Raw genomic sequence first — 144,179 nt, forward strand, 5'->3', positions numbered from 1 at the left:
GTGTTGCTGCTGATGGCGGGTGCTGAGTCGGGGCTGGTACTGGCTCTCCTTCAGCATAGCGTGAAACTTTTAAGGGATGGGAATCCATGATGCAGGAAGGAGGCTTGTGCTGCTTCATTTGGATTCTCAAAAGCAATGGAGGAAAAATAAGTCCGGTGGAGCTGCATGATTATATTCCATGTAATGTGGAAAACACCACTGAGATTAAAAGAGGAGTTTACTTTTCATGGAAGTTGCAGTGTGAACTCTTGTGTGTTGAGATCCTAGCGACAGTGTTCCTGTGGCTGCCTTTGTGCTGTGAGTGAGGCTGGGGCTCCTTACATCTTAAATAACTATCAGATATGCCCTGGGCTACCACCAGCCATGGTAAGGCTGGCACTAGTAATGCTAATGCCTTTTTTGTTGTTTCCAGGCTACACTAGTCTAAACGAGAAGAGCAGTCTGCATTTTAGCTGAGTAGACAGTGAACTGTCTAAAACTGACTTTAGAAGTTTCCTGGCCTTAATGTTTAACAAACTCTTACACCATTGCAAACAGGCACAGAAGAATGGCCTGATCCTACTTGCCTAGGAGATCCTTTTCTCTGTTGCAATACCTCATACCTGCTTCTGTCAGTGACTGACTGATTCCATTGACATGCTTGGGAAGGAAAAGCAGCATTTCAGCAGCAGGTCTTCACCTCTGACTCCTAACAGATCAGAAATTCTATTTGTGCTTCATACTTGTCGCATTTTGTATGTATTGCAATTTACCTGTTTGTTTTTCTACTACGAAAGGGCTTAAGCTGAAGAATATTGCTCATTTTGGGATTAAATGGTACATTTTATGATTGCCTATTTACCCATTAAAGGGATCAGTACCTTCCTTATTGAGTTTCTCCAGCAGTGACTGCAAAGCAGCATAGCCAGTACATACAGCTTCAACCATCAGGAGCTTGTGAGAATCAGGGTGGGGCAGCAATTTCTAGTGATTTAGGAATTATGCAAGTTGCACAGCACTGCATTTCCCAAAGCACTGCTGCAACTTGCTGCATCTGTTCTTGTTCTTCTGTGTCTGATTTGTCTGCATGTCTTTATTTCCCACATGTGATCAGCTCTTTCTTTTTAAACACTCATGTGCACTATCCATTCAGCTGCTCGTGGTGGTGGTTTGGGCACTGTCAGGGAGAAGAGCGCTGCTGAGAGCCACGGTGTCAGCGTTGCTTGTGTTCTCATTCATGATCTCCTACTCATAAACACTGCTTACGGGGTGGGGGTGCCTCCCCTCAAACAAAAGATTTCTTCCTTTCTGGAATCCCAGTGGAAGGGGGATGTTGGAGCCCTTTACCTCTGGAAGAGTTGAAGGGCCAGCTGGCAGAAGTCATGGGGATGTCCCCACCTGGGCAACCAGATGGGGCTGGCTGGTTCCAGCAGCCCAGGTAGCCGGCTGTGGGGCAGGGGGTGGCGGGGCAATCAGGGCTGGAGTGTTTACACACAAGCTCCTGGACCTGTTGGAGAGAGCAGCCTGCAAGGTCCTAATTGCTCATTAAGAATCTTGGTGCTATTAATTTTCAAACTTGATTAGGCAGAAACAAACTGTTGAACTTTTTTATATTTAGAGTGTCCACAAAGAGGGACATAAATACTCCTTTTTAAGCTGCTCTTAATGGAGCTCCTCTCTTTCTATCTTTCCCTCCTCTGCATGCGTGCTTAAACATATAAAATACAGTTTCCAAGTATTTAAAGAAAGCTTTGATATCTATTAGAAACCCAGTAGAACATCTGGATGTAACATATACAAGTCGATGTTTTTAGAACAAAGATTTTGGCTGTTCCAAGTTATCCATCAATATCTGTCAGATTAGCAAGGCCAAAAATGCAGTCAAAGCACCCTTCATTTTACTGAAGAAACCTGCTAAGAATAGTTCCTTTGTAGTTATCTTAACCACACACACCAGGGGTGCTTTTTCTGTTCCTTCTTGCTTTTTCAAAGAACTGCAAATCACAGGGGCAGGCAGCTTTGTAAAGGCCTTTTTTTTTTTTTTTCCCCTGCACCTCCCCCTTTGGAAATTGTTCTCGGTAATCAGCAGGATATACAATATCCCCAAACTACATACCTGAGACCCTTCTTAAGTCACACACACTGTGTACATACAGTCAGCAAATATGTTTGAAGTCAGAAGTATGGGCTAGATTTGGGGCATCAAAAGTAGTTCAAAACCATGAAAAAAAAAAAATATATTGGGAAGTAAGGGGTCAAAAGGTGGGGAGGAAGGGAGGTAATGACATAATCTGTTAATAAAGTTGGAAAGATCAAACACCCTTGTAGCTGATCATCAGTTTGGGATGTTTCGAAGACTGTTGGAAGAGATGACTCACTTTGCTTTTGTTTATTTCTAGTTGAACCTATTTGATGCTTTCAGGAGCAGCAGGTTAGTGAGAGAGAATCATAGAACGTTCTGAGCTGGAAGGGACCCACATTGTCAGGCTTGGGGCCATGACACCTCCCTGGGGAGCCTGTTCCAGTGCTCCACCACCCTCTGGGGGAAGAACCTTTTCCTAATGTCCAACCTAAACCTCCGCTGGCACATCTTCCTGCTGTTCCCTCAGGTTCTGTCATTGCTCACTAAAGAGGAGAGTTTGGCACTTGTCCTTCCTCCTCCCCTTGTGAGGAAGCTGTAGACCATTATGAGATCTCCTATTAGTCTCCTCCAGGCTGAACAAACCAAGTGACTCAGGCTGCTCCTCATACGGCTTCCCCTCCAAACCCTTCACCAACTTCCTAGCCCTCTTCTGGACACTCTCTAGTAGCTTAATATCTTTTGTATCCTGTGGGGCCAGAGCTGCACACGGAGCTCCAGGTGAGGCTGCACCAGTGCAGAGCAGAGCGGGACAATCACCCCTCTTGCCCGGCTGTCAATGCTGTGCTTGATGCACCCCAGGACACGGCTGGCCCTCTTGGCTGCCAGGGCACACTGTTGGAAAGGAAAGAGCAGAGATCTCCTTGCTGCTGGATATCAACATTTTATGACTTTCTGTTTCTTATGATACCTACGGTGCAAAGTGGTGCTTAAGTGCATAGCACACAGTTTTCCTTTTCAGGTTGCAATTAAGTCCAAATCTCTCACCGGAAGCTGTTGGGAAGTGAGGAATAATTGTTCTCTGATGAGGTGCCCACCTGCAGAGCCATCCTAGATGCTACAGCAACACAGAGTTGCAAGAATATATATCTGAAAGCAATCAGCTTTCAGGTTTTTTTGCCTTTGTACATGTCTCTGATGGTTCTCCTGAAGCTGCAGAAGTTTCTGTACCTTAAGAATGCAGGTAACAGGGTGTTTGTTTTGTTCTTTATCTGTCCTGAACATATTCAATGATAAAGGAAGCCAAGTGCTTGCACAGCAGCAAGGAACACTACAAACCCAGAAATTACCAGAAAAAGTATCAAAATGTTCATTTTCGAAAGGTGTGCATACTCAAGGTAAGGGAATGCGTTGCACTTTTTGATATTTGCAAGAACATTCTGAAGAAGAAATACTATAAGCATCTGCTCATTAATTATGTCGTGCCTCAGTCCACAACACAGCATGTTTCTGCTACTGCTGATAAAATAGATTTTTCTGACTCAATACAAGAAAATAACCTAGATTACAAGGATTGTTAGCATAATAATATTAAAATATAACATATCAAAATGTCTTGCAAAAAGTGGGGAAAAAAGTAAAAGAAATTGGAGGTCACTAGGATGATTGTGCACACCCACTCCCCCATCCAAGTTCTTTAAGATTTATCATGGTCTGAGTTATTATCATGTTTTTCCTTCATTTAATGTTTGAGCAGAAAATGTTTGTCCTTTGGCAGTGCAGACTGAAGTCTGAAGAGGTAATAAGTATGGGAAGGAGCAGGCAAACTGCATAATCCAGGTGTTATAAATTATAATATACCTTTCTACCTCTACTCAGAAAAGGAAAAGCTGCTAGAGCTATTGCTGTAGCTGCCAGGCTGGTGGTTTAGGAGGGAGGACTTGACTATGCTCCAGACCTGCTGTGCGTTCCTCAGCAGCAACTTCAGCTTCTCCCAAGCCTTCATCTCAAGGAGCTGAGGAGGGACAAGGAGTGGATCTTCTCTGCTCTAAGGGAGAATATCAGCCAGCAACTCACAGAGAGGATAGATAAATATATTCCCTGCCATCTGTGCCATGTTTGCTCCTTCCCACCCACTCTTGCGTATGCCTGGATGTTCTCTCTGCAGGGGGAACTGAAAAACCAAAATTGGGTTCCCAGAGCCTAGCACACAGGAAGAACTACACCTTCATATCTGGTGCTCTTCAAGAACTTCTCTGCCACAAAGTGTCACTGAAATAGTGAGAAGCCTCATTGCCTGATACGCTGTTCCCTGACCACTCTTCTTCCACTGGATAAAGAATAAATATAATCTTGGAGACTAGGCACTGTGTTGGCAGGGAAAATTAGTCTGAATAGGCTTGGAGGATTAGAAATCTGTATTTAAAAAGTAGATTTAAGCTGTCTTTGTCAGATGACAGAAACAAGTTGAGGCTTTCTTATCCTGTGTCAGCCTTGGTTTTGACATCTACAGCAAATCACTATTTAAAATAAAGAAAAGAGAACTTTAAATGGAGAAGGAAACTAGAGCATTTGTCCCTGATCTGCATTTTTTCTAGTAGTTTATAAACTGGTTTGTGAATTCCCAAGCAGGAAATCTCAAACCTTGATGCTCTAGTGGGACAGGGGCTGTCTCGGCAGCAACGAGCCACCGTCATCCTTCCACTGCAGATCCACAGTGGTGTCCCTGGAAAAAGGCAGTCTGGCACCTGAGTGGCCAGATAAAAGCACAGGGCATCATCAGTTTTCAGGTCTTGAGGCAAATAGCAGATTTTCCATGTAAGGTATTAAATACCTTTAAATGCCAGCTTTTGTAAGAGGAACAGGTGCATGCCTCTCTGGTGCCTGAGCTTTAGAGTCAGAGAAATGGCTCTTCTGCAGCCTGGTCAGCCGAGACATACTGGGATGGGATGTGGTAGTTATTTAAGCTTGCCTGCTTGCAAATAGGAATATAGTCAGGTGTCTGAACACCTGAAGTGTCTGAAGTTACAGTGAGAAAATGTGGCTGGATTACTGGCAAGAGCCACTTGAGAACCTCTTAGCAGTTGCTCTGCAGATGAGTGTTGGACTGGCTCTTGTTAAAGTCTGAGGTGCCTTGAGATAAGTATAGAATTTGTTGTTCCTTTTGTGGAAGTTTCTTTTACAGTTTTGGTATCTGAATGTATTAATGAAGGGTAGAAATCACCTTTTAATCTCTTTTGAGGAGTATGGATTTTTTGTTAAAAATATTTGGAGTATAAAATATATTTTGAAATACACAGATTTGCTTTCAGTGCCGTTTAAACTGAGAGTAGTGGATTATATGATATTCTAGATTTATTCAGGAAAAATACCAGTACAGTTCTGTAAGATGTGAAAGATATTCTACTGGTTGCTCATTGTACTAAACTAAACAAACAGCTACCTGGAAAGATGGGCTGATTCAAAAGGGATTTCCACATACCTTAGTTCAGGACAGATTGTGACTGCATAGACTGAGACCCTGTCAGCTGCTGCTGGGCTGTTCTGCTTAACCATGTACTGTCCCTGTCCCTTTGAAACTGTCTCCATGAAGCATCACTTCCAATTTATCCTTGCAAAAACTTAACAGGAGAAGCAAAAAGGGTTTTGCAAGAAATTTTTTATCCATTTCACAAATGGAGTGCAGGATGTGTGCAAACCAGCACAGAGAAGGAGACGAACTCTACAATCCACCTCCTGGGCTTTGCCACCCTTGGAGTGGTGCCCTCAGAACCCAAGGACTCAGACTTGCCTCCTCTGACATCTTCCCTGTGCTCCCCGCACCAGCTTGCTCTTACAGGAGACAGTTGTTTTTTTTTAAAAAAAAACAACTCTTTGCACACTTTATCCTGGTCTTGTTTTTCCTACTGGCAGCTTTTCCCCTGCTCCAGCCTTCCTCTGGCAGCCCGTACAGGCAGAACCAGCTCTGCTTTAAGGTTCTGCCTCCCCCATTGTGCTGACTTTCATTCGGCAAACAAGGTCATTTAGGTTGGCTACATGATTGCTATGCAAGTCAGTAGTTCTAGGCTGGGAACAAGCATTTTATTCACTCCGTGTCAAAGACATTCAGTGATGGAGCAATTTGACATCATCAATTCAGTAACTTCCATGAGCTCAACCAGTTGTAGCCTTGATCTCAGTGTAGCTCTTCCCAGTGGAGATGAAAATTCAGTTTCTTTCTTTTGGCAGACACTAGAAGGAGATTTTTTTTCTTTTCAATCCTCACGGTTCTAATTTTACAATGGATCTGCACCTGAAAACTGGCAAGTGCCTAGCAAACCAAGAATTTCCTTGCAAGTCACAACCCTGTTGTCATCTCCTCTGCTCCCTGCCCCCCTAGATTTACTCCTGAACACTGCCAGGACAGGGGAAGTTCTCTCTAGCTAAACTGCAACTCCTCTGGATTTTCAGTAAAAATTACTTCTCAAAAAAAGTATGAGGTTGTGATTCATCCATTTGCAAACATGGCTCTGCATAAAAAGGCTGAAGGGATATTTTGTAAACCATGCACATAGAGTAGAAGAGCTCTGAAAACCCAGAAATATTACATAAAGACCACAAGACTAAATGAAAGTAAGAAAAATATTTGAGGGGAGAGGATGAGGTAGGGGAGACAGAAAAGGATCTTTCTATAGCTTGTGCTATAGACCAGAGCAGAAACAAATTTAACAACTGTAGGTCTGAGAAACTGGATGCGACTGTGAAGGGTTGTACTGAGTAACACTATGCAACATTGTTCTGGGCAATAAATGGTGACTGACTCTCATCCAGTGCAGATGACTCAAATTTTGGAAATTGCTCTTCTATGAATAGCCTTCTAAAGCTGGCCCTCTATACAACCAGAAAAACTGTCTTTGCTGTGGTTGTTTTACAGTTTGGGGAGGGAAAAAAACCAGAAGTTTTCTGCATGTTGTGTTTTGTTTGTGTCCTGAGAATTCAGTAGTATGGTGGAGTCATTTTTATTACAAGTCTAGGGAAGTGCTCAGATCCCTGAACTTTTCTTGAATTCCTAGTTATCTTCTTGTTTTCTGGGAGGGGTGTGTTTGGAATGAAAATGTGAGGACTTGACCAGAAGAGGAATGTGTTAGGAAAGCTTGTAAAAGAATTAGCAATACTAAAATAATGACATCATGCTAATATAAAAAAAATGAGATAGACAGGCATAATTTAATCTGGCTATGGATGGGTTATTATAAGACAAAATATATACCAGTCTCAAAACTTAGAAACTTAGCAGGTCAGATATTAAATCATATTGAAAATTTCAGGAAAGCATAAATTTATATTTGGCTTGACAGCATCTATAAGGTTGCAAAGGGTCCAAGAGTGTTGCTATATTAATTACTTTTGATTCTTAATTGCTTTTGTGCCTCCTCATCTCTGCTGTTCTATCGGGAGGGTGCTGGTGAAGTAAATGGCCTGTTCCAAGCGCATGTTTGTTCATTTGTACTTTTCACCATGATTACCTTGCACCAAAATCATATCTGCGTTGCTCCTGTGCTATTTGGTTGGGATGTTTCTAGCAAGAGCGCTACCCCAAACTGTGTTCTCTGATAAAATTCAGCAACTCTAACCGCAAAGGAATACAAGGACAAGACTGATTTTCTGAAAGGTGTGTTCAAAATGCCACTGCTGGTACTGAAGATGTAGTAAAATCTCAAGTTTGTCTGATGTGCTGACACCTTTAATTAATACTTTCATTTGGCAACTAATCTCTTTTTTTTTTGAGTCCCAGTTCTGGGCTGACCTTTAGTAGTCATTCCTAAAGGGAGAAGGGAGGAGTTTCCTCTGCTTGATCCTCAACCTTCCGTGGTTAGGCTTTGCCATGAAAAAACACAGAGGATCTTTTGATGAGGTCCTTAACAAATTCAGCCCAGAAGCATTTAAGGCAGACAAAAAGCAGCACATTACAGAATCACAGAATCACTTAGGCTGGAAAAGACCTTTAAGATCATTGAGTCCAACCGTTAACCTAACACCGCCAATTCCACCACTAAATCATGTCCCTAAGCACCACATCTACACATGTTTTAAACACCTCCAGGGGTGGTGACTCAACCACTTCCCTGGGTAGCCTGTTCCAATGCTTTGTTTGGAACCGTTTATCTGATCAAAAAGTCCTGAGCACTAAAGAAAAAAAAAATGTTTGAAGTTTGCAAATTTAAATGAGAAAGAAGAATGCAAATTTAACAAGGTTTAACTCAGCTTCTAACAGCTCTTTTTAGCTGTTTATGGTTTTGGGGTTTTTTCTACTTATTCAGGGTTATAAATTTTTCCACAGATATGCATTACAGAATACTTCCCACTGTGTTGAGTAGTACTTAATGACTATTAGTCATTACAATGCTAATAGTACTGATTTGCTTTTAATGGGTGCCAAAGGACCTTGAGTGTTTACTTTTTTAAAGCTGCTGTGGGTAGAGGGATGATGTAGATTTCACAGGATGGCACAAAACTGGGCCTGGTCTGGGCTGGTGCATGAGTGTAATCTCAGATGAGAACAAGTAGGTGACAACTGAACCTCAGAACTATGCTGCTTCTGAGGTAATGATGGGGAAATCATTTATTAAAACAAAACAAACCCACACCAACCTAAATGTCTGCATTGAAACTCGGGCAACAGCCCAGTGGTAGGGTCTGAAGCCTGAGATGCCGTGGCATTCCTACCCAGGCTGCTTTTCCCTCAGAGAGGGTCAGAACAACCTGGACAACCTTCACACCAGTCACCCTATTGATTACATATTTCCATGAGCTCTAAGAGCACAGTTTGGTGATAGACAGGGGAAAAAAAGGATGAAGATCAGTAGCCCAAGATCTGCAGATGCTGTCTAAAAAATCCGTAAGGACATTTTTAGGTCATTAGTCCAGATGAAGATTTGCTAGAAGAACACACAGGTGACTGTGGATGTTTATTGAACTAATGGTGACGTACTTGACAGAGAAATCTCTAACAAGAAGCTGAAAGCGTGTAAACTAGCAATTTGCAGGGAAGTTTGGGTTTGGACTGTAACCTCTTATCCTACCAAGGATAACAAGAGTATGGTGTTAAAATAACACAGAAGCTCCTGAAAGATGCTGAGGAAGCAAACTCTGATCTATACTTAGTATTGTGAAATTACAGTACAGCTCCAACAAACCAGAGTTAATTATTTGTAGATCATATATTTAATGGAAAACTTAGTTTGGCTGTTGCAATGTCAGGTTTGTAGGAACAGAGGGAGATGAATGAAACTAAACAAAAACAGACATGATTTAAAGTCCATGAAATGCCAGGAGTTACTGAAAATGATACATTGTGCAGCATTGGTATCACATGAGTCTTCTGAGGTTGTGACCACAGATGGATGACTGCCTTCTCCAGCTTCTACAAAGGGTTTAGGGGAGAGCACTGAATTCACTGCTCCCTCAAGGAGCTCTGCTTCAAAAGCAGAACCATTGTGGGTCCAGATATGGGAGCTGCAGACCACTACACTGCCAGAACAAATCATTGTCTGCTGCCAATAGTAGTACTGGTATTTTAAAGCAGATCCGTAAAACACTGACAGGGCAAGGGGCCATCAGAAAGCAAACACTATTGGTAAATTTTGCTTACAATTGCTGGGAGTGTGTTGGGGGGGCAAGGAAGATGTGGAATTTGGAACTGGTGTCTTTAAAGGGCTCAGCTTCAGAGAGGAGAAGTCCACGAAGTGGTGTGGTGGTGGTGTGAGGTCCTTGGGCAGAGCCACTGGGACTGGGCCCTGAAGAAGAAGAGCTTCTTTGTGCCCAGAGAAATTCCCCAACACTGACAGCTTGGTGGTCTGTCTCACTTCACGGTATATCCCTTCCCAAAGGACAAATGGAAATCCTCTCTCATGGAATTGCCCCTTGCAGCAGGGACTGTCATTTCCTGTAGTTTTCCCTGCTGAGCAATTTCTGTATCTGGTTGATCTCAGTAGGGCTATTCTTCTCTTATTGGAGGAAGGAAAGTGAGACAAAAAAACCCACAAAAACAAAACAGCTTCTTTTCCTGCTCTGAGCTAGAGTAGTATTTGAAAACATCACTTGCCTTCACTATTTGGCATCATAAAGAAATCATGAACTGTGGAAGATTTTTCTGTTTGCAAGGTGCTTCACAGGCCACATCATCATGCAGCATCACCCAAATCAGCTACTTGAAATCCCATCAGAGTGTGACATTTGAGGCAAAAAACAATCCTTTGAAAAAATGCAGTTTGGGGTTATCTCTGACTTTCACTCCACCGGGAGGGAGTTGTTGTGCAGGTTGTTTTGTACACATGTACTCCCACTGCTCTTACATTTCCACTATTATTAGTTCGCTTGTGTAATTGCTGCAGAAGTCTTCCTTGTCCAGCCCCTGGAGGACCCCCAGAGCCAGTGGCTTTCTGAAAGGAGCACTCCTGTTGATTCACAGCTTGTACACTGGCCAGCTCTAACCCTCAAGCCTGCAGAACTTGGGATCAGAGCTGTTTTCTACCTTTATGCCTTTTTCTCATAGAAATATTTTCTCTTGGAGAATGGGGAAAAGACAGTCCCTGTTTTGGTGCTTTTGTAGGTGAATAAGAGTGGAGGAGGTGTTGCTCCCTGTCTTCCTGTGCAATCTCTTTCCTGCTTTCCTCCTACCCCAGCCATGAGGTGACCACACAACCTGCCCTGAAGTAAATTTAGGAATAGATCCTCCTATTTAAAAATAAATGTTTTCCTAAAATTAAATATGTAAAATTTCATTTTGTTTGGTTGGTTGGTTTTGGGGGTTTTGTTTGTTTGTTATGTGGGGGTTTTGTTTGATTTTGGTTATTTTACTTGTCAGCTTTTCATGTAAAGAACTTCAGCTCCTGGAAGTTCAAAGCAAGCTTGGTTATGTCAAGAGGTATTTTTTTTCCCCGCAGCCTAGCAATGTTTTGTTGAAATGGGATTATCTATTTTTGTTAATATCATGACTTGTGATTAATACAAAAGGAATTAAAACCTTGGCTGAAACAAAAGCCAACAAATAGGCAGTCGTTTCTGCATGATCTTTGTTCTCCCCTCACACCCACACAACTTAGCACGCTTGGAGTCATCTGATGGATTATAAAACAAACAAGGACCCAAATTCACGTCACCAGCAGAAAGTGCTAAATGCAACTCCACCCAGGAGTCCCCACAAATAGTCTTTGGATATTGAGCTCAGTTGGCACAGCCACTGGTTGTTTATGTAAGTCTGAGTTTTGGGCTTGTGACTTGTGTGTATATTAACAAACCTGTTGTTGCCAAAAATCAAAATAATATGTATTCATGCTTTGGATTGGTATAGTGTGCTCCAAGCAATGATTTGCTTAGATTTATTTGGAAGGCTTCAGCTTTGTTGAAGTGAGCCCTAATTTGACAACGATTGTACCTATGAATGTTAGCTGGAAATCTCTACAGTAGTGTTCATATGGGAACATCTCACAGCTGTTTTTCTCCTGATGTTTAGAAGAAATGTCTGTGATCTGCTGTGGTCTGGACTTAAACTTTCTCAAAAAGTCTACAAATCTCTCCATCATACTTATTGTTTCTTCTGCAACTCTGCACTGTATTCTCAACATTAGCTGTATTATAAAAGAATAAGAACACAAAAGTATAAATAAATCGACTAGAGTAACTCTTAAATGACCAAACTGAGCACGGGAGAATGTTTTACTAGATATGACATTCTCACATGGTCATAAACCATCCATGCAGACCTCCCTCTACACAGCCAGCTACTGAAAAGGTGAATGGTGGTGCTGCAAAGCCTTCCTCATACAAATACGGGACAGGGCCGTGTAACAAACCTGAAAGAAAAACAATGTATTTATTGTCAAAACTCTGAGGAGATAGGCTAGTTTAAAAGCTTTAAAATCACAATTTTGGGTCCACTGATTTGGAAAGCACTGGTTTAGGGAGTGGCTAGGGCACTAAACTGAGGAGCAGAAACAGAGTAGAGGGGGAAGTGAGAGATGGGGGAAAAGTGGTAACTCCCTACTAGAAAAGTGATGGAGAATGTTTGGGATTTGGCTGGGAGGGCAGTCTTTTTACCCAGCTCAGACGCAGTAAGAACAGGACATGTCTGGCTGCCTGAACATTCTCCAGATTGTATTAAGGATCATTAAGGATCGGAATTTAGCTGTTCCATGAAGAGTTTTTATTTGAAATCTATGTCCTGCTATCTCTTGCAGATGCAAAGCCCAGAACAGCTATTATGACTCTGACATCTGATCACCGTGGAACATTGCCCAGAAATTTCTGCACCTGAATCACAGCTCTGGGTTGAACTGGCACATACCTGCATACAGGACCCCGCATCATACTATGGAGTCTGCAGGGTCTGAGTACCCACCGCATCCTTTGGGAAGCTGATTACCACTTAACTTTTCCATGCAGTTGTCTTTCTTGTTTTATATTTGAATGGCTTTTGCTTTCAGTGATGCAGTTGGGTAATATCTTTAGTTACAGATTGTATTTTTTACTGTAATTTTATCCATAGGTATTTACAGGTCATGATCAATTCATCTCCTATCTTAGAGAAAGACTCTAAGAAATTGAAAGAGATTTTTGAGGCTTTTAGGGAGGCTTTCAGTCATTTTCTTTATATTTTCAGTTTCTTAACTGTCTTTTTAGCCTATGGACTCTGGCACAGGGGACAGAACAAAGCAACTCTTGCCTTCTTCTGTGGTGGCACAACGAGTTTTTTTCTCTCTTGACATTTCATCCTGGGGGCTCCCACTCAATAGATTATTTAGCAAGATGCCTCGGTGTCTTTTGGCATCACTGCTTCCAGGTACTTTTTCTATCACATAACCATGACTTTATTTTTTCCTGTGCTTGCTGCTATGGTCTTGAATATCCGTAATATCTTTCTTCAAGACTGCTTTGTGTCTCCTGAAGTTACTGATCCATTGCTGACATCATTAATGACAAGAGGTGATGTAATTTGTTAATTTTAAAGAAATTTAATTTCATTGCTTTTTGTCACATTCCTTTCACTTCCATAGTAACAGTGCTCATCATTCTAGGTTTGAAATTTGACAAAAGTATCTATGACCATGAGAAGCAAATAAACAAATCCAGGAGAAAAATCCAGACATTCACTGATGCCCATATTGAACACCATCTTTTGGAACTCTTACAGTAACCTTACCTTCAAATCAAAAGGCAAGAATCTCATTCCTCAACCTGTGTACATTTTACATACACACACTTTATTTATAAACTCCATATTTCAACAAAGCTTTCTTCTTTGCTTAAATACAAGCTACCTTGTGTGTATGTGTTTGGGCTGTATATTACATATACAGAAGCAAAATGTATTGCATCAGTTCTAAGTAAAAAAAAAATCAGAGCAGCAGAGTGCTTGAAAGTTTTAGAGATGGGTATTTTTTTTCCACCAAGGAACATTTTAATCTCAAAAGCAAGGTCACTTCTCCTGTTTGCACTGGGAATTTACCACTGACTTCAGTGAAAACACGATTGGGTTCAGTAGTTTGCTGTGTTGAAAAATACTGGAAACTTTTATGTGATGGAGTAACTGTGATCTAATCTTTGTAATTTGCTGGGGGGATACATGGTACCTTTGTTGTCCAAAGGATACAGTACATTGGGCACTCTCTTTCTGCTACATTTTTGTTTCTTGTGTGTATTCATGGCTTTGACTGGCTAGGCAGGCTGTTTGAACAAAGGGTAGGGCACGGGGATGCTCTCCACTTATGCAGAGCAAAACATTCCCTCCAAGGCACCGAGTCCCACCTCCTGCTCTCCTTCTGTTTTATGTTTGTTCTTTGAATTTTGACATTATAAATAACAGAGGGAAATTAAACCCAGAGGTAAGTTATGTTCCCTGAATCCATTTGTCCAGTTAGGAAAAAATAGAGATGATTATTCATTTAGAAAACTGGATGCCTATCGAGCTTTGTGAAGGCTGCACAGGAGAGATAGTCTTCAGCTTCTTACAAAAGTCATACAGCTTGAAAACCTCTGTTTACCTGTTGGTTTCTGAACTATACCAAGACAGAGAACAAGGCAGTGAGGGGTAGGGACCAGGAAATACCTTCCTTTCCCCTCAAGAGCAGCTGTGCTGGCTTCCACACAGTCAAATAAATACATCAGCAGTTTTGGGCTTAAATTGCTGCTTTCAAGATTAGACACCTAAATGAGCTTTATAAAGGGAAGAGTGGTGATGGATCTATTCTGTCCAAAGGAAGAAGGACAAAGGAGAAGGAAAATATTCCATGCTTATGGACATTGTAAAGGGCAGGCTAGGCAAACATCTCTCGGGACTGACACATATAAAAGGGGATCCTGCCTTGGAGTTAGGGTTTGGCTTAGGTGCTCTCAGGAAGTCAATTCTCGCCTGCTAAGTCCATTACTCTGATAAAGACTTTCACTTTGATTTTAGCCAGTGTGTCTTAAGAAAAAACAACAAAAAACCCCAAACCAAAAGAAACCCAAAAAACAAACCAAACCAAAAAACCACCAAACCCCAAAACACCAAACCCCAAAACATTCTCAATCTGACAAGTATTTGACAACCTGCATTTTTTATTTTGTTTAACAAAAGAGATGTTAATGTTAAATCATTATTAATCTGTTAGCATGTACTGTCTCTCAGGAATTTAGTATTATGTGGAGATAACAACAATGTTTAATTAACCAATAAAATCCATTAGAACCTCTCTACAATCTTGTTACAACTAGTAAAAAAAATATGAGTTGAATAAACTTAGTTTTTCAGATTCTCTTCATGTTTGAAATTGCAAAGAAACAGCAAAGAGAAGCAGTTTGGCTTCATTTATTTTTTAGATACTTTTTAGATGGAGAAATACTATTTTATGGCATTTAATCCAGCAAGACGTTTTGTATAATCACCAAAATCTTTGCGCTGGAATTTTTAATGGGACTATGAGAAACCAGTTTAGAGATGTACTATAAATCACCAAAACCCAGAAGTCTCAGATGCATCCTTTGTTTTGAAAAAAATGTCTGCAACACTTTTTTTTTTAAAAAAAAACTTCTTCAGTTATGGTTTGTGTGCATTTAGAGAGATTTCTCTCTAAATTATATGTTGTTTACTCATTATATATAACGATTTTCTCATTAATTCAGGCTTACACATTAAAACCGTTACTAAATGTGGCAGGTTTTAGTGCTGTGCGGAATGCCCAGGTTTAGCAAATGGTAGCAAGTTCTGGGAAGCAAGAAACAAGAGGTGCACTGTGCCTCCTGCTGCTACCCCATTGATGATGCTCTTAGTTGTTGACAGGAGCTGGATAGTGAAGGGCAAAGAGATGATGCCTCTCTATTGTTCCTTAATGAGTCAATTAATAATGAAGGTTTAGCCTGATCATGGGTAGTGACCTCACATCTAATTTGCCTGCTGGTGTGTTTTGGCATAGTAGCATTCTTGCTAGAGAGTGGCCCAGCAAGAACTGGCTGTTCTGTCTGTTTGCAGGCAATGGGATATCCAAGAGACATAAAAAGGTTTGATTTCAGCATATTTCTAATGCATCCTGTGTTCTGTGGTGTACTTTGGGTTAGATGCCTGCTGGCTGTTGTCTTATGCAATTTAGCTTACATGCAGGAATTTCAAGAATATTGAACATTGATTGTACATTACTAATTAATGCAAAGCCTTTTATAAACATTTTGTAAACTACCTAGCCAACAGCAACAACATTTTGCTAACAGAGGACAACCAGAAGTCTGTTCTCACCTGTGAAAATGAAATGAAGCACCTTTTATTCAGTCATTTAATTTGGAGATTTATATCCCCCATGGGGATGTCTACATAAACCCAGATTTTGACATCAACATGATGCAAGAGAGTTAGAGAAGTAGCTTGCAGATCCAGTGGGGAGCTTGTTACAGTAGGAGAGTACTTATGCAGAATAAACCTATCAATGTAGATGGGGGACTGACAACAGGAAAGTTTGTGGGTTGAACTTATGTTGTCTCTGAAATGCTGAGCCAGCAGGATGGGCTCCTAGGGAACATTACTCCCAGCAAAAGTAAGAGGAGATAGAAAACTCTTCTGTCTTGATCCAAGGCCAAGATTGCTTCAAGAGAAGAAAGGTGGAAATGTTCCACCTGCGCCTTCGCCAGCACCAAACATTTCCTTAGGCACACATGATGATCTGGCTGCTCTTAAACATTTGTTTGAAGTAGTTAACATAGAGAAAAAAATAAACCAAAACACTCAAAAAACCCCTTCAAGTTGGGAACAACTGCTTTGTGTTAACCTACTTGATTAAGGTGGGAGAACAGAGCATCATGCTTATTTTATTGATGTTTATTGAAACTGCACTTTGGAGAACAACAACATGGTCATATAAATACACCAGAAGTTGTGTATTTACCGTTCCTATGCACTCCTGTGTTTTTCTCAAAAGATATCAAAGGCATTGGCTAGCTCTGAGAGGGGAAGTATATGGTTCCATTGTATCTTCTGAGCATGGAAACCCTTTTAAAGCAAGATATCAAACTGGGGATATAAGCTCTCCCACATTTCAGGATATAATTATTTCTGGAATTTGCTCTATTACTTCATATTCTGGTCTTTAAAAGATTTCTTTTTCCCCTTGTCCTTTTTCCACCTCATTTCCCAAATACTTGAAAATTATTTTTACATTGTAAGGTGGAAAATGCCTACAATTTAATTGATTGCTGTAAACAGAGTAACCACATGAAGGCTTTTTATTATATAAGTCTTTTTAATTCTCTTTCTATGCATTTTATGTACTTGATTTTCATTTTTCTTCTATTTTGCTGAGGCTAGGAGAGAAGAAGACACGGTTGTTTTTGCTTGCAGGTCGGCACGCCAAGGAGATACAAATTCTTCTTGTGAAGTAATACACATTAATCAGTGGAGCTGGAAGCAGTGTTTGGCACCAGTGAGTACAGAGGTGGACTCTTTCTACCTTTTCGTTCTTGAAGCAGCCTGACCTTGGCTCAACTTAGAATAGTTTTGGAGCAATCCTGTGCTGCCTACAACCTACATTTTTAAATGCTCTGTTAATCTCAAACCGGTGTAAATAAAGACCAGTGTGCTTTCAGCTATTCTTATGATGAGTTTGGACACAGGTTGGTTGATGTTTTAAATGACTTGCCTGAGGATAGAATAATAAAATCAGTGTTAGAAAAAAAATTGTTTTCCCAATCCTGTGCTTGGGGCACCAGCAGAATGATTTAGCTTTCATTTCCACACTGGCAGGCTGTTTTCTGCAGATGTTGCCAGATTTCCAAATACCTTGACTCAAGTTCATACAAACTTCTTACTTCTCTTGGGAGAGAAAATTGGAGGGCAAGAGTTTTATGAGACCAATTGGAAAAGCCGGCAGGCTTTACAGCAAAGATTCTCTCATTTCTCTTGGTTGTGGTTGTTGTCTCTCCCCTTTTTTTACGAGTACCTCTGTGAAAGGAGGCACTTAACTGCAGTCAGCCATGCAGTGTAATTCTCGGAGCCATTCACAGCAAGTGCTACAAGGGGATACCTCAGCAATGGCATTTCTACACAGTCATAATTCCTCAGGTGTGGGGAAGAAGTCTTTCCCTTTCATTTGAATTTAACCCAGTCTAATTTTCCTTACTTTTCACTGGTCATATTTGTTCTGCTGCTGATGTTTCCCGAAGTGGAATACCTTTTGAAATACATATCTTTCAGTGCAAGTACCATTTTTAAATGGTTATTTATGCTTCATATATACATTTACTAAGTTAATCCACATGTAATTACAATTCAACTTGCCTGACCATCTATCTGTCATATAGGGTATGCAGTTTAAATGCTTTTTGCACAGGTTTAATAGCAGAAATTTTTTACACCAATTGCTATGTTCTGTTCTTCACAGTATTACTCACAGGTACTTGGTGACACACTTGTATGTAATGCATTTCCATGCATTTCCTGCAGGACCCAAGAAGGTCCTTATGCAGACGGTTTGAAATGTTTCTATAATAATTAGATGAGGGGTGTGTGGTGCAGGAGGAGTTTTTAGGTAAGCAGTGTGACTGAGGTAGGCATTCATATTATTGCTCTGGATGAAACCCAATGTCACTGTCAGCTACAAGTGATTTTTAAGATTTTTCTTGGACAGCTTAATTAGCTCACTGGCTGAGGGCCAGCTTTCTCCTGGGTAGTCACAGGTTGTTGTTTCAGCTGTGTCATGTTCTTTCTTTCCTTACAGTTGTGGGAATTGATGCGTGGAGTGTCTCCTATAGCATAGTGCACTGTTTTGTATCAAAAGATGTTTACATTTTTAGACAGTTTTTAATGCTTTATCAATCTTGTACCTTTTTTTTTTTTTTTTCAAATATTTGTGATATGAACAAGAAGGTGTCATTTTTACACAGTATTCTAGTATAGGAACCATACCATTGTAAAGGTGTGGGGGAGCAATGGCCATGATTGTGTTCAGTAACAGTAGCAAGACATTTTAAAGAGAAAAACATTTGCTGCATCTTTCTTCATTTTGCTAGGTAACTGCCTTCCTCTACAATAGGAGTGGTGGGACTGAGTTCAAACAGGAGAAGATGGTAACCCAGTGTCATCCTGTGCTCCTGCCAGCAGCGTTGCTTCTAGGCCAAGGTTCAGATTTAGAGTGTATTTTCCTCATAGGAGTTTGGTGTTTTAATGATGCAAAACAACTTCAGTGAAGTCACCAAAGTCTCTTAATGTGAGTTTTGGGAATATTACTACTCTGCCCACAAAATGCCTCTTCTAAGTCTACTAGGAAAGTTTTATTACATGAGTATTGTTCTTAGGATTATAAATAACAGCAAGTTGGAAAAGGTTGGTTTTGTCACAGTATTTGTAGATCAAGTGTTCAGCTCTGTAAAACCATTTGGATGGTTTGTTTTAATGCAAAAATGTCTACCGGAGATTGGAAAGCAATAGTGTTGCTATTCCTATGCTTCTACTAATCTAAACATGGCCAGTGTAACAGGGCAAGCAGGGGTGCTGCACAAAGTCCTATTGCTGGAAGACAGGTTACTAGCACCCCCAGGTTTTGGTAAAGGGTCACAAGGGCTTTGGGAATAAAGGCTTCAGAGCTCCTGAGCAGCAGCATACTGATGCTCGAGCTGTGCAGAGAGAAGATCATTCAATCCCAGGGGGGATTTCAAGAACCTGAGTATTGTTTCTGTTTCAGCTTTCAGCCTCCAAAATGTCATTTTTCTCCACAAAAGAAAATAAAGCCCGGGAGCAATCTGGGGTTAGCTCCACAGCCATGGAACAGGAACATCCTGGCCACAGGCTCTGCCAGCAGAGAACACTTGCATGCCAGGCTGTGTGTGGGCTCTTCACTCTCCAAGACCCTTGTAGCCCACCAGAAACACCAAGCTCTTTCCATGAGTGTTACTACTTTTGCCAGACCCACTGTAACAAACCTCTGGATTTTCTGAGATGCTGTAGTTTGTCCAAGTCACTCGATGATCCTACTGTCTTGGCTTTTGGCTGAATTACTGGAATGATGTCAGATGACCCCAAGTTTGAGTTCATTGGAGCCTGTTTTTCAGTTTTCTGTCAGTGCCTGTTTGCTGTAATAGCAGCAGGGTCAGAGGTCCAAGCGGTGGAGGCTGGGCTTTCCGTATGTGAAGGTGCGCAGCTCTTACTGACAACAACCTAACCTCTACACTGTACTCCTATCTCCTTCATCCCGGCTGGCTGGGGAACCCCATTTCTGCTTGCTGTGCTATACAGCATAGTCTGCTGTATGGGATATTCCATCGCCCTTCCCTGTATAACAATATCCCATGTTGTGTCATCCGTATCATCCTTACCATGATGGAGTACTTCGATGTAAGTATTTTCCATTATTTTACACAAACACTTATAGAGTGCATGCACAATGGAAGCACTAGTTAGACTTCAGTGACCACTGTTATGGTTTGAAGGCAGCAATTCTCCTACCAGATGTGTAGTTCAATCGTTCTTTCTGAGAGTGAAGTTGCTACGTGACCTTGTCACATCCACATGATTTAAACTTTACCTCAGGGTTTGTTATGTGAGAACATAATATACAGTCTTACAAGAAAATGAAGAAAAAAGCTAATTTTAGGAAACACCCATCATTCCTTCTTTGTCCCTGTCCCCAGAAAATATAAACTTTTTTTTCTTTTGGTAACTCTCCTAAGGATCTCTTCTTTAACACATACTTTTACAGAGGTTTCATCTCCCCAACTGAGTGTTGAGATCACACCTTTGGCCTTGAGAGGTATCATCTCACACTTGCAATTTCTCTTTAAATGAATCCACCTCCACTGGTAGCTGTTAGCAATTTTTAGAAGAGAATCTAAACACTCAGCAAGTCCCCATTTTCTATTTTGTCAGTCACCTGAGTTTGTACCTTTGATGCTACTGTTATAATTGGAACTGAATGAAAGGTCTCACTAACCTGCTACCTTTAAAGATTATTTTCATTTCACCAGTGTCTAATTATTGTTGTTCTCTCTTATGCTACCTTAAGTGAAAGTAATTTTTGGTGCTTATAATTTTTTAAATGCTTTCTTTTATAGAAGTCGTTTTGTAGTTTGATGTATTCCTCCATCACAGTAGGTGGTGATATTCCAAAAGCCCCACTGACATTTGTGAAATATTTTCACGCAAAAGCCAAAAAAGAAGCATGGCTAATTTCCATCATGTACTAGTTTGATTGGTTTTCATAGAATTAATATTTAATTTCTATTGAGTGCCAAACTCGTTCTCTTTCATTTAAACATGAATAAAACACAATTCAAACAGCATAACTTCATTTTCAAACCGATTTTGTATTGTTTGGAGCTTTTAACAGCCGATACAACTTTTTGACCATGACTTTCCCGTTTTGGGTGCTATGCTATTTTTTATTTTCTTCCAGATTTGCAGGGGCTGGGGAACATTCCTCCAAAAATATCTTTCTGATCTTTACTTTCCTACCTAAATGGCGGTGGAGTTGCCAGTCAGCGGAGAGGAAGTGGATGCACCTTCTGTTATGGGTGTACCGGGGACCTCACGGCCAGGGGGCCACCGGGGACGGGTGCGGGGGTGTCAAAGGAAGCGGGTGGGGATTTGAGCTGTGCTTTTGGAACCGTGTGGGTGCAAATCCCTCTGGAAGTTCCCGCTTTCCACTTACGGAGCAAAAATAACTCTCTGGACGGGGGATCTACCTGCTCAGGCATCCTTCCGCGGCACCGTGCTCTCACACTAAGAAGCGGCTGAGAGCTGGAAAGTGCTCATTTGCCTCCGGGCTTCCTCCCTCGGACTCCTTCGACTGCAGTGAAAGCTCCCGTGGGGTCGGGGGCGTCCCCAGCAAGTAGGAGGGGACCTCCGTCCGCCGCCTCCTCTCCGCTTGCCCCGTCAGGAGGAGGATTTTCACTCGTTAACGCGAACTCCGAGCGCATCTCCGGAAAGCACCCGCGGGAGCCCAGCAGCCGCGGCGAGCGCACGGCAGGTGCTGCCGGGGCGGCAGGGGCTCGGCCCAGCCCCGACGGGCGGCGCGGAAGAAGAGGAGGCGACCGCCAGCGCCGGGCCGGGGCAGGGAACGAACAAAGCGGCTGCCGAGGGAGCGCTGCCCCGACGGGGCCGGCCGGCACGGTGCCGCCCGCAGCGTGGGCGGGGTGACCGGGGCACCCGGCCCCCCTTCTCCGAGCACACACACACACACGCACGCCCGGGCAAGGACAGAGGCGCCCGCCGGTGAGCGGCGGGAGGATGCGGCGGCTGCGCCCCTGGGCGCTGGTGCTGGGCGGGCTGCTGTTTGCCGCCGCTGCCGCCGGGCCGCCGCGGAGCTACCCGCACAGCGCGGTGCTGGACGGCGCGGCCGCCTACCGCCTGCACTGGGGCCGCCGCGGCAGCGCCCTCGACTTTCGCCTGGAGGTGCGAACCCGCGGCTACGTGGGCTTCGGGCTCTCGGCCAGCGGCGGCATGGCCTCGGCCGACATCGTGGTTGGGGGCGTGGAGAGGGGCCAGCCCTACCTGCAGGTAAGGCCCTGCTCCTTCCCCTCGCCCGTGAGCCGCCGGCGCCTGCTGGGGGAGAGCGCTTACTGGACCCCGCTCCCCGCCGCGCGTCTCGGGTCCTCTTTGTCCGCCCACCTTCCCCCTGCTGCTTCTTTCTCGGGACGTTCCTCTTTCTCTGCCCCTCTTTCTTTCGCGGCCTCCTCGGCCCTGATCTCCCTACCTCTTTGCTTCTTTCTTCCAGCTTTTTGGTTATTCCTATTGATATGCGTTCCTTCCTTTTCGGTCCACTCCCTGCCAACCTCCCTGCTAAACTTCTGCGTGGGTTTTGTCAAATCTGTCAGGTTTCCTTCCTCTTTAACCAGAAAATGCAAGAGCCTTTTTCTCTCTCCTTGAGCACCCTCTCCGTGCCGGCCCTCTGAGCACAGACCCGGTGAGGAGAGGAGAGGAATGGCAGAGACTCTCCCAGCGAGGTGCATCACTTTTCCCCTCACTCTACCAACAAGTGATGGAGCTTGGCCGTCCTGGTGCCTTCTAAACTTTCTCTTTTGTAGTCCCATCGGCATAAGGGTACAATCCCACCAGCTTTCCAGCCTGCTGATGTCCTCATCTGCTGGGGCACAGCCGGTGTTGCTCTTGTCCTTGGTGTTTCTCCTCTCCTCACCTGGAGGTGTTTTGACCCAGGTGTTGAAAAGGACTTAAAAGAGTAACCACTGGGGCTCCAGGTACTTGTCCTTGATCTGGTAAAGCAACCTCTGAGGAGCCCAACTCTACTGATATTGCCAGGGCTATGGCTGGGAACAGGAGTTTGGGACTTCCAGCAAAGCATCCCTTCCAAGAGGCACCCACACCTTTGGTCCCACCTCAGCGACCTGAGATCCAGACTGGAGGAGCTGCTCTGGGGCTGGGGTGCTGGGACAGCTTGTCCCATGGGTGAGTGAAATGGGGAAAAGGACTGGCATGTCAACTTGCTGCCCCCGATTGCCTGAATAACAACTTTTAGAAAGGCAATTTAAGAGCACTGTAACACCCAGTTGTTAGAGTACAGTCTAGGAGAAGTTGTCTGTCTTTTTTTCATTGTGTTAAAGCTACTCGATCTTTGAAGCTGCTGCTTAAATGTTATGATATTTTGCTTTAAGAATATGGACTTTTACTAACATTTTGTTATAAGAAAACTAAATGCTTAATGTACTCCTCCCACTATTTGTCAAAATTTTATAAAATCAAATATTTTCCAGAAAAAGGGAAGTTTCAGCATATTTTTTCCCTATTAGTTCACTATGTGAAGTTCAGGTAAACATTTGTTTTATCTAATTTCACAATGATGTTTTTCAGAATTTTGTTTCTCCATATTTCAAAATTAATTGTTTTTCCCCCCAAATCGAAGTCTAAATAAGTCAGTAACAATAACCATAATAATAATAATAACCCCCTATGTTGGTTATCAAGCAATGAGCTTTTACCTCACAGAATGTAAGCCTTGCTGGAGCCTTACATTTTGGAAGATATATCTATTAACCATTAAAAGAAACACAAACTTTGTGCTTGGTTAGTTCATAGATCTTGTTTGGGCAAAGCAAACCTTTTAGAAAGGCATCCAAACCTTGTGTAAAGACATGCAGTGACAGAGAATCCATCACATTCCTTGTTAGTTTGTGGCAATGGTGAGTCTTTGCTATTCCTGATTTCCAGTATTACTTTGTCTGGGTTCAGATTCCAGCTATGTATTTCCTCTACTGTATCAAAAAGTCGACTCTCACCCCACTCTGCCTCCATAAAGTTATTTATATGCTGTAATCAAGCCACTCCTAAATTTTCTTTTGCATAAAACAGGTAGAGCTCTTTAACTATCCCACTGCAGGACATTTTCCTCAGCACTTAAATGCCTTTTTTTTCAGCTCTTTCCAGGACCTCTCACAGGTTTTCAGCATCCTTTAAAAACTACTCTATACTAATTCCATTCTTCCAAAGATTTTATTCACTGGCATCCCATGACAAATACAACTGAGACAGAAGAGGAAAGGACTGTAGCAAGTGCCTCCTGTTACAGAACACCTGGTATTTTTCCTCCAGTGCTAATTTAGCACATAAAGATCCGCTATGCTAAGTGCCATGACTTATTTTGTTGTGCTTTTGAGTAAGTAAGGCACAGAAGAAACACTTCTGTCTGTAAAGCTTGCTTGCAATCTGAGGTTTTCTCCATCCCCAATTCTTCTTCAGTTCTAGGCAGCAAAGTTTCTTTTTAAACTGGAATGAAGTCTTTTAAAAGGCTGCTCAGTTAAAATATTTCCATACTTGCACCAACAAGGAAAGTCCAGAAACAAAGATGATGAAGAAACAGAATTTGTCCAAAGGCTTTTTCTGGCCTGTCAGCAGGGATTGCTATAAAATGAATAACTTGTTCTAGAATGCTATTTCAATAATATCTAATTCTTCCCTCTACTGGACACACAAATACGGTTAATGTATGTCACCATCATTTACATTATTTACTACTAAAAAAGATTTTTTCATAGATAGTACCCTTGAAAGTATGTGGTTTTATGCCTAGCTGCACTCGATAAAATATGTACACCCTATAATGAAAGAACTTACTTTTCTTTTTGGTTTTAGAAATATGTTTTTATTCCATGATCATCAATCGGAAAATGTGCATCGTGGTCTAAACTCTTAGAACGGTCATTTTTTGGTTTATTTGAAAGTTTTGAGATGCTTGTTAGTGGCCTGATTTTCAGAAGATGTTCTGAAACACCTTTATAGCCTTTCAAGTGGGCGTTGAAATTGCTAGTCTCTTAGGAGAATTTAGCCTCTTTTTCCCCTCTTAAATTCTCTCTCCTTTAAAAATAGAAAGTGTTCTCGGAGGGAAGAGTCCTCTTCTGGGAGGAAATATGTAAATGTAGTTAGACTACAGTTGTCAGTAAAGGTAAAAGCAGATATGCCTTAGTCTGTAGAAGACCAGCGTATTGAGGTACACTTCTGGATAGTTTTCAGAGAGAGAGAAAATATTTCCTCTGGCATTTAATTTTCATCCTTTCAGACCAAGTACATGCTACGCTCACCGTCAGCAGGCAGTGTTTTCCTTGAAAAAATCTGGTGACTCCAAGTTCTGGGTATCTGAGATTGGGGTTTACTTTCTCAGTTTTTAGGTGTATCCTGAATGAGGCTAAGGAGCTATTTGTTTTGGTTTACTTTTGCATGTTTGAGCTGTATTTAAGCTAAAAGGGTGTCTGGCATAGTAAGTAAAGGCTAAAATGATTTGAAAGTCTGAGGTTTAGTTTTCTCTAAATATATCAAGGTGAAAAAGTGTTTCAATGTCATGAGAGAAGAACAAACCTTCATGGTGTACCAGAGTAGTTTTTTGAAGAGCATTGAACAATCAGAATGTTATACATTTACTATCCTCACATTTCAGAAGTTCAGTATTTGGAATGGGAACCTAGATGTATTTTGGGAGGATGCAGAGGACATAGCATGAATATATATATATACATACATGCATAGCTTTACTGTATTGGTGTGAGGACACACTTCTATCAAGCAGAGGGAAAAAAGAGAGGGAGATTAGTGAACAAATGATTCTCGCATGTTACTGAGAGCCCCGTGGTGACAGGACCACAGATTATGTGAAGTCTGGGTGAGCATGTTTGAGAACAAGTGGAAGATACCAAGGGGGGCTCGTGTTGGAAAGCTGGGAGCTGCCTTTGTCTCTATAGGGAGAGGGTGGACTTGGAAGGAGAATTCATACTTAGCAAAATGTTACCTTGAAATACTACCATGGTCACTTGCAGCATGTGTTACTCATCGTAAAAGTTCTAGGGGCAGCCTTAGCTTTTGCATCTAGTTTTTTTCCTTTTTTTTTTTTTTTTTAAAAATGCATCTCTTTTATGCTTATGAATTGACACAGCATGCATTTTCATGCTAGACCCATGCCTTTTCCTTGGTCTCCACCCCTGTCTGGAATTGTGCATCCCCACCCACAGCACGTAGCTGCTGAGAGCCCCATTTTGGGGAGAGTAATCCTCCTTGATGAATGCCTATTTTGTGCAAGTTATACAAGAGGGTTGCATTGTTAGAATCTTCTGTTGAACTTGCACAAAAATAGTCCCTACTCAGGGTGAATAGGGACTGTGTGTCACTAAAAAGTACTTTATTATTCATTACAGCCCTGCTTGTTAACTGTCACCCAAACTAAAGAATATCTGTTATCAAATGTATCCCATAGAGTTAGCTTAATTGCTCACAGGGAAGTACTTGGAAGAGATTTTAAAGGACGGAAAACAGTGAGCATTTTCTGTACTTAAAGATATGCTGCTTTTAAGTGCACTCATGCCAACAGCAACAAAAGAAGTGTTTAGAAAACAACTTGAAAGGCACCAAGAGGGAGATGCAAAGTGAGTGCCACACTGACATATCTCAGTTGGTGCTTTGTTGGTTGGAGGTATTTCATGCCTTTGGGCACTGGGGCAAAATCTCCAGATGACTAATGAGTCCCTCTTGGCTTCGATGTGGGACATAAAGAGACACTCCAGTGTACATCTACACTGGCTGGGTGCTTTGTGGTTCCCTTTCAGGAGTACAATAGTCAGGACAAGGAAGCAACAGTTAGTGAACAAAAGATGAGAAGAATTCTGTAGCTCTTGTAATTGTCAGCCTTTGGGGGGTTGTTTTACAAGGACTGTTTTTCTTTTATTCTTTTTTTTTTTTTTTTTTTTTTGGTCTTCATGGTATTTTTTACTTGCCCTTTGGACTTTGAAAACACCAAGAAAATGGGATTTTCTTACAGCTGCTTAAAAATAAGTACTTCAGGCAGGATGGAAAAGTAGCCACCATGAGTGATTCAAAGGCTTAAAATAATGGGGTAACAGTTATTTCTCAATATTAACAAGTATTGTAGAAGAAGAAGAGGGAAGAGGGGAGATTTTCTAAGGCATATACAGAAATTCTGGGAACAAGTATCACTAATACTTGTGCTTGAAAATCCCTCAAGTGTTTTTGAAACTTCCTCATAACTAAAGTAATTAAAGTAATTAACTTGTAAAGAAGACTTGTACTAGTTAAATGTGGCTCCTGTGTAAGGCACATTCCTTGTGATAAAAGTGCAGTTGTAAGATTAGATCACGCAGTATTTCTTACTTACAGATTTTCTTTCCCTTAAAACACTTTGCTACATGTTTTGTCTAGTCTATTTCTGTTAGGACAGCCTTTAAGCTATCTTTATAGTTTCTGATATAACTGGAATATAACCTCTTAAATCAACATTTATTCTTGATGCAAAGACTCAGGTCTTTGGGACTCTGATGCCAAGTCAAAGTATCCATGCCAATAAGCGATGTTACATTTCGACTTCTAACCACTCATGCTTCTTACACCTTTGTGTGGTAAGTTAGAAAGCAATCCACATTTCAATGTTTTTCATTTGTGTGTGGAGAAAGTGATATTTTTATATCTCCCAGGAATGCCACAGAAACCAAGGGATGTCACTGCTAGCTGTAGGCTACCAGGAAGCCGCCCCGGGCAGCATTTAACTAGGTATAAGAAATACACTGAAGTGTATTCAAATGGCACAGTTTGAATGAGGAAAGATGGGTCTCTAAGTAAATAACTGTGTTTCATGTGTAAAAAATACACAACTTCTTTTGCAAAGAAAATATATGTACATGTATACACAAATACATGCATTATCTGCTTCTGTAAATACACAAGTGGAAAATGTGTGTCTTTGTGTATATGTGTATGTCTGCATTTGAAATGGACACACCTGCCATTATTTATTACAGATAAAAATCTTCTGTCCTTGTTAAAGTTATAATAGTAGTACACCTAGAGTAATTAATTCACATCTAGTCCAGTGTTATTCAGCTGGTTTAATTGGAATTGTACCAGGAATTGTGTGTAGCTTCTCGGACCTGCCTGCATGACTGAGATCCAGGCTTTCTAGCAAGGACTGAATCATTTCATGCTAATCTGCTATGTAGGTTAAAAAAAAAAAATCAAAAAAAAAAACAAACAAAAAATCACTAGATTAATTGCAAACACAATGCTCAGACTGCTCATAGGGTAGCAGCTGAACTTACTGATCCCACTTTCTTTAGGAACTTCTTACAACTGCTTGATTGCTGTCGTTGTACCATTTCTGCAGATATTTTTTTTGTTTTGGGTCAAAGCCAAGATTGGATCAGTCAACTGGAATGCTCTCAAGGTGTTCTTATATAGAGCAGTGATGCTTTCAGACTCCTGCTTCATGTTAGTTTTCTGTGGGTGGGCTCTGCTTTTCCCTAACAGAGCATAGTAAGAACTTTGCCTGAAACTCAAGCTGAAATTTATTTGAGGTTACAAAGAAGTTTGATTTGTTTATTTGTAAACTCATGCTCTGTTTGCTTCTTGCCAAATACAATGTAAAACCAGCTTCTTTTTGGTAGTAACATCCAGTGTGTGCTGGAACCATGAGCAGCAGGATTCCACTTAAATTAAATGCAACAATAAAAAAGAGAAATGTTAACCACAGTTATTTTCTTGGAAACCCAGAAAGGCATAGCTTGGTGCTTATTTCAAATAAATGTTCTGGTCAGTTCTTTTGCATACTGTAGCAATTTATGCATCCTATTTATACTAAGATAGATCTTCTATGCCAATTTTCATCTCGGTTACAGCTTCCCAATTCCTTTTGCCAAACTACTTATCTTCAGCCTTGGCCTTAGACATTACTTTGGTAGTCTGGGGATGTTTGAAACTCCATGGGTTGGCTACAGACCATTGGTGAGGACTAGTTGCAACACAGCTTGTTTTTCTGTCGTTACCCATTCCCGTCTTGTCCCTCTACTCATTTGTAAGTGTTAAATCACTGCCGAAATAGCAGCGATCTCCCATTTCAAGTGTGTGCAAATCCCAGTGGCAGGGCTGCTCGCAAGCCGAGCCTGCAAAGCAATTGCTGGATGAGGCCACAGTTTGAGAGTTATTTTATGCTCTCGGAGGTTGAAAGGTGCTGTATATAATTTAGGATGGGAAATGGATATCATAAACAAAACAATCTTGTACATTGTAAAGATCTGGGGATGGAGTCCCATAAACACCTGTTTAAGACTGCGGTGACAGCTGGTGGTGCTTTCGGGGTCAGGCTCCCCCCTGCAGCTGTGCCCACATTCTCAGAGGAGAAACCAGCCACTTTTCACATCCTTAAGAAATTACCCTTCCTGACTGTTCATAGAGCAGCAATCAGAAACCATATATACCACAAACCAATTTTTTAAGGAAGAAAGAGGTTAATGGGATCTTAAAAACAGTATAACATGATTGACTTCATATCTGGAAAAGAACACAGAATAACTTGTACGGTCAGGAGAATTTTTCATTTTCCATTTGTTGTTTCAACTTCTAGTTAATGTGAGGAAGGAGATTCCTTATTGACTGATTGCACAACTTAGTCTAGACTTTAAAATGCCAGTTTATGCAATATAATCAAAGGGAGTGCAGAAACTTTAAATGTTTCAAATGTAAACAATTTACATAAGCAAATTTTGAAATAAAAATAACAACTTCGTTATTATGTAGCATGACCAACAACACTTCCAAAACTTTGTTTTAAACACTTACTATTTAAATAACCAAAATAAGGTGTTCTTACTAGAAAAATAAAGTCATTTCACCCTTATCTTCTCTTTCTGTAACTGCTTACACTTCTGTAATGTTGATGTGAAACTTGGCAACTTTACCTTCATTTAACATAGGATATATAGTTTTGTCTGTATAAGAAACCAAAGAATCCTGATGCAAGTGCCGCATCAGTACATAAATCCACGTTTTCAGGTTTCTGCTGTGAGGAAGGAAGGATATGTGTAAAGGTACAGACATATATCAATATAGATATATCTACAAGCAGCTTTTTTCTTACTTTTCCAAGGTGCTACTGAAAAGGATGTGGCATCACAGTTTGTGAGTGTGTCTTCATTTTTGATAACCTGCTTTCATTCATTACAATGTATAAACAAAAACTTGTCTTGAAGGTTTTTAAGCTCTGATGAGTAAATTGAGCCAAGTCTGTGTAGATTGACTTAAAATCTTCTCTGTGAACAGAAAGAGATCAGTAGGTTTCCTTGGCATTATGGCCTTATTTTGTTTTAATACTGTTAAAAAAAGTGTTTTCATGTGAGACACTGAGCAATTAAATTCTGAGCTGTTCAGGACTTCTTTTGTTACATTATTTTTGTGATGAACATCTGGATTATTTTCAATAAAGGAAATAAAAATAGCAATAGAGATGGTTTGCTAACTCCTAAATCACTCCTGGCAATTGTACTCAAACTGGATTCCTCTGGGGCAGTCCCACTGCACTCAGTGGAGCTGTAGGATTTCTGGAATAAATGAACATTTTGGTCTTCTTGGGCATGACATAAATTTGCCTCCCAGGTATTCTCAGAACCCTGATATTCAAGGACTCTTTCAATGTGGCATGTATCAAGCAGAGAAATAAGCAGAGACAAGGAATTCATTCCTTCACAGAAATTTTCACATGGGACAGATTGATGTTAGTTGGTCAGATTAGCATCTACCCACAACATAATTTATGGTGAGTCACTGAGCGAGATGCTGCTCAGTGTTGACAGCAGGGTGGGCAGTGAGCACTGTGGTGGGCAGTGCTGCCAGCCCCTGCTAAGCTCTCCCAGTGCAGCTCTCCCAGTGCAGCTTAGTGCAGCCCTCCTCCTGCCGGGAGCAGTGTGGTCCCCTCCTGAGGCCTGGATTTTGGGACCATCTTTCCCAAAGCATTTGCTGGCAGCCACAAAATGAGCCCCCTGCAGTGAGCCAGAGCTGTGACCTGTCTTTGACTGTCACCCAAATGAGTGAAATAATTACACTGACAATCGTGTTATCAAGGCATATCTAAGCTAATACCTTAATTACACAACTCCTTTGAGCTATTTTTATATTCTCCCTGCTGTGTCGTGGAACTCAGGGCTATATTACAAGACGTATTTTTGGTTATGGCTGTATCCTCTAGATTTGTTAAGAACTGGTGAAGTTTACCGACAAACTTGAGTGTGCACACCTAACTTTACTTCACATTTCTGAGTGTTTCTTCACAGTGGTTTCAGGCAAAGACTTTCAACCTGTTCACATGAGGAAAAGCTATTCTTGCATTTGAATTCCTCAATAATTCAATATGTGTGTGCTTATTCTAATAAAACTGTGCCTTCCTCTAATTTAATGTAATATTTCAGCAACGGTAGTACAACTTAATAAAAGCTGATGTTCACAAGGTTACATTTCTCATCCAGATAAACCCTTAATAGTTTTAAGACGAAAGCGGAGATTCCGTAGAGAGTTTTCAGAGCAGGGATGGTGTTGCGTATGGAAGTACACTGCCTCTTTTCAAGCTCTGATACAGGATTGAAGCAGAGGATTTTGATCCCATAAAATACCCATCTTCAATACCATCCCAGAACAGGCCCATTATTTCCTTTTGGAAAAGCAAATCCAAAATTATTTCTCTAAGCAAACATAACTCATAAGTTCCCTTTCTTATAGCATACACCTTCAGGTCCTAGACCCCTCTTTTACTCTTTTTGGTGATTAGTTTTACATGTGTGTATTCTTTCACATGTGTACTCATTCATTTGTAGTTGTAAGAAGTGCTGACAGGAAAAATTTTTGAAATGTAGAAAAAATCTGAACTCTTTCAGTAGTTTTGGTAAAAGAGAATTAAATCAGAATATTTTCATACTGATAAAAAATGGTCAGCTTTTTACCCTTTTCTTCCTTGAAACTGAATAATGACTGAGATAATTTTAAACAATTTTTAATACTAATTAATTTACCTTAATGAAATGTTTGGGCATGAAGTTATTTGTACATCTATGAAAGGCGGAGTTTGTAAACTCTGACAGGTGTGCATGTGGTCTCTTGCACACATGCATATTTCTAGGGTGCAGTTAAGCTTTAGGTTACAGCTCCTAAATGATCTTTTAGTGAATTAACAAGGTATCATCGGATAATTTCATGGGTATCAAAATATTTGGACATAACATTTTACAATATTTCAGCTTGGTTGCCTTCACTTTAACAAAATGGGAAAGCTAGAAATTTCTCAAAAAGTGAATGGAGGTCCAAATAGCTACATAAGTAAATGGATCCCAGGAGCAGCCGGTGCTGCATTATTCTGCAATGATGCCACACAGTTAAGTCTCTGCCTGTAGCCTGTTTGGCATGAGAAAAATATCTACTAGTTAAAAGCCCCCTTCCCCATCCCCAATAGAGCAGAAACGTCCTAAATCTCAAAGGAGGGTGACCGAAGGAGGTGCATCTGAGGTGGTGGTGAGCCTGTTCCAGGTGGCTGGGGGGAGGAGGAGGGAGGGCTGGCTCCCAGCTGCGCGGGGGCTGCAGGAATTTGGGGTGAGGAGGTTAATGACCCAGCATCGCTGCAGCCGCTCCTCCATTATACCTCTGCTGAACCCCGGCCGGGGAGCCTCTTTCTTAAAAACAGCTCCCCCCTACTCCAAAACCCCAACCTAACCCCAACCCCAGCCCAGCACCTTTTGTATGAACTGAGCTAGTTAAGCCATGGGGTCTTTGGTTCTGGTTCATTCAAGAGGTTTGCTTTTTGTTGGAAAGAAAAAAGAAAGAAAAAGTTGTTTTGATGTGAATATTAAGTGAAATTCGTTCTCTCTGTAATTACCCCTGAAGTTCACGACACCCCAGTTGCAATAAATTAGGCTTCTTGGTTGTTGAGTGCAGCCAATATTTCCGTGGTTATGTACAGGCAGCATGTTGTTAAAGTTTCTCAAGATATTCTTCAAGCAGCTTATCAAGGAGACTTGCTTTCCTGAAGATTTTAATCAAAAAATTGTTCAGTGCTACCTCAGACTTATAACTTGATACAAAACTGTGATATTTCAATATTTTTCATAAAGATGTGTTTTAAGAGGCTTCAGTAATGGACATAATGTTTTATTTTTAATTTAATACTAGTTTATATTAATGGTTCACTCTTTATTTTGACAGGATTATTTTACAGATGAAAACAGAGTACTTAAAAAGGACCCTCAACAGGATTACCATCTGGAATATGCCATGGAAAACAGCACACATACAGTATTGGCTTTTAGCAGAGAACTACACACTTGTGATACAAATGACAAAAGCATAACGGTAAGAGGCTCTGCCTGTGTGTAGAATGATGAACTAATTAATACAAACCAAATGTATACATGGTTATGAAGCTTGTTATTAAAATCTTGTCCTAGTAAAAAGATGGAACTATAGAAATTCACTTTCCAAAACATTTGTTTGGTCAACTTAAATTAACCGTGAAAAATACTTGAGCTAGTTTTATTAAGCTCTTATATTTTAATTTCAGCTTTCTTTGCCCTTCTACTTTTACGCATTATGTTCTCTAATTTCTAACATATCAAGTGAACACAGGATTGAAACAGGTATCTCTGGACCATCAGGTCCCATACTCCACAGTTACAATCATTCAAGAGATGCCAACTTGAGAAACACTTTTTAGATCTTATACTAACTTGTAACTGATCTTAAAGACAGACTTTTAAAAAATTTTGGACTGTATGTATTTATAGTATATTTTTTTTGTTTTATTTCTTTATTCAAAATGAGGAAGTTGAAGAGTTTTATGATAAAACTCTTTCCATGGCAAAATACTTTTCATGACAAATTCTCCTATTGCCCTAGGGACTGCTGTGCTGTTTCCTAAGCATAATTTTAAATTATATGAACTTGATGACTTTTGTATTGGAAATGACAGGTTAGAGCGATTTGCAAGGCATTCTGTGCTTTGGCTTGTTTACTGCTCATTTTGGAAGGATTGCTGTACGTCAACACTATTTTCATTATCCGTGTTTTCACAATATATGCAATAATAACAACATGAAGAGCTGAAAGATGCAGGAAGCAAATCCACAGCTGTATAAACTGACAGATTTCCAGGCAGTCAATGGACCTATGGTTTTTGCACCTGCTCCAAATTGTCTCAGTGTAATTTAACTTTCTGGGGCCCTGCAGGATTTATTAGAGTATTTTGTCTCAAGGGTGATTATTGCAATCTGAGAATGATTTACAGAGAATTGATCTGCGCTGTGACTGTAGACTGATTTTATGGATGTAAATTTGTACTGTAATTGAATGTCTATCTTGCCTAGTATGTAAAGACAGTAATTCACAGAAGATATCCACATCTTTACAGAGTAGAACCTGGGAACTGTTTTGGGAGGAAATCTTCTGATTGCTGGCCAAATGAATGGTATCTCTAGAGAAAATTGTTTGATATGTTTAGTTGGTTACCTTTTTATGAATCTGTTCTTCTATTTGCAGATGCAATTTAAATTTGTGACATTAATGAAGGAATCTGTCAGAGACAGATTAAAATTATGCAGATCTGCAATGAACTCTATGAGTATAAAACATTATTAATTTTGAAGGCAAAACTGAATCAGTAGATGACTGCTCCTCCCTCTGGTACACATTGTCATTGTTCAGATACAGCAAGACCTACATCATACAGATCTTAGGAATTATGTGAACTATATGAGGAAGATCTTGTTCCCATTCCTTACGGGTTCTTTGGTTATTTTGTTTTTTCAGGAGAGCACAGTGAGGGTAATATGGGCCTACCACCACAAAGACATGGGAGAAGCAGGTCAAAATTACCATGGGGCTAACCGTGGTACAAAGAGTCTGCGTTTACTGAACCCTGAGAAAGAGGAAGTCTTATCTGCCTCTTTGCCATACTTTGACTTGACAAACAAAGACGTAAGTTACTCTGGGTTTTGGGTTTATGTGGAGATGGGATAAGGTGGCAGTGAAAGATTTGGGCTTACACTACAGGGTAATGAGACTTCTATAATATTGTGTTCTTGCCCTTTTTATTAAGACAGGTGCCTGTACCAGACAAGGATACAACATATTGGTGCCAAATGTTTAAGATTCCCGTACAACATGAAAAACATCATGTGACAAAGGTGAGTGATTGTGACTCAGATAACCATTACTCAAATAAATTCTTGCATTTTCAAAATTAGTTTCACTACTTACTGGAGTGAAAACAAGATCTTGTGTCTGTCTTCACAAATATGGGTCAAATGATTCTGGTGTGCACTGATGATCATCATGGACAGTGACAGAGCCCCTTTTTTCTCTTTCTCTTTCTCTTTCTCTTTCTCTTTCTCTTTCTCTTTCTCTTTCTCTTTCTCTTTCTCTTTCTCTTTCTCTTTCTCTTTCTCTTTCTCTCTTTCTCTCTCTCTCTTTCTCTCTCTCTCTCTTTCTCTTTCTCTTTCTCCCTTTCCCTTTCCCTTTCCCTTTCCCTTTCCCTTTCCCTTTCTTTCTCTTCTCTTTCTCTTTTCCTCTTCCTCTTCCCCTTCCCCTTCCCTTTTTGCTTTCCCTTTCCCTTTCCCTTTCCCTTTCTCTTTCCATTTGTCTTTCTCTTCTCTCTTTCTCTCTTTCTCTCTTTCTCTCTCTCTTTCTCTTTTTCTCTCCTCTCTCTTTCTCTTAGGAAAACAAGGTTGAAAATTATTTCTGTCCATAAACATTTTTGGGAAATACTAAATAAAATTGTCTAAAGACACATTCCATCAAGTTTCTACTTTTATACAGGAACTTAATTAATTTCTTTTAACAGAGAATAATTTTATATTAAAAAATAATTAAAAGGGTAAGTTTGTTAAAATAAAGGACCAAGTTCTTATTTGATTCAAATCATGTCTCTTGCGATGACCACAGTGGAGTTACTCCATGTTACATCATGTGAGTATAGACTCCATTATCTTCATCTGTGTAAAAGCCAAATATTATGAAAGAAGAGATGGATGTTGTAGTTTACATCTACACAAGGTTCAGCAGGATCCAAGGCGATTTCAAAACCCACATGCATAAACATGCTTTCCTCTAAAACATTTTCTAACTTTCAGTTTGGAACTGAACGATTAAGAGTGCTGATGGAAAGATGGTTCTCGCATTCCTTCCCAGAAGGAATATAGCAAAGACCTCTGAAAAGAACAACATTTTATCATTCTAGACTGCTCAAAATAGCACTGTGGGATAGATTTGGCCCTTGTTCTTATCTTTCTTTGAACCCATTAATGCTTTTAAGTGCACAATTCTATTCCATTATTTGGACTATTGTCAGTTATATTTCTCCAATGCATTCAGTAAGACTGAAATTTTAAATTAACTCAGAGAACTTAACATATGATCTTCAGTGCATCTGAGAAACACATTCCATTATTTTGAAATATTGTGGGTTTCTGTACTTTATCAAAATGAAGAATTGCAAGGTCCACATTTCTGCCTTCAGATACTTGGTCTTTAATCCCATTTGAAATTTGCAACAGCTGCTTTCACAGATCTCTATGAAAAGCAGAATTTGCTAGTAATATATGTCAGGATTCCCAGCTTTCTGCCTTCAAGAGAGAAGGCTTCAAAATGGTAGTGTCAGGATCATGCTTTCCATGTTAAGTTTGATGGAAGTTATAGATGCATGCTGGTCTGCTCAAAAGTTTCCAGGAACTATTTATTGTTTATATTTTCTGAATTTATTATTTAAATGTTTTGCCTGACTGCACGTATGGTTACTGTTCTTTAAAAAAAATTGTGGTTGGTGTAAGCTAAAACATGATTTTAGCTCAGAAGTACATTGACTAATTTTTCAGAATAGTTTCTTATTATTTGCTTTTATGATGATACATAAATAATATTATAATTTTAGAAATCACTTTATGAAACCAGCAATTTATTTGTGTTTTATAAAGGTAAATATTAGAGTAGAATCCTCAGAGATTTTCCACCTTCAGAAAAGCAAAAAAATTTCATCTTGCCACTTAAAAAATGTTTTGAGAGAGAAAAATAATTATAGAAAGAGAGAAGAATTATGTAAGAACAGTCCCTTAGCATTTACTTTCAGGGGCACAACTTACACATTCATGTGTGACTTTTGTAGGTGACACATAAGGTTGTTGTGGAATAGTATCTTTGCAGTCTTGCAAACTAAACATTCCCAAAAGCCTACTGATACACACAGGATAGGGCTTATGGCTACTTAAGAGGATATTAGCTATGCAAACAAAGATTGAATTTCACAAAGGAGAGGATAGACGAATTGTTTGTCCTGATCAAACAGACTGTAGATGTTGGTTCTGGATTCCTTCTGTAGCAGCATTTTCACACAAACTTACACATCTCATTTTTACAGACAGAAAAAAAAGTTTTAAAACAGTACAAATTCATCTCTGGTATAATTCCGTCTACTCAAGTAATGTACCTGTGAGCTGAATTTGGCCATTTCTCTCCTCCTGTATGATTTTGTCAAGCACTGAAGTGCAGTTCAGCTCTTGATGGATAATGTGTGCCATCACCACCACAGAAGTGTGTGCTTAGCTGTGTGTATGCGTAAATCTGCCAGTGATCTGGAGTCTCTGGTAGGTGCAACAGCCACAATATTTTTTTCGTACTGTTCAGCTGTTCTTTGTCATTCCTTTCTTCTTGAAAACTGCTCTGAGCCTTTCATAATAATGTATGTTCTAAAATGTCACAAAGAATCACAGAATCAGAATGGTCGGGATTGGAAGGGACCTTTGGATATCATCTAGTCCAACCCACCTGCTAAAGCAGGTTCACCCAGAGCAGATCACACAGGAATGTGTCCAGGTGGATTTTGAATGTCTCCAGAGAGGGAGACTCCACAACCTCTCTGGGCAGCCTGTTCCAGCGCTCTGTCACCCTCAAAGTAAAGATGTTCCTCCAAAAAATTTCAGTTTTATAAGGAAAGCACAATATTTTAATGAAGAAAACTGTCTGAGAAAAAAAATCAGACTTATCATTAAAGGTAGAGGCCAAAAGTTTTAATCATCTCTGGTTAACAAATGCCAGATTCTGAATACAGATTCTAAATTTAAATAGGATTTTTTAACTTCCATTGACCATGCATTATTTCAAAGAGTAACTATAAGCTCTCAGGCAGAAAAAAAATATTTTGTGAATACAGTCTAGGGTGCAACAGCTGGACAAGTAGTAATACTTGCTCCTAGGGTGCATCTACAATAGTGTTTGGATGAGAAGCACAGTTCTAAAGTGAAACTTCAAGGTTTTCTTGCTTATGTTGGTGTGGCTACTGCCATGGAGCAGCTGTGGGACTCGAGAACTGAATCCCTTTTGGTGAAACTCAACAGGAGGGTGCAGGCCGGGGGCACAGCCAAAGTCCCTGGGTGGAAGTGGGCTGTTGGTCCATGAGACGAGACCGGCACCTGAACTAATAAAACATTTGTGATGAATAGTGAGGATGTCCAGAACACACCCTTTTCCTCTTTTGTGCTTTCGCAAAACTGAATGACCCTCTGGGCAATGCAAAGCTTTATTTTTCAGATGTCCCACTATGCTGCCTTTGCCTTATGGGTAGCTCAGGCACAGTCCTCCTCCTGATTCTTTGCATAAGTAAGCTTTTAATTTGAAGTGAATCAAAGGACTTGTTTGGGTAGCAACTGCAAGAGCTGGGTTCTTCTGTTAGCACAAGATAAAGAAATAACTAGCATAAGAAATCTCAAAATCAGTCAAAGCTAAATTATGTAAGAACTTAGGTATTTTCTTTCTCTTTACATAATATTCATGCTACTTTCCAAGAACCTCAGGTAAAGAAAAATGGTATATTTTCATTGACTGTTCTTGCTCAAGCTGCACTACATGATATGTAAATTCTGCAAGAGGTAAGATTGTAATCTTGTGTTCATTTCATAGGCAGAATAAGGCCATGAATAAGTAATCCCTTCTTATGCTGCATTTACCAATGGAGAACAGAGCTTCACTGCTATAACAGGGCACATAGTGAGTGTTAGGACTTGCCTGTTTAATCTTCCTTTGTTTCATATCTCTTGCAGCTTCTTCCCTAGGGAAGAGATTTTGTCTTCCTTCTTGTCCGTACAGTGCCTTCTGTTACAAGATCTCTGATGCCTCTGGGAAGCCCTGGAGACGTAACTCATAAGAATATTATGCCTGCTAAGAAATAAAATGATATCTCAATATCTGGGCACAATAGTGATAAGGGTTATCCAAATTACAACTAATACCAGGCACCAAGCTGGTTTTGTGACTCTGGTGGAATTCATCACTCCTCAGCTTCAAGCAGCCTACCTGGCTGAGCAGTTGCTGCTTGAAAATTTGTTAAACTTCTATTGGTTTTCCTCCCGTTTGTTTTTTGTTAGCAGAACCAATTATCAGGGTAATAGATCTGTTTTGAAAATAGCAATATGCAGAACAGATGAAAGGGATTGCTTGGAGGTAATAGAAGGCAACTGTCTTTCTTCAAGTCAGCTGTTTGCAGGATTGCCGCAGTGGTCCTGGAGCGGTGGACCCCGGCTGCACATTGCCGCTTGTCTGCAAAATCCTCCTGCAGCTACATGTGCACTAGCTTGTTTTGCTGCTTTGAGCTGCAGGCTGTGGTATGTGCCTCAGGCTTACTACCCTACAGGGAATTTTACTTTTCTCACATATGGAAGTTAGCTGGGAGCTTTCTCAGAAGTAGCTTTCTTAGAAAAAAAAGCATTCCACTTATTAGCTCAGACTTTCCGGAGATGGGTTTAAGGTTATTTCTTGCTAGGATTTTTGCAGTGCTCTGTAAATATCATTATTTTGACTGGTTCTGAATGTGCGTCTTGCTCACATCCCTAAAGAAACTTCTCTGGTTTCAGTAACTGCACCTGGGGAAGGACCTCTGCTCTGGCAAGACCTCTCAGAGGGAGGGAGGGACCCTCTGGTAGAACAGACACACAGGCATGTCCATGCACTGACCTCTGCATGAAAAGGTTTCTGTCTCCCTGCTGAAGTGGTGCTGGGGGCAGCCCCTCAGCTGTGGGGAGCCCTTACAGGCAAAGCCGCAGCCACAGCGGGGATGGGAGTGAGGGCTCACAGAACCCGGGGTGCTTACTTACGGGAGCACCCACTGAAAAGGGGAGTCTGTGCAGCACTCTCCCTTTTGTAAATAGCCTGTTTTAACAGTTTTTTATTGATCTTTCAGTTTAACAAACAAACAAAACAAAACAAAACAACAACAAAACAAAAAACCCCAAACAAACAAAAAGCCCACACTCATTAAAAAAACAACAAAAAAACCCCAAACAAACAAAAAACCCAAAACAAACACCAAAACTTATTCAGTGGAAGCACACTGGTACTTCTGAGATCCTTTAATTCTTGTACCATTGATATTTCTGATTTTCGTGATTTTCAGTGTGCATGGATATGTGTGTGCTCACTTGTCATTCTCTAATTTGACAGTTTGTAAGACCATTTGTTTGTGACTGTTTTTTTCTACCAATTTGCTGAATTTATTTTTCGCTTAGTGTGAGTTGGCATCATGCAGATGTTTACCAGTGGCACAACAGTGAAAATTTGTTTCCCGTTCATGATAAATACTTCCCTGTATTTCAGTAAATACAGCTTTTGCTGTATTTTCAAAGCTTGTTTTTACTGCTCTTTCTACTCATGGTTCTACGGATACAACATTTTTATTATGGTCTTCAGCTTAGCTTTCAATACTCCATGTCATCTGTTCCTTTAATTTCATTGTATTTCTTATTAATACAACTGCATCTGCTGAAGATTCATTATTTTGGCTTCACATTAACCACAGGTCTCCCATGTGCTCCACTGTTTTTTTCTGCCGCAATTAGAAAACTTTAAAATACAGTATTTCTTCTACTGTCTCTAGATTTTCTGTGAATTCCCTATGCCTGTGGTCTCCCACTACATCTGACAAATTGCTTAATGCTGTGTGTAAACTTCTGAAAACTTACAGTATTTACTGGTGAATGAATGATATGTATAATTCTATATGCAAGATGAGCCACAATCTATTTGCATGAAGCTTTTCAGCTTCAGTGTATAACATGTCTCTGCTAGTTTCAACACCATAATTCTTCCCTCTTTATTTTCTTAATTTCTTTCTTCCTCAGGGAAGGTAGTTTCTCTGGGCTTCAGTAGTAATAAACCCATAGACAAAAACATGTCAGATGCTGAATTTCACTATTAAGAGCAGGAAAATCAGTTTATGTAAAATAACACATACAATTGAGTAGTAAGGTCATTTAGCTGTATCTATGTATCTTTAAGAATTACTCATTTTGCTATAGTTCCAAACTTTCTGAGGTTTTTTTTGAAGCGAGCATAGTCAGAGAAATACTGACAGCAGACTGCAATGTGTCTGTGCTCAAGAGCGTAAAATACTTTGGGTTCTGTAAGAGAACTTTTGTAATGGGATGCCCAGTTTTAGAGAGCATTTGGCATTGGAAAAGAGGGTAGTAGGTTGCATTTTGTAAGCTCTTAAACTTTTGGATGCCTGTAGGGAGCACGCCTTGCATGTTCATTACTTGAACCTGTTTATGAGAATGAAGTGAGAAGGTTCAGTGCACTGAAATGGGGAAGAAGCCCCATGCTGGGGATTAGACTATGGGTTCAAAATTCAGTATCTCTTAAGTACACCTCATGCATACTAAATTAAACTCAGGCAACATGTTAAAGATGGTAAATTTCCAACCATGAAGATAGTCTTTCTCTCATCTAACTTGACCTATCCACAGGTCGGAGGTACGGTTCAGGCTCTCTTTCTCTCTTTTGACTCAAGAGAGAACCCAGATAACCAGCCTGTACTAGATATGTAGCTCTCAGATGGATGAATCAGGGGACACATGTCCTGCCAAAATGGTCAGGCGACAGAAGAGATTGTGATAGGAGCAAAAATTGCAAAATAAGACTTTTTATTTAAAATTTACCTTTGGGAAAAAAATAGATTTTTGTCAATCATAACCCTTTGTAATTTTTGGCAGTGAACTTAAGATGTGACTTGTGAAAACAGGCCAAGCATGTCACCAGAAAAACTTAATTATTTAACATTAACTGAGAAGCATTACATTGGACATATTTTTATATAAGCACCAAAGTTTTCCATTCTTGATCTCCTTAGAAAAGGGAGCCTCTTTTCAGTCAAAGAAAGGCCTGTATTAGAGCACACCAGCAGCTGCCAGTTAATCTTCATGTTCAGTTTGAGAGCAATCCCTGATAAGGAAGTAAAAACTCCAAAAAAACTTGTTGCTAAGGGTAACTCTGTTTTTTGACAGTGGAATGCTTTAGTAATACCAAAGACCCCAGTGTGAAAATACAAAGGGACTCCAGTTTAAGAGACTGATTGATTGAAAGCCAGAAGGGCAGCCTGTAGTCTTCAGTACCTAAATGAGGGCACTGATTTTTAACTTGAGTGATACCAGACAGTAACTGCTTGTTGTTCTCTGGCTTGAACTTTTACGTTTTGCTAAATGTGATAACTAGCAAATTGCATCATGCAGCCTGACACAAACAAATGTTCTGTATTTTCCTGTATGTTCCCCTGCAAAGCAATTTCAGCCTCGGTAAGTTAGATTGGCAACGAAACACTCATCTTGTGCTGCAGAGATTGCAAGCTATCTGCCCTTTGATCTGCAGGGCTGTCTCTTCAGTGCAAGCCTAAATTGGCCCATTAGGCTTTGCAGCGTTAAAGAATAATCTAAGTGGGAATTAAAAGTTTCCCAAGCATCTGTCTCAGGAAATAACAGAAATACTGTCTTCTCCCATATTATGCTAAATTATTTCATATATAAAATAATTTCATATGTTATTTCATTCTGTGATCAAAGATGAAACTACAAATAACCGCAGATTTTACTGTCACACCAAACTTTATATTTCTCAGTGGAACATATTTTGAGGTAGTATTCTTTCATTTCCCAGGTATATCTTTACAATAAGAATACTTAAACTATGCAGCTGTTGCTGCATTAGTTATTCCATACTTGGTATGCAAAAATAATCCACTTCATTTCTGTCATCAGTAAACTTGAATATCTGGTTAATTTAACCCAGTTTCTTTGATATTTATTTATTTATTTATTTATTTATAATTCAAACAACATCCATCCATTACGGCAATGTATTGACTGTGCCAACATGTGGTTGGAAAATATGCATTTTAAGTGATTTTCTGGTTAAATGAAAGTCAGAATTAGTATAGTTACATAGAAGTGTTAGATGAAAGGAGCTTTAACTTAAAAGATGACCAACGACGAGCATGGAGGAGGGCACAATTTTTGTGAAGTTCTCTGAGTTTCACCTTCTGAGGTCTTTGTAGGGTGATCTTCAGCTGAGGATTGCTATTTATTGACCCCACTTTATGCTGTGCCGTGTCTTCATTTCTTCTTCCTCATCCTTGGCTTTGTGTATGACTTTAGAGTAAACCTGTGATTATGTTATGCACCGAAAAAAATAAGAAAATTGTGTCTAGGAATTGTCTGCAGTTAACTGGTCCACACTTCTTATCATAGCAAGCAATAAAATATTTTAGAGCTGAATTGGGCCTTAAATGAGCAATTACAAACAGTCTTTTGTGCAAATGCCTGAACAGCAGGTTCATAGCTATTAAAATCCAGCCTGATGGGACTCGCACAGTATGAAGTGAGTGCCTAGATGGATCACAGAGCAGATCTACCTCAATCCCACTGACTTCTTAGCATTGCTTCTTAAGATCAACTTTCTAATTCAGACAAGTCTCATACTAACGTCTTAAACAAATTTTGTATAGGGCCACATTTAATTACCCCAATGTCATTTATATTGACAAGAAATTTCATTTCCAATCTAACTGTTTAAAGTGTTTCCCTTCAGTTCCCTCTTCTCACTCCGCAACCCCCGGGATAAGTTTTCTGAGGTTAACGTTACAATATCCTCTCAATTTCTGTTTCCGTTTGCAATGTACAGTAATTACAGCTATGTCCAGAGCATAGATTCATTGACTCCCAGGGGTGAAATAGAAATAAAGAACATTAATAGCTCAAAGTCTTTTCTTGTCTGTGTTCCCTTTTGGTAGCCCTTCACAGAAGTCAGTATTTCCTTGTCAGAAAAAAAATTTCCTAACAGTATACTCCAGTATGTGTAAAACAAGAAACACACACACTGTAAATTCTCACACACTCTGTCTTCGAGCAAAGCTGCATGTTCACTCTCAAGCAGGAGGAGAAAAAGTGAGTACAGTGTTATTAAGCTACACGATCGAAGGGAACATTTTACATTTGTACGGTAGAATGAAAACATCTTCCAGGCAACTGTCAGACAATACCATTTCACCATGTCCACACATAGCACACATGACATCCAAATCCACACTGATGACAGCTGAACCAAAATTTGATTGTGAATAATTTCTCTTTGCACCAAGACCTAGTATCAAAATAATTTAAATATTGAATCTGACTAAAATACATTAAAAAAAACAACCAAACAAACAACAAGAAAAAGAAACAACAACAGAACAACACCAAAATATTCTAATTTGAGAAAATATAAATACCTAAACAAATTATTATAAACGGCAAAATAATGCCCTTCATTCTCCTTTCTCCATCCTCTCATTTCAATGACCTTTCCATTACTATCTCTTAAGTTGCTTGGACTGGAACTGTGTATTTCTGTTTTATGAAGTGCCAATTAAATTTTTTGTTTCTAGAGGATAAATATAGTATAATTTTAACATAATATTCTCAAGTAACTTCAAAAGAACAATGTCATCTGAAAATCATCCTTTCTGTGTGACTTCATGGGTGCCATTGAGGGATGTTGGAGTCCTACACGAGGGTGCCAGGATCTGGCTCGGATTGAGAAAATGTGGCTATCATGTTATTAATGTAGGCATTACCTCACTGCACTTATTTTGTAAGCCATCTCATGTTTGTATGTAGACCCTGTAAATATAAATTTTTAGAGGGTTATGAGCTATAGTTCCCAAGATTTTTTTCTGCTGACTCAGGAGGCTGTGTCATGTCAAAATCATGAGCCTTTTGCTTATTTTATCTCATACTTTCTCTTCAGCAAACTTTAGGTGCCACGTTGCTGAGTCCTGTAGAAGCTCAGTATCCAAACGCTCAAAGTCTTTTCTTGTCTGTGTTCCCTTTTGGTAGCCCTTCACAGAAGTCAGTATTTCCTTGTCAGAAAAAAAATTTCCTAACAGTATACTCCAGTATGTGTAAAACAAGAAACACACACACTGTAAATTCTCACACACTCTGTCTTCGAGCAAAGCTGCATGTTCACTCTCAAGCAGGAGGAGAAAAAGTGAGTACAGTGTTATTAAGCTACATGATCGAAGGGAACATTTTACATTTGTACGGTAGAATGAAAACATCTTCCATTGCCATCTCAGAGAAATAGATAGACATCACTGTGGATGAATGATGGTTTAATGAACACTGCTTTTATTGTTTATACTAGTCAAATTATATTATTATATTATTATATTATATAATACATATTCAAATTATATATTATTATGGTCCTTTGGCTTTAGATCTGGAACATATTTGTTACATATTACTTTATTATGATATGGTTTTCACAAGAAAGTAATGATGTTGCTGATTAATTACCGATTAATTCTGCTTGATGTGTGTCAGCTGTGCTGATTGACAATGACTGTACCAAATCCTGTAACCACTCTGGTGGTGTTTCTACTGCTTCAGAGTGGAACGAGTGTATAGCCAGGAACTATAACTAAACGAAACTTGTGTTTTCTTGACCTGAGCTTTTTATGAGATTGCTTCTCAGGGTTGTATATTTCAACTGTTACTAAATGCATTATCTTAGATCTTCAGACATACCTCAGGCAGAAACAATGTTTTATGAATGTTTCTTTGAGGTATGCTTCTTTTGGATTTAGTCTGAATTACTGCATGCCTTTAAAGTCTGAAACTCTTCAGGTGGTGGAGTGCCAGGCAATTAATTAGGAAGAAGAACATAGGAATGGGCTTGATGGCAGAGAGAACAAGAAGCCCTAAACTAGTCTTTACTTCTCATTCTAAATAATTCAGTTTTATTGGTTAAAGTACTTAAGTCATTCTGCATACTGTCTTGTAGAAATTCTGGATGTACAGTGTAATCATTAACATTTCTTTAATTATAATACTAGGATTTGTGTGAATTTAGATACATAGCCTTCTCTCCAAGCTAACAGTGCAGCAACAGTAATTTTTACCTGAAAGTGCATATCATTTCCCAATAAAAATTCTGCATCTTTAAATGGAAGTATGGTAATTACTTCTTAATGTGGTATACTAATAAAACGTAAATAAGAGCCTTCATTGAAATATGCAGTCACTGAGTAAACAGATCCTTTCTTCTTTACACCAAGAACAGGAAATATCTGTGCTTTGAATAAAGTTTTCTATTCATGTGGTAAGGACTTTTTATCCACAGTGATGTTAGAATTTTTGTTACATATTTTAAAGTACACCCAAAACTGGTTAAACCTAAATGCCAACAATATAGCTTAAATAAATAAATAAACAAGTGAGCACTGCTATTTTAACTTGGGATTATGTCCTGTATTTGAATATTGCTTGGGAAAAAAACACTTCCATGCGTATTAAGGACAAATCATGCAAATTTAAATGCCTTAAATTGTATGGAACCTCTATTTTTCATTGAGAAAATTTCCATCGTCCAAGGAAACCTTACCTAATCACATTATGAGGTTGGGGCTGGGGATTGTTGCTGTTGCCTGGGCCTTTTTCCCATCTCCATCTCCTTTGCATTAAAAAACAAGTAGCAAGATTTGTCACTAACTACACAGGTTATATTTTCCTCCAGGTTGAAGATGTGAGAAATATGTATGAAAATAATTTGGATGAACACTTTTATGTTTGAAGGACACTTCAGGTTAAGCAGTAATACCCCCTGTTATATGTAGATGACTATCAGTGAACCAGAAACAGTGGCTTTGTTCTGCCTCCTGCAATTCAGTCATCAAAATATACACTTTTTAAATAAGAAGCAAAGTATAAATTCAGAAGCACTTGGGACAGAGAGTGATATAAAGGGGTTTGTTAGTAATGAAGTCTGAATTTAGGATCTGGATTGTACCGTGAGAAAACCAGAAATGGACACATAGCTGTGTACATGCAACCGATGTGGCTGATCTCAGAAAAGATTATGGCAGCCTGTCCATGCTAGACTGCAGCCAGTTGAGCACTGGAGGTATCTCTTTCAACCCTAACTATTTTGTGGCATTAATTTAATGCTTTCTGACAGATGGGTGGGGGTGCTGGGAGGGTGGTCCTTGCCTGACCCTGGGATGCCTGAACTCAGGGCTTGGAAGTCTGCAGCAGATTAGTGTCCCAGACATGACCCGGACATATGCAGGCTTTACTACTGGCATAGGATAGCTGTCAGGTTGTTAGGGTTAAAATCCTGGTCTGCCCTGGAGCCATGGACTTAAACATCTACCCCAGCTCAGAGGCATATGTCTGACTCGGGTTTTTGCTCAGCACACCTCTGGGTTGTGTGCACAAAGCAATGCTGGGCAGCAAATGCCTATTGTTTTTCTTTCTGAATATTTACATGAAAATAAAATGATATTACTATTCGGGATTTTTCTGCAATACTTGGAGTTTTTTGCTGAAAAAGACTCAACTGTATTAAGCTGAGTATACTAACTATTTGCTTTTCTGGAAAAATCTAAAACCTTAAAAGAGATGTTTTAGGTAAATGTTCATTTCACAACTACAATTTTGAAAAGAAAAAATCAGAAAACATCTTGATGATTTCCAATAAGAAGACATCATGTCTACCTTTGAAGAACTAAGGCAAATATATCAATATTTGCACATGTTGCACATTTGTTAAAGAAATGCAAAGACCACAGTAATAGTTCTTCCCAATGATGAGTACAGAAAGCAAAGACCATGTAACTTGGTCTTCTGCTACAAAAATTCTCTCAGGTAAACTCAGTCAGTACTCAATTTCACAACTATGACTTTTTGTTCTGAGTTAAAAAGGGACATGGGAAGCTCATATAAATACAATAACCAACCACAGGCTAGAAACCATCTTAGATGCAGCAGTGCCAGGACAAAATCTTATGTCAAATTTTTTCCTCTCACTTTTGAGGTTATAAAATAAAGTTTTTTCCCCTGTGACACCACTAGCTACAAACACAAGGTGTCGTGGAAGGCTGTGGCCATATTCAAAGTCATTTATATGGCAATGTACCATCCCTTAGTGTCTTTAAAATGTAAGAATAAGTTGAAGCTAGTTTTTAAGCTAGAAAAGAATGAAATCATATTTTTCACTGACATTTCCGTGTAGAAGCGTCACTGCAACAAGATCAAAAACCTGTTGCCATTTTTGTATATAAATTAAATTCAGCATTTTTTTCTGAAGTTCAGCGAGCCATATTTTCAAACTGATATACTATGGGGAGACTATACATAGAGTTTACTAACTTTCATAATTCACACAAGCAAGCATGAATCAAAACCCACAGCTGTTAACATCAAAGAAAGCAAAGCAAATAAAAGGAGAAAAACAGGAACAAGGGAGAAAGACTTCCAGTTTTCTGCAGATATTTTTTCCTTTAAGGGAATCTAACTTCTTGGACCATTTGAGCTTGTTTGCATTTTCATCTCATGTAGTACATTGTCCAGCAGCATCTTGACCTTGCTTCTGTTAAATTAACAGGTGGAAAGCACATCTTATCTGTATCAACTAACTTGATAATACATTGAAAATTTGTTTGTTCTATTATTTGAAAGTCAGTATTTTGAGAAGTGCTGAGAGATACAGTATGATGAAAGGAGGTCTGTAAAACCTCTCAACCTGTCTGACAAGTACAGGTCATGCTAATCAAACACCATAACCGTAACCCATCCTTTTGGCTGCAGAAAGCAGAGTCTTCGCTTTGCATTCGAATGCAGTGTAGATGTGGTGGTGGAGTATAGTATATCTATTATTTTTTATCTCTGTTAATGAGAGTCAGGTAGGTTTGTATATGTCAGCATACTCTGTTAGAAAGATCTTTCACCCAAGCTTTCAAGAAAGGTAGAGATGATGCAAAAAGTAAATCATCATGAATAATTAAACAGCAGCTTTTTTCTTCAGGTTTCATGAAAAGCAGGGGAGATTGTGTCCTGTTGCATGCACTTATTTTCTCTAGTCCCAAACGCTTTTGGCATTTTGATGTAGGGTGGATGCAGGGCTTTTGTTCTCCAAGCCTCTGGCAGTTAGGAAATGTCAAGCAGAAAATGCACTTTGCCTACAGGGGGAAAAGTCACCGAGGTGCCTCAGTGGTGCAGTATCTCTGCAGGCTTATTCACAACATGGCAAAGAGATGAACCCTGACAGCTGGGTCTTCCTTGCATTTCAGCAACAATGAAAATGCCACAGATGAGCCTCAAAGAATGAGGTGAAATGGGGAAAATAATATTCTAGGTAGTTATATGAATATTCCCTTTCAGGCTCCTTTCAGCCTCTTTCTTCACTCGCTTGGCTAACAAGAGGTCAGTAGGAATTAGCAAGGAAAGGGAAAGGAACTACATTTTGAAGTCACAGGTTTCCTCATAATTATTGGAAGTGAAATGCAGATTCTCATTTTCACTACAGCTCATCTAAATTACTCAGTTATTGTTGTAATTTGAAAGTGTCATTTGAGAGTCCTCTTATGCTGCAAGAACAGAGTAATCAAACCTAGGTATAAATAAGGATCCAAATAAAAATTTATTTTTCACTTAAATTTGCAATTTGTTGACTATTATGTACTATGCTTATTTTTTCACATTTTTCTGTATTTTATTACTTTGCCCAAATTATTATCTGTATTGTCTTTTCATAAATATTCTGAAAGTTGCATTGTTTCCTAAGACAAATTAACAAGACAGTCATGGAGACTTTTCAGGGTTGGTCCACTATTACTGTAACCGGAGACCTGCAAAAGTAGATCTTAGTTTAACTTAGCTTTCAGTTACGTGATTTTGTGATTAAAGACTATCAAAGAATGAAAAACTTTATGCTTTAAACATTCAAATAACTGGAAACTTTCCATGCATGCATTAAATAGCCCTTGTTTTAAAAATGAATGCCTATAGTTAAGGATCAAGGCTGATAAAGGGCTGCCAAAATAAGAATAACTTTGTAAGACATAAGCCCTTTCAAATTGTGTTATCATTCATTGTGGCTGCAAGTCATCTGGAAACCAGGCCACCCTGATCTAGATATTTATTTGCAGATACCTGTTTTAGCAACTAATTTTAACCCTGAGACAACTTATGTGCACATTTAAATGCATTAGTGATTTGCTGAATTTGGCCCCATATTTGAGGAGCTTTGTCATTGCTCATCATTGCTTGCAATGCTGCCCAGAAAACAAGAATTTTGTTTATTTGGAAAAGAGGCGTTTTGGAATTTCTGTTCAGCTTGGAGCAAACTAAGCTGTACAGATGCTCTTTGTGGAAACTGAGAGAGGAAGAGAGAGGCAGCCTAAACAACCGACTTATTCCATAAGTTAAAACAACAAATGGCTGAGTAACTAGGGCAGCACTCACCTGGGACGTAGAATGGCATGTTTACACCCCTGCTCCAGTTAATCACTACAGTAGAGAATCAAATCATATTTCCTAATTTTCTTTTCTGACAAGGTTATTCTCATAAGTAGAGACAGTTAGCTACTCATTGGAACAGGGAAATGGAACCCAGTATGTCTAGGCAGTCTGCTCCTCTTCCTTCTCTTTTTTCAATCAGAAATGATGCTGTGATCCTTAGGGACCTGGCCTTTAAAATATTTCCATACATTTCTAGGAAACGAACAATTTGTGATTAATGAGATTTTCCTAAGAGTTTTGTTAACAGGTTTATGACCACTCCTAATGGTAGCTTTTTTTTCCTCTTTTTGTTTAAGAGGGGAGAGAGAAAGGTGGCACCTCTTTAACCAGGTTGTAATAAAAATGTGTAAAAAGTGTAACTTCACTGCTGCTTTTCATTATTTATTTGTGCATCTGGAGTGTATAATTTGCCCTACAAGATGCAACAAAAAGATGCTTAAGGGTTTGTTCTATTTTTTTTTCCTTTTCTTCAGTAAAGATAGCTGAACAAACCTACTTTTTGAAGTGTTGTTATTGTTTAGGTAACCGGCACAAAGAAAGCGACGACAGGATGTGAATTTCTAATTTTGGTGATGTCCCATTGTTTTGAGTGGAAGCCGGTTTTGAAGTAATGATTGTAAGCACAGCAGGTGCTGGGATCTTGTAGCAGCAGGCAGAATTATTGCATATTGGAACAAAAACACTGTTTTTTCTTAGTAGATAGAGGAATAAAATTCCCCGACTAACCTGTATGTTATGTGAAGCTTCTGAATTCTTGAGATATATACTACTATTTAATGTATAAGCTGCCACGATATGAGTGTGGTTTAGTTCTTCAGTATTTGGGTAAATATGCAGGTATATGAAAGAGCAGAGGGAAGAAGCAACATCAAACTGAAACGGGTTTCTGAATCTTTGTCAGCCAGTCTATTTGGGAATAAATTCTTATCTGACAGGCAAACTGATTCTTATCTCATTCGAAAGTACCTTTTACTTCTGTAGTACAGTTATTCATGATGATGGTAATGCTAAATGAAATAGGGACTGCTGAGAACAGTACAGAAGATCTTTTGTGAAGTATTTTCAGTCTTGCCATCTGAAAAAATCTTGGCTGCATCCGTGTTAATTGGCACCTTTCCATTGACTTCTAAGCACAGTGAAGTGGGTGGTTTTGGGTTGTGAACTTCTTGGACAGACATGCAGGTACTCAACAGCAGCTGGACTCCCTGAGAGCCCAACTTCAATGGTATTTTGCAGATTCATATTAACAAGGGTGGTCTTGATGTGCACAGACTCTAGTTGCTTCTTCCTGACCTTCTTCTTTGTAATCCGTTCAGTGGATTGAACAAAGTGCAGAAAGATACATTTCTGGTAACGGTATTGTGCTGACAATATTTTAATAAGGTAATAAACTATCCTTGCTTACCCTGTTCTGGTCCTCTGGTAGCCGGTGTTCATGTACTTGCAAAACAAACAGATGCAAAGTTAGGATGTATATACATTTTCTGCCTGTTTAAAATACCTTTTCTTTCCTAATATTAGAAGGCAATACTGCATGGCACCACCCTGCATCTTAAGAGTTGCATTGCCAAAGCTTTACTTTTCTTGTGAAAACATTAATGTCTGTCTTATTCAACTTGAAGGTAGATATGATAGAATGAGATGCAGTCTTGGAAAGGAAAAGGAAGGGAAAAACTCCTTTCATTTTAATACTGTTTCCTAAATCCTGATATTCTGTGGAATATGGTCTTTCTGAAATGCAAAGTAATTTTTTTCAGAAGTATTCATGTTTGCCCCAGGGATGTCATCTCTGACAGAGATGATTTAACATCACCCATCCAAATAGAGAGTGAACATTGTCATATGGGAATGAAATCATTTCAGCCTACTCTGAAGTTCGGTGGTCAAATTATACTGGGGGCACCCAGGCACCCCTGAGAGCCCTCTGGCTCATCACTGCCATAAACAGTCTGGAGGACCCGACCTCTCAAGAATGACTTCATGTTAGTAAAGTCTTTACAACTGAATGGATTGTAAAATAATTCTAATTTCTTGTAGATGTCAAAAAAATTTGAAAGGCCATCTTCAGCTGCTGAGGAATGTGGGATATACCTCCAGGCTCACACTATAGGTACAGAATCTATGGGCAGCTCTAGTTTGAAATAGTACAAAAGAGGCAGAAACAGGGATGAAAAGTACTGAGTAGTTCAGATACCAAGCTGGTTTAGCTGAACAGACTTTCAGCTGGTTTATAATCCCGTCATGGTGGTGTGTGGCTAAACAAGATTGTACAGAGAGACAAGTGACAGTGCAAGACTGGAGTGAGAGAAGAGAGAGCAAGAGGTTTCATCGAGACACAGAATTTTCTTCCTGTCCTGTGTAGATTCACTTGAGCAATGAAGTTTTTAATGCTTGGGGTTGCAGAGTGCTGAAGTAACATCTCAACCTAACTACAAACTAATGTCAAATGTCCTCTTTTATTTTAAATGCACCATATAATTTTTAGTCCTGTCTGCATACCTGCATTGAAATAGTCACGCTTGGAGTGTGTTTACTTTCTTTTTCTTTTTCATTTTAACATTGACAGGTTGAGCCATTGATCCAGAAAGGCCATGAGAATCTGGTGCACCATATCCTGCTCTACCAGTGCAGCAGCAATTTGAATGACAGTGTGCTGGACTACGGGCACGAGTGCTACCACCCCAACATGCCAGACTCTTTTCTTACGTGTGAGACGGTCATTTTTGCTTGGGCCATTGGAGGAGAGGTAGGATGAATGGCTGTCTAGCGTGGTTCATCAATGGGGCTTTAGGAAGGTGTACATCTTAATGAAGTTTCTTCCTAGTATATTAGTGATTATTTATCTGTCTGTTTTTAAGGGTATACAGTCACAATTGCTAAATGCCTCACCAGTAAGTCCTCAACTTCCTGTTTGCCTCTGAAGTGTGAAACACAATGAACACCTTGAGTGACAAGCTTGAAGTAATGAAAATAGTATAGAAGAGTTGATGCCTCAGGGAAGGAAAGATGACTTGGGAGCATGGAAGTCTGTCACCGTATCAGCTTGTCCTGTCTAATATGGAAGTACAGCAATGACCAGTATCTGTTACCTGTGGAGAATGACAGAAAAAAAAACAAGTCTCTGTAGGTGACTGCATAATAGACATGGAGGCAAGATTTTCCAAATGAAGGTAGACATAGACTTAATTAATTTTCTGCCTCACCAGAGTATGGTTACAGTGTTGCCCCATTCAGGCATATGGTTCTGAAGTTTCCTACCCAGCCCAAAGACACAGAATTTCAATGCAGGAGTGATCCTGTGACACCACAGAGCCAGCACGTGCATCACTTTGCTCACAGCAATACAGCATATCTACAGAAAACACGGTTTCTGATGCCGTGTTGGCCCCAGGCTGTGTTTTCAGCTTATTTCACATGTTAATTTAGGCTCCAGTTAATGCTTTCAGCTGACATAAGGCAGCATTACTGCCAAAAGAATCCCACCCTTTCTTTACCCCCTTGATTCACTGGGTGCCTACACAAACCACGGTGCAAGCACAGAGAGGGACTGGGATGATGATAATTTCCAGAGCCTTCATTTGCCAGCCTGCAGCTCAAAACCTTCTTCAAGTGCTGCAGTGTGAGGATGCCAGAGCTGCTACGTGGACCCATCAAAATAAGTTTAATCCCCTGTGAGCATTATCCCTGATGTATGCTTTGTGCATTTTTGCCCTCAGCTACGCTCTGACCTAGTATTTATACTTTCAACTGTCTTAATGTAAGTGAAATAAAAAACTCATATAAATAGGTTATCATGTGTCAAGCAGCATGGAGGCTTTTGCAAAGATGATCCTGTTGTTAAAGATCTGTAGAGAGGAATCTGGCAGATCTGAGTTACATTCAGGTTTACTGGAGTTCTCACTTCACTTACTTCAGTTTACCTTTTTGTAGAATGGGGGTGATACTTATTACTATGTATTATGATTAATTCATTGATGTCCATCAAGCATCAGAAAGTCTGGATCTCAAATTGCACATTTCAGAAAATTATAATCTCAAATTGCATGTTAAAATTTTAGCTATATGCTATAAAATGATGCAAATTAATTCCTATAAAAGTGAATTTGGTAAATGAGTTCACTTAGTAGATACTGGAATCTTTGTTTGAATCAGGAGTGAGCTTTTGAAGTAAATCTTCAGGTTATCCGCACTTACCAAGCTCTGTTTATCATTACAAGTGGTTTGAGAACTTGCACAGCCCCCTTTGGGATGAAGTGAAACTGAATGTGAAGGGGTGAACTCAGCACCTCTCAGCCATAAATGGGGTTCAAGTGCATGGGTCTGACCAGAGCTTGAGTAAAGGAACATCGTTTGGGGACAGTGGGTCCAGCACATGCTGTTGCCCTGTGTAGAGCTATTTATTTCACACTGCATGACTTGCTCATGTAAATGTAGCCAGGAAGATAATTTTTATAGTTCAAATAATTTTGGTTAGGGTGCAGTGATTTGTGCAGGAAAATCAATCAATTAGATTAGCAATTAGCATTCAACCTCAGTGTTCCCTGGAAATTACTGCTTTTAGAAAAAGGGAACGTATAAAATGTAGATTCACTTTTTCATAAGGGCTTTATTGTCAGGCTAACTGCTTATTGATGCAATGTTTATACATTTAAGATGGAATTTTCCTCTTCTGCTCAAGCAATAAATACAGTATAAGTAATCATAAGATCACAGGCCAGCGCAGGTTGGAAGAGACCTCCGGAAGTCTCTAGTTTAGCCTCCTGCTGAAGGCAGGGTCTGTGGTGAGGTCAGGCCAGCTTGCCCAGGGCTTTATCCTCTAGCAAGCATAGGATCTGCTATTTTATGTTGACATAGTTATTTAGTGCATTCAGAATATAACAAATACATTATGCCACAATGTCATGTTCATAAAGTTTTAAAAGAAGTTATTTTTGTAAATTTTACTATTAATATGATTGTATGATTGAAAAAAAAAAGTGTATTTATAAAAAGAAATTAACTCAACCATGGCAAAGAAACCGTAATTCTGTATGCATGTGTTGTTTTGCAGGGCTTCACATACCCTCCTCACGTTGGGTTATCCATTGGCACAGCAGCTGACCCTCAGTTCGTTCTTATGGAGGTTCATTATGACAATCCATCATACACAGAAGGTTTGTTTCCTCACACTCTTTAAACCATGCAGGATTGGAAATGTACTAGAGACAAGTGTTTCTCATTGCATTGCATGGCAAACAGAGCAAATACAAAGCTGAGGCTTATTTTTCGCTGATCAATAGTTCCTGATTCCCAATGTTTTTCTCACTGCACTCAAAAGCTTAACTTGAAGTCAGGGCAAGATTCAGATATACAAAGAATTGTGCAACAGGTGAATACATCTCCTTTTACCACTACATTCTTCACATTATCTTCCTTTCCTTTTGCTGGGAAATCCAGTCAGACTGAGAGCAAGCAGCACAGCACTCAGATTATGAGACAACAACACAGGGAAAGAACCTTTTATTATTTTTTTTTAGTATTTTTTTAAGATAACTACCTGAACTGTGGGCAGTTACTAAAGGAGAAATATAGACTCAGATTGCTAGGCCTTCTACTGGGTAAAGCAGTTTATCTTAAAAGACTAGCTTTTATTTTATAAAGGTGTCTTTTAATCTTCTTTCTAAAATTCATTTATGTTTAAAAGAAGGAAAAGGAAGAAACCAGGGAGCCCCAGAAAATCTAAGGAACTTTGAAGTTGATTTTTGGAAAGATATTCTCTTTTTCTGAAAGAGAAGTTTAGTGAGCTACAATATTATTCTGGTGATTGCTATATATGGATGAAGTAAAATCCAGTGCAGCACAGTGTACTGACCTTTCTTTACACTCCCATGTATTTAAATAAAATCTTGTGAGTTATGGTGTTCTGTCTTACTGTTATTCCCCCTCTTTGTGTTATTCTAGATGAACTGTCTCAAAATTGTTCTGTTTAATGACAGATTCTTGCCCTTCAGCATGCACATTTGCATGGGATACAGTAAACTTCACTTGCATCCTTGGTGTTACATGCTTTTGCATCAAATGTTACCTGAAAGCCCAAGAAGTCGCATGCAGAAAAAACATTTCTGAATTGATTGTGTCCCTAAACTAACTATTTTAATTGACTGTGCTGCATAATACTGTTGTTTTAGTTCAAGTGGCGGATACAAAAGCTGGGAGTCAATAGTATTTTGTTCTCTTATTAAGTAATGGGGAAAATTTTGCCTTTTTTGGGACAGTCCCAAGTGAATGCAGGGTCTTACAAAAGACCTGGGAAAATTCAGACAGCACAGGCAAAGTGAGGTGTCTCTAATTCAGGTCATGTTTCTCTCCTCCCTGACAAAATACATGGCGTACAATGTCGCATAGTTGATCGTCACTCTTAATTGGTTATGCATAGTTCATAGTTCTTGATCCTTAATAATGATATACTACTCTGGCTTAGGTATTTTAGTGACTGGGTAATTTAGTCTCTGCTCTGCCTCTTTGTCATTTGCCTGTCTCAAAATAGCCTGCTGATTTCATGTTGATGTAAAATTTGGTTTCAAGCATTGCATTTTTAGTTTTCAAAGCTGAAATTTGAAAAGTGACAACAAAGAAGAAATGAGCTAACAATGTAGAGCTTGTGCAACACAAATTAATCTTTGTTTCTAGCTTGAATCTTTCCTAACAAAATGACTAATGCAAGAGAAATAATTATAAGGAGTTAGATGATAGAAGCAACATAAATTATGAGTAGATACACAAACAAATGTGTATGACTAAATATTTAAATGAATGAAATAGATTCGTATCATTTTGGCTCTTAAAAATCTCAATGTTTTCACGTCAGGATTTGGTTCCTGAAACTACATTTAAAATGAAAGAAGTCCTTGAGTGAGTGCAGCATTAAAATTGTGTGTAGCTCTCTTGTCTGCTTTACTCAAAGTGCTGGTATTATCTTCGACTTTGGGATTTAGGAAGCAAATTTTCACATTTAGTTGATGCTGTCTTAATTGGAGAGATTGCAAAAGGGGTGATTTGGTCACCTAAGGTATCCTGTAATGTGACAGGCAATCCAAAACTAAGAAAAAATGTAATTAGTGCTAGGGTCAACGTGAAGAAACAGATAAATTCACAAGTAGAAGACAACACACAGCTTGAAAATTTTAAAGAAAAAAAAAACCTCACAACAACTTTAAACTCTCCTTTAAATATTTTATTCGAAAATCATACATGGCACCTTTTGAGGACTTACTATGTCCTTGTATTATTTGCTCTGCCTGGGATCTACCTTCTTTTCTCTCAGGTCCCTGCTGGGTAACTTAGCAGAAGGGACACAGGTGTTAAAAGCAGCACGTATTTTTCATTCATATCTCAACACTGCATATATCAAAATATCACATTTAACAACCCTCCTGTGGGCTGCCCCTATTTAGTGCTTCCTGAATATGGTTTGACTGATTTCCGGGTTATTGAGGTTGATTCCTCAGTTTTCATGTAAGAAACTTAGGACAAGCCTTGAAAAATATGAAACAATTGGATTATTTATTTTTTTTCTTTTAAAGTACTGATTCACAGTCATGACTGACTGTGTTCTTTTGTTGCAGGTTTGATAGATAACTCTGGTCTGAGGCTAATTTATACTCCGGTTTTAAGGAAATATGATGCTGGGGTTATTGAAGCCGGTCTTTGGGTCAGCCTTTTCCACAATATCCCACCAGGCATGCCTGAATTTGTGTCAGAGGGTCACTGCACACTGGAATGTCTGGAAGAGGTATGTCTCCTGCCTGAATTCATTGGTTTTCAATCTTAGAAATAGTTTTGGACAGCTTCTTTAACTTCTTAAGGAGATTGATATTTACTGGTTAAAGATGTGAGAAAAGGCGTCTGCTACATGCTGCCCTCCAGAATGTTGAGTCTTTTTGATCTGGGTATTTGAGGTGCTCAGGATTCAGGCTGTTTTACTTATATGAGTAATACTGGCTGACAGAATGCTTGCAATTATTTAATTATGTGTTTGATTTATAAGCATACATTGTTTTCCATGGAAAAACTATTGGTAGTATGGAATAGCTAGTCCAGAAAAAATGTTGAGAGAGACTAATTAAGATCTGTGCACATGCAAAAGTCTCCTAATAGTGAAGTGAAAGGTTGAAAAGTATTCTTAGACCAATCGCAGAAACTAAAGACCTGAACAGGTTTTGTTGTATGGCTCAAAGTACAAAACTAGGCATTCCTTAGACCCTTGGTTTCATTACGATAATTTAAATATCTCTACAGGTAATGCATGCATTGTCTAAAATCTGTGATTAAGATATCATGGGAGATTCTCATGTGCTTTGTCATTTTTAAAGAAAGGTTGAATCAATGTCTGTTTTTTATGATGTGGTTTGGAGTGAAAGGTAAATTAGATATGGAATTTAAGTTTGGTGGTGGTGGTGTTCAATGCTGCATACTGTCATAACATATTTCAGCCTAAAAACACTTGAATATTCTATTATCATGAGGTTTTGACCTTAAGGCTGTACTTGAAAGGTATTGTGATAGCAGTTTATTCTAGTTTGGGCTCCGAACAAGAATCAAAGTTTAGCACACCACAAGTTCAGAGGTTCAGATCTGTAGATCTCAGCTGGAATGGGAGTGATGTCAGATTTGTGTCAATTTGGAAAATTTCATTTTAAAATGCTTTTGACCTGGAAAAAAGCTTCAATACCTTCAATACCTACAGTATTTCACTACCAGTTGACTTGAAGATGGGAAATAGAGCATATTATAATTACAGCCTCTTAATTTAAAGTGCTTCATTTGGTACTATATTAATCGTAATGTCATTCATGACTGCACAGAATTCTTTTTCACAATAAACATCCACATTCAGCAGTGTTGGCCAATAACAGTAAAATAACTTGGAAGTTTTAGTATAATAACCTTCAAAGTCTTAATCTATTGAGAATTACTGGCTGTCCAGTTGTTCTTTTAAAAACTTTGTGCATTAAAAGTCAAACCACATTTTTACTTAAAAAAAACCCACAACACAGAAAAAGCCCTAGCTTTTTTTGGTATATAAAACCTTAATTACACATATAGATTTGTTTTTGCTCCAGACCACATTTTTGCTGTAAACTGAGGGGATGCAAAATGCATTTGTTGATGTATTTTCACTCTGTTTGCACATTGCATTACATTACATTGCATTACATTAAGTTATATTACTTGTGAGCACACTGATGGTGTTGCTTTCCCCTGGCCAGGCTCTAGGTGCTGAGAGACCTGCTGGGATTCATGTGTTTGCGGTTCTTCTTCATGCTCATCTTGCTGGCAGAGCTATCAGGATGCGTCACTTCCACAATGGCGAGGAGCAGAAACTTCTTGCTTATGATGATGAGTTTGACTTCAACTTCCAGGAGTTTCAGTATCTGAAAGAAGAAAGAACCATCTTGCCAGTACGACACTCTTAATTCTTTCCCTTAAAGCATTTAAGAGATTGTGTGCCTAACATTTACTCACATTTAGGATTAATTTTACTACAGAATTTCTTAAATCTTTTGTTCATTTTTCTACTTAACTCAGAGTAGCTAATGCATTAAAGTCGCAGTGTCTCAGTAGTGTCCACCCAGTTCACTACAGAACTAGCTTGGCCAATTAATTCAAGCTATCCTTTAGGCATGTTTGATGCCTGCAATTGCTTGATTTGAACTTTACTGTTATAAATCTTTGAACAAAGCAGATTATAAAATCACACATGTGTCTGGTTGTGCCATCTTTGTTCATCCAGCCAGCTGAAGAATAGAAACAGAATGGTGTGGCTTTATGAATCTGTTGGAACCAAGTAGCACATCATGAGTATTTGCACAGAGCAAGTATCCAACCTTGCAAACACATCTACAAATCAGCCAAGCCTTCTGATTGTTTCTGATTTTTATTCGTTGTTGGGAGGAAAACTCCATGCTCATGTTCCACATGAGGTTTCACCAAGTAAACAAAATCCTTCAGAAGAAGAAATGTAATTTTGTGTCTATCTGCTATGCTTGTGAGAATAATGTGATAAATCATCTTTTATAAAAATCCCAACTGCAATTATATTATAAAACAATAGCTATCCATAGGTATTGCATGAACAGAGTCTGTATTTTTTTGGATGAGTGACTCATTTAAAAATTATTCACTCAGGCTTTGTTAGTTCCAGCCAACATCTATTTTTGAAGCTTTGGCCTGAGGACAGAAAGTTTAATGCCACAAAGTTTGGGTGCTCCAGATCTGGCCTGCAGAGCAGCTGGAGATGTGCTTGTCCTGATGCATATGAACAAGCCAGTTACTTAATGGAACTGGTCAGATGCAAAGTATCAAACAACTGGATTTTGTTTATGATTAGAGCCAGTAAGGGAAAGGGAGCTGAAAAGATCAGCGTAATGACTGAACTTCAAGTATGATCAGGAGCCCCATGTTTTAAACTTCCAGGCTTCTCTTCAAGTCCCTTCATTTCTTATGTCTCTTCGCCCATGACAGGATACTTTCATATTTGTCCTTTAGAGACAAGAAGTGAAAATCCTAGATTTCTAATTTAATTTCTAAAGCAAAACATGGACTTTCAGGTGTAGCATTTACTCTTTGAAGTCCAACTCCTTGTACTCCACAGGGACTTCAAAGACAAACTGGTGTTACCTCCTCCAGGAAAGAAGTGTTGAAGGGTTTAGGAAGAGGGCTGGCAGAAGATGACAGGTTGGCAGAGAAAGCCTGTAATATTTTAGGAAAATCCATGCAGATTATAGAGAAAGGCCTCTTAAAATTCAAGAACAAAAGGGAGTAGACAGGAGAAAGTCTAAAAGAGGTATTTGATAGTATCAGCAACTTAAAAAAAAGACAGCTCAGGTAGAAGCTGGAATTCTTTCTCTGAAGTGAGCCTTTTTCTTGTGTTTTGTTGGTTTAATCTTAAACAAAACTAACAGTACAACTTTACATACATCATTCTGGTGTAATTCAGACTACAGTCTAATCGATTACCTAATAGGATTAAAAATTTTTATAGAAGTTCTTGTTATTGTTTCCTTCTGCCAGCTCTTCCAAGGGTGAATCCTTCTTTCGGTTCGTGGAGTCCAGGTTGTTTGTTTTCTTCATGTACTAGAACTCTCTTCTGAATTTGGAAGCAAAAGATGTAATCTCGCAGAAGGAATGTTTTTCGTGAATGTTATCCAGTCTGTAAACCACAGACCTCTCTGGTAGGAACCAGCATATTCCTGCTGGGAACAGCAAAGCTGTGCCAGTACTCCCTGCTTCAGAAGGCTCTGTCTCCACTTGGCCGACATGAGGCTGACGCACCTTCTTCCAGCAGTCCAGAGCATAATTAGCACTAGCATTGATCTGGCAATGAGACAGCCTGCAGGGAAGGAGAAATTCTCCATTTTTGAAGGTTGATCTGTTTTTTTTTCAGGGAAGATTAATACAGTGGGTGATAAGGGAAGAGGATGATATAAAAAAATGAACCTCTGTCATCCTTGTGATATGAAGTTGCCCAATAATACCAGAATTTTGATGTCTGGCTATACTCTTAAATATTTTAAACTTCCACTTGATTATCATGGTGATTTTGAGATTTGTATTTGACCAGGTACTGGGAATAAAGTTACTACCAAACTGTAGATCAGTTTGTCAAGACAGCAAAATGTTACTTGTATGTACTTGAGAATGTAAGTATTTAGCCTTTCCCATACATATCTGTCAATGTAGTTAAGTCTTTGCCTGCCACTCCTCTACTCCCAGGCTTGGCAGATAAATAGTTGTTATTGTGATGTGGAAAACCTCCTTTTCCTCATTTGGCAAGTAGTTGTGTTGAAGTTGGCAAGATAAAATAGCCTGAAGAAAGCTATTCAAAGTAGCACTGGATGATTTTTGGAGCTACTATCATGTGTATACAGCACCTACATATGTAATTTTCCTGAAGACAGGATTATAACTGGGCACTTCCATTGCTGTCTTAAACAAACAGACCAGACTGTTAATAAGACCCCTTTTAAATCCATGGGGCATTCCTGAAGATCTGGGATAACGTGAATGATAAGAGCCAAGGCCTAATTACGCCAATTACCTAATACTTTGCTCTTTCAAAAAGTTGTATTCACTGCTCTAATCTTTATTTCTCAAGTGCTTGCTGTCACCTGTGCTTACCTGAAGCTGGTGTTGATAAACTTCATACTTGTCAACTTCCTAAATCTTGTGTTTCAGGGGGATAATTTAATCACAGAATGTCACTACAGTACTGTGGACCGAGTTCGCATGACATGGGTAAGAAAAGTCTTAATGGGTCAAAATACGTACATAGATAATATTAAGGACTAAAAGCTTTTTCATAAATGCTATGCTTACTTGCTAATGCCTTTGTGCATGTAATTATGTCTTATCTTTCCTTTCATAGATTCTAAAGTTTTAAAGTAATCAGGACTATTATTATCATAATCTGATCTCTTACATAAGGCACTCAAATTACTAGTTTATAGAAATAAGCCAACTCATAAAAGATCTTAAAAGATCAGACTTTGCTAGTGTAAGGAGTGCTTTCTTTATAACATGCATTAACATTCAAATTCTGCATATTCTAATGAATTGTTTTTATGAACTTGTTAGGCATTTTCCCCCAAAGTTCCTGTTGCTGGTTCTTACATATCGATTTTTGCTGATGTCATGACCAGGATGGGACTGCTTACTTATGTGCCTTAATGTAGAATGCAGGCAGAATGCAGGTCATTTGGGCTGGGAGGAGGAGGCTGGGCACAGTCAGCCTCTGTGAGTTACCTTTCTCTTGTGATGGGTTTTCCAGCAGCAGGGACCCTCCTGGACAGTTGCTGCCCCCAGGGCAGGAGGAGCCTGTTCAGTACCCTCGTGCTCTTGCAGCTGAGGCACAAGGAGCAACTGTGCCGCAGCTCCATGGCCAGGGGGTGAGCATCTCCTTCAAGCTCAAGGGGTCTGGCTAAGGTTTAGCATGTGGCAGTGCACAGTCTCCCAGATGCAGCTTTTATGGGTGGCAGAGACCAGGTACATGTGATTTGGCCACTTGGTTTTGGAGATGAAGCAAATTTGATTGTTGGGACATGAGCTGGACTGTGCCAGCTGGCTGCAAAACCAGAGAGTGAGGCCAGACCCACCATGTTTACGGGAGGGAGGTAGCTGCCAGCACCAGGCCTTCACCAGGTTCCTCAGAAGGTGCTGAATCCAGACCTATCATAGAATATCCCAAGTTTGAAGGGACCCACAAGGATCATCGAGTTCAACTCCTGTCCCTGCATATGACAAACCCACACTTCACACCATGTGTCTGAGGGTGTTGTCCAGTCTCTTCTTTACCATTGTCAGGCTTGGGTCTGTGACATCTCCCTGGGGAGCCTGTTACAGTGCTCCACCACCCTCTGGGTGAAGAACTTTTTCCTAATGTCCAAAATAAACCTCCCCCGGCACATCTTCCTGACATTCCCTCAGGTTCTGTCATTGGTCGCTAAAGAGAAGAGTTTGGCACCTGCCCTTCCTCCTTCCCTTGTGAGGAAGCCGTAGACCACGATAAGGTCTCATCTTAGTCTCCTCTTCTCCATACTTGTGGGAGGTGGGACTGGAGGGGTTTCTATTCAGCAAGGAAGACCTAGTCCTAGCATCCAAAGAACACAGGGATACCTCTCCCTGAATCATGGCTTGCATGTAAGGATATAAACAAAAGCAAAAGAGTGAGAATGAAGGCTTTTGAGTTTTTGTCATATTTTCCATTGTGGTGACCACACTAGCCCTTGGCTGTTGGTTTGTGTATTTTGTCTTCTCCATTCTTGTTCCTGTGGTTCTGTGAGTTTTGTGGAACTGTTCCCACAAAGGATTTAGGAACATGCAGCTCATAATCTTGTCCATATTTGTCAAGATTAATTTTAAATTAGTCCTTTGCCCATGGCTCTCAATAGAAGACTGTTCAAGAGTCTGTTTCCACAGCTAGCTAAAAATCTTACTCTAATTATTTTATAGTTAGTGCTCATTTGTTCTTGAGTAAGCATTATCTGTTAACTTAAATCACTGTTTTCTTTCTTACTCTGTATCTGCATATGCACATACAAGGAGAGTATATATAGATACATATTCCATTCCAGCCTCCATTTTACTAGACAAAGCTCATTTAATGTCTTATTACACAGACTAATTACCCTACCAGATTTTTTCTATATCTGCTCCATTTTCAAGCCCTTTTTTTCTGAAACATGGTAGATATAAGTACCTTGGAAACAGCTGAAAATAAACCTGAACTTCTCAGATAGTACTCTTCAACATAATAGGAGTCTTATTTTATTGATAGTTGTTCTTTTTGACATCTTTTAAGCTTGGGAGCTACTTGGGAGTATTTTGTAATGAATTATATAAAACCTGCTTACTACTTGATAATCTAATGTGCAAAATAAACCTGTTTAATTGGGCCTCCTCATACACGTTTCATTAGCATATAAATGCTAATCAGTGTTTTTATCTGTGGGATTCCAATGCTATCTTGATTAAAAGAAAAATTCCATTTTCAGGGTGGTCTGAGCACCAGGAATGAAATGTGCTTGTCATATCTGCTCTATTACCCAAGAATCAACCTCACTCGATGTGCAAGTATTCCAGATATAATGGAACAGCTCCAATTCATTGGTGTTAAGGAAATCTATAGACCAGTCAGGCAAGTAATATGTGTATGGATATGTGTAGTAGCTTTGTTTCTGTCTGTGGGATTCCAGAGTCATTTTTATATGACCTTTATTTCTTTCTAAGAGTATAACACATTGCAGGGTCACCCATGCTGCTTCTTTTTCATCAATATACTGTGCTGCTACTTATTTCTCCTGCCAAATTATTTTGCCTTTATTTAAAGAAAAAACAAAACAAAACAAACACAAAACCCCAAACAAACAAACAAAATAACCAAACCAAACCAGTTTCTTCTGTTAAAGAAATAATATTACTCACAGAAGGTTTTTTTTCCACCACAACCATCTGTAAAAAGACTATGTATCAATGTCATATCAATATTTCAAATCTATCAATTTATGAAAACATATAAGTTTTTCACATATATAGAGATGATGTTGAAAAAGGAGTTTGGGAGCATGGGTATCAAATTACCCTGGGTAAATTTGTTGTGAGTAATTCAGCTGAAGTCAATAGGGGCAACCAGACAGTAGAACTGTTGCTCATACATAGAACTTAACACTGTCTTGGTGACACTGACAAAAATGCACAGAAGAGGAAGAATTCATAAGTTAGAAAGGAAATTGAGAGAACATCAAATTGTTCATAGTAAAAGATAAATGGTAGATAATCACCATGACAGAGAGAAATGAGAGGATGGAGGCTTTGGAAGCCTCCATCAGAGGCTCCGTCATCCTCAGAGGATGGTATGCAAGGTAAGTGGAGAGAAAAACACAGAAGCAGTGGTAGGAATCCAGCCAAGAGGAAGAAAAGAGCTATTTAGGTGAACTACTGGCTGTAGGGGCTTGCAATTCTGTGCAAAGACTCTGTCTCCTGAGTCTTAGGCTCCTGCTGTTCAGGGAAGCAGGACACTGCACATTTTTTCAGATGTAAATCCATGTCAGAAAGAAAAAATCCTAGTTCATTCATTAATTTTTCTTCCTAATAAAAATAACCCACAAGAATCTGAATATTGACCAGCTGCTCAGCTCAAAAGGGGTAATATAATTTTGTTGTAAGATCTCTCTGCTTCAGTGCTCCACAAATATTAAGTATCCTCTCTGTGAATCATGGGGGGCGGGGGCTGTTACCATTTAGGCAACTCAGGATCTATAATAACCACCATGAAGGTCCATGCAATTCACCTGGCATCTGGCCACTGGGGTAAACCACAGGCTGGTGAGTTTTAAACAAGGTGTTACAATTTCTTCAGTAAGTCAGTGGAAGTCTTGCTGTCTTTCATCATGAGAGTACTCAGCAAGAACAAAATGTTTCCCAATGTGTTGTTGGATCTGGCTTTTCTGCCCTTTAATGTCAGTGGGATGACCTGCACAAGGATATTGCTCACTAAGAGCAATTTCCAGAATCTCATATAAAATCTAAATTTTGGTAGGAGTTCAGAGGAAGCCAGATGAGACAAGTACATGTGTGTGAATATATAAAACCCAATAAATAGCATATTTCAGGTTTTAAGTGTTCCCTCCAGTGCTTAAAATTAAAGCATCTCAACAGCAGATCAGCAGTGGAAGTGACTGTAAACAGAGTGAGAATTGTCTGAAGAGGAAAGTTCCCACAATGAATACAATGCAGAAAAAAAATCAAACAATAGAAAGTGGAATGCACTATTAGTGGTGAAAGGTGAATTGCATTTGCGTTGTTAGTTGAACTGAACAAAGTAATAGTAAGTTTTTAAAATAAAATTGGTAGACTAATAGTGTGTAGTGACATATACTTTTAAAAAGTTTTCTTTCCTTATATATTTTATCTTAAAAAAAAACATATAAAACTTTTGTTTCAAAGTCATTTGGTGTACAGGCTTACTGGTATATCCAACACAGAAGAGTTCAAAGAAAGTCACAATACAATCAGGCTACTTCATTTTCCACACTATGTCTATTTACAATCTCTTTTAACACAGGGAGAACACAGTTTCTAAATTAGTCCTAGCTAAAAAAGTCTTTCTGAGCTTAGAAAGAAAATATTCTAACAAATGTATGCTCTCTTGAGTGTTCATTCATGATAACTGTACTTAAGGAAAAAATGTGCATGTGGCCTGGGGAAATAAAGATGTTTTGAATAGAGTAAGTATGCAGACTGTCTGCTGCAAATGGAATAGTAATTAGAAGAAGAGATTATTAATGCCTCTAGTATTTATGACCTAATCCACAATTCTTGTTTCATTAAACTCTGTCAGCCTAAGGATATGTGACCTGATATCCATCTCTCTTGTGTCAGTCTTACACTGGAATTGCTTCACTGACTTCTCTATGGTCTCTCTTGACTTACACATGAAGGCAAACTGGCAGCAGGATCAAGGCACCGTGGCGCACTTTAAAACTCTGTTTTTCCCTCAGTCTGGTGGCACAGAGAGTGGTATAAATCATGAGGACCTGAGATGAAAGTGATTGGGCCACAACAGTGTAAAATAGGCGCTTGATTAAAATTATGTTCCCTATGCCTAGATGTTGAGTAGAGCAGAACCTGGACATAGGCAGAACTTTACCCAAAGCAAATGGGAGACAGCCTCCTGAAAGATAACACAGATCTGTCTAAAGTGCTTTGAAAAGATAATTCATGCTGCCACCAAAGTATTAATTAATTTACTTAGATGAAGTTTTACCTACTTTCTTTCTTCCACTAGCTGTATTAGACTTTCTGTTTTTAAAAACTTGAGCCATTCACCATTTTGTTTCCATTCATCCCAATAGAGTCAAGCAAGAAGAAAGCAAGAAAAATGGAAAAGGTTTTCTTCAGCTTTCTTTTTATTCTTTTATTTTTCCTTTGTTATTATTTTTGAGTTTTCCTTCCAAAATAAAGACAAGAAATCTTATTTCTTTGCTCTCCACATCTTTGGCTGGTGGAGAATGGGATTTGCCCCAGTTTTTCATGGGAGGATTCCCACACGTGGGCAAATAGTCAGATCTCTCACAGCAGCACAACAGGTCTCTATCCCACCCCTGGCCAAAATTCCCCTTGCAGCTCGCATGTAGGGATGTGCCAAAAGACAATGTCCACAATACCAGTTATTGTCCTTTGATCTTTTGGCACTGCTGCCAACCAGCACATGTTAGAACAACTTCTCTGCTGGGCTGAGTTTTCACCTATTATCTGAGTTAAGACCAGAGCTTGGCAAAGCCATCTGGAAGCAGCTTTCTAATGGCAAACGTTTCTTCACAACACTGTCTGCCAAGCCTAGTAGAGGGGGTGGCTTTTGTTTTGTTTTGGGCTTTTCTGAGAAGTTACAACAGAGGATCTGTTTTATATTGCCTGTGTATTCACTTTGTAGATTGGAGCAAAACAATGCAATTCTTTTTCTTTAAGTTAAAGACCTTCATTTCTAAAAGCATCTGGCAGCAAGTATTAAACTGCTCACAAAATTTTGTAAGTCTGTTAAAATCAATAAAACTGCATCAGTTCTGTGTAGCAGGGAACGTAGCTGACAATGTGAGTTAGGCATAATACATGTATTAATAGTACATCTGTTTTTCTGAGTTTTCCTCATCACTTCCAACCTGATGGTATTTATTTACTTTTAAAAATCTGATTATTTGTTTTTCTTTAGGACTTGGCCTTTCATTATCAAGAGTCCTAAGCAATATAAAAACCTGTCTTTTATGGATGCAATGAACAAATTCAAATGGTCCATATCGGAGGGTCTCTCCTATAATGAACTTGTGCTTAAACTACCAGTGAACGTGAGATGTTCAAAAACAGATAATGCAGAGTGGTCGGTAAGTCTAAGTGTTGAAAAGGAGGCAACAATGCCATGAAACAAATGCGGTTTGCTGCGCTTCATTGTGCATGAAGCAATGTAGTGCCTGGTTATGTCTTCAGACTGTTTAGGTGGCTATATTGCATTACATACAGCAACAAAGGATGAGAATATTTTATCAGTGCTTTCACCTATCTCAAGTTCTAGAAGTATTTAAAAAGAATAGCACACTTGAAACTTTGGTTAGCAGCTGAGATCAGTAATAGGAGTATGGAGTCTTTCAGTGTGCCTGGGACTGATCAGAGAGTAACCATGGGTCCAGATTAGGTGACTAAGTTAGAAAGCTGTTTTCACTTGGCTGCCTCTGTTAGAGACTTACGTCAGGGTCTTGCAATAGGTGATTCAAAATCCCTAAATAGGTTTCTTCTCCGAGTCACTCTGTAAGGGGAAGCTTATTGACTGCATAAGGAAGCCTCAAGCATTTAACTTCTTAACTCAGGCATCTAGACCAGGAATGTCAAGCTCATTTTCAGTGGGGGCACATCAGCCTCACGATTGCCTTCAAAGGGCTGAATATAATTTTAAGACTTTTGCCCTTTGAAGGCAACCGCGAGGCTGATGTGTCCCCCCCGTGAAAATGGGCTTAACACTCCTGGTCTAAACTACCTAAAATTATAGGAGTAGTCTTCCAGTATCTCTTACTTTTTTGGTTGGTCTTGTGTCTTAGAGATGCCTTTAGTATCGGGCCAAAAAAAGTATATTTAGATTGTTCGTTTCCTTTGTGCACCTTTGGAAGATTTTATCTTCTATAGTTTTCCTTCCCCAATTCTCTTGATGAAAATAACTGTAAGTTAAAAATTAATTCCCCAGTAAGGTATTATTTATTGCAAATGTCTACTGGTATTTTAACAGGACTGCTGGGAAATGTTGTCATCTTTAGTTTTGCCATATGTTTATAAATAACTACTAGTGCATATAGTATCATCCCTAAGGATGTGCTGAAAAATATGTGTTGTTCCTTGAACTCCTTTACAGAGTCCAAAGTCAAGATTCCATTTTACTTTTTTGAGCTTTTCTGTTCAGAAGGGGAGATTGGCTCATTGTATTGGCTTTTCTCCTACTGTGATTTTAGACCAGCCTAATAGATCTGATACGAGATACTACTGGTGAAATTGTCCCTCATTGTCCTCAACCTTCAAAACAGCCCTGACTGCCTCGCAGCAGGTCGCACAGTGCTTTCAGGTGGTGGCAAAATTGCCCTTTCTGCGGTGATGTTCTTGAGTATTTCCAACATCGATCAGACTGTTCTGCCCATAGAATGTCAATGAAATACTGTGTGCTATAAGCAATCAAAAGGTTCTGTTTTTTCTAATATTTGTCCCACTGCAGACCTTCTGTGAAAAGTAGTTATTGACAGCACATACGACTATTCACCAGTTTTGGTTAAACTTCTTGTTGTTTGCAACTGCTGGCCAGTAGCAGCTGCGCAGACACTCTTTCACTGATTATTTGTCAGAGGACAAGTTAAGATGATGAAAAGCACAGAGAAATTCTACCAAGAAAGGATACGCTTCCTATTTTATTTTGTTTTGTTTTATTTTATTTTATTTTATTTTATTTTATTTTATTTTATTTTATTTTATTTTATTTTATTTTATTTTATTTTATTTTATTTATTTTTAGTGGTATGATTTCTGGAAAATGCTGTTCACCTTTATTTTACAGGATGAAGGAACAATACTTTGTCAAAGGGTGAGGTCACTGGAACTGGGAATGCTTAATTCTCCTTTTTAATCATGGTTTCCTATTTTAAATGACTAGGGCATATTCATCAAAACTAAAATTAGGACTCTTTCCTTTCCCTTCTCTTATTAGTGATGTTATGTTAAATTGGCCATCCTCATCAAAATCAAGAACAGATTTAACCTGAATGGCCAAACAATCAGTGAGTTGTTACAAGAAAAAAAAAAAAAAACCTGAAGCAAACAAAGTGAGCTGAAAATATCTTCATCCTTCTGTAGCAATGGTGCTTTGGTCAGTTTTAGCTTTGTGTTGTGTTTGCTAATATTAATTCAATATTTAGATTTTTCCTGCAGTGCAGCATAACTGCAACATGGAAAAAACCCAAAGCAAACACATGCTGTGCAGGTCGTCATTCAAACTTTCAAAGATACTCGTGCCCAGGAGCTTGCCTTTTGCAGAGATTCTTTTCTTTAATATGTAGGGAATACATTCAGAAAAAGCATAGCCAACCAGTGTACCCAAAGCTGTCTAATTTCATGTCAAAACCATGACAGGCAGGTAGTTATGTCCAACACCATAACAATTGCACTAAGTTCTAAGGAAAATGTGAAAATGCTCAACATAGATTAATATTACAATCCTGTAGGTGACCTTGCTTGAGCAGGGACATTGGAGCAGACCACAGAATCACAGAATGGTTGGGGTTGGAAGGGACCTCTGTAGATATCTAGTCCAACCCACCTGCTAAAGCAAGTTCACCAGAGCAGATTGCACAGGAATGTGTGCAGCTGGGTTTTGAATGTGTCCATAGAAGAAGACTCCACAGCCTCTCTGGGCAGCCTGTTCCAGCGCTCTGTCACCCTCAAAGTAAAGAAGTTTCTCATACTCAGATGGAACCTCCTATCTGTGCCTGTTGTTCCTTATCCTACCGTTGGGCATCACTGAAAGGAGTCTGATCCCCTCTTAGCCTTCCCTTCTCCAGGCTGAACAGACCCAGCGCTTTCAGTCTCGATGCCCTCCAGAGATCCCTTCCAACCTCAAGCATCCTGTGATTCCATGAAATAATGTATGCACAATTAGCTGCCTTGTACAGGCAACTGTAAGCTTTTTATGTACAAATAAATATGTTCAAACAGCATCTAATACCTCTATGGAATCATAACCCTGTAACCCTCTATTTTTATCTGCCAGAAGGATGGGAAAAAAAAAAAAAAAGGAAAAAACACACACACAAAACAAACAAACAAACAACAAACCAACCAGACAATCCCACAAAGCAAAATAAGGTGGTACAAATCAACCAACAAAAGCCTAACCTTGCTTTCCTGGAGAGGATGCCAATGTGTCCAGCTGTTCCAAGCTGAGAACAACGGATGTTCATGCTGGCTGATCATATGTTGTGCAATATATTAATATTTTTACTGAGCTTGATTTCTCCACAGTAAAAGTCACAACCCCAGTACAAAACTAACAATAGATTCTTATGCAAGCTGCGAACTAGTTAGAGAGCAAAATACAAATTTCTAATCTTATGTGACAAAACTCTGATCATTTTTTATTATTTTAATTGCAGATCCAAGGCATGACAGCTTTACCCCCTGAAATAGAGAGACCGTACAAGACAGAACCAGTAATATGTAGCTCATCTTCTTGTTTATGTTGCAGTTTATTCCTCACCCTGTTGTTTGTTGTACATGTCACAGCCAATACCCTAGGAAACATTGGGCCCTTTGTATAATAATTTTTATTCATTTGTGTTCTGTATGCCATGCAAGTTTCTGAAGTGTTTGCACTGTTGCTGTTGTAGATTTATTTTTTTACATATTAATAAACTAAATTTGCCAGTTCAAAATAAAACATGAACTTCCTCTGAAAACTGTGGGTTTTTGGTTTTCAATGTAAAGTATGTATAAAACACAGTAGGTACACTGGCACATTGCATATTGAGATGTTTTCCAGTACCATTTTGTTATACTCTTGTCATGACTCTTTCACGTGGTGTTTCCAAAACCAGCTATGTATATGGGCAAAATTAATAAACTAAAATAAAATAAACTAAAATAATAAACTAAAAGCAACTTGTTAACCACATTTAATCTGGTGTGTGCTGTATTATTTTGTCTTGGTTCTTGACATCTGCAGCTTATGAAATTATTGCTGGGCAAGTCTTGAGAACATGTGTTTGGCTAAGTCTGACTGACATGTACCATAAAGCTACAGGTAGGATTAATTGAGGGAGATTTCTGGAAGCAACACACTGTAGACCATCTCAGCTCCTGAAAGCAGCAGGTGCTATGGGGGTCAGAGGGATGAACCCCAGTTCTCCACATAGCAAGTCCTGTACCAGTCTTGGTAGGGATTTATTTTCCCCAGTCCCTGGAAATGCAGTGTGTTTCTTTTGTCTTAAGGTATTTGTACAGTGAGTAAAGCTTTGGCAAGGGGTGGGCACACCTTGACTAGATTTGATCTGGATAGCAGTAGCAATAAAGATCTATCTCACACCAGGCCCTGTTCTCACAGAGAACCAGAGTACCAGTCTACCAGAAACCATTGTTAGCACATGCCGAGCTGTCGATTAAGAGGTTATTCTTGTGTTTTGTGTACAAGTCGTTATTTATTTGTTGATTTATTTGGAAATCTGCAAGTTGGTTTTTTTTGTTTGTTTTTTTTTTTTTTTTTTTTTTTGGTTTTTAACTGAGATGGTGTTGGGCAGGAGAGATTCCCAAAAGATATCTAATTTGTTGCTCCCCAAAGAAATTATGTAGCACAGTAGAAAAGGATTTCAAACATCCAAAACCCCCGTTATTTTTATAGCCACAGTGCAGCTACAGTAAACTATAATTTTTCCACAGTGCTGCATAAACTTTACTGGAGTGTGGCTATAAAAACAAGTTGTTTCTTCCCTGACCACTGGAACACCTGCACTACAACTAATCTTTGTAGACTCAGCTACATTTGGACTTTGTTACATACATGTTATGTCATTGAGCACTCATGTGCAGTGTTCTGAGTCCAGAGCAGATCAAGAACCTGATTGAGCAGAGATAGACTGTTTTTTAAACATTTTTGTTCATTGTCTGTTAACAATTTATACCTGTCTGTGCAGTTGAACCTCTTAAGGAGAGCAGGCTGTTCTGATGCAAATACATATCACATAAGAAGGAAAAAAAAGGAGAAGATTTGGGAACTGTCTTCGCTATATTTGAGAACTGAGAAGGCAAGCATCACAAAGCTGCTAAGGCTCCTTTGTGGGTAGCCAAAATGACAATGTATGTGATAATTGACACAGAAGAGAGGGACTGAAGTAACTAATGCCTCAAGTAGAGATGAAAGAATTAATCAAGTATAGATTAATTTTCTAGGATTTATAACAATCTCATTAAAAAATTTATGCATAAAGGGAATTTAAAATGAGCCATGAAGACAAGGGTTCACAGGGCCTAGTGTGGCAGTCTGCACATGGTTTAACTTCCACCAAATCCTGAGAAATTTCTTTGATGTTGTTGGGCAGCTGCTTGCCCTAAATATACCTGGGTGATGTGAACAGATCTGTTCTGAGCATGAAAAGCTGGGGCAACGTCCCCCTAAGATGTCATAGAGTCCAGGATGCATCTTACTGTAAAAGCAGACAGAGGGAGCCTTGGCCTTTCTTACTCTTAAATCTGTCTCTAAAGTGAGTATGTTTGCACAGTTTTTCATCAGGGAGTGAATGGAAAAATAATAGTGAATGAAATGAGAAAAGAGCATTTGTGTAGGACAGGCGAGCCCTTTCACATACAATGCTGTCTCTCATTTGGTAATAGACATGGGCTACTGACACCAGTCCTATGTTGACTTGGTTTGCAGCGAAGATAAAGCAGATCTAAGGTTATTTTCCATTCACTTGGCTGTTCTCTGATTTGATGCAGTTTCTTAACTACAGGGGTTTCCTTTCCATGAACACCTGTCCCAAGAACATGTGAAGAAATGAGTGTTTGTTGTTGCCATCCAGTGTGCCACGGGTTGATGTAAAGCAAAGCCTGCTCAGAGAGGATGTCTGTGAGACATAACTGTCAGTATATCAGGAAGACCTGTCGTAGGCACTAGAAGTTTATTTTTGATTAAACTGCAACTGTTTTATGACTTCTGGAAGAAGGGAAAGGAAAATATTGCTTTACAGGTAAATAAAAAGAGAGACTGGTGACAGAGTTATGACATACTTCCAACTAAAAGGATCCAAAACACATTACATTATTAAAGAAACTTAAAATAAGATTAAAAAAAAAAAGTAAAAGTCTGAAATTGTCAAAAATTCAAAGCAGGGATGAAGGGAATAAAAGGAAGAAAAGGAAAACAGAGGTGGGATGTGTTTCCCGCAGCCTCTCAGAGCTATTCCCTCCACCTCCAGCTCTGAGCGGGACAATTCCCAGCTTCTCCCCGGTGTTTATTGCTGAGGACGGGATCCCGCCGGTGCTCCGGAACCCCGCAGAGCTTGGAGATCCAGAACGGCTCAGAGGCCAAATGCAGGGAGCCCAGGGGCAGAGCCTGAGGGCGGTGGGGTGTGGTCCCAGAGCCGGGGGCGGAGCTTCAGGGCAGTGGGGCGTGGTCAGGGGCCAGGAGTGGAGCTTTAGGGTGATGGGTCGTTGTCACAGGGCAAGGGGTGGAGCCTCAGTAACGGCTGGGCAGGGGCTGGTGGGGGAAGTGGCTCTGTGGGCTGCTGGGGCTCGGTGGGCTGCTGGGGTGGGTGTCCTCTGAGACCCCTCATTGAGGTTGGACATGAGGAAAAAGTTCTTGACCTGGAGAGTGGTGGAGCACTGGAACAGGTTCCCATGGCCCCAAGCCTGTCACTGTTCCAGAAGAGGCAGTGCAATGGCACTGCTTCCCTCTTCCCATGAGCTAACTCTGTGCCACTGAACTAAAAACACTTTGTCACACTACACATGAATAAACTCCCAGACACATGTTTGTGTGCTTTTCTTTCAATCTTGTGCTATGTTAAGCATACACTCTTCCATTATATTTCTTCACAAAGCTTTCATAATAGTCATTGTTAAAAGTATATACAAGAAATAAGACAAACCATGGTAGAAGAGATGTTGAGTATATACTGGAAAATCAAGGAGTTAGGGACTATGAGCCCAAAATGATTAAACATAACACCTCATTTTAACAATTTTGCCATTTAAAGTTTTCTGTATGGAAAAATGTTTTAAGAGTTTCTAGTGAGAAGCTAAATCTATAAATATTTTAGTGGGATAAGGAGTTGCATTCTGGAATAGCAATTGAAAATCCAATTCTCCTTAAATCAGATTACCCACAAAATCATTCAACTGCCTGTAGACGATCCATAGATATACTATTAATACTGTTTAATCCCTTTTGGTTTTGTTATTTATTTGTTTATTATGGAGTTTCCATTTAATGAACATATGGCTCTCCTCAAATATTCATGTTAACTGGATCAACAGTCATTTGGGATTTTGCCCATGTGTCATTAAACTGGGATACAGGACGACTGAGAAGGGAGCATTGAAGTTTACGTAGCTCTTCAATTTGATCCTATAGAGGAGGGTGTCATTCTCTATTCGCATATCCCATCCATGAGGTCCGTCATATGTCCCTGTGTCAGCCCATCTGTTTCTGCATCGTGGTAACATCTGGACTGGGTGCAATTGTGGAGGGACACAAGGATGAAGAGGAAAGCTGCAGCCGATGGTAGTTGAACTGTGCTGGGCTTAAGCCCTTCTACTGGAGACAGGTCTGGCTTGGTAACCGGTCTGGCTTGGTAACCAGACTGGCTGGTTAAAAAGAGGGACTGTATGGCCATATTATGCCAGAGGCTGAAAAGACACAAATTTAATAAATAAAACCAGCAGAAACACTGGCCTCATTCTCCGCTTTCTTCCCTTCATGCAGAAAGTGACTATTTTTAGGCCCATTATTACTTCTGGAATGTTTAAGAATTTCTGCTCCTTCAGCTCTCTGCCTCTTGTTTCTGAGTTTTTGGTACATCCCTGTCTTGACTGAGAGAGGGAGACTGCAAACTTGTCCTGAACCTTTAAGCAGAGGAGAAAGCTGGGAGAAGAAAATGACAGCTGTGACACAGAGCTCCTCTGGGCTGCTTCCCCATCACCACAGAGGTTTCCCTGGGCCACAGGTACCCTCAGGACCATCAGACCCCCAGAGACCAGCATCTTATGGGTGCACCGAACCTGGCACAGGCTGACCAAAGGAGTGAGGGCAGCCATCCAGTTTCCCTTCTTCAGCCCCTGCAAAGTGCTTGCGGTGCTGCTGCCCACCCCCAGCTACCAAAACCTAAAACCTGGAGCTTAGTGCACTCACCTAGGATAAAGGTATGAACGTTATTTATGTTTGTACATCAAAACTAGCAAAGTAAAATACTTTCCCAGGCTGAGTTTTTAGTTTTGTGGTTACTCTAGTTTGCAGGAAAACTGTAAGCTATCAGGCAAACATAAGATGACCTAAGATATCTATAAACATGACTTACAGTCTACTTCTGAGAGCGGGCCATTTTAGGATGAGTTATTGGATCCTGCTCAGAAGAAGACATGCTAAAATCCACTACAAGCCCTTTCAAACCACTGAACAAGAATCACACGTATCACTATTCGAATGATCCCACATAATCAGATGTGGCTCTTCCTACTACCCATTTGGTTTGCATTGTATACATAGACTTCAGTGTCGAAAAACATTTTGAACAGGCACAATTACACTGATAAGAAGTAGTTGAAATATGTTTCCTTGCTTTAAAATACACTTGCAAAATTGGGTAAAACTGTATTTTAGTGTGTGATGGGAACTCTGAACTGGAGGAACCACATAGTTGTATTGTATATATACTGCATGGATTTTAAATATGCATGGTTGCTGAAAAGTTATAAAGAAAGGGGAACTTTCTAACAGTGTAAAGGAGGATAGTTGCTCATATATACAGGGAAAATATTCAGTACCCCGTGAATACCTGCCTTAGAAGCAAAGTCTTTATTACAACATATAACCATAATGCACAGTTAGGAAGGTTGATGAATGGTGTAGAGGTGGCTGATTAAATACTTCTTGAAGTGTCCTTTTAAAATTACTGAAGTTTAAACTGGATTTTTAAGATTTTTAAGAAAGTCTTATGAATTAAATATCCACCTTTTTAGTTAAATGCAAACAAACCCTTCAAGTGTAAATAAATTACTTCAGAAAGAGGAAGGGTCGTATGCTGGGAGTGTGTAAGTGTGGATACTACAGGCTCAGATGGTAGCAACTGCCTTATCACTACTTGGTGAGAACAGAATCATTGTGCTATTCTTCACTTGTTCCCTTGACTGAAAGAATCAAGAATCGACAGAGCATGGCTCGTACTAGCTCGGACAGGCAAAAGCTTTTGTCTCACAGATTTACAAGGATTAAACTATTTCTACTTATTTTATTTGAGTTAAACTCTTTCTGTTATGTTTTGAATTACTAAAGTCATGTCCAGATCAAACTGCAGGAATCAACTTTTATTACGTCATAGGCAGCATATAGAAAACTATTTAAATATTGCAGCAGTTCTTAGCTTGCAGAGCACGATTCCTAGGAAAGGGTTAACTGTCTATCTTGAAATATTACAACCTCTTAATCAATGAAAATATACAGAATATGCAGTGGGACATATTTTTCATTCAATTTATACCTTTTCCTTGTATTTTAAGCCTCTGATGCTATAAGCATATAAAGCGTGTGTGAGTTGTGGTTTTGTGTGGTGTTTTGTTTTTTTTTGTTTGTGTGCGTATTTGTTTTGTTTTGGTTTTTTTTTCATTTTGTTTTACTTACTGTACAAAAGGCAGCTCTCTTTCCCTAGCTGCCATGCATCCCTACATACTATTGATTTTACCTGAGATATGCTAGAGCTCCTTAAATGACAGCAAGTGTTATTCACTCTACCTAACTTCAAGCCAGCTGAGGCTTCCAGTTGATCTTTGTAGCAGAAGAGGATGGTGCAGAACATGGCTCCTCCTAGAGGGACAACTCTCCCCAATAGTATTTGATGCGAAGGAACACTTTGCACCACATCATATTAACAAAATATTTACTTTAAGCAAATGTCTTTTTACACTTGCTACTCTGTATGCCACAGAATCATGTAACAGTGAATCTGGGGCATCAAATCTGATCTAGGACAACATATTGCAATTTCACTACCAATGACAACTAACACTGTGGTGTTGATGTGAGCTCTGAGAGACAGAAAACTCTTATTGTAAAACACAACAGATTGTATTAATACTCCTGGAGACTCAGAGGTATGGGCAAGGTAAATCGCCTTTTATGAGGCTGTTCTCTCTTTTCCTACGTACACCTCCCATGGATTACATATACATCACCTTATAAATGCTTCCCGTTTCTTCCATCCTAGTAAGCAAGAAACCAGCTGGGAGCTGAATGTGGTTCTTTCACTAATTAACCGCCAGGCAGCCTCATTACAGGTGGTTTACAACTCCTGCACAAAATAGCAGCAAAGGAAAAAAATTACTCTGTCTTCTAATTTTGCAGCTGGAGCAACCATTTCCTCAGCACATTTACAGTATTTGATCATGATTGAACTTCCCTGACTGCAGTGATTTTAAAGAAAGATAACTGTATTTTTTCACTGGAAATTTCTAATCTCTTGAAAGGAAACCTGACAAAATCCAAGCTGCTGACTTTTTCCCTTGCTCTAAGCTAGGGACCAGAAATAAAAGGTTCTTACAGCTTGACGTAATACTGTGAAGAGTCTTGCTTTATGAAGGAGCAAAACGGGTGTGACAATCTCAAATGCCTTTCAGGTTTATTTAAGCACAGATTATCAGTAGAAGAGAAAATACATTAAAAATACCTACTTCATCAGGATAAAGAGCATTTCTGTGGGTGTCCTGTTGGTTTTACTGAGAATTTCTATTCTCAGGTCTAAACGAAGACGCTGTGCAGTATATTTTTCTTTTTCGCTGGTTGTCTTAAGATTGTATGACTGGCTTGCCATCAGAAGATATCTTAAGATATTTAAGGGGATAGGGCTTGAAAACTTCTTTATAACCTGTGCAAAACTTTGCAAAGCATTTCTGGGTAATACAGCAAACTTCTATAAATATCTACATCTTTTAGACATCAAGTTACAAGTCTGCAATATGCTATGAAAGCCATAAAAGCTGCTGAAGTGTTGGCCATTATTCGTGGCATCATACAATAAATCTGGGAGAAGCTATTCTCAGATTGTGCCTCTCTGGAGAGACTGTAATTGAAATACTGAACCTGGATGCACTTTTAGACTTGACAGGTTGGATTCACTGCTAATGTAAGGTGACACAAATCCATTATAGAGATATATGAGTCTACCTCATCTTTCAACAGCAGAGGAATTGGCCCTTCAAGTCTAGCAAGATGTAGAAAAGCAGGTCAGAAAGTTGAGAAAGGCACCACAGGAAAAAGACACCAGGAAAAAGAATAATGATACTTATGTCCAGCTGAACATACCTCCAGAGGTTAGTGCCTTTTAGCTAGGGTTGGGGAAGAACCAAGCTGCACAGTGAAGAGACCCCTATATATGAAATCTGGGTGTATTTCTGAAAGGCATGATGGCTTCATACCAGCTTCATACCGAATGCACTGAACCAAGCCTTGGAGTCCCAGGTTCAGTAGCCTACCCATGTCATTGCCAGAAACATGTGTGCAGTTAAATTAAGATACACTCTAAACCACTGCAAACAGGGTGTGGGTGGATAAATCTGAAAATGTGCATGTGAGAACTGTATACCACAGAGATAAGAAGATTGCCAGAAACATACAGGGAGCGTATTGGTGCAGAAGAGAAGGAATTATTAAAGAGAAATTGAACAACTAGGTGAATTAAAATTATGGAAGGCTGGAATAGACTATTAGCCAAGCCTTCCTGATTATGAAATCAGTCCAGTTTCTTCTTTTCCTATGTACAGTCCTGGGGCTTCCTTATCTGGGAAAGGTAGTCTTAAATTCGAAAAAAAGAGTCTGCTTTATAGAACAATCCTGTAACGACAGGGGACAGTCTGCTAACCAAATAAGAACCTTCCCTTGTAAATAGAAAAAAGAAACATGCCTTCAGCAAGCACCTCTTTCTTTTTTTTCTTTCTTTCCCATAGGTACATGTTTCCATGCATCATGTTCATAAGCAAAACTGTGTTGAAGGACTATCATCTGTTTGCCATAATTAAAACTCAGAAATTGTTATTTTCTGTTTGTTTTCAATATGGGTTCACAGAGTGGGTCTTTATATATTGGTTTTTAAAAAGTGGCTTTATTCACCTTTGAACAGGTTAGAAAATTTTGAAATTTCAAGCTGGGCAAAAGGTTTCATATTAAAAAAATACACTTATTAAATTCACCAGTCAACCTCAACCCCGGTACAGACAGTAAAATAGATGTCACTATACAACATCCTCTCCAAAGTTTAATTTCCATTGAAAAAACTCAGTTTTCAAATTCTGCACTAAAAGGAAAAGTAGGGCTCTTCCCTTTCAATCACTACTTGCTGGACTAGAGTTTACCTTCAGTTATTGGGTTTTAGTTTCCAGTTCTTTTACTACTATAACTGCCTTTCTCTGGCTTCACTCCTTTTATTCCTGTTCCACAGACCTTGCTAGAATTTTCCGATTCCTTATCTTTCTCATCACATGTAACAAAAGGTCCTTGCTGATCTTCCTTTTACTACTAAAATTTTTATTTTTATTTTGTATCCTAAGAAGAAAAGACATTTACCTTACTTCAGCTGACATAAAGAAATAGTTATTTCGCTTGGTTAGCCCTGATGGCTACCACGATGAGGGTGCTGCAGAGCCAGGTAACAGCAGAGGAGAAATTTTAAAGGTTTGAATTCTGGACTTGGTAGCAGGCAATTGCAGGATCCGCCCCCCTGTGCCTACCTGCTAGTCTTTAATCAATGTGTGGCTGAGATACCCAGGCAGCAGAAGAGGGCTTGCCAAGCATACAGTGACATGTAAGGCTTGTGCAACATGAGCTGTTCACATCTGGTTTTTTGATCCCATACCAATTGGTATTTAGTACATCACTTAATTTGCAGAGGACAGAGGGCCCTTTCCTATGAGCAGAAGGAGTCAAGTACTTCTTTTGTTTCCCCTTTCAGGTTTTCCTCTTCAATTTTGCACTAAAACTAGGGAAAAAAAAAAAAAAAAAAAAAGAAAAAAAAAGAAAAAAAAAAAAAAAACCAGAAAAAAAATAACTGCTTATGGAACAGCACTCTCTGCTGCCTCCTGGGAGATTTGCATGTGGTATCTGCTCTAAGCTTTTCAAGGCTAAAGGCACGCTTCCTAGGGTGGGAGAAGTGCCCTCTTCTGACAAGGACTGAGAGGGGATGGTGTTAAACAGTCTTTGATGCCAGTCCTAAAGCCTGCTATTTGTCCTCCTGGGCAAGGGGGAGAGCTCAGATGAAGGAGAGACAGGTAGGGAGACTCAGTGTTCACACATGCATTAAAACCCACCCTCAGTCCTCACCTGGGTGATTTCCTATGGTGTGGCATCTTCTGCAGGTATAGGAGCGGAGCAGCACCAAGCCCCAAACATCTGCCTTCTTCAAATAAAAGTAATTTTACTGGATCGTTGTCCAAGGACAAAAGCTGAGGCATTTTATGTGTAAACTATTACATCTGTGGTTTTATACCAGTATAAAAATATTTGCAGTGGCTGTCCTGCTCCAAGAATGAAAAGGAAATAAATAGTATCAAAAAAAGAAACTAAAAGGTACACTTATACCAAGTTATACTGGTAAAGCAGTATTATTTTTTAAAAAGTTTAACCCACTCCAGACCTAAAGCAAAATTGTTATGCAGACAAAGCTGCATCACTACAAAAGCAACATTTAAGCTCCTTGCTTAGGCTTAATAATGTAAATAACATAGCTTAGTAACATAAATAAAGTAGCTGAGAGTGTTGGACAGCCCCAAAATGACAGGAAATTGAAGACAAACCAGAACAGAATAAATAAATTAGAAATATGAATCAGAGATTTAAAATTAAGGCCATGCCATCTTGTGGTACGAGGGGAGAATTGACTCCAGCTCTGTAGCAGTCGCTGGTGCAGGGTGATTTTTCAGCTCTGGCTTGTGAGCAGAGCAGGGCTGGGACGCCGGGTCCCTGCGTCACCTCGCCTGTCAGCACAGCCCAGGAAGCTCTCCTGGGGCGCTGGTCCTGCTCCAGCAGGGTCCCCCTCAGCCCTGACCGTTGTGTTTGGACCTACCAACAACTGGTGTTTAAAGAAATGACAGGCCATGGGAGAGGCAGGGATTTAAAGACTGCAGAATTTCAGTGCTCACTTAATGGGAACTATTAAAAGACTTTAATCAGTTTTATCTGCCTATTTTGTTTGTCCATTTCATCTCCACCTTTCCATCAGCACACAGGGTGCTCGCTTTAGATTTAGAAATACCATCTTTATTTGGGTTTGCTGAATCAGGCATCCCAAGAGAGGCGAGGCTGCCCCCACTGCATGTCCCTCAGTCTAGTCAGTAGCAAGGCTGAGTGTGTATCCCCTATAGTCACAAACATGATGTAAACATAAATGCAAATATACATATACAAGTGGCTGGCCCCACAGAGCAACACCAACAGTGACAGTTACACATTCATGGACAGCACAAGCAGCTTAATCCTGTTCCCTTCTTTGCCAGTTCTAAACAAAGGTCCATTGGTTGGAAAATCATACGTATATATAAAGTGAATCCCTCCAGTAGCTGGCCCCTGAACTTAGGATCCCACACGGCCCAAAGCCCTCCTCCATTCACTGATGCTCAGATACATACACAGAGAGACACACCTCTCTCAACACCCAAGCCACTTGTGCTGCTCACCAGCCAGTCCAGTGAGATGTTGACTGATGGTCACACACTCAGACCCCCTCATCCAGTCCAGGTGCTGGCACCTGGACACATGGCCCTGTGACCCACAGTCCTGCTTCAGTTGCTGGCATTAAGACCCCATATGTACACATGCAGGGGAAAATAGTTAGAAATTGAGTGCGAAACCAGGACAGGCTGTGCTGATGTGACACAGGGCACAGTCAGACAAACATATTGACTATCAACCTGCTCATGTGTGACTGGCCCCTTCTGTCCTCTAATCCTTGTGTTTTCCGGCCCTTGTTTTTGTCCAACTACCTTGATTACTCTGACAACCTGCCTTTGGTCCTTCCGCTAAACATCCTATAATAAATCCCCAAATGCCCCTCTGCATCCAATAATGAGTCCCATACCCCTGGTTACATCCCTCCTCTGCCTGTGGTGTGCTCCAGAGACCCTCTCCCCTTAATTCTTGTGGTGGCTGTCACCCCCCGTCAGTCCCCACAGGGCTGATTGCTCCCTTTGTGATGCACTGGGAGGGTCCAAGCAGTACCACTTTTTTCTGATTGATTATTTGGGTTCTCCCACAGGCACTGTGCCTCTGTGCGCCCCCTGTGTATGGAGATGAGGCACATTACAATGTACCTTTTCCTAGGCTGAATAAGCAACTGCTGTATAACTTAAAACCTGCCAGCCAGTTCTTAACACTATTCACTGTTTCCCACCTTTTATCCTTTACAATTGATGAAGCAGAGATCTTGTAGAAACCACAGCACACAATAAAAAGACACACATGAAGGAAAGCAAACCTCTCTCTTCCATTGCAACATGGAAGAAGTTTTTTTTTTTTAAAAAAATATATATATATATATAAATAAATAAATATTTTTCTCCTGCAATTTTATCTTTAAAAATAACAAGAAAAGAAAATCAGGGTCATGCCACTAGGTGCTACCCATGGAAATGTTGACTGCTCTTCCCAAATATTGATAATTCATCAGCCTACAATTCAGTTCCTCCTGGACAAGAAGAGAGCAGTGTTTGCAAATTTTGGCCACAATGGTTTGCACCAGATGAGGAGTGATCCAGGCAGACAGCCCGAAGCTCCCTGGTCCCTGCAGATCACTGCAGCCAGAGGCTGGAGCAGCAGGTTGGACATGACACATGGCTCCCCACAGTGGGTGCAATTGTGGATTTGGGCTGTACTCACATGCTCTGAATTGCATTTCCAAAACAAAAGCTTGAGAAAGACCAAGTAACTCGTTGTGGCTGGGGGCTGACAGCTTCCACAGGGATTTGCACAGAAGCGGCAGAGAGGGACAAGGGGAAAAAGATGCATCACCCAAAACCAGGTTTGATGGACATCTGCTGGCAGCAGCCCAGTGAGGAGGCACTGTTGGACTTGCTGGTTTACTACATATACCTCAGAGTGTGCTCAAAGTCCACTCGTACTGCCTCTCCTCTCAGCCTCCAAGCCAAGCCCAATTTCTACGCCATGTTTCGAATGAGAGGGGTGCTTCAGTGCCTCCAGGGAAAAGCAACCAGAACATTTTTACTGCCTGAAAAACAATGTATTTTTAACTAACCTCTTACTTGGAAACCAGTGAATCATTTTGGCTGGATTTTTCCACAAATAAAGCAGCCTAAAGCAGACACTAGACATGGAAAATTTTGTCCAAATGAAGAGTTCATAAAAATTATACATAACTGAGAATATGACCTCAAAAAGGGAAATGATGTGGAAACCTTAGTAGTAACTGATGCTGTTAAGCAGTTTTACAATAATACTTCTGGAAAGCTGAATAATTCAACAAAAGTATTTTTTATTCTTTTTCACCTTTTCTCTTCACTGCTGATTTTTACTTCCCTTCTAACTCATCTCCTATGGAGATACGTAGCAGTACCTGAGGCAGATTAGTGCACTTTTACATCTCCCTTCATAAGCTAATATAAAATATTACCACTCACTATGATCATCCTTTGCTTCAACATTTTTATCACATGTGGAAGAATTACAAAGATTTTTCTGAAATTGTGATTATTAAATGTGAGAATAACTAAGAATTTTAGATTCATTCTTTTCCTTGGGTATCCTACAGATCTAGCCAGACTTTACCACACGGGTTAATTCCTAACTCTGTTGTAAGATTTATGGTCAAAAAGTCCCATGCTAGTTTTGTGTTATGAAAAATAAGACTCTGAAATATAAATGACCTGGAAAAGGATGTATCACTAGCAGTTATAATTTCCCTTCTTTTCTTTTCTGCTATGTTCTCAAGTAATTTTACAGTAGAATGAGGTAAATGCCAATAATAGATTAACAAACGCTTTTGTAAGATAGCAGGTGAAGGAAAAGTTACTTGGAAAATACTGCATATTGTTTCTGCTTTATCATCCCTTCCTTGGAAAAGGTCCCTGCTTGCCCAGATAATGTCAAAGTAGTAGAAAATGAAGACTTTGAGTCTAAATCAGCTTTCCCACCACCTGTCCTGGAGAGAGTATCCCCCAGCCCCTGCCAGCACGGGGTGAGGGCAGCTGCCTGCCGGCCTTCACCCACAAACCAGAGGCTGGATCACAGAAACAAAGCCAGCTTGTTATTGCGTCCAGAGCTGAGACAGCAGGACCAAAGGTAAAAGGGATTACTTTATCCAGTTCTGTAACTTTATTCAGCTCATTCAGTCTGGGATTTGGACTGCTTTCTATTCATCTTCCTTTTCTGCTCTCGGCCCCATGCTCTGGTGGGTGGGTGACTGGACACACAGGCTCTCTCGTCTCCCCGTGCCTGTTGCCATGCCGCAGGCAGGCAGCCAGGGAAGAAGTACGAGTGGGCATTGCATCAAGGGTAAAATCGAGCTCATGACATCAGAGGTATGATCATAGGAACAAAACCCCTATTCAGGGTGAAAACCAGGGTCCATGTATAGCTGTGACTTCCACACAGAGCCCAGCTGAGAACTATTTAAATCAACTACAATAAAACTAATAAAGGTTTATGCTACAGCTGTCAGTAGTGAAAAGACTCCATTTTCCTTCCTCCCACAGCAGATCTCTGGTAGTATCTGGAATTTACAGACCAGCACCCATCAAACTAACTCTCCTCTTCAGGGCTTGTGTAGCAGAGCCTTAATACTCCCACACAGATACTGGGAAAGCATCTAGCCAGTTGTATTGTTTGAAACAAAAATGTAAACCAGAAAATACAAGACAGAATACTTCAGTGCAGTGACAGACAGTGAAACAGCAGACAGACGAGGTGACAGCAGGTAATGATTTTGCTCACTCTTTTGACTCTCTGATTCTCAATATTTTCTTTTGATAAATGTGAGCTTAATATACCTCTGCCCACCCCAGAGCTGCTGCAGATGAGAAGCATCACTACAGCAGCAAGGGGCTGCCAGGATGTTCTTTTCCCTACACCAGCTCTGCCAAATACCTGTAGCAGTCGCTAGCACTCATCCTTTCTGTGACTGCAACCTCGATGCAAGATATTCTTGCATCTTTAAGCTGAAAGCAGAACTGACAAGTTATGTTCAAGGAAATTTGTTATGAACTGGTCTTAGGTGCTGACTAAATATTTATACATCAGCTTTCAGGCCATGTAATTCTCAGGCAGTTAATCACCCTCTCTGAAGATAATTATGCCCTTTTGGGCAGTAATATTTTCCCCACTTTCAACTCATACTCTTTCCTTTCTTTGGGTAGCCCAAGAAATGTCATTTTCCATTGGAACCAGTGAATTAATTAAGCTCATGTCTGTTAATTCATGCTTTCTTCAATCGACCTGGAGAAGATTGTTCCCTAGGAGTTGTGGAGGCTCACAGGGCTTGTTTTGGAGCCTTGTGTTTGTGCACTTCTTTCTTACACCACATCCTTCTCCAGAGCGCTGTGGAGACAGTCACTCTCTGTGGCTGTCCGTAACACAGTCGCGTCCCACAGCTATAGAGTTTGTCAGGAAAAATAGCTGATTAAGGTACACTGGCTGCTGCTGATCAGCTGTGTTTTTCTAGACTAAGTTAATAAACATGACCGAGTCAAGATGGTGAGTCTACTGTCTGTGGCAGCTGGCCAGGAGCTCCTGGGCAAAGAGAGAAGCTGAGTGACACAGGAAGGCAGAAGGTGAATGTTTACTGTTAGTACACAACAGCTATAACAACTTACGCAGATCACAGTGGGCTGAACAATCAGCAATGTTGATTTGATGACCTAGGAAAAGGCTGGCATCCTGGTACGACATCTGGAAAACAGCAGGATTTTTCTTCCTGTTTTCTTCAAGCTGCAGTTTGGAAAAAAACTGCAAAAGCAGGCTGATGGGGAAAATATCTTCTTTGTACAGGGGCTGTCCTAATAGTGAATATTAATCAATAGCAAATGCTATCTTTCCTCTTTGTCTCTCTTTCTCTTTTCCCCTCTCTTCATAACACCCACACTATTTTTCTCTATGTGCACACACACAGAGGTTGTTGAGGAGTTGATAATCTTCTTTATTTGCAGGATGCTGTTTCTTTCACTGCACATCACAATGCAGCACCTGGCTTTCTGTAAGCAGGACAGCAGCACACAGGCAGTGTTGCCAGCTCAGTCCCTGGGCTGGAAACTACAGTTTTGATGAGAGATGGAGAAAAATGAGAACTGGATATCTGACAGCTTCTGACTAGCAGTCAGCTTGAATCACTCATTGCTTCCTTGAAGTTTCTTGGACTTTTCTTGTGCACCTGGATGCAGACTGAGTCAAGATGTTCTGTCTGTGTCGGAGCTTACCCAGACAGTCTGTGATCTTTAAATTGGTATAAAGCAATTTTAAATCAGAGTTTTAGACACCCTCATCTCTTTGTCTATGTGAGTTTCTCTTTTAATAGCAAGTTTTGCCAATTTATTTTAAAGCATGTGAAAAGGCACTCCATTTAACCTCAATGAAATGAATTTATGACCACATCTGCAGTAAGGCATAGAAATTTTGCAAAGAACCATCTTAATACAAGAAACATTTATAGTATCTTCTACTATGTCTCAGGAGTCTATTGAAAAAATAAATTGTGATCCTCTTCAAGATGAATAATCTGAGGCATCAACAATTAACAACAGCAACAAAAGCAATAATTAAAAACAGCAACAAAAACATCTCAAGATTGTGGCTTCCTGAATTTTCACATGGCAATTTCAAGTGATCTTCCCAGTGATGGTCTAATGAAATGAATAATTGGTCACTTATTCCTTCCATTTCATTGAAGGGAATTTTCATGCCCTGGACTTCTGACAGTCATGTGTTCTGGCCACAAACTGTGTGCTCAAAAGTACTGGGAAGGAGAACTGGCAATAATTTTTTATAAATTTCTCATGCCTTCACATATATTCAGAAACAACAGTTCTGATTCACTCTTGTGAGGACTACTGACATATACAACCTTTAAAAAACAGTCTACAGGATCTAAATATAATTTCTTATTCATATTTATTGCACCATTCATGACTACAAATCTCTGTCTTTCTCTCTCTCCACCTATGTAGCCTGTCTACTCACTTCTTATTTGAAAGCCCTTGAGTATCTCAGATCACCTATAACAGCTTGATGATGCCCAGTTCTTAAGAGAAGTCTCATGTATTTTGAAGCATGTCCTCTCCTGCCATTGTATCACATTAGTGCAGGAGTTTAGTAGGTCCGCGCTCTACCATAATTCTTTCCAGTTCATGGCAACAGGATGTCTTAGGCTGTATCTCCTTGGCTTGCTCATGAAAACACTTAAAATTTCTGGTTTTAAAGATTCTTCTGGTTGTAAGGTTTTTTAAAATGACCACTCTTACACTCTAGACAATAATTCAACAAGTCCACAGTTGAATTTCCTTTGACTAATATTGTTTGGCCCTCATCTTGTAGTGAAGGGAGTAATAGTATTTCTGAAACATAAAAACTGAGCAAATATTACACTGGGATGTGAAGGAGGACATACATTTTTAGATATTATCGGTGATTATTTCATGGCATAGTGGTATAACTGCTTCTATGAGCCACAGCTGTGTACTTAGCTTCAACATCAAAAAAGTTCAAAAAATATTATAATACCCAGGGAGGTATGCCAACTTTTCTTAACAGAAGATGTCATTAAAGGAGTTCTGCAAGCATTCATATTTGGCTCTGTGCTTGGCACATCCAGAAATGCTCTGGATAGGGACTGGGAAGTAAAGTGCTAAAATTTGCTTATAATACAAAATTATTTAATGTGCTAAAGATGTATGTGGACAGTAAAGAGCTGCAGAACTCTATCACATTTCCTCTGGAGTCAATCAGAAGAGGGTATCCAAAAGGTTACTCAGATCTCAGGTATGCTGAATGGTCTTCTGAACTTACTAGCTCCCTTTATCACTGGTAGACTAAGGAGTCAGCTCCTGACTCATCCTTATATTCATGGGCATTAATCCCATTAATCCAAGTTTTAGCAGTGATGTCTCATAGAAGATCTCACCTCATTGTGCCATTCCTCTCATCAAGGAACAGCATTGGGTTCTTTTTATTCTGTCAGTCCACAGGGCCTTAGGGGCATAAGCAATAGACAGGAGTTTGATGAATTCCTTCTTTGGGCTTTCAGCACCATCAAGGAACCCAGGTCTGGTCCTCAGGCAAGGCCTCTCAGTGTGCCTGCATAAACACCAACAGTCTTCAGTTTCCCCCAAATATTCCCTCTGGAGATTCCCCACACGCATTATAAAGTGAGCACAAATATTCTTTTAGCACCTTACTCTACCTCTTCTGTGATTCAAGACATGCAGATGAAAAAGGGTGGTTTTTTCCTCACCAATTATAGGTAATAGAAAAGTTTAGTATGGGAGACTGCAGGTAAAGAACAGCTCATAAATTTACCCTGATTTGTGCTGTGGGTGAGCTACAGCAGGCCAGGAAATACTGTAAAAATTTGTGCATGGCTGGTTCAGAAGAGGTGAGGGAAACTCGACCTGTGGAAAACAAAATCATAAACAGTTCTTCTGTTATGTTGTATCATAACATGAAGAGTGATTCTTAGCTATTCCTGGGCAATAATTTAAGAACAAACTTTGTCATTTTTTTTTCTAGTCAGTTTATGCAATTCATACCACACATTTTTAAAGACTCCACTGCACACTTGGATTTAAAATGGGTTGAATAACATTTTTCTAAGACCAATGAGTATTTTGTTTCAGCTCATAAACTAGATGCTTCTTGTGGTCACAGAGTGAATGCTTTTCAGGTACCCAGTACTGCAATAGGATGGTTCAAAGTGTTGTGCTGTGGATGAAGAAGCATTGTCTCTAATTGTCAGAAAAAAAGAGTAAATTAATTAGGGCTAGTATGGCATTAGATATGTTGCACTCCTGTGCATCTAGAATTTATTTAAAGATCACACTTGATGTTCTTCACCAATGTGGAGTACCCCTGAAGACATGCGAGACTGCAAATCCCTCATGCCTGTCAACTGAGACCTTCAGGCGGCATCTCAAATACCAGACTTTTCAGTGGAGAAACAAGGGTGGTCCCTGCCAAGACTTCTGTTGTTTCTTCCCTGAAAGACACGTGGCAATAGCTCTTCCTCTGCTGACAGCTTACCACAGCTTACCAGGAGTTACCTCCTTCCAGCAGCAGAAACCTGTCCAGTTCTCCTCCCATTCACGAGTATCCACTCTAGTCCTTCCTGTCCCAGCTGTGGAAAAACACCCGCGGCTTGGCCAAGAACACCCAGCTCTCTTGGACCATCCAGACAGAGCCGACTTCCAGGGCTGGCCGTGAATGTGAGGAATGGACCATAAACAGTACAAAGCTGATGGGACTGGCCGATGGTCAAGGTACTCGGAGCTCTCTAGCAGGCTGCTGGGGGATACACCTATACTTACATCTGGATTATCGTTGAAATACAAAGCTGTATTCTTCCCTGCCTACCCTGGGTCTCAGTACAGAGTGCACCCTAGGTGATTGATTTCTGAGAATTGTAACATTGGACCTGTGATAATGAGCTGCAGGCAACATACAAAATATTTATGTTCCACCACAGGGTCCAAATTTGTGAAATAAATATTTGCTCTCTTGTATGTCTGTGGGAACCTGCCGTAGAGAACACTATGTGCTATAACGTGTTTCAGAGCTGCTCATGGCAGGATTTGGACAGACCTTTCACTGCTTGTTTAGCGTGGCATTTTTTTTAGACTCTCTTCCTATTTTCTCTGCCCTTTTGGAAAAATACTTTGGAATGTATTTCTGTTAATGTATCATGTATTATGTAAACTATAAATTGTATATTGAATAAGGTATAGTATAGAATAAGGTATATTTCTTTTAAAGGTTGGAATCCTATTGTGCTGAAATGTACTCAGACACATCAGACAGGATGTCAGTCCAGAGCCAATAAAATTCAAGCAATTTTTAGGAACTAAAGTGATGGAGAAAACAGGGATTGAAGTACAGATAGGAAGATACCACACTGACCAACCACACATGAATTTAGAAAGTTTTACATTGTCAAGAAAATATATCAATAGTATTGTTTGGTTAAATATGTCATCCCTACTGTTTGTCATTAAAAGATAATAAAGCAGTACATGTCCTCAGATTACATCATGTCATATGATCAACCTGTGTTCACTAATAGCATTTTAAAAGTTAGAGACTGAATGTTCTTAACAAATATCATTGTGTTCTTGTTTAAAGATCACCACATATTTTACTTTTATGAAATTTAGGATGCTGAGTGTGAAAATTTACTAGAAGTTATTGAGAAGCAATTCAGCCCATGGGAAATGTATGGGGGAAGGAGGGGAAGACAATAGCATTAGGAAATATTTGCTGCAGTCTGAATTTTTTTGTGTACTTTTACTCACTTGAAAATGTCATTCTCCTGTTGGGGCTTCAGGCAGCTATACCTTTTCTTTCTAAAATGTATTAAATCACCCACTCTACCAAAAGTTTTCTGCCTAGGGTAAACCCTTTCTCACACAATTCCTCAGACAGCTGAGATAAAACTCAAGTTTAATATTATTATTTGGTTAAAATTTACCATTTACCATTTGTAACGGTAAGTAATACTGGTAAAAATAATATTTTATTAAGGACGAATATTAAATGAGGGTTTGCTGCTCAATTACTATTTCAACCTTTCAATCTTTTTTTAAAAAATTATTTTAAAAAAAATTAATATACTGGCTTGTTCCTGAATTCAGTCTATGTATTCATATCTGTAAAATAATGCTGTTTTGTTATATTGAAGGTTTTTGAACAGTATTAGTCTACAGTGAAAGTCTAGGAGATAGATCTTCATACCAGAAGAATTTTAAATAAGTCATCCTATAGATTTGGATTATTTTATTTCCTAGGACTTTGACTTAACAAAGAAAGAGGCAAGCTGAAATGGGACAGTCAAGAACATCAACAGACCAAAGACATGAAAAGAGATAATAAGAAAAGCAACATCTAGTTTACTACATGCTTAGTGTTCAGCCCAAAGCAACATACCTGCAAGAAGTTCAAGTTCAAAATACTCAGGTATTTCATAGATGATGGCTCTTTGCTAGAGTCAGCTGAACTGGCTCTTCAGTCTCATTGACAGTGACTACGACCAAGATGTAATTCTCAGAGGTGCTTGTGAAAATTTCTTTTGTAAAATTAGATTTTGCGAATAAATTATTCCTCAAATTTTATTCCATGTCTTATGTTATGCATACATACACATATGCTAAACATGCCACTGTAATCCCTGAAATAAGTTACAAACTTTGTTAGTCTAGTCTTTGAATCTATCTGCAAAAACTTGAACACTTAAAATTACTATTTTTTTTTTTTTTGCAAGTATTTCGCCATTTGAAATGTGTTATTGGAGGTTTACTATTTACTAGATTACCATGTTACTGCCTAAGCTGCAGCAAGACATGAGAAGAATAGGGTATCAGTAGCAAGAGCAAAATTTATATCTAGAATACAGATGCTTTAGAATCCAATAGCATGGCTTTTATTACCTCATGCAGGTTATGTCCCAGTGCTACATGTTGAATTGTCACAACCAGTAACTCTGCACACTGAACTGTTTCACAGCTATGCTGTCAAACCTCTGTTACAGCATCTCTTGAGTAAACTATGATGGCTTTACTATTTGTGAAAATTCTGGAAAATGCCCATCTTCCTCGGCATGAGTTTCTGACTAAGCCGGTACGAGCAATGAAAATAACCTTTTGCATACTTTCCAAATGATATTCAGATCAGAAAAGCATGGAAATTCTTGCAACTGCTACCGGGAAACGGTGAAACCACAGAAAGACCTGACCTTGACTTGTGCGATCTGTGTTCTCAGCTGAGCTATATTCATATTTTCCACATTTTCAGTAAAAGATACATGCCCTGAGTGAAAGTTTCTGCCCTGTCCCAGCCCCTCTTCACACCCTGAAAGGTCCCAGGGCTGCTCTGTGAGTACTTGTCCCTGGGGACACAGCTGGGAGAGGTGACTCTCCATGCCTTCTGACCATCCATGGGGCCCAGCTGCCAGCTGTCTTCATCCAGATGTGGGGAGGAGAGAGACATCCAGCCACTCATGTCAGCATAGAAGAAACATGATGAGATCTTCTCAGGCTAGATATTTCATTATATTAATAGGTGCAAAGACACCAGATTATGCGATGTCTCAGCTCAGTGCTTGACAGACCACGTGTAGGTGCTGCCTCCAGCCAGCCCCTACCCCCAACTCAGGAAGGACATGGAGAGCTTAGCCAGGTCCCCAAGGTGGCCAGACCAGAGCACTCCTCCCATGTTGGGTGGCTGAGGATTGGGCCTGGTTCAGCCTGGGGAAGAGACCACACTGGGGGGCTAACAGTACCCCCCCAAAGCCCAGGGGAGGTGATCAAGAAGACGCAGCCGGGGTCTTCACTGTGCTGCACAGTGGGAGGCTGAGGGACAGCAGGTTTAGGTTGAAATGAGGGGTTCGGGCTGGGTGGAAGACAAAGCTTTTTCATGCTGAGGACATTCAGGCGGTGGAGCGGGTTCCTCGGGGGTTTTCTACACCTGAGGGGGGCAGCCCTGAGCAGCCTGGCCTGACCACGCTGCTGGCCCTGCTGTGGGCAGGAGGTTGGACTAGAGATCTCCTGAGCTCCCACTCAGCCTGAATGACACTCTGGCTCAATCCTGTGATTGTAATATAGTTAAATACACACTTGATAAATGATAATTCTTCTTTAGAAGTAACTGCGGGTTCTAATGAGAATTTGACATATAAAATTTTCAATCTCTCTCTCTACTCATCAGATTGGAAAAACATCCATAAATTGTGGGTACTATAATGTCTTCTAATATCTTTTTCTTTCTGCAAAAGAAATTACCAAAGTTTACCATTGGAGGGAGATAGTGATGAAGCATTTGCTCTTAGGCAAAATATAACAGTTCATGCAGAGATGAAATAAATGCCTCTAGGCCAGGTGGCAAAGTTCTTATTTAAATTGATAGTAAGTTGCTGAATGCCATTGTATTCACTAGTGCTGTAAACTATAGGAATAGGTATTGCTCTGCAGCCTGATGAAATAGCTTGTCCCTGCCCTGAAGAGACTGTGACCTAAGACTGCAGGGCTAAACTTTTAAAAAGCACCTAGACTCATCTGGATTGATGGGAATTAGATTCCCAGAAGACTGTTGCTCAGGATGGAAGTTTAGGTGTTTCACTGCAGCTTTACTCTTGATGAACTTCACTGCCTGAAAGGTGAGCATCCTACCCTCCTTGAACAATACACAGAGAGATCTAAATCCTTATTGTCTGGATCCACAGAAGCCAGTGTGGTTACAAATAAACCAGAGGAAATATTATCTGAAACTTCATTTCTTCCCAGTGTCCAAACTGCAGGCAGTTAGTGATTTTTTATGAGAAGTCACCACTCTGAGCTCTCTTTCATCTCCAGCTGCCCATGCTGTGATAAATTCACACAGAATACAGCCATGGTGACCTTTCCACCACAATATGGAGACTAGCAGAAACGGGACAAGAGAAGAGAAAAATACAATATTCAACTCCTTTCCTTTGCCTGTAAGAAATGGAAGCAGTATTTCTTACTTCCTGGAAAACCTGGAAAAACTACTAAACTACATGAGTAGTAGATATTCTGAGACAGACTATGGCAAAAAGCAACATTTTACAGTGCAGAGCCTGGAAGACCTGTGAGTCAAGGGAGAGGGGTTCCTGTCCCAGAGATAAACCATCCATGTGACATAGTCAAGCCCTGAAGAACTACGGCAGGTGAGGTACTTCCCCAGCCATGGGAACACCTGACTCAAGAGTCTGTAAAATCCTCCATATTCTCTCTCTCGCTCACCTAACCAACATGGTTATTCACTGCACTTTATTCTTCAAATCATCAAAGGGGGTCTCAGAAAACTCGGTTGCCTGGAATTTATGGTGTTCACCTCTAACTGCATGGGACATGCAAAGGACTCTCAGAAGAGGATAGAATTGAAACTGATCCTTTCACTGTGCAGTTTAGAGCTTTTCTTGCAGTTCAGTGGGAAGAGAAGGATGGAGCTGAATGTGATCTGAGGCAAGAAGGTGGAAGCACTTCTACTGTGGTGACGTTTCATTAGTAGAAGTAGAGGTTAAATTTTGGATTGAATACAAGTATATTGCTTTGAACAGACTTTCAGATGGGATTTGACTGCCCGATGATGTCATATGGCAAGTAGATATAAAAGAACACATTTGGGCACAGGGGACAGGAGGCCTGGTTGGTGTTAGGGCACTATTTGTCTGGGCAAGGCACACATCATCTTCATTCTTTCCAGATTTCAACCAGCGCAGCTTTCCTCATGAGGCCTCTGCAGGCAGCATTAAAGAGGAAGGACAGGTTACTGCTCCCTCATCTCCCAGACACTTTGAGACACTGGCTGATCTGGGTTTGGGGAAGTGATAAAAACACTTCAGAGTGGCCTTTCCTGCCTGTTACACTCAGGTGCTTGATGAATGTGCACAGGGCATCTGTTTCTTTAGCACTGACTTCCCTAACATATAGAAAGATATTAACAAAGAAGGGCTGGAAAGTTAGATACTGTAATATCTACAACTTTGCCTGTAAAAATGACTATGCTATGGTATGTTGTACATAGCTTGAATGTAATGGAAAGTACTAAGTATGTGTAGGTACATGCAGAGAGTTTCCTTTTTTATTTTTTTTAGCATCTTCTAATATTCAGAGCTTCGCCCTTTCCATTCACTGTCTCTTTTCCTCTCTGTTCCTTGCAAGGTCAAGAGCCTCCACTACTCTGAAGCATGTACTGATTGCATCATTCTCACTGCACTGTGCTCCACAGCACTTTACAGATACCATAGCAATTGCACACTGAACTTGGAAAAGGTGACTGATATGGCTGAACACAGTTGGATCACCATTATCAAGCATATTCAAATCTAGAAATGACCAAGTTTTGAGAGTTCTACCTCACTGTCATGAAACCTCAGAACAGAAAGCACAAAACTATCATGAGCCTTTCCATCCTTGACAGTGGGGCAGTTCCACCTCTAAATACACTGTGGAAGATATGGTAAAATCAATAAAGAGGCAAAATATTATTGCATTATTCAGAGACTGCTGTTGCATACTTTAACTTGTTTCTTAATTAAACCTAAAGGCTGAAAGAACTTCTTACATGTATCTGAAAGATAACAGCTGCTGAAGTCATTGTCACAGCTTTTAGATTTAGAATTTGGAGACTGATTCGCATTGGACTGGAATAACAAGTTTCTGTTCTGAAGAAAAAAAAGGTATGTACCTAGAAGAAATTTAACCATTACTAGATTAGGCCAAGATCTTGCCACAGTCATCCAAAACACTATAATTGTGCTACCATAAAATCTCTGTTTGAGTATTTTTTACAGGTTTTGTAGTATTTTAAAATGAGGCAATATTTGAGTTTGCCTTTCCAAACGAACTTTATTTCCTTGCATTCAGTTGCACAGACTGAAAGATTAACACAAATGTACTTAAAAGTAGGTTCCTTGGCCCTCCTGTAAGGATAGAAATGGTTTTATTTTCCCAAAATTTGTGTATCTTACAGTTGCCTTTGGAATGACTAAGTCAACAGGAGATGCCTGGATTCCCAGTGCTTATGAAATTCAATCTATTTCTTTAGGTGCATAAGTAAGAATTTAGGGCTCAGACACATGATCTAACTATGTGGTTTAGCAAGTTGACACACATCTTATGATGTGTGATAAACTGTCCTTTCATTTAATGCAGTTCGACTTGGCCTGAGAACTCAGAATTATTTCTGTCACAGATGTAAATGGCAAAGGTCCCATTCTCAAGCAGAATAAGTTCACTAGAAGACCAAGATATTTTGCTTCGATCTGCCTGCACATTGACATGCCTCTATGGCATTTATTCTGGGTTTCTCATCTCCTCTCTTGCAGCTGGTGTTTTTGCAAGCCTATGGACGCATGCTCTTTCCCAGCTGCAGCTGTGCCAACAAAAAGGTGAGTGCCCCAGCCTCCTCCCAGCTGTTCCTTCCAGCTCTGCTGCTGGAAGTTATCACCCCCTCTGATCTGCTGGCCAGGCTTCTCATGTGACTTCCCATAACTTGTTTCAGTCAAAATAAGCTGCTGCAACAGTGGCCCCTTCTTTAAATTCTTAAAATTGATGCATCTCTTTTCGATGGGTGTTGGTCAGGGGCCACAGAGAGAAGGTGACAAGCACGTGGGGATGAGGTGCTGCTTCAGTAACCTCTTTAGTTGGTGCAGCTACAGCCCAAGAGGGTGCATGTCCACAGCCCAAGTGTAACAGTTAGTTAAGTTCCCTGTTGCCAATAAGTCCTATATTATGGGAACAAGCTGACTGAAACAGAACAGCTTATATCACCCAGGGAATTCCTGCAGGCAAAATGAATGATCAGACTGATGAATGTGCCTAATACTGGTCCATTTTGGATTTATAAACATTAAGTAAGAGAAATGTATTAAATAAATGACTTTAAATTAAATAAAATGAAATAAAAGAAAGCCAGGGTGATATTTTGGATGGTGAAGCAGAAGAGAACAGGAACAGGAACAGGAAAAGAAAGGTTTGCTGTAGAGTGAGAGGTAGCTACTGTACAAACAGATGTATTTATCTTTGAGGTATTTTTTAATTTTTGTGTTGTTTCATTTACACTTACATGAAGTCAGCATCAGACGTATTTGTCTTGGTTTACAGTGGCTATTATTTTAAACTAACTGTGTACATTGTTGGAACATACAAAGAGGACCTAGTACAGACAGCTTTACCAGGCTGATGACTAATTTTACTTCTGGTGTCTTTCTGGATGACTTTTTGTGGCTACTTTCAATGAAAATTCAGTTTACACCTACAGTAGGTCAAAAAAATGTTTTTCATTTCACAGGCTGTTTCTTCCTTCACTTCCCATTTGCCTGTGAGACAGACTTCTTGGAATTATAAACATGGTGAAACTCATTGTATCAATAAAACCCAGCACTAGTAAGCAGCCTGTGCTAATCTTGGATTCACAGCAAAGCATGAAGCAGAAAGTCAACAGGCTACTTTGCACACTGCAACTCAGTGAGAATAAGATTGAAGTAAATACAGAAAGCATCCTTCCACATGAAAAATCTTTCCTAGGAAGGGAGGCCCAAAACACCTGGTTCCACAGGGGGAGAAGGTGAAGATTTGATCTCTCTTAGGACCAACAGATCAGACAGTGCCCCATCAGTAAAACTGTTTTCTGTCTCGCTTCTCTACCTAATAGTAATCATCAATGGGGTAGAGTCTACAAAAGTGCAGGGTGGGTGAAGGGTGGAAAAGGGAGGCCACTGCCATGGATCAGTGTTATACATTATTACTTAATGGGTACAAATTATTATTATATGTATGTTATAGAATTGGCACATTTTTTTATACGTGTACAATTTTCACTTGCAGCCAGGGATTGTCTGAAGCTAGAAACAGGGCTCTAGGTAGTAAATTTTGCTACTTAGAGGTCAGCTAAGGCACAGACACCCAAAAGATAGGGCGGAAGCAGGGGAATGCCAATGCATTTGGCAGTTCTGGTGGAAGAATTGTGCAAAGAAAGCTTGAAATGTGGCAGTCTCTGTTGTTGCCCTGGATTATCAAGACCAGTTAACATTACACAATGGAGCTGACAAATCAAAACACTGACACAGTTTTTGTTGTTTTTCAGACTGAGTCATAATTATGTATGGTACACTTTCCAGTAAGAGGTTATCATCTTTCCTTTTCACAGACAGATTACACATGAATTGCCATTCAGCAAGGAATTTGATGTTATTGTGAACAAAGATAAACTGAAAGGCAGTATACCAAAGTAATTTGCAGCATAGGCTTAGTGGGGGAAACAATGAGTGACTGCTGAAGCAGTTAGCCTTAATAAATTCAAAGAAATGGATCAAAATGAATATTGGAAGGAATTTCCAAGTCAAAGGCTATAATCTCATTCCTGAAAATGATATTAAAAATATGATCCACTTGCAAGACAAGCAGTGATGTTTCCCAGCAGTCAAAAGTACACAGAACCTGGCCCAAGATACTGGCCATTTTTGCAAGTTGAGCCATTTTCTCAAATCCTTTTACCCCAGGGGGATAAAGATGTAGCTAAGCCACTGTGGCTGAACTCTGCCTTTATGTCAGCAGATGGCTGACATGATGGGAGAAAAATTTGACATTAATTGTTTCAGGTTTTGAACATTTATTTCCCTCTAAGAATTGCTCAAAGGGTTGGTGGTTTTGTGGGGTTTTTTTGTTTGTTTGGGTTTTTTTATGTTTTGTTGTTGTTGTTGTTGTTTCTACTATATGACTTTTTTACTTATGTCATGGGCTCATTAAGTTCAATTTTCTTTAGCTGGGAAGAGGTTTAAGATGAAGCTAACTTCAACCTAAATGAGCCAGGCTCCTTGAGCTCGCTAGAGAGCCACTTGCGGGGAGACAGGATTTTCCCTGAGCTGCTATGTAGAAGGCATCCTAGGGAAACTAGCTTTTCCAGATTAACATTAATAATTGTGTAAAGTTATCTATTGGATTGGGGATACCAGGGGAAACATCTCTCCCCATTTCCAATGGTGTCTTTTTTGGAGTTATTTTGCTTTATTTTCTCTATTCCTGGTTTGAACCTGGAGGCTTGCTCTGGCTCCTCATCATGTCTCCTGTGGCAGCATGTTTCAGAAGTGTACTCCCTTCTCTGTAAAGTGACTTTTACTTGTTTTAAACTGATCCCTGTTCTGCTACTGGAGAATCTGGGTGAACACCCTCCCCCTCATCTTCTGCACTGCCTTCCTGGTTGTACACACCTTGGTCATACCGTCTCTCAGCTCCCAGCTAAGCTACCCCAGCCTTCTGCATCTCATAGATACTTCATCCCTTAAAATAACCTGCAAATATCCTCTTCTGATCCATTAGGGTTTTGATGAACAAAGGACAAAACCCTTATGCAGCGTAAAACACAGTTTTTGGATAAAATGTGTCTGCCACAGTAACAGCCTGGAGACCAATAGGTACCTAAAGCTACTGTGCCTGGGTTTGTAATACTGAGCTGGCTGAATATCACCATGAAAAGCCAATCCACAGGCTGCCACAGTAGTGCATAAATACACACCTTGTTGCCCGCTGGATGTCTTGAGGTATTTTGTTTTGGAAGAATTTACGTCTGGTGGTGAAATCAGGCAGCTCAGGTCTATGATTCTCCATGACATTATTATGTTTCCCCTTTCTCAGGAAAAAATGGGTGCTCTAAACAGTCAGCTGAAAACAGCCTCCCCCACACAGCTAAGTAAACCATCATTGTCAGGAATGTGGGCACACTCCATCTTACGCCAGGCTGTGTGTGCGCTCCCTGCTGAAGCATTTCCTTTAGCAAAACAAATAAGCACCAAAACGACAAATACTACAACAGTCAGTCAATTGATGGACTGAAATGCTCCTTTGCCATCATGCAGTGAATCTCCACATGAAAAACACAGGGCCTCGAGAACTGTTTTTCCTGCATCTTATATCAGCACTATATGTTTTCTGTGATCCAGACCTGAAATGGTTTGCTTCTTGAAACTCAGAGAACAGAGAGATTATTATGGTAACTCAGTATAATATTGTGTTTAAATCTGCTCTCACCACCTTTTGCACAACATGAATCAAACATACTATTGGTTTGTCCTGGTAGAATTATGGTCCTACCTGAAGAAGGTAGCAGGATATGTGTTCTGATGGTCATTCTAACACTTAACAGAATCGAAGCATCTCAAATGGAGCTGGCTGCCTTGGAATAAAACAGAAATTTCAGGCCATGAGCTATTATGACACAGTTCCTATCATTCACTTTGAATTCATGCTGAAAGTGTCACAAAGCACATGGATATTTTAGCACTCTTGATAATAACACATGTAGTAATGTAATAGTATTTTCCATAAATTAATGCACAAATGCAAGGAAAAGTGTAAATTTTTTCCCCTCTAAACTAGCAGCAGCGTCTGTGTGGTCATTTGGTCTTCTGTTTAAAAAATACAGTACATTCCTTACTCCCAGCCACCTTGACCACTAGCTGTTGTGTTTCCTACGTCAGAGGAAATGAGATCATTAATATCACCAGTAATGATGTCTGCAGAAGCTTCTCTTTTTGCCAGCTCATAAGACTAGTCTGGATAACTATGAAAAGGATCTATGATCCATCTAAACTCCTCACTGTTTAAATTGGCTATTAGAGATATGTCTTCACTGTCATTCTTTGGCTTCTTCCTGATAAAAGATGACTCTAGAGAACTATCTTGGTTGAAAAAAAGTGCATGAAAGCAGAATTTTGCAAAAAAATATTGAAGAGGAAGGCAAGGAGGGAACTTAAAGTAGAGCACAAAGAAAAAGAGGAAAAATAAAAGAGATCTGAGGGAAGAGGAACAAAATGGTAGATCTGCAAACAAAAGGCCAGTAGAACAGTTTTTCAGTCAAGTTATATCTCATCAAATCATCATCATCTTCAGCAGAGGAGTGGCCATGTCCAAATACTGCTGAAATAAAAGGAAATTATAAGACCATTATGAGATTTAAGTGTTTGAAACTGGTTTTGCCATAACAGTATGTATGAATATATCAGGTTTGTTCTTATTTTACTGACCTTTATCCATAGGAAATAAAGAAACCAGAGAACACAGACAAAACCACCATTTTATAGATAGCACAAGAAACACATAGCTCATTCTACTGTGCATTGCAGGAGTTGTTTACTTTAAAATGAGTAATGACATGGTTGCCTTTGAAAAGCAGTATTCAAGGCTGATATTTAACTCTTCTCCCTTTGAGGATCTGAAAGAGGCAAATCAGACTGTGGAACAAGACAACGGGCTGAATCCCAAGAAGATGGCTCCTGGCCCTTTTCTTGGAGGTGCTGTACTGGAGTTTGGGGGCATGATGCTTCAGATGACCCATGGTCTCCTGAAAAGAGCTGCTGCATCCTTGCAAGGTAAAACATAATATAGGAGACAAAGGATGAATTATTCTTTCACTTGCTGATGCCAGAGAGCAGTGTCACAGCCAGCAAGCTTCTACAAACTAGAGTGTGTAATAGGAGACCCTGACCTCAGTCCTCCAGGTCAAAGAAGGATGAGTGAATTTAGGAATAACTGACAAAACTTTTGCTGCTGAGGGTGTCTGTGAGGAGGCTGCCTGACAGAGTGAAGCCCTGTTGCTGCCTGCAGGCAGCAGGCCTGAAGAGGGTCTGCAAACATTGCAGGACTAAGCATGATGAGAAGTCATCTGAAGCAGACTGTTAAATGGATTGGTTTCTATTGTTGTTTTCATTAATATGTTTTTTCTTCATTTGCTGCTCAGTCAACATACAAGCTGTGACATCCCAGAGGAAATACAGTGATGCTCTGGGAGTGGATACAGGCACTATAGATATAGTTCCTGCTGTGTCGGCACAATGATCCAGTAGGACACACAGGAAAAAGTAGACAACAAAATGGTGTTTTCTGAACTCAGCCATACCACTTTCTGCATTCACCAGCACCCAATAGACTGGTGAAATCTACCTGTAACCTAGCCAGGAATGAAGTGCTCCAACAGATTAGTTGCAAGACATCACTTTCTATCCAAACACACGGGTTGTTTGAAACTTTCTTTCCCTTACGCACTTTCTATAAAATAAAGCCTACAGCAGCAATAGTTAGTTGGATATTCTTACAACCTTTTCATAGAGCTGAAATTATTTTTTTGTTGATTCTGCAAAGCATTAACTTCTGATACTAATGTGATTTATTTTGAAGGAACTTAACACGTATCACCCACATCTCAGAAGTGCTGAGTGTTTTAAGATCCCATTGGCTGAAGTCTCCCAAGTTCTACTTATCTGAACGTACAGCTTTGTTTCTGTGAATGTGGCCAGCTGTCATTAGTTCAAGGTCCAAAAATAACACTCAAAATCTCATTCATAATGAATAATTTGTTTTGTTTATAGCTGGATGTTTTTAAATTATACTTATCAGCTAAACTCCTGTCTGTTGTACAGTTTTTAAAACATCCAACTGCATAAAATATACAACTTCTTCACTCTTTTTTTGTCAATAGTATCTGACTGGGGAGCCTATGGAAAAAGCACAAGTGGTAATGGAGTTATATTGGTAACAACAAATAATACTAATACAAAAAACCTTAAACCTCTCAGGTGTCACCCAACATACAACTACTAATCTGACATCTGGGCACTAAGTCCTCTGTTGACCACTTTGTCATTTTCCAGTATGGACACAGTGCTTCAGAGAGAGTTATATACCACTAAATTAGTCATGTGCTCCTACAATTAGTTTCAACAGCACAGGAATGCAGGCAAAATTTTTTCTGAAAAAAAAAAAATAATAAAAGCTGAAATATACCAAACCAAGGATGTGTCTAGGATATTTACTCCAGTTATTGCTTTTTGAGTTGCAAAGATTTTCTTTTTTTTTTTTTAGATACTTATAAAAGTGAAAGAGCTTGCTGACTTCACAGAAAACTGTAAATCCCAAGCAAATGAAAGTGGTTCACAGTCTGCCACTGGGCTGATGGTGATAAACAGGACTATATTTAATGATAGAAGTTTGTTACTGCCCAAAGCTCAGTCAAAACCATTTTTTGACAGAAAATTGTTCTTCATACAATGGGAAACTGTATTTGATGTCACCAGCACAGAAGTACATGGCCCTCTTTCTGGTAACCATCAAATGCTTTGGTTTCTTAATTTGGTTACAAACAGCTGCCATTGCTGATTTGGAGGAACACAGCATTTTTAAAAAAACATTTTGTTGCCTTCAGAAGACAACTGACCTGAAGCTCAGTTCCAATGGGACTTAATATTGCAGGCAGGCTCCAAGTATATGAGATTATCCGTGTGCTGGAGGAGTATATTAGAAAGATGGGATTTCACTTCTGTGGAGCCAACTGCATGAGACTGATGGTGTGGTGAGAAGTGTGCTGAAACCTACAGAAATATGCCTGGCAATGTCCTGGTAATTTGGGAGATGTCTCTCAACATCTCCACTGAGGATATTAAACCAAAATGCAGTGACACCGTGACTCAATTTTAGTGTGTGTCTTCCCATTTGCAATGATTTTTTGAAGCTGTTTGATGGAGGACTGTGGATGGATTTTACAGTTTACCACCAAAACACAGTGGAACTTATTCAAATGCTAGGAAATCCCACTGAAAAACTTATTTAAAATGTTAAGGTGTCAATATTTATATCTACATTATCAGAAAATAACAAAGTTTATCTCAACCTTCCAATCCTGGGGACAGGCTGCAAGGGTATTCTGGGGAGGCTTTGATGTAAAGGTTGGGTTGGGGCGCACAAACTGCTATGGGAGAGCACCAGCACAAGTTGATGCTGTTTTTGTCAATAGCTGAGAAAGAGAGAAATAGAGCTAGCTGCTTCTTTGATAAAGATTAGATGCAAGTTTACAATTCTGCAGTGTGCTCTGACTATATTGACAACCACAGATATTAACCTCTGAGGTGCTTGTCTGTATTTGCATGAACAGTATACTAATGCCTTTGAAATTCCTTTTGGCTTCTTAATAGGCTGTTACCTAAGCTGGAAGATGTGTATCCTAATGTCAAGTCATTTTATTAAATCCTGTGTTGTTTGGGTCCCAAGAAACGTCAGAACTCATCATTCTCATTACGTGCCACCCTATTTTCTGAACCACTTTTGCTAGCCGTGTTCAGTTTTAAGTTCTGGAAGGAGGGGTTAGGTTATTTCCAGCAGCAACATTTCAATTTGGTCATTTGTTTCATCATTTAAATCAGGGTTGTCAAACTCTTCGCTGGAGACCACATCAACCTCACTGATGCCTTCAGAGGGCCATATGTCATTTTAGGACTGCATAAATGTGACTACTCCTACTCTATTGACTGGAAAAGTATGCTGAAAAAGCTTCACAACTCCAGAAACGGTTCTTGGGCATGGTTGGTTGTCACACAGCAGGGTGATTTTTGTACTGAGAAATGCAAACCTTTGTTGATTTGACTTCTACTGCTTTTGGTGTATGTAGGTCTGTGCATTGATTGTAGATGGTCCCCAGAGACTACAGAAGTCATATTGTATGATAATCCATGACAGAAAAAGTTTAAGGACAGGTATGAGCTAAACTGGTGTCACTGATGGATTTTTTAAGAGGTAGGTGGTATTATTGTTCATCTGCTTTAAAAAATCCAATTTCAATTGTGTTAGCAGTGATAACTGCTTGGTAATATCTGTGACTTTCAATAAGAATTATCTGAATTAAGCTAACTCTCCTCCTTGGAGTGTTTTGTCCTTACTACACTTCTCTGAAGCATGTTGGTAGAGGATATATATAAATGTGATTCAGCAGAGAAGGGTTCTGAGACACTGCACGCAGCTGTATCAATTGCCTGATGAATACATCCACCTTCCCAATAATGAGTAGATTTTGAAATTACTGGTAGACAAAGATAGTTTTGTTTACAAGGTATGGGATTATTAAGTAAGAATAAAATTTAGGTTTGAATAAATGTGCTTTCAGATTCTAATAGGAATTGTACACGTTTATATTATGGTCTGGTTTGTTTCCACTCCTGGCTTTGTCTTGGACTTCCTCTGTGACACTCAGATAAGTTATTTTACATATACATGCCCTGGTTTCCACACTGTAAACTGGGGACTGTACAGGAAACTAGCCTACAAAGAGTTCAGATCCCAACTTAATTAAAGGTTGCAGAGGCAATTTGGTTCCTTGGAGAAGAGACTGGTTTTTATTACAAACTATTATTGTGGTGACTATAATTTACAGTAGCAACTAGTGTCCATTTCCCCCCTGCCCCTAATTTTATGCCAGAGTAAATCAAGTAACACCCATTAAGCAAGGCTATTGGGTACATATTAGCTGCTAAATGTCCTGGAGAAACTGTTGCTCAGGCACCTCTCAGCTTTTGAGAGGTATTGTGAGTCTCCAGTATTAGTTTTACTTCTGCTCAGTTTGCACAAGCTCCTTGTGTCCATTTAGAGAGGCCTGCAAGTAGGCTTGATAGCAATCGAGAGGAACAGCAAAAAATATGGTCCTCTTGACAAGCACTTACAGGAAACACTAGACTCTTAACTGGGAAATGTGAGATATTTCACTGCACGGGAATGCAAGTAATGGAGGAGAAAGAGCTTCTGTTTTACCATCCTCCTGGGGCTAAACAACATGTTCCCCCAGCAAAGGATATCAAAGGCAGCCGAAGGATATCTTATTAGAGCTCTGTTGCCAAGGAAGGTGGGCAGGAGTGACCAGAGAAAGCTGTGGGTTTGGATTCCAGCAGAATAACAAACTCCCGACTTCCTGTGCTGCTGTTTCTCTTGGGGATGTTTTGGTAACCTGCCAGCCCCAGCCTGGTGGCAGCTGAAAGGAGGGTGGCCAAGTATATAGCCCTGGTGATATGAATAATGATTAAAAGGTTAAAGAAAGCCATGTGACTATCTGGAATCACAGGAGCCTAAGTAGATGTAGTACCCTAATAAACAAACAGCAGCACATTTACTTCAGTAAGTGGATATATACACTGTGTATAGGCATTTACCCTATTTACTGCTTTAGCGTGCTGATCCCTAGCTGCTGAGACATTCTTTCATCAACATAAGAAAAAATGATATTTGCTTGAACTGGATGAAATAAAATAAAACCTGATCCCAGACGAGGAAGTTTTTCTCCAGATTCTTTCCACCTTTCTTGGCACCTTCGATGTGTGACCCTTGCCACCCACTGCCCTCCCTCCCAGCTGGCCCTCCTTGGAATAGCCTCCGAATGAAACGATGGTCCCCAGGACCAAAGAAGAGGTTGTGGTTACCACAGATGACTTCCTGCTGCAGGCACTGCTTACTTGTGGTGTTTATTTCAGTCCCTCCTAGCTACAGGGCCTGGACTTGGAAGAGTCAATCTGCAGTTTGAATTGGCATGTTTTTAAGGTCTTTTCTATTATGAAATATTTATGAGAGGAAACAAGGTTGGACATTCCTGCAGCCAGTCCAGTGTAGGAACGCTGTGTGCCTTCCTCCCCCAAACATGTAAATGCAGTCATTTAATGGAAGACTCACATACCTTGTTCCTTTACATTTCGAGTGAGCTGTCAGAGGAATGTAAACATTTATTTGGAGCAAGCCCTCAGGTAAAGGATTACCATAAGCGGCAGAAGGAAATTCCAGCATGCCCACCAAAATTTATGCTGTGGAGAGAGCTATGAATAGAAAGTTTGTACACTGTTATGAATATGGATAAAATACATCACTCATGGCTGGGCTATGGCATGCAAAATTGAAAAACACATATTTTGGATCACTCAATATTTTCAAAAATATATTTAAAAGAAAATAAACATGGGATCTTGTGTGTTCGTTTACTGTTTGAAGTACCTTCGGGGAAGAGAGACATCAACAATTTTTCTTCCAGACCACTCACTTCTCTTGATAACAGGGGGTTCTTTGGGAGAAAGGCAGCAGTCTCATTCCTGGGATCTCTTTGTTTCCTTAGCCAGTGCCCATTTATTGGGAGTTTATGTTGTGTTCAGAGCTAGCAAAAGCAAACTCATTCAGAGGGCTCTGCTCAGTCTTAAAGGTCAGAATTCCTCATTCTCGGCCACCTCACAAGGTGACCTTTTCACGAGTGTTACATGACCCTTGTTCACTCTGCAAATGAGAGTAATTAACATTTTTATTATTATTATTCTACAGCCAGCCAGTCATCACTGTTGTTTTGGTGTGGTCAGCATCAGTTTCTTTTGAAGTGAAAGGGTTTCTGCTAAATGTGTTAAAAAGAGATGTTAAAACCTGAGTCTGTGAGAAGGACAGACCCACCATGCAAACCAAGGGCCTCCGGACATCTCAGCAACTCTGAGGTGCACAGTGCAATGGTTGTGTTTATGCTCCAGAGCTTGCTACTATGACCTGAGGCCACGCAGAGCTTTTGTACTGCAAACCCCTACACACATCAGCCCCCTCTAGCTGTATTTACAGTGGTTCTACACGAGCTTCTTTTGGTGGGAGGGACAAGTTCCCTACACCAAGCTGCTGATGTTCTCCGGCCTCCCATCCAGCACAGTGCCCAGTACTGATTGCAGGGGTATGGTACAGCATTCTTCACATAGGAGGCGCTGAGTACAAAGCAGCACCTAAAATTATTGTCAGCGAGACACAAACAGGAAGTGTGTTTAGCGATGAAACAACAAGGTAAGGCTAAAGAGTTATAACTGCTCTCCCTACATGCTAAGGAAAAAAATGGCAGCTTATTTAGTTAAATTAGAATCATTAGCACTTGCAGACTCTGGTAATTAGAGGAACAAGCATTGAGTTAGAGCTTTACTGCAATGTAGGTGAGTTTCCAGGTGAGGCTGAAGGGAACAATCAATCTCAATCTTTTTGCCTTCAATCATGTCTTTTAGAACAGGGGTAAGAATATAAATTCTGAAATTGTGGTGATGGAAAGATTATTAAATGTTTGGAAGCTGGAGAGTGAAGACAAAGCCTTTGTGATTTTTGCATTAATAGACTGTTTCATTTGAGTATTAAATGCCTTAGTTGTTAATTCTTAATCTGATGTAGCAACTGTGCAATTCCTGACCTTACAGTAACGGAAAAAAAAACAAAACACAACAAAACACTCACTTCAGGTTACTAATACTGAGATTAAAAAATCCTGATGTTTGGGTGAAGATTGGTTTTTAAGGTGGCAAAGGGTGACATTGGAATGAAATATAACATCATAACAAGAAAATGGCTTTGGACTAGTCCATGTCATGATACTGTGCGCGTCATGTTTGATACAGCAAATAATCAAGGTGTTATCACCATTTTCTAGCTCAGAAAACTCAAACAAGAATATTTTAATGGTCAGGGCATAGAAAGAAATCAAACTGTAGTGTGCTAGTTTGCAGGCATCTTCATGAGATGCAGATCATTTGAAACCACTTTGAACTTTCAACACTCCATGAATCTTTAAACATGAGGCCCTACACAGAATATCTCAGTCTGGTAAACAGGCTACCCAGTTTGATCCTAAAGTGCATCAATCACATCATTGTAGGTGCTGAAAAGTGCCATCAGATTCCAGCACCCACATTTGAAAGCTGAGTGTGGGAGCAGAGGAGGGCAGGGAACAAAGAGACTTTGTGCCCGCTTGCACAAACATCGCAGCGGGTCTGAGCTTCCACACTCTTACTGTGCTCCTCTATGGGTGTAAATCACATCAAACAGATTCTTGGAAACATCATATAGAGGAAGGCTGCAATGTGCCCACTATTCCTGGGTGGTGGGTCCCTGGGCAAGACACATCCCTTCTAATTATGTCCTGTTAGGATCCTCAGGGTGGACCCAAAGTTAAATGCCACAGTTTGCATGAAAAACACACTAAGATATAACTGAACCTGCACACTTGCTCTGTGGACTAAGGACTGTGATTTGATAGGAGACTTGGTTCATGGTGTGACAACCCACAAACACCCATGTTCCTCTGCAGGCAACCTGCTCAGCAAGGGAGAAACAGAACCATCTGTCCCAAAAAGCTCCTGACCTGCTGACCAAGTGATGAGCAGCAGGTTTTTCAGACCATGCCTGGCCAGAATTTGGATGAGGTTTTTGTGAAAATTGTTTCTAGAAGGAACACGTGTCATACAGTAATTTACTGGCAAGCCTGAATCCCCCAGACCACGGTTGTTTCACCTGCAGCAATGTTCGTTGGGCACAATCTGAATTTGGTGCCCACTGCTGAGTTTTTCAAAAAAGTTCTGGTGTACGTGGAGTTGACTAAGAGTAAAAAGTACCTCTAAGTTTGCCCATGATCATCTATCTCACAGTCAACTGCTGTGTTTGTATACGGGGTCAACTTCCCAACACAGAAATACTGCCACTAAGATAGGCAGCACTGTGGAACAACCAAGGTTTTAAAGGCAACTAAGGTCCAGATCATATAGTTTGCTGTGGGATGCTTGCAGATACGATGCACAGGCATTCTGTTGATTGATTTTTGATTGTACATCTACATAAACATTTTACCTTGAAAACTAAAGCCTCAGGGGGGATTTTCCATCAATGCTATCCAACTTGTGGTCTGAAAACAACCTGAGCTCTTTTGAGGTCCATTAGAACAACTTCTGTAGCAAGAAAACTTGTGTTTTATTAGCAACAAATAACTAGCAGTTCTGATTTGTAAGGTAAGGGCCGGAAGCTGACCTACTTCCCTGCGGAGCAGCCAAAGGCAAGTGGCTGAGAAAGGAGTATGCTGGGGGAGGTCACAGGCTCTGACAGAAAAGTTTTACAGAGGGTGGATGTGTCAGGAGGGGCCTGGAATAAGCTCCCTAGATCATCACAGATTGTTTTCTACCTGAAGTACTGAGCACAAAATATTGTCAGCCAGCAGATGCCCCTGGGGAGAATTTGTTTCTTCTCCTATAGTCATTGAGGAGATGCCAGCTTTGAGGAGAAGATCTGAAAAGTATTCCTGATTTCTGTAGCTATTCCATACTTGTTCAACAGCTCAGTATATTGTTCATTAGCAAGGAAATTCTGACAAAGGTAAAGTTTACTGGTTTTTTCCAGATATATTTCTACCTCCCCTTTTAGTTCAGAATTGGTTATTTGGAAATGTAGAAGGAAATGCTTAAATTTATCTTCATAGGTCTGGACCATCTCAAAGAAATGAACCAGGGACAGAACTATGTGTGCTCCTCTGCCATAAAGAGGCTGTGACATTGTTTACCTCCTAAAAAACCTCTGTGTACGAGTGAACAACACACTTAAGCCAAAATGACATTCTGCAGGGAATCTAGTATGATCTTATTCCTAGACTAAGAAATTGGATAATCTTTTCACAGGTTGTGGGGTGTGATTTTTTTGTTGTTGCTATTGCTGGCTATTAGGCTAATGTAATCATCACTGATGTCCCTCCTCCCTGAAGCACAGCAAAACTTCTAGTATGTGGGAGTGTCTCATAGGCCAGTAAACCATTCCTAATTAAAAAATGCCTTTATAAAAAGCAGATTGAATTTTACACAGATTTGTACAACTAATAGCTCTCTCTGTCACACAGAAAAATATACTGTTGTCTAGATTGAGAACTTCTCTTTAACACTGAGATTGCGTAGAGCTCTGTGTTTCAAAAGATATTTTTCTATTAAAAGGTGCCATCAACTCAAGAAGGTGAATTATAGAAGAAGAAGGCAAATATGAACTTTTCCAGCTTTTCTTTTAGTTTTTATGAAAACACATTTTAAGCAGAGGCCTGGGTCATCCCACAGGTTCTTGCCACCTGCCTGTGAGGATTGTGCAGGAGTGTGGTTACCTTGCAGTGAATGAACACAGATGGGCTTATCCAGAACATGGCTTCTGGGTGGCCTGAGTCACTTTCTAGAGCCACGTCCTTTCATGGACTGTACATGTAAAGTGTGGCAACCATGCTCCTAGACAAGGAGTCCCAGCTGGATGCTGGAACCCAGAGGGATGAAACTGAGCACAGGCCTGGCTGGTTGGCTGACTGGCTGGACAGATGGATGTTTACAATGACCCCACAAAATGGTCAGATAAAGCTGGAAAACATTTGCACAGAGAAATGAGGTACTGCAAAACAAAGTATTTGCGAGTCCTGTACAGGTGGGGTTCCCCCTACAGCACTATGATATTCTTTATAGCAGCAGATACTGTTGTGAAGTAAATGTCATGTTCTTAAACTGAAAAAGAGCAGCTGTGACTCTCTTGCAGGTAGCTCTAAGGAAGGCATGAAGGACCAGAGTCCAGAACTGAAACTGAGTCTGCCTTCAACATTTTAGGTATCCTGCTTACCTTGGTTATCCGCCCCTGCACAAAACTACTCTTTCATGTCCCAGGGAGATAATATTTTATTCCTTAGATACCTCAAAGAGAGACAATGAAAAAGACAAATGGATATAAGGTAGAAAGTCTCAACATCTGTTCATACCCAAATATCACCAGAAGGTCTATGCTGAGGGAGATCATAATTCAGTCTTCTGCTCATCCTGTATGCAGCTTCCAGAGACAGATATGACAAACTTTTGTAATTTGGACTATATTTACATAAATTTGCTCTCACTTTGCCTATTAGCACTGGAATAACATACTCCTTTTTTTGGTCAAATTCCATGGTTCTCCTTCCTCTAAGAAACATTCTTCAGATCTGTGTGAAATTTCTCCTTGGTGGATTCATTTTTACAATGATCAGACTAGAAGTGTACTAGCAAAGCAAATGTGTGCAGCAGATAGAGATGAGCAGCGTGAAAAGGATTTTTGACATAGCTACAGACTTTCTGCTGTGGTTATGTTTCGAACTCTGTGAGTCTTTTGCTCCAAAATTCTTAAACTATCATTCATTGAAGCATTGTTGCACCCCAAAATTGTGGGTTTTTTAAAATAATGCATTAGCTTAAGTCTTCTGTAGGACTAGAATCTGTTCCATTTAGTCTAAGCTAAATTATAACCTTGCCCATATGTTCTATGCATTTACAAAGCATGTTCGCATGTACATTCCTATTGCTTTATAAATAATTATGTTCCATGTGTGACAGAAAATTTCCAGGGAAAGCACCAGGATTATTACTGAAAAAATCTTGGAAAGTAATAAGAAGAAATTAATTTGAGTCTGATTTACAAATATTTACTTGTATTTTTATAAGCCATGTGGAGGCATAGGGAGTATGCTAGGTATGTCTAGTACTTCAAATATGGAGTGCTTTCACTGTATTATTTTTGCCACTTAGTGGTGAAAACTGACATTAAAATGATTTAGCAAAACTTAGAAACTTGCAGGATCTCAGTTAATGAGATCTCTGTTCATTATTCTTGGCCCCAGCTCAGTTTACTATATGATGTGCCTTGTATCATGAGACTATGATCTAATTATTGAAGTCACCAGGCATCAGTTTCAGTTTGGCTTGATCTCTTGTTTTTTCAGGAAGATGGACTCTGAATTAATAGGTCTTTGCTTCATCAGTTTGCTATCCTAAGCTCCACACCTGCAGCAGAAGACTGGTGCTGTACCTAACCTAATATTCTAGTGAGTGTTTCCTCTGCAATAGACCCCAGTCCTTTTTTATGTTTGTGTACTTGCAAATGTAAATATTAATTAATCTTAACAGTGGCTGATTTTATTAACAGATCCTGCAATAAGTCCTACAAAAGCCCTACTAGCCTTTTTCTTTTCCCCTTGAAGTTGTTCCACAACTTCAAAGAAAGAAGAAAAGAGGATTTTATGCATTTGGAATAGGCAATAACACAGCATTGAATTCAGCACAGAGACTAGTGCAGATATCTGAAAAATACAGAAGCAGCTTTTTTCTATGAATATGCATTAGATCGCTGATCTTGTAGCCATGCATTTTTAATTTTACCAACAGTATTACCTCTATACTTTCTATTTCTCCTCTTCTTTTAAATGATTCATCCATTAGGTTTCTGCTGCAAGACATGTGCAAGGAAGAAAACAGCCAACTGGGTATTAACCATGATGCTCTACTTCAACAAACGTCAAGATGGTGCTGTAAATTGCGAAACTTGTAGGTCCAGCTGCTTTATGAAAAAGCAGATCCTCCTAAATATTATTAATTCTGTAATATTTTCACAACATGCTTTAATTTATTGCTAAAGGAAGGAATGTGATATTTTACTAGCATTTACTTGAAGCAGCATGATTTTTTATGACAACAGCTGGAATATAGTAAGCAACAGCCTTCTATCATGCTTTTCAACAACCCAGGGCTGGCTTTGCATGAAGGAGAGTTTTGAAAGTACACTGTGTGTGTCATACTTACATGTCTAGATTTGGCTCTTCCTGCTATGTTGTGCTGCACAGGTTCAAGAGGAGGTGGGATATGAAGGCTGACACTGAGATCAAATGAAGGTGAGCCAGATCTGATGTATAAAATATATCAATGTCTGTGGTTAATTTATAGACTGTTTCTAAGAGGCACAATGTTTGTCTCAATTTTACCCAAACTCAGGGATACTTTTGGGCACAATGCCTGTCCTGGGCTGTGGAAGGAGCTATGGCATGTTATGGTACGGTACCATGCCGTAGGGTATGGTATGGTATGGTACGGTACGGTATGGTATGGTACAATATAGTACTCTTGCCATCATCTAAGGTTTAAATCCACTAGAGTAAATCTTCTACAAGTTAAATCTTGCTTTCTGGATGCTTATGTCAAATATAACCAGAACTGAGTATTGAAGACAAATGAATAGCATCAATATGCTTCAGTGAAAATCTGCTCAACCGAGCATAATATAAAGAGTAGTTTTACTTTAAAACAACTCCAATAACCTGTGGTGGTTACACTGAGCAGATAAAAAGTCTCTAATGAGGCAGCTAAATGATGCTGCAGATACATCCTCTAACACCTAATGAACACATGTAAGATAGTAATGTGATCTTTTCCCCTCTTACTTGCACTAGGGAATTAGAAGATGATGCAGGAATTCTTAAAATAGGAGATCACTAACCAGTTTACCAAAGGATGAGAAATGGGCTCCTCTGAATTTTTGTTTTGTTATGGTTTGGGGTTTTTTTTAATGCTTCCCATGAGAGGAAGATAGTGCTGCACCACACAAATTACCAAGCCAGTTGTCTACACTATGACAAATCAGTACCATACAGATCTGTATTGCACTGAGTTGCACGTGTCACCATGTTTGTACGTGGCTCTAGAGCTCTTCTGAGAAAACAGTAGCCAGTCAGATAAAATAATCTAAACATCACATGTTTTTTCAAGTCATTCTCCAGAGAGAGAATATTTTCAAAACTTGGATTTGCTCTTCTTGCTCTTCAAAATATCTCAGGAAATCACGAGCTGTTTCCAGCAATGATAACTATATACCCATGTAGCTGACAGGAACTCAAAACAGGTCCCTGTCTGAAAACAAAAACAAAAAGAAAAAACAGGTAAACAATATCAGTGATACAAGAAAACACACCAAGAGCTCATGAATATCTTGTGAATACCAAAAAAAACACACCAAGCATGTGTACTTAGCATGAGAGATGTCAGACAAGGGGCAGGGATTTTTGAGACACAGTTGTAGGGTGTCAATGTAGACATCCAGAGCTCAGTAGTGAAATAGAGAAGTTTAGTCATGCTAATTCCTTTAAGGCAATCTTTTAAAACTCCCCTTGGCATATTTATTTATCTTAGTATTTCAAAAAGATTTATTGACTACTGATAAGAAAAGTATGGATTTCTGAGGAAAGCACAACAGAAATAGTGATTTATTTTTAAACACATTTACTATTCAGAGATAATTCAGGAAAGAACTTCAATGGATTATCCACATGCATGCATGTTATCTGTAAGATAATGTTATCTGTGCGTCAGCTGCTGAGGGATGTCACAGTAAGTTAACACCATAAAACCTAATAAACACTTGAGACTAGAGTCTGAAGCTGTTTAACGGAGAAAAGAGGAGTATTGATGCAGCATTAGGTATGATTCCCACTTTAGGGAACTATCCCTAACAACAGTGCCTTCTATGCTTATAACAGGAATACCATTACCCATCCCTGCCCTATGAAAACCTAATAGGGTGCCTGCAGTCCTAATACATGCTATCCAGAAGGATTTTTCTTGAGTTTTCTGCCATGATGTCCAGGGAAAAGCAAAACAACAGTTGGTGTGTTGAAACCTCTGCTTCAAACATTGCCTTTTTGTTTCTTTATGTGCTATTGTTGGTACATTTCCTTAGAATATAAACATAGGCAGGAACACCCTTTTCAGTTTCTGTTTGCATTGTGCTTACCACAGGGACACAACGCTCTGGGCAGGTAAAACTTCTTACTATTTTTATTCTTTTTTATTTTTCCTGTTACTTATAAAAACAACTATTATAAAGTAGGAATGGCTGCATTTTGAGTCATTCCTATGCAGAAAAGACTAGAAGGCAAAACTTCCATCTGTTCTGTTGACAGAGCCCATATGTAGCTGTCATAATAGTCCATCATCAATTAGAGAAATGCCACCTCTTCTTGTTAAAATACTAAAAGACTCCTCTAATGCAGGACTTCTCAGTTTGCTTAGTGACCTAGCAACTTCCTTAATTTTTCCATTAAATTGCTTATTCATAGCCTTAAGATTGGCTGGAAAGTTCTTGCTACATATGTGTGACTACATTTGCTAGCCTCTCCTCCCATTTAACAAAAATAGGAGCATTATAAATGTCATATAAAATATAAACATTGTTCTACTTCACGAGGAGTTAGCCATTAATGTGGGGAAACATAATCATGCAACAGAGTGGGCTTGTTAGGCTTAAACATGAGTTGAAGCCCCAGAAAATTGTTATGCCTGAGTTTGCAAGGTGAAGAACCCTGGAGGCTCTATGCTTGACAAGATAAGACACTGTAGGTATGGTATAAGGCTATTTCTGTGCTCCTCAGCAAATGGACAACATTGTTTTGACATGGTACTACAGGATCATATGGGCGTTTTGTCAGTGCTGGGCAGGAAAAACAGGAAGGTGAGAGGGCAACTGAAGAGCAGGTCATCTACTTTGTGGTGGGCAAGTGAAGATGAAAACTGGGGCAAGGGCAGCTGGAGCAGGAAGGGAAGGTGTGGGTGAGGGAAAGCATTGTTCTTTCTCGCTGGGCTTAAAATTCCAGCTTGGTTTAGCAACGACAGAGATTTACTGCCCTTTCAGTTGGTGGGATGAAGCCCAGTGGGTGTCCTCTGGTGACCCACTTTTGGGTCATGCCCCAATGCTTGTTAAGCTGTTGGTCTGACAGATCTCAGCAATAGGAAGTTTATTCTGATGTGGTTCTTGAATGGTTTAAGAGATGTTTTGGAGGGAGGTTTGATGTAGGTCATGGAGCACTGATGTGGTCTGTCTGTGTTTTTCCATCTGTTTTTGTTCAGGGAGGGACCTAGTTTGAGTTCCCTTCACCACATAGCAAGTTCCTCATTGCACAGATTTTTATATGATTCCCCTGCATTTTAGGAATGTCTAAAAGCCAGACTTGACAAAGTGTAGGAAGTGTCTGATCCTGAAGAGCTGCTGGAAAAATCTCACCCAGGATTGCACACCACTACCACCAGCACTGGCACACCAGTGGCTAGATTTCAGAAGGTGTTGTGTAACTGAACTTTGCATTGGGTTTTCAAAAATACTCAAGCATTTGACCTGTTTAAGTATGTTTGAAATTTCTATTTGTGCACTGAATCTGGGACCCCGCTCCATTATCATGGAGCAGGTATAGCTGGGCAGCTGGATGCCGGATGGGCAGCTGTACCATTTTCTTCTGGATGAGGTAGACACTCTCTGGAAGCACACGGGCTTGCTGAGCAGGGGACAGGAAGCAGCACTGAAAGAAGGCTGTGTGGGTCCTCTAAATCCCTGCAAATGCATCTGTCTCTTTCCAGTGAATGAATAAAGAGGATGAGCATCTCAACTCAGTTTCCCCAGACCCTTTTGAAAATATGATTTTAGTTCACTAAGGGACAATTGAACTTTCTATCTATTTACTTCAGTCTAAAATACATTGACCTCTGCAGAAGAAACCTTTTTAAATGGTTATTTTTAAATTTTTCTCCTAGATTACCCTCTTCTGTGGTCCTGAATGAAAAGACACAGTGCATCTTAAAAGAAAATTCACATTAAGGCGAAATACAGCAAAAAAGCAACTTCTGGCATACTGACAGGAAACTCATTTGTCTCTTCCACTTTAGAGATGAAGTCTACAAAATGTTTTGTCCCATAATAAAAAACAGGAGCCAAAAATAAAGTTACAAAGTGCAGACAGCCTCAACTTTTTGGACAGCAGCTGCTGCCCTCAAAGTGGGACCGTGAAACTGGGGAGGAGGTTGATAGGGTAGTGTGTGGTAGCAGAAGAAAGGGATGAAGTAACTAAGATGATTATGATATCCCATTTCCTTGGTGGATGACTCAAGAGCTCATGACTCATGCTTTCCATGATGACCTAAACATCATGTACTGACTTTTCCGAAAGTTATGTGTAGGCACACACAACAAAATCACGGGAATCTTGTGATTGTTTTTTATTTCCCCTTGTCCATATGTACACAATCACATTGCCAGCTGTTCCATAGACCACATAATTGACCTATGGCTAACCGTGGCTGTGGTAGATCTCCCATAGATTGGCTGGTAACAGAGTAACAAACTGGAGAAAGAAAAATAAAAGATCTAATGATAGTTTGCTAACCAGGTCTATAATTCAAATGGCAATTCAGCCTCTTTCTTGTAGTACATCTGTGATGTTTCAGTGGCAAATAAAAATGACTGTACCAAGAAGAAATATTAGCATACAGGCAGGGACTTTTTTTCTGAGGTCTGGAGATCTTAAAACTGTGTTGGATTTTTTTTTTTTTTTACAGCTTAGTGTGTTTGGAGATAGAGGGTTGAGCATTGTATCTAAGGAGCTCTATGTGGATAAAAACCATCATATGCTGTGGCAGTGATGACATATGGCTTAGTGTAGATGGTGTAAATTTAAGACTAACATTATTATTTCTCTGCTGTGCATTACCATTTCTCTACAAGAAATGACTAGATTCATGCAACATAAAAAATAAATAAATCCCTAAATAGCAAAACAATCCAAGAAAATCTTAGGCTTTCTGGCATGTTTGCGCAGAAGGCTTTTGGCTCATCTGCAGTGACTTGCAACAGATAAGGAAAAGACTTAACATAAGAACCTTGATGTTTTGCAGGTAACTGCTGTTGTAAACCACCAAAGGGACAACAGTTGCTTGCTGATCCAGAACGAACTGTGGTCAGCTATACCCAACATGGTTGTTATTGCTGTATACCAGCACAGTAACAGTAGTCAGAAAGCAGTGCTCAAAAGCCTTCTACCTAGCTGCAGAATCAGTACAATATGTGACAGGAAAGAATGTTTTGGCAGCCAGACTTGAACATGTAAGATGGTGTTTAAAATAGAGTCTAAAAAAAAAAAAAAAAGCATGTTCACAACAACAAGCTGACAAAAAGTGTTCTCAGTTTTGTTAACCACTGCTTAGAATGGCCCTTGTCATGATACACAACGTATCTGTTACTATGGGTAGAAGTACTGATGTCTTCATTTCACAAACTACTTTTGAGAAAAGTAGAGAACTGGATTTAACCAAAATTTTCCCTTCCTATCTCAGATGTCTTGTGTGTTAGCCTGGGAGAAAAACTCATCAAGGGTGATGAATATTCAAAGATAGTATTTTTGATTCAAGAGATGCCTGACAAACTGTCATGGTGAGACAAATTTTTCTGGAACAATACCTCTATTTTCTTCCTGTGCTTTTGTACTTTTCTCTATTTATCTGCACTGACCACTGTTGGAGAATGACAGTGGCTATACGAACCTTTGGTTCGACTCATATATGTGTCCTGGTTCTGATACAGGAAGTGCAGTTATAAGAGGCATGATGCAAGACATTGCTGCTCTAGTTGTCACAAACTGAAATACTGATAGTAATTATACATTTTTAAGCATATAGAAAAACTGAACTTTCCTAACCTCAGAGAAATACAAAATGGAAATGCTATGGAAAGCAGAGTCCTCTCATGGTTGAGAATCACAAATATTGAAACTGCTCTTCCCTGAAAAACTGTGGCCATTTTTAGTGGGGTTCTCTTGAATAGAAGAAAGGAGAAGTGCTAGTTTAAGACCAGGTACAACAACTGCGTATGATGAGCACTGGTATGATAATGAATTTAGGCTGTGTTAAAGGGTGTAAACCTTGAATGTTGAAAAGTGTGCATCTGCAGTGATTGCAACTTCCCTGCCTACACTACCTTCTCCAAAAGTTTTCTGCCAATTTTATTTCCTTCTTAAAAAAAAAATAGCTACCTTTTTTTTTTTTTTTTTCTCTCTATTATTTCATAGTTTCTGGGAAAGTGGCATTGGTTGAACATTGCAGAAAAGGTAGAAAATGGGGAAAGAAGTGTTGTGAACTGATGTGAGGAGAGTAAGTAATATCTGAGGACTTCAGCAAAAATATTTCCTAGCCACAGTGGGAGGTCTCACAGACGGCCAAGATCCTTGCATGTTTGATGGAGGTTGCAGGAAAGACATAGTTTCATTCCAAAAAGAGATGTTAAATCCTGTAGGTTGAAACAACTCTGAACTGCACATGCTAGCAGACTACTTAAATCTCAGGGCAGTGAAAAAGCCAAAAGAAACATTGGGAGTCTGTATCTTTATAGGGAAAAACCTTCAGAATTTAATGATGAGAGATTTCCATAATTCACATTTAAATCCTGGAAGGATAGTTTGAATATCTGGTAGAGATAGTATTATTTTCAGTAGCATTCTGAAGTCTTTAAGCTCAGAGGCAGGGAGGATCAGACAAACTCTCTGTAAGAGACAATGTGGTAAGAAATTCAGGTCATATGGGCCGTTCCAAGATGACACTGTGTGTGCTCCATTGCTAGGTACTTCCATCCGTTTGCTGCTGAAGGCAAACATACAATATCTTGAACAAGTTTCTGCATCTACCGTCAGCACTTAATGGGTAAATAAAATTTAGTCTAATAGGAATACAATTAACAACATCTGAGGTACTACTCCAGCTCGGATTTGATTGTGACTGATTATGTTGCACACGTCAAGATCGCCGCTAATCTTTGGCATGAGGAACTGATTAAAAGGGATTTTTTTTTTTGCATCAGTTGTATTTTTCTTTAAAAACTTCCCACAAACAACCTGTTGGCATCACCAAATGTTTTCTAATCATTGATGGAGGTTGGGCTGAAGCAAATATTTGAGTTAAAAGATGCCAGAAGTTTTCCTAAAATGACGTCGTTCATATAATTATATGCAATCTTCTTTTCCAGTTTGTAAGAAGGATAGGTAATGCTCTGTCAAAACACCCATGCATTTGATCTTTGCACTTTTCTGGAAAGGTTATTATACTCATACTTGCTCTCAGTCCCAAAGATGCTGAATTTATTTCAGAGGCAAAAAAATTAAGAGGAAAATTGGCAACTCCTCTGCTGCAACTTCTTTTCCAAGCAGATTGTCATAAGGCAGATCCAGCTCTGTTACAAGTCAACCTTGTTTTTCCCTGTCCCTTGGTCACCTTTGAAGCTGTGATTTTACTTCTCACAGACAGAACCTGGCCCAAGAGTCAAGGACAGTTTTGCAAACCACCATGCCACTCATCTTATGGAGGTTTAACAATGGTAGTTGGAAGCTCTCAGGTTTCAGTGGCAGGCTTTTGTACTACTTTTGTATAACAGAGAAGAGAGCATCTATGGTAGGGGATGAACAGGAGAGGTGACATCTTGTTGTGGCTGTAGGAAGAGAAAGATGTCCTGAGGGCTCAGGGCTGTAGGAAAAAAAGAGATGCCCTGACGGCTCAGACACAGCTCCAAGAACTATGCTGAAGTGAAAAATCTAAATGAAATTTGTTGGCTTAGCTCACATCTCTGAGGATTTCGACCACCTTTGTAGGCTTCCTCCCTCCTCTTTGTCTAAGCCACCTGCAATAATCTGAATAAATTGTTGACAAGTCTGTGTGGCAGACTTGCTTGGGAGTATCCCTGCCACAGCATGTGGTGACTCCACTGTTTCCTTTATGGCAAGTGTTTTTTTCATTGAATCAAATGATCATCACTGAGCTATGGGGTTCACCTGAATATGAGTGTGAACATATTGTCATACATATGCATGTTAATTTCTGATCTCATTTTTTTAGGGACATCCATTTTATGAGTTTCTCCAGCTCCAGTATGATAGAATGGATTGAACTTTTGTTCTGTGAAAAATATGCTGTGTTGATGCCACGGCTCAGTTTGCAGTTACTTTTCTTTCGCCAGTTAGTTCTTGTTGGGAAAGGAAAAACAGGTTTCCTAAAAATATATATATATATAAAAGTTTCTTAAAAAAAATTAATTTCAATAAGAAACTAAACAAATTCTTAAAACTACTCAAATGCCTAAATATGGAGTATTTTTTTCTTTAAAAAACATTTGAAGTATTGTATTTGACTTCCCATTAACTTCATTTACCCTTCTTATTTGTCAAATGTTTGACATTGATATTTTTTTATCTTGGTTTACTAAAAAAAAAAAAGTTTATATTTAATTCCAAGGGGCCAACAAATCCATTATACAGATGTATCGGAAATAATAAATCAGACAATCTGTTTAGTGCCTTCACTGTTAAAATAAACACAGCTAATTAGATACAGAGGATAACAGCAACTCTTCTAAAGCTAAATATGAATCCATTGAAAGGGATGGTTTTGTGATATCATCAGTTGGTCAGGGCTTGGGAAACGTGAGTTTGATTTCCAGGTTTGCTAGGCACATCAGCTAATATAAGTTATTTCATCCCATTTGAGCTCATCACCACAGCACAAACAGACACCTCCGAAGCTGAGTCATGTTTCTTGTGTCAGATGCCTGTCTAGGATAAGACCCTAGGGGATGGCTATTTCTCTGTACTGACTAAAAAACTGCTGACATTAATCCCTCTTTTTCTCTCTCAGATAACTTCTTTATACTTGAAAGAAGGGAGTTTTTGGACAAAGATCTATTTTTCTTCATCACCTTCCAAAGTTGGCTAAAGTAGTCCATTCCTTGTCAGAAAGAACAGGCAAAGGCCAGCCGTTTGGGATAGTACCAAAGGGTATCAGTGTCATTATGATGGAATGGCTCATCCATCTAAAGAATGAAGATACAAGTCTCTCAAAAAATTTGTCTAGCAAAGATAGAAAACATTATTCTTAATATGTTCCTTGCTGTTCCCCTTCTATGCTCAAAATAATGCCTGGCCTATTATGTTTTTGGCTCTGCCTGCCTAGACTGTAGGACTCAACTTCCTTGTCCATTTTTTCAGATGCCTTTGTTAAATCCTTGCATGGCCCAGGCAGTTAGCATGAGCAATTGTAATCAATAGGAAGATCTGCACTTAGGGTATAGAAGAAGACATGGATCTTTGGAAGCTATACACAGTGACAATGAAATTGGACCAAAAAAACATGTATGCAGTTAACTACAGTGCCAATGGTGGGGCTCCCAGCACTGATAAGCACTTAATATTTTCAGAAATTTGACCCATGGGGATATTGTGCAAGTGACTGAAGACCTGAGATCTCTCATGAGAAAGAGGCAGGCAACATCTCATGGGACTGGAAGAGATCACAGCCTCGTTTTGCTAGATACAGTCTACCTGTTTACCAGCTCACCTCCTCAGCCCATGCCAGGGCCAAGGGCCAAATATCAACAAGAAGTAAGTCTGTACTTCTTGTTATAGCTGCCAAGGCCACAGCATGTAAGAGCAGTTGTTCTTCCATCAACCAAAGCCAAAGTATTTAACACAGACAGAAATAAAACTGCAGTCTATGCACAGGTTCTGGAATGAATACTCAGCAGCCTCTCCTGAGAAATGGAAAAGGAGAGTTTGTCTCTCCTAATGTTAGTCAGGATACTTAGAAGATAAGTATTCTGTTTAACCTAGTTGTCTAGGTGCTATTGAGTGGACAATGATTGACACCTATAATGTGTCACATCCTAAAATAGGTGTCACCAAGAAGTCTTTCATATAGGCTAAATATAGACTTGTCTCTCTTAGTTGATGACAGATGAAACATAAATGACAAGTTTAGACTAAATATGTTATTTGAAGGTGGCTGAAGTTAGGTGAGATGCATACTACTTCCAACAGTATCAACCCACATATAAAGTCTCCACTTTATTGCAAAATGCAGCTTCAAGATGTTCTCCTAAAATGTCCTCCCTCAAAAATGCTCTTGGTTTCAACATTTCAAGCTCTTGCTGCCCAGGGCTCATTAGTCTGGGAAAAGCAATCCTAGCAGTTCTCATAAATCTGGGCAGAATTCCCACAGATCATTGTTCTTTCCAGTCATTATTTCATAAGCTGCTCTTGAGTCAGTCTGCCTTCATATATCACACATAAGCTCATTCAGAGTCTCATGCCTGCATTACAGGGCAGAAGAGTTACCATAAAAATAGTAAAAGCCATATACGACATACCTAAGTACTAAACAGATTACTGATTTGTGGCATCATCACTGATTAAGACAAGTTTGGATTTGGGGAGAGGTTTGTAATTTGGCATTCCTCTATTTAAGTCCTAAAATCCTAGCTAACCCATGGAGGTAATATGGGACCCTTGCTACTCAAGCAATTGGAACCTCATTTTATTCAAAATGGCAGCTGCCTGAAGGTGGTCTACATAAAGTGACACAATGTTGAATTAGTACACTGAAAGTGGCTGCAATTGAAGGAATATACATTGTGAGATTCCAAATACCCAACTGCTCAAAACTGACTGCTGCTATTGTTACCATTTTTGCTGTTAGCACTGTTCACATCCAAAACCACCTCAGGCATCTCTTCCTCTAGAACAACTTTCTTGTCAACTTCAGGAAAGAAGCTGAGAGTTGAATTGCTACAGAAACTGTCTTATAGCTAAGGAGGTTTAGATAAGAACAGACTCAAGGTATGCTGGTAATATGAGAAAGCATTGTTACTGCAAGTGCTTTTACTATTCGGGGAATTTATAAAGGACTTAATGCCTACCATGTCAGTCCTATTCCTGAGCACAACATTCACTTTAAATTATGCGTATACCACAAGTATGTATTTGCCTACTCAACAGAACTATTGTTATTGCTTAGAAAGGGGTAATGTAGTTCAATAAAAATAAGGATTACTCCAGAGCTCAAACATTTTGAAGTTTGGAAAATGTATATAAACACACAGCTAATACCAGTAGTACTAGTAGTGATGATAATGTTGATAATAATAAAATACATCATATGTTGCATCCATCTGTCTGTTGTCAACCAGTTACATGAATACTGTAAGACTCCAGTGACTCTCTTTGTACCATTTCTGAGCTGACTAAGACAGAAGATCCCTGGAATACATTGAGAAAAAACAGATCTGATGAAAATGCCTATTTCCAAACCAAGGTGGCTTGTAAATGCATCCAAGCTTTTGGATGCTTCACCAAAACTGAACTTCTTTTGCAGTATGCCTCTTAATGATTGGTGCTGTGCAAAACTGTCATTGTGCAATTCAGAAGTACAAAAAATTCATCTGGTTTTAGTGTAAAGTTTAAACTTAGCCCTTGTACATTGAAAAACTTATGTTCGCATTCTTGTTCACTCATAACACCCAGGGGAAATTATACCTCCTGACATACATAAAACCAGTTAAGGGACTTCCTCATCAATGTGAAAGTGTTCCAGCAAAGTCTGTTTCAAAATCTAATATGAAGTCTTTTTTTAAATTCTTTTTCAGATTAATGTCAAAGTAGACAGATGGAAGCAGTGGAATATAAAAATAAGATATACATGAAATGCCAAATACTGAATATTGCTATTCTAGTGCCTCTCTTCTTTTTACAGACAGCTTTAACTTATTTTCACTTACTGACATTTTCAACATCAGCAGTGCTTGCAGTATTTGCATGAGTCAGATCATGGGTGGTCTTTGTCTCCTTCTCAACTGGAGGTCAGCAAGAACTCAGTGGTAGAGCTTATAATTGAGAAGAGTTCTCAGAATAAGGGAGAAGCTGGTGAGCATTAGAGAAGAGAGTATGAACAAAAGAGAGCAAGTTCTCAAATGAAACAAGAAGTGTGAAATAGTGTTGTTTCCTGAAGTCTCACACTGGTGCTGCTTCTAAGCTGGAGTTGTAGTTAATTGCACTCCCACACCTCTTCTAGGCACATCCTGTGCACCACTTCCCCATACTCTTCCCTTCAGGAACTCCCTGAGGTCTGGCAGGTTCCCATGGATCAGCCCATCTTTTGGTCTTAAATTCCTGCTGAGGTCCTCTCTGCTCCTTTCTTCTCTGGTCCCCACCACGAGAGGCAAGCCTAGGTCCATCACACTTTAACACCCCTCAGCATGCTCTGTGTGTCAATGGGTTAACATGTTTTGGTGCTGTCAGCTGTGAGACGGGAAAATTGAAATCCATGAACATGGTAACAGCTGCTGTCAATCTGTTTTGTCTAGAGACAATACAAAGCCATTGGAAGCTGGTCCCAGTACTGACTGCATGCTGGAGCTCCATGACTTCCTTGCTTGCCTCTCTTGCTTTTCACCAAAATAATTTGGGTTCACCACACTGACATTCAGCTTATTCTCTGAGATTTTGGAATTTGTTCCACTTAGTGAAACATAGAAGTGTTAAGAAAGGGAGGTTCGGGCTTAATTCCCTTCAGTCAACAATTATTTCAGCGTTTATACGACAAACAAAACCTCATGAAGACTAAGACCATGTTTCCCACAAAGGCTCTTAATACTCTCTGCTATAAATTGAGCTTGCAGGATATTTCTTCTACCTCTTATTTTAAAACTTAGAACTTATACTTACGTCCATTCTGAGTTTCCAGGATGCTGTCCCTGTGGCTTACAGTTCAGTTTAGTCTCAGCATTACCTCATCAGTAGTGGCTGCAGGCTGAGTCCTTTTCCAGCTAGGCAGCCTGAAGGTCCCTCTAGGGCCTTAAAAGTGTTTTGAAGGGACTCATTCTCTTCCCAAAAGTGTCTGTGTGGCCTACCACCCCCTTCAAGTTCTACTTCTACTAGTTATCCTGCATTTTGTACCACAGATTTTTCTTTTAAGTGATAAAGCAAGGTGCACGGCAAAAACCTGTGCCTCTGGAATGGAGGGTTACCTTGGTGGCAGTCCGTACCTGGTTTCACTTCAAATGCCCTCAAATCGCCCAGAAGGTTTTGAGGAAAATATGGTTTCACAACTCACAGAGGGTGTGACATTTTTCTTCTTCACAGTCACGTTGAGAGGCAAGTTGAGTAACTCTTATCCAGTACTTTGGGAGTTACAGTGGAAAGTATTCCTATAAATGTTTCCATGCTGCTTTTCCTTAATTAAATATTTTGTTTCTCATACTAAGTAATTCCCTTGGCAACAAAAAAATAGAAAGGGCTTGAATGTAACTTTGGTCATGGGCAGAAGAATATTGTAAAAAAGACAAGCTTTTCTAAAATTTTTTGTCACTTCCCACTCTTTTAGCACAAGATGAAGGTGGGAGTGCTGAATTCCCTTGCAGCTCATCAGCAGGTTTATATGTCATCTGCTGCCTCTGGTGGGTGAGAAGGTGACGTTTTAGTGAGCGTTTCCCCTGTTTTCCTTTCTTGGTTTGTAATTTCCTTGGTGGGCAGGCGAGTACAAATGTAGATGGATGAACACTAGGTGGAGACAGATGCTCCTGCCATTGGGTGTAGGAGATTTCCTGTAGCAAGCTGACATTACCTATCAAACAAGGAGCTAAGGCTAATGAGGTGCTGACTGTTCTGAAGCAGCAGGAGGATTTAAGCATTAGAGAGGTTTTACTCCCCCCACGTCATCTTAGACCTCAGCAAGCAGCTTTTTCAGGGCTAAATTTGAGCTTTGCTGTCATGTGAATGTTGTATTAGTTCATTGCAGAGATGCAGAGTATCTGGGACATTGTATAAATCATGTGGCTGCAAAGAGGTGAATCCAAGAAAAGTGTAACTTCCATTAATCTCTTTCTACTTTGTCTATGCCTACTATCAGAGGTCTTTACTAAAACCAGAATTGTATTTGTCATTTGTGACCTACTTTCTCTTTTTTGTAATATATCCTGAAGATATATACCCACTACAGCACTGGAAACAAACCATATGAAAAAGCACACGGGTTAAAGTTTTGGTGTCTGGATGAAAAAAACAACATGTGGAAGTTTAGAGCTTTGTCAGGGCATATCCAGCTATCCACCTACTTGAAGTTTTCAGCAGTTTTGTGATAAAACTTTCATATGTAAGCTAGGAATGATAAGTGGAGACATGGTAATTCTGGGTTAACAATGTCCCTGTCATCAAGTTGAGCATTCATGAACTTTTTGTTTTGAAATTGAGATCTGGATTTGAACACAATAGTTTGTACTTGACAAAAAAACCCCAACCAACCAAACAAACAAAAAAACCCACCCAAAACAACCAACCAACCAGCCAAAACAAAACAAAAACAAACAAACAAAACCCCACAACTAGTTACTACTAGAACCTAACAAGCAAGTACTTATAAACTCAAGGGGATGTCCAGTTTCCAGAAGAGTCACAAAGACTATGTTTTTTTGTTTGTTTGCTTACTTTTAAAAACTCATCTCTGATTTTGATCATTGACAAAAAACTGTGAAAAAAAAATGGTCTTGTCTGGAATTGCACAAGAGCTGCCCCACGGGAGGCAGCAGAGCCTGGTAAGGAAAAACAGGGATTCTGCAAGACATGAGCCTCTGGCTGAATGTGAGTCACTCACCACCACATCAACAGCCCTGGCCCCAGTCTTTCACCCTGAGGTCATTGGGAGGTAGCTGACACCTATATGATAAAACGGACATGCGTTGCCAGGCAAGAATATGAAGTGAATAGGTATGATCTGCCTTAAAATTGCTCACCCAACAAGGTGTCTGTATGCCCATAACTGAGACTCAGCTCTGAGCTCTGCTTTGGCCCTGACCAACAATGTGACTTTGAGGAAATATTTTCATCAAGGTGGGCCTTCACTTGCTCAGAAGTAGAAAAAATAGTTTAAAAAATTTCTTCTGCCTGAATCAAAGTGAAATAAATACAGCATGGGAATTTGTCTTGAGGTAGATGAAAACTCCTGAAATGTGGCAGACCATGATGACGTACCTCATGATGACTGACAAGAAAAGGGCATACGACAGAAGAGAAGAATTCACCAAGTTGAATCTTTTTTTTTAATAAACCATCTGTTTTTCCAGACATGTTATTTGATTTTTTTTTTCCCCAGGATGAAGGTAATGGCAAGAGCATTCATGTAAGCATACATGAACCACAGGATTTTGGAAGTACCTCTTTATATCACAAACAACCATAGACACAATAATCACCATCTAAGAAGAAAATGATGCAATGGGAACAGCTGATATTAGAATTGATCACATCATTTAAGCCACTACGTTTCATGGAAACAAAACCAATGAAGCAAACCAGCCCAGTGGTAAATACATTAGCCAGAGGTGTTTGTGTTAAAGTTCATTCTCTGCCAGACTTGAAAGCATTCGGGATGAAAAACAATCAAACAAAATCAAAGACTGAAACAACTCAGTTTTCTCAGAAATATGGGGAAGATTTTGTTATCTTTCCACTGCAGAAAGAAAAGCAGTTTCTGCTATGTAATTAGACTTGATATCTTCTGGACAACTCTGCATGCTTATGACTCACCTACCACTTACCTCCCCCGTTCCCTAGCTTTACAAGCAGAGAAAGCATTGGGAAGTTGTCAAGAAAACACATTTATTCTTTGGAAGGAGCACTCCAGTCCACACAAACAGCTGCAGCTCAACTCTGAATTTCATTCATGCATGCAGTAAATGGCTTGCTAACACCTGTGTAGTGAGGTAGTTTGCTCTGACAAAGAAGCAAAATAAGGGAACTGCACTGAGCATAGAAGTAAATGTGGAATCAGAAGTATGTCTGCCTCCGTTTGGCTTTTTAGGCACTGAGAAAGATGTGATTTCCCCTGAGAAAAGGCTCCAAGAGAAAGTAGAAGGAAAACATTATTTTTGCCTGTGTTATATAGTTTTAGATAAGGTGCAGTGACAGTAGGGACCTGCACTTCTCATTTGAGAAAGGACAGGTTCATATATTGTCAGTCACCTGCTAATCTAATACATAACCCCATGGAATATAATGTTTGTTATGACCATATCTTCAAAAGCAGGGACTCATTCTTTTAAATAAGACATCCTATCATTTTTTTTTCTTAAAAATGTGTTGATAAACTTTGTATGTAGTAGTAGTTCTCTTTCTTCGAAAATTGCACAAACAGAGCTGCACCGGCTTTAGCTCAAGGGATTAATTAGTTCCAATAGAAGCAGTTGAAAATTTCCAAGGTCTGTCTTAGACAAGTATTCAAAAGACTGATGCCTATTCAAAAATTGTCTAAACTAAGTGAACCTGTTTGGCACAGAAATACTGAAAGATTGAACTCGAGAACCTTTCACTACATCCTGGAGTGACTACCCTTTCTTGTAGTAAGAGATACCTGTTTGCTGCAAACACAGAGTTGGATAATATCTGTTCACATTCCAGCATTAAATTTGTCTGTAATTCTCTCCCTTGACCAGATTCACACAGTGAATCTTTGTTTGTTTGTTTGCTTGGGTTTTTTGTTTGTTTGTTTTTGTTTGGTCGGTTTGTGTGTGTGTGTGTGTTACAGTCTAAGAGATGCCAGTACTTTGCTTCTATCTGTAAACGACAAAGAATGCTTAAGCCCAAATAACTGATTTGCTTAGAAACTTTCAACAATCCAGTCAGACACTAAAATGTAGGGAGCAGATCCTGAACAATTAACACTGAACAGCCAAAACCAGTATTCATGAAAACCCAAATAATACAAGCAAGGCTACCAGCACTTGGATTATTATTGCTAAATACATATGCAGAAACTGAGATTGCTGCAACAGATTTTTGACAAAAAGATTTAAAGATTACAGATAATTTTTCTTAATGTTTTTGGCATCTTTGTTAATTCAGACCTACTTTAGCTCCTCTCTGAATCTGAGAGTATGAAAGGCTGTCATCGATGGAGGCTTTCAGATTGACTGTCACTAAACTATAATTTGCCTAGCCTTTTCATCATGTTGCAGAGCCTTATTCTTTGCTGTTACACTTTACTCTGGGTTTGCAAAGTAAATTTATATTTCTAAAACTGATTATCTCTGCCAGTTTTGCTGTGTCAGGAAGGGCCTTCTCTGATGTTACCATACCAAAAGCCTTAGAGAAACACCAGGAAAAAGCATTGGGCCACAGCTGGTCAGCTGTAGTTGTACCAGCATAGAAAGACAGGGATCACATGTAAAGTTTCTTTACATCATCTTAAAAGCAAAATAAGCAAGAGACTGTGGTGAAAATACTCAAATCTCCATGAATTCAACTGATATCAGAAATTGGACCACTTAATGGGTCAGTTGTTGGAGCCTTGAGGAAACCTTGTATGATGTTGTTGCTGTTTGGGAAACAAGGTAGTGTTAGGGAAATATCAGCTCTAAAAAGACCAGCCCCCCCACTGGCCAGGTGTACTCTGTTGCCATAGTGCTTAAGGATGGTGCCATCACAACATTCTGTTTGTTCATAGAAGGACTAAGGAAACCACAAAACCACTGTCTCCCTGAATCCCAGTGCCTTTTAGGATGAGTCCCAGGGTGAATATGCACAATCCTTCGCCCTGAATAGTGGCTAAACACATAAAGTGCAAGACAGACAAAAGACAAATACATGGCCTGTGTAAGCTACAAAGAGCACTTATTCATATGTAAGTTTGTTTTTTCTTATAGATCACCCTCTATTTAAGGTGCAATTAGTTATTTGGCAGAGAAGAGAGGGCACATGATTTGTAAATCAGAGAATCTGCTTCCTCTTTTAAGCCATACGTAATTTCCTTGGGGGACTGTTACCATAACCAAGCTCAGAGGAGTCAGTCCTACTGTCTGGCCACAAAAGCTTTTTAATACAAACACTGCTTACTGCTGCTCCCGAGCACAGCAGATGTCTGCCATCAGCTAGTGACTGACTACCGTGTTTGTCTCATGGGCTGGCCAGTACTTCTGGTTGACAGCAAATATCTAGGCTATGAAGTAATGCTGCTGAGAAGCAGCATATAGACATGGAGACTGGCACTCTCTCACAGGAGTTTACTAATCCTTTTGTAGCACAGTCAGAGACAGCAGACATGAAATCAGCAGTAGGAGCAAGCTCTGGAAGATTTGGTTATGATTAATCTTTCATGGGAATGAGTACCTTCCTGTAGCTCCTTTGCTTCTGTGTAGTTTTGATAAAATATTCATAGGCATGGTACAGAGTTCCCCAACAACCTGATAGGCTATTTCCAGCTCTAATAGCTTTAAGTTAAATACCAGGCACCTTATCCAGTTTCCACTCAAGCTTCCTTTGGAGCCAAAAGAAGTTTGTCTGAATGAGAACAAAGAATCTGAGTACCTTGCTCTACTTATCTGGGGGCTGTCACCACCAGCACCTGTGAGTGACCACAATGTCACTGATGGCAGACAGCTTAAGTTCAAAACCCCTGTTCCCTTCCCACTCAACTGCTTTTCCCCTTAGCTTCTGCTCCCACTAACATACTGAGCTTTGTATTGCAAGGACATTGTTCAAACAGTGGCAGAGCAAACACAGGTTGCTCTGGTGGCAGGTGCAGGATTTTTGCAGCACCTAATTTACATCAGCAGCCCTCAGGCAGACATCATTTCGTGCTTGTTCAGCATCGCTCATTAATACCAAGGCAGATTTCTCTGTGTTCTCTGTGTTGTACATGTATTTTCATAGCTCCTGAAGGTCCCAGCTGGGGTCCAGGTCCTGCTGTATTGCAGCAAGGCACACAGCCCCAGTTTTTATACTGCAGAGATTACTTTAGTTCATGGTTACTATTCATGTTCCCACTCACCATATTTTTCTCAGTGACTGTGTGAGTAACTTAGTGCTTTTGCTTTGTGTTGGTGTAGTTCAGGTGATAAAACCTTTGGCTGATGGAAACTATCACCACCCCACAAAAGATATACTTCTGTAACTTTTTATAGGGACTGAAAGCCTTGTGACTAAGGTACAGCTATATTTCCATGCAAAGGCTTGTGTTCCATCTTTTGAAGAAATGAAAGCTGACTTACCCTAGTTTCATTTTGCTTCTCTAAGTAAGTTACTGACTGTGGCAACTGCAGTAATATCACAGGATTTAGCTAACCAAGAGGAGAATTATGCACAGCAAATACTGAAAATAATGTATTTCCAGGGAATACATTGTGTAACCTATGAGTTCGTCTTGTGGTTTAAATGATGGGCTTGCTGATGAAATAAAAGCGTGCCTTAGGCAACTTGTGAGCAGACAATAGTTTTAGATCAAATAGATCAATAATTTGCCCAGCCACTGCAGAAAATTATTAGAGACACAGGAAAGGGACAATATTATGTTTTCAGTTGGTTATATTTGTCTAACTTAGTCATTATACAATTATACTACTATGCCACTATTATAATTCAACAAGACCAGAGTGTTTGCTTCTGGCTCCAACTGCGCACTACCCACTGGGGCAATCATAATCCTGAGTCTTTTGTGCAACCAGCTGGCCACAAAGAAGCAGAGACAGCACAGACTTTCTTGCTCTGAATAAAGGCTGTCCCTTTAAAAGGTTCACTGGTGCGAATTCGCAGGTCACAGCCAACTACAATATATACAGCCCATGAGTATGTACCCCACAAAAACAGTGAAAGTTTCAAGACTAAGCTGTAAGGTTATTGATACAACTGCATCTATGAAGACCTTGTAGCTCTACATTATGGTACAGCTTGTTCTTAAAAAATGATGAAATAAGGAACTATTAATTAGAATGACTAATGCTAATATTAAGAATAAAAAGCAGAGGATACTTGTTTGAGCCAGCTTTTCCCAATTACTGTTTTGCTCCCTTTAAGTCAATCTCACCTCCCAAAAATCTACTCCTCTGTATGTTTTAGTCATCATTTTTTTATTAGTGTAGAAGTGCACAGCTATCACCACAGTGCTGTACAGGCATCTCGTTTGATATATTGAATACACATGACCAAGAAGCCTCCTCCTGCCAAAAGGGCCAGAGAAAAAATGAAATAAGTGAATAGCCTCACAGGTTAAGCACTGCAACATATATCCAGCAGCTCCTTCTGAGTCTTGCCACTTGCAGAGAGTGTCATGCAGGAAATGGTAAGGAGGAGGAAGAAAACAAGAAAGGTGATCAAACATATGTAGAGTGAAGTATCAAAATTAGAGGTAGCATTAAGAAGGAGGAAAATGGAGAAGAGAGGGAGAAGAAAATAGTGTATTTGGAGGCAAAATGCTTTTGGGAAAGAAGCTTTTGAACAGTCAGCAAATGCAGTTTTATCCTGCTTTGCCCATCTCCTTAATCAAATTTTCCTTCTGCTAGGATCCATCCGCATGTTAGGAGGAACTTCAGAGTTAAGCTAACTTTTCAAGTCAGGAGCAGTAACAGTATGTTCTCAGCACGCTACATCCTTTTCTGCCTTTTGCCTCATTAGCAACCAAATGTGTCAGAGAACAGCGCTTAGGAGACCTTTTAACTTCTTAATGTATCCATTGCCTTTCACACAGACATTTTCCATGCTGAAATCATGCCAGTGAGATTTCTGAGAAATCTCCATCTGTCGTATGACATGCTGAATGCCACAAGGTAGCTAAATCCCTTATCCATTCTGACTTGCCAGTGAGATGACTCTGCAGACAAGACGTGAAATTGCGCAGGCTGGATTTCTCCTGCAGGCACATTTCCACTGAAAGTCAGTTGCTTTTAGATGAACATAGCTTTATGGGTTGGCAGAGAGTCTGTTCCTCCTTGAATCCTTGTCTTTGCACTGTCAGTGACCTGGCTTCATGCTGGGCAATCTGGTAACAGATGGCTTTTTCCCCTCTGGGAGAAGTTTTACAAGATGAAGTGGAAGAGTTAAAAGTCATGAGTCAGATTTTTGTGGGTAGGAACAACAATTATTTTTCTTCAGGAGAAAACTGCCTCCGTATTTGCTTGCCCATCAGATGGTAAAAGAGGACCTTGAGCCACATAAGAACTTTGGGGTGCTACTGCTGGTAATGAGTAGTCACATAATCTCCCAATAATGAAAACAGTGAGGTGTAGCTGTCCTGTATCTTTGAAAGGTGCTACCAAGCAGATGTTAATGGGGTTCTCTCAGATTATTTACTTTCTGAGAAAATCAGAGCACTGAGAAAATTTAAACCAGATTTTTGCTTGCCTAACTACATGCAGACAAGTTGAAAATGTTGGCTTGGATACTGTCAAGTTCTGCATTTTAAAGACTATATGAGATACAAAAGCCACTCAAGATATGCTGCTGTCATGCAGATGATTTCCAGAAGACCTAAGTAAAAATATAGTATTGTATCACACATTTTAATTTGACTTATTCTTTGCTTCTGCAGCTGGGAGGCTGTCTCACACAAATGTCAAGAAATTAAATGCAGTACATACTGTACCTGTAGTTCATACACCTATTATTTGTGCAGATTTTTTCCAGGAGTACATCATTTTGTGCAATAATTGGTTGCCAGCTAGGAAAGGAGAGAAGGAAAAACAAAATAATGTTCCTTAGGGTGGCTGATACCAGTTAGCAGAACATTATTCATCTGTGCAGGCAGCAGAATATGGGTTTGGTGGCGTCACTGATATCTTCACTGTGCACGCTCTAGAGGAGAACTGTTATGGGAGCCAAAAGTCCAACATGCAGTTAGGGTTAGGTAAAGGGATTAAGTAATCCTGCAATGGTTGCTGTTGTATAACTTGTAAGACCTGCCCAGGGAACAGAGGTGTGACTTAATACTACAGCAGCAGTTCTTAACACTGTGACTGCCAAGGGTCAATTGCTATTCCCGTTGAAAATCTGGTTTTGCAGCTAATTAAGAAGCCAGACACTTTAATTCACAGCAGGCTAAAGCTTGGCATACATAGTATTTTTTCTTTCCACTTCGAAAGCTTAAATTAATTAGAAAACAATAAAAATAGAATATAACTAGTGTTATCATTAACTTAGACCCAGACCATTCAAAACAGTGAAAGGAGTTTGATGGTTTTAGGATTGTCTTTTCTTCACTTAACGCAGGTTCAATTTATATTTCAAAGTATACATTAAGTCCATGACTGTACTGGAAGGCCTTTCCTTTCCAGTCTGTCTGTTGTGTTTAATATACATTTAATTTACGTGCCATTAATTTATCTTTAATCTGATACATTAGTTCTGGTCCTCAATACCAAATAATGGAACGCTTGAAAGAAGCATTAAATTATTTTGCTTTATATGACTAATTTTTTTCTTTCTTGTTCTACACGGTGTTTTCCATCCAGCTTATTTTGTTAGCAGTGTTAAACATTACTTTGTAGCAGGATCTTTCATTTTTTATTTGTCATCTACCTAGAGATTTTTGCTATGGTGATACTCAATCATAAAAATTCTAAGTACATGGAAAGACTTAATTTGAGCCTTGACTGAATTTCTGTTTATAATGCAGTCCTGTTATAAATTACTTTACTACTTTATCATTTACCTCTCATTTAACATTACCTTTATCATTTACAGTAAAATAGGAACTTTCCTGCACTTGGCAATCTTGTGTAAAGCAAAATGCCCCAACACACAACAGAATGTTTGATTAAAAAGACAGAGATTGATACATTAGATAATTGCTTAATTCAGATAGATTACATTCAGCCTATGGTCCTGAGAAAAGCTGCACGGTTGCAGGGGAGGTCTATGGGGTCATGTGCTCCACAGCTTTTCCCCAAAGGAAGGCTGTAATATTCTGTGGGCACACAACATGTACCTCATAATAACAGATCTACCACAGCATAACACTGTGGGAACTGGAAGTCAAAGTTTTACTCTATCTACCCCCATTGCACCATTTGGAAAGATCAGCTGGAGTCAAAGCACAGGTTTAGAGATACTTTGTGCTGCTCTTCTCAAAACAGCCATGAGCCTGGCCACAGAAAATAAAGACCAAGGACATGGCTCATTAATCCTATTTTTTTGCTAATCTCTGGAACTGCATGGAAAACACTTGAAAAACATGGAAATGCAAAAATTCATCTTCCTGCCACAAAGAAGTCAGACTTTTCTCGCCTTTCTCAGATAGCCTCATTAGTTTAGGCTGTACTTTTTTTTCAGAAGACATGTGGAGTAGGATCACAGTCTCTACAGCAACAGTTCCAAGATGAGGTTGAAAGTTAGAGATCGTAATTGTACAGATAATGTTTCAGCTGAGTTGGGATGGGTAATTTTAGTCTCAGTTTTAACTCTTGTCATTGAGAACTATTGAAAACAAAATGAGCTCTGTAAACATGACTACTGAATATCACAGTATGCAGGGGGAGATTATGTGATGCTGGAGGGTTATCCCAAATCTGATTATGGAAGTTTCATGTTTATGGGAGTTGCATAAATTTATAACCATTATCTTCACAAAAAACATGTAAAGGATTATTTATAGGGTCCTTTTGCTTTCAAACATACTTCTGTAAGAGTGTTTTATTATAACCCTCCATGAGCTTGCAAAATGTTTTATTAATTAGATCTTTCTTACTGTAATTATTTGACTGCTGTCTGTGTCTACACCTAGTATTCTCTGAATATTAAAAGGAAAACCAGGCATTCATAATATAAGAAACAAGCTTTGAGTGCTAGGTGGTAAATAGCAAGGGGAGAAGTAAATTAATAAAGTTAGTGAAAAGCTGTTGTAATCATTTGGCCCCAGGAGACATTTAATTTGTTTTTCTGTTCTTATTCCAATGTATTATAACATTATTGGAGTTGACTTCATAGGTCAAGTGTCACTAAGAAACTGCATATTTTATTTAGCATTATGGGTTTCAAACATGCTAGAGAGTCAATACTTTTCAGGGACACTCCATTTAATACTTTTGCTTTCTAGATAGCCTAATCCACCCTTTAAAATTGAGAACTTAGTGGTCCCCTAGTCTACTTCTATCTGTAACAGCGTGTACTGTTTCAAACTGCTGGCTGCCAAAAGCAAGGCAGAGCTAGAGTCTGCTATTATTAAATGTCAGAGTTTTGCAGTTATTGGACTATTCATGACTGAATTCAAGCTTGGTGGTGGTTTTGGTGCTATTTTGGGACTTTCAGTCTAGGAAATTAAGAATTTCTGTGTGTTTACTAATATATGTTATTAATTTAAAAAAATGAAGCTATTCCATCTGTTTTGTGACTTTAATCAGGTGCATTCTATCACTTTGCTCGGTCACAGAAATAGCAATGGTAATTTAAAATCTACCACAATTTTGAAATTATTATTTCCTAGGGTTAGCAAAACCTTTTCAGAAAGAACAAGAATTTTAGCTCAGCCATATTCTGATTTGCTTTCATCTTGGTTTTCATTAGTTGTTCCATTTCTTGGTTTTAGTTTGCACTAAAAATGCCAGAAAAGGCCGAGGTAGAACTTAGTCCTGAGATTTTCAAGTGACCAGATGGAAGCACTAGGAATCTCACCAAAATGCCTGTCCATTGTGCAACCAATTTTGCAGATTAGCTCTTCCCAATACTTACCCAAACCCAGCTGAAATTCTATCTGAAGTCTTTGAAGTTCTTCTGAAAAAGCAATTAAAAAGAGAGACTCGTTAATCACATATTAACTACAAGTAACTACTTTAAACCTTATATGGTAACTTGGTTGGACTGTTAATAGGGCTGTTTCCATTTTCCTTGATGTTAGTGTTTTGACATTTGAGATTCTCAGAAGCACAACATCAAGTTCTAAATATAAATATCTATATTTTTTTCTCTCCTGGTGAAAGTCATGTATTTTTTCCATAATTGAGTTCACGATGTTCAGACGCAAAACATGTGGAGTTCAGCAATTGCATGTGAAATCTATCTTTGATTGTGCAATAGCAGAGCAGTAAGGGCTTTCAGCACACAGCACAGAAGCAGGGGAAGCAAACCCAGTATGGAATTGCACAGATCCAACCCTTTCATTTATGCCTTCTTTAGTGATGAGCTGCCCAAAGAAGAGAGAGAGACAGTGTAATGAAGAGATGGAAGTTTCAATAGCCCTTTTTTTTTTGGCTTTGTTTTTAATATATGTTATCTGATACCACTCAAATATAAGGGGCAGGGCACAACAAGAGGGTACAGGAATGAGTCATCAGGCAAACAGGCCAACCTTCCTGCCCATCAGAAGAATTCCTCTGAGGTCAGCCACAGAAACCCTCCATCTGTATCAACAGCCCAAGAGAGAGCGACAAAAAGCACATGGAAAGGGCACAGGAAGGACCTGCAAATTGAAAATGGTTCCTTTTGAGACCTGCCACTACCTACTCACACAACATACCATGTCAGTTCTGGGGAAGACAGAAACATAGCCTTCAACTTGTAACAGCAGTTGTTATAGGCGCCATCTTTCATAGGAAACAGAGAGCAGAAATGCTGTACAGATGTGATGGTGGTTTTCAAACTATAGGAAGTTCTAGAAAAAGCATCTTAGTTCTTATAGTTAGCCTTTTTCATAATTCAAGAAGCATGATGTGCTGATGAAATGGAAAGGCAGCAGATGTGAAACAAATGGAAATATTCCTAGAGTTCCTGATTGACTTGAGGAACTCACTGACACTGGACACAACTGAAGTCAACAGCTTAAACCTAGGCAAATTAGAAAAAAAAGTGAAAACTCTTGTAGCTACTCTCATGTCTGGCTCCAGGGACTCCCCATTCTGCAGAGCACATCTGCTCCACTTAGTGTTCAAACAACAAACCGGTTTAAGATGATCTTCATGAGACAAGTAAACAAGGTCATGCTTGCAGAACAGGATCACAGAATCACAGAATGATAGGGATTAGAAGGGACATCAAGAGATCATCTAGTCCAATCCCCCTGCTGGAGCCAGAACACCTAGATGAGGTTATACAGGAGTGTGTCCAGGCAGGTTTTGAATGTCTCCAGAGAAGGAGACCCCACAACCCCCCTGAGCAGCCTATTCCAGTGTTCTGTTACCCTCACTGAGAAGTTTCTTCTCAAATTTAAGTGGAACCTCCTGTGTTCCAGTTTGAACCTATTACCCCTTGTCTTATCATTGGTTGTCACCGAGAAGAGCCTGGCTCCATCCTCATGACACTCACCCTTTATATATTTGTAAACATTAATAAGGTCACCCCTCAGTCTCCTCCAAACTACAGAGAGCCAGGTCCCTCAGCCTTTCCTCATAAGGGAGATGCTCCACTCCCTTAATCATCTTTGTTGCCCTGTGCTGGACTCTCTCCAGCAGTTCCCTGTCCTTCTTGAACTGAGGGCCCCAGAAATGGACACAATATTCCAGGTGTGGTCTCACCAGGGCAGAGTAGAGGGGCAGGAGAACCTCTCTTGACCTACTAACTACCCCTCTTCTAATACACCCCAGGATGCCATTGGCTTTCTTGTCCACAAGGGCACAGTGCTGGCTCATGGTCATCCTGCTGTCCAGAATCTTCAAGTAGGATTTAAAACTCATTTTAAAAACTGTTTCAAAAATGCCAAAATTATCTGTGATGACTGTTTTCAGCACTTTGCTATCAAACATTCAGTGGCGATTGTTGTTGGAAACTATGCTGATTTCCTAAGGCAACCCTTGTCTTCCTATGCTGTTGGCTTTCAGGTAGAGGAGTCCTTCTGTTGCCTCTTGCATGAGTCTAGATTAACAGGCTGGCTAACTGCACAGACATTTACTAAAATGTTAAGAAAAACAAGAGTTGAAATCTATGTTTAATGCTCCATCTGTCTGCAGATTGAAGAATAAAGCATAACTTTAAATGAGCTCACCAAAAATAATGAAGTCTGGCTGAAAACCATCTGGGCAAGAAGCAACTTTAAAATCTGGAGTTAGTCTGAGTACTGAATCTGATTCCAGTGAAGCTTTAGTATGATTCCAGCAAAAATCCAATTTCCCTGCTGTTGTTTTCTCTGGGAACTAATTTTTAAAACCAGTTGTAGTCATGCCATCGCTTCCAGAAAACAATTTGAAGTGGATATAAATAAGGATAAGGTTTTGACCATCATTTTCCCTTTCTGAACTTAAGAAACACTTGATGCCCCCCCACAAAGGTTTTTATTTATCCAAAACTTCATATCAGCGGAAATGGAAATGAGTACTAGTGTCTAAAAGCTAATCTAAGTAACACTGGCTGCAAAACGGAACCAGGGGTTGTGTTTCAGTTGTATATGGGCATCCAGATCACAGTGAGTAGGCACTGGCCCAAGACTAGGCATAGGTTTCTTTGAGATGCTGTTTAGTGCTGAAGCTTCCTATTGGAAGCTCTTGTTCAATCAGAAGGACCTTTATTAGTTTGTTGCAAAAGTTGCTGATAGCAGAGATCGATCTGAAGCAGGTAACACTGAATGATGCTAGAACCGAAGTGGGAGCAGTGGTGTTGACTTAACTGAAGTGTTTGGCATCGTTCTGAAATGAAGGATATATATGAACAAACAGGTGAATTCTGTGCATATGTGCATCTGTGCATCTGGATTTATGTTGCAGAGTACCTTCACTAGGACAAAGCTGAATGTCAAATCCACAGTGTACTCAAAATATTCAGGTACATCAGAGGTACCCAAAAATATGCTGCATATGAAAATCCAGATTGAGCGATGCAGAAGAGAATGTTCTTTGTAAAGCCAGTTGATACAGCAGGTACTTCCATGAAGTGGATCATGTAGCAAAGACTGAGCAACAGATTAATCTCAAGAAAGTTCCATTAACATGATAAAGAATTTTTTTATGTCTAGAGGACATGAGACCGCAAGAAAATACCTTCCCTTCCTGCCACCCCAGTAACTGCAAATCAGTATATTATTCAGTAGAGATTACAGAGTGATATGAAGTGTTCCAATAAATTCTGAAAGTGATAGCAGGCATGAAAGTTCATTAAACAGAAAAGCAAGAAAAGAGAGGAAAAGTCTTCTTTTTAGTGTTATAATCTTATTGCCAAAGGAGCAGTGTAATAAAACTTCCAGTAATAACAATCAATGAAGCATTTGTGAAAAAACATTACATGTTATAGGTCGAATGACAAAGCCAACTCAGAGTGCAGGAAAAGAAAAGCCTGATCTGTGACAACAGAAGAATGTTGTTACAGTTTGCAAAGCAAGAACAAATAAGGGGTGGAATAAATTAGGCACACTGGAAAGGAAGATAACCCTATAAAGCAGATGGATTTGAAATATGGAATTATTGTGACTGTCACCAAGTCAAAAAAAGCGTGACATGGAGCAGTTGCATAGCCAGTGCAACACTGGTAGTTGTCCTTCTGAAAGCACACTCAGAGAAGAGCGGACTAGAGGATTCATTTTATGCTAAATTAAATGAATGCCCAGTACAACATAAAAGACAACGAAAATGAAGACCTTTTGACAAATCAGCAGTATATGTTGTTGGTAGATTAAACCATATGGTCATACAATGGAAAAACTTTGCCCAGAACTATTTAAATTGCTACCATTACACCACCCCCAAGTTATAAAAATAGCAGAGCACTTCTACAGATAAAGTCATTCTTAATCACCAGAAGGAAATGGATTGCACTAAAACACTATTATAACAGAAAACAGGCTTTTATTTCCACCCCCCAAGGTCTTGGGATATTAGCAGGGGCTTAGTGAATGCAATCACAGAACAAAAATGCAAGCAATGTATCTGCCAGGAAGCATCCCATTGACATTGCTACCAAATTTGGAGATCACCTTGGAGCAAGAGCCGGGAAATTTAAAATAAATAAATAAAATTGAAACATCGTTATTAAAAAGAAAATGTATAAAAATATGCACCTATTTATAGCCACTGAAAAACTCAGAACATCACAAAATAGACACAAAACATGAGAAAGGGAAGGCTGGTTTTGGCACATATTTTTCAACACTTTAGAGAAAGAGGTGCTGTTCTAGAGAAAGAAGCAGTGATGGGATGATGCTACATTTGAATACAATAGAGAGATTTTTCAACTTGATTTTGGCACATTTTCCACAGAGAAGAGAAACTCTCAGCTCCTTTAAAATGAAGACCTACAGAGATTCTGTTGTTGTCTTTGGGAAAAATGGGAAAGATTAGAAGAATTGACAAGTTTCTGAGATATACTGATGAACATTATGGGCTATGGGTTTCACAGTTTGAAATGTAAACAGTCTAGTAACGGGACATTTTCCAAACAAATGGTTTTCACATCCATTTTGCATTTCTTTTTTCATAAAATAGCCAATGACATTTTAAAAATTATTTAGATTTTTTCTTTAAAAATTGTAATTAATTTTAGAACATTAAATTATTTATTGAAAGGGTAACTTTTATCTTGGAAAAATAATCTTTGGCTAGATAATATGTAAAAAAATTTGGAGATGATTTCAGGAGCTATGTAGACAACCATTTCATACAATGCTACAGGGAAGTAAAATGATTCATCTAAGCAGTGAGAGATTGAGAACAACTGTAAAAATATTATTTTCCATGAAATATTCAAAGAGCTGTAGCAGACAAATGAGGGGTATCTTCTGCTCCCAAGATACTACTCTGTTCCCAAAGTTTCAATGTGTCAAATCATCACTCTGATTACTTCTTCTTCCACCTCTTGTCTGCATTCTCAATATGATCTTGTGCTCTGAGACAGGATCTGATCCTTATTAATTTATATGACGTGTCACAGAGAGCCCCCAATATTAAGTGCAACCTGAAAACACCAAAGCAATGAAAAGTGATAAAACTACCTTGTCATGTGTACTTT

General features: G+C 39.6%; 1 protein-coding gene across 1 annotated transcript; it reads left to right on the plus strand.

The window, feature by feature from the left end:
* The first annotated feature begins 21,486 nt into the window (after positions 1 to 21,486).
* MOXD1 (monooxygenase DBH like 1) lies at positions 21,487 to 72,638 on the plus strand. Its single transcript, XM_082048444.1, has 12 exons — positions 21,487 to 22,049; positions 33,015 to 33,161; positions 34,614 to 34,781; positions 34,907 to 34,990; positions 53,028 to 53,207; positions 55,512 to 55,614; positions 58,066 to 58,232; positions 59,710 to 59,901; positions 62,678 to 62,737; positions 64,993 to 65,135; positions 68,706 to 68,874; positions 72,172 to 72,638. Exons 1-12 carry the CDS (start codon positions 21,780 to 21,782, stop codon positions 72,334 to 72,336), a joined length of 1,848 nt encoding a protein of 615 aa, XP_081904570.1. The 5' UTR covers positions 21,487 to 21,779; the 3' UTR covers positions 72,337 to 72,638.
* The last annotated feature ends 71,541 nt before the right edge of the window (positions 72,639 to 144,179 follow it).

The sequence above is a fragment of the Streptopelia decaocto genome, assembly GCF_964273445.1.
Source record: "Streptopelia decaocto genome assembly, chromosome: 3".
NCBI classification, from domain to species: Eukaryota; Metazoa; Chordata; class Aves; order Columbiformes; family Columbidae; genus Streptopelia; species Streptopelia decaocto.

Bases quoted from the DNA above. Each gene is read 5' to 3' on its own strand.
- MOXD1 (XM_082048444.1), top strand. From the start codon at position 21,780: ATGCGGCGGCTGCGCCCCTGGGCGCTGGTGCTGGGCGGGCTGCTGTTT. The intron at 59,902-62,677 runs GTACGACACTCT...CTTGTGTTTCAG, and splicing joins AAGAAAGAACCATCTTGCCA to GGGGATAATTTAATCACAGA. The intron at 62,738-64,992 runs GTAAGAAAAGTC...TTCCATTTTCAG, and splicing joins ACCGAGTTCGCATGACATGG to GGTGGTCTGAGCACCAGGAA.